This window comes from Quercus lobata, chromosome 9, assembly GCF_001633185.2.
Source record: "Quercus lobata isolate SW786 chromosome 9, ValleyOak3.0 Primary Assembly, whole genome shotgun sequence".
NCBI classification, from domain to species: Eukaryota; Viridiplantae; Streptophyta; class Magnoliopsida; order Fagales; family Fagaceae; genus Quercus; species Quercus lobata.
Genome location: NC_044912.1, coordinates 4,374,009 through 4,487,878, shown reverse-complemented (window position 1 = coordinate 4,487,878; position 113,870 = coordinate 4,374,009). Strand labels below are relative to the sequence as shown.

The window sequence follows — 113,870 nt, the reverse complement described above, 5'->3', positions numbered from 1 at the left end:
CCTTACATGATTCCCACCTAAATACAGGGTTACTAATTGCTAAAATATAAGCAAATTTGGCACGGAATAAAGCCAACAAGATGGTTGATAAAATTCAACCTTACAATCACCACTACTGTTTGGCTACCACTTCCTTCCATCTCAACGTTGGCAACATTTCTGCACTTGTAAAGTACCAATTTTGTTCCTTTTTTTGTGGTACAGAAACTGCTTGCTGAAATGCTTCGTAGAGATTCATTTTTCCAAACTTCTTGTTGTTGTGGCCTTGTGTTCTTATTATTAGGGGCTGTGGGTTCATGTTAGTGTGGTGCTGAAATCTTTTTTTTTTTTTTTTGGATTTAATTGGTTAGGATTTGATATGGACAACAATTATAATGATATGAGGTGCTTGCACCCAATGTAACAAGTGGCCTCAGCCCTCAAATGGATGTTGTAGTTGGCTCAACAGTTGATAAGCTGACTTTATTTACATTTCTTGTTGTACTTGTGGGGTAGCTCTGTATTTAGGTGGAACCGTGGAAGGCCTTTTATAAAGAAGGAAATTAATTTCTAGCATGGCATAAGGACATCATGGCCTGGGTACAGAGTAACTATTTCTCTGTTTCTATTTCTTTTCTTTTTTCCTTCTTTGTGGTGTACACCATTTTCATTACACCGCACTAAAGTTTCATATTTTTCAAGCAATTTTTGGGATCATTTTAATGATAATAGGTTCTAAAATTAATTTGCTCTAGGCTACCTTTTGGCATATTTTGGTATATCATGTGTCACTATGAAACTTGCTTATTGGAAGGCCAAAAGTTTAAATTTTTACTGTGTTTCTGTTCTTGCAAAGAAATTAGTTCTTATACTATTTTCAAACTATATGGCATTAAATTAGTTATTTATGTCCACTCCTCTATGGCATTAAATTACAAAATTATGTTCCCTATAATGCTTTTGTGTGAACCATTGTTCATTATGCAGGAGTGGTAAGTTGGATTTTTTTATTATGTTGTGTTGTTTATTGTTTGCTTGTGTGGGCTACTGTTATAGTATCTTAACTTCATGCACTTTTTTTTTCAGGTTTAGTATCAGTATTTAGAAAAAAAACAGGGAATATGTTGCTGCTTAACAACAAAATTTGTTGAATTCTTTCAATTGTCCGTTTGTAGCAGGCCTTTAGCACTCTCTATTCACTGTGTTCCATGTCTCTTGTTTGAAAGCTAAATTGGGACACAAGACAGTGCCTCTTTCACTTTTGCCTTCTGTCAATTCTCAAGGCATCCTTGCCTTTGAACCTGTGGTTGTTCTGCAGACTAGATGATGCCAGCTACGCAATAGAACCATTACTCAGCTTTTGATTTAGTGGCAAGGGGGCTCCTCTGATGATGCTACTTGGGAGGACTTGTTTGCTCTTCAGCAGCAATTTCCACATCTTGTGGGCAAAATGTTTTAGTGGAGAGGGTAATATTAGGAGTCTAGTTTAATGGTGTACTGAAAGATTGGTGTATTGCATTCTATGTTAGTATTACTGAATTGCTGGTATGTGTTGGTATGTTAGTTACTGGTATGTTAGTTGAGGTGTTCAGTTAGTTTTTGCGGGAAAAGGATTAAGGAACTCTTGTATATAAACTAATAAGCAACATAATGAGAAGCATCTAGAAAATTAACCAAATTGTTCTTATCTCTCTCTCTCAATTCAGGATGTTGGTTACCCTTGAAGTAACTATTTCTTCTTCTCTGCTTCTAAAATTCTGATTCACCAAGAGCTTAACTTAACAACTCTTCTCAATTAAGTATATGGACAGGACTTGATGTTAGTGTGCTACAGGCCTTTATTCCTTTACACAAGATGAAGATGGCCAATTGCATGTGGAGTCACAATGTCATATAATATGTATAAGTAGTTAAGCACCATAGCTACATTAGGGGCAATTCATCAAGCAATGGTACATTTGGTGGAACTTTTTTAGAAATTATTTTTAAATTTGTAAACAAAATTGCTATTTAGTTTTGCCATTGTTTCAACAAGACACTTGATAGGCATATCCAAATTCACGCAAAAGAGTGTTTTGTTGTTGGCATAGAGTGTTTATTTTCACAAGTAGAATTAAGGCCAATTATCACTTTCATACTAGACTGCTCTTGAGAAAATTTATGATACTTAAGTGTCAAAAGATTTATTGAACACTCAAAATAGATTTCCAATGACTTGTAAAATAAATTTGCATAATAAAGGCAAAAACAAATAGTTTTCCTTCAAATAGATTGTAAAATAATCCAAATAAATAACATAATTCACAAATGTGATTTATTTAAGTGCCATTTAGCCAAAATAATATCAAATACAAAAGAATCAATAGGATATACATAGACCAAAAGATTTATTGAACACTCAAAATAGATTTCCAATGACTTGTAAAATAAATTTGCATAATAAAGGCAAAAACAAATAGTTTTTCTTCAAATAGATTGTAAAATAATCCAAATAAATAACATAATTCACAAATATGATTTATTTAAGTGCCATTTAGCCAAAATAATATCAAATACAAAAGAATCAATAGGATATACATAGACCAAACACAATATAATGTCTACAGCAAACCCCAAACAAATTTTAGCTACCCACAACGCTTCTAGCTACAACCAACAAGGGAAGAATTTCTAGAATTAATATATGTCTACTTCATTATTCAAATCTTTTTTTTTTCTTTTTTTATATAAGATAAAAATTCTACTCTAACCTAATCTAAGTATATATGTGTGTGAAGCTCCCTTCAGGAGACTTAAACTTCGGCCTTTGCCCTCCACACCCCACAAGCACTTATAAAGTTTATAACGAGCACAATGTTTGTTATAAAGTTGATGATCAACCGAATTACAATAATAAGACAATTGAACATATCTCAATCTGATAGCTCTACCTAAAAACTAGGAATTTATTGGCTGAATTCTAACTCTAATCAACTACTAACAGCTCCCTTGGATAAAGGAACCACTCCACCCATTACTCATACTTTTATCCATGTTGCTAGTCATTTGCATCTTCTTTTTCTGTTGCAAGATATTCACGCCATCAATGCTAAATTGATGATGTTAATCCTCATCATCATTCTTAGCTTGCTGAAGCCTCGCACATCCACGCTGCATACATGCTGAAGCCTCATACATCAAATTAAACATAGAGTGCTATCAAAATCACAAATCAAACCGAAATGACAAAAGAAAAGTGAAATAATGTAAAATTATTTGACTTGATATAGGACAAGAAATTTAATTAACTTATTTTAGTTCCATGTTAACATGAATACAAAGCCACAAGTTTAGACAAACCAAAACTCTCTGAAGCCTTTCAACAAGCAATTTTCTATGCCACTGAAAAAATTGTGGGACATTTAGTAATAATGTGAATAACAAGGGGACAATTGCATTGCCTATTGAATTAGAGGTCAATGCTAAATAACTCCTTTATATGGACAAAGATCAACTTCAAAATTCTCTTTTTAGCTTCTATCAAAATCAAATATTAAGTACAACTTTGTTCATTTTTAAAATATAAAAATGAACTAAAATGCAAGACAAAAATACGAAATATGATTCTATGGCAATTACCCACTTCAAACTTCCTATAAAAAAAAGACTTAAAAAAGGTGAAAATGAGACACACCCAACTAATGAACAAATATTTGCTTTTTTTTTTTTTTTTTCTAACACTAGATTCTGGTATTGTTGCAAAGTACTAGCCCCCTATTCTTTGTTCGTTAGGTGCAAGTATCTCTTATCATTATAACTGTTGTCCATATCAAATCCTAACCAATTAAATCCAAAAGAAAAATTAGATTTCAGCACCACACTAACATGAACCCACAGTCCCTAATAATAAGAACACAAGGCCATAACGGCAAGAGGTTTGGAAAAATGAATCTCTATGAAGCATTTCAGCAAGCAGCTTCTGTACCACAAAAAAAGAACAAAATTGGTACCTTACAAGTGCAAAAATGTTGCCAACATTGAACAGAGAGAGAGAGAGCTCCAAAAATGAAGATTGAAATTGAAAAGCTTTTTGTTTTTTCAGTTTTTACCTTCACCGAACCCGCCCAATTTCCAAATCAAAATTTGAATTTCAACAGAGGGTTAACGTTTCTGGATTAACGGGAGTAAAAGTGTGTATTATTTTTCGGTGACATGGCAGGCAAGTTGATATTAGCTGTTTTTAATGATGTGTTTCTTTTCTATTGGCTGGGACTAAAAGGTCAACAAGCTAACATTGTAGTCCCAGACCACCTAATAATTTCCCCAAATTCAGATGTTAAAATTTCCAAAATGTCAAAAGATATATATAATTAAAGAATAAGTTATTAAAATAATTCAAAAAATATATGACTATTCAAAAAAGAAATATAAGAAAAAGAAAAAAGTACACGAACTCATAAAACAATAAGTTTAAATTTTAATGGGTCTAAACTTTAAACAAACATTATCAGCATGTGGCCCACACTAAAAAATATTGAGCAATAACCTAAGTTGAAATAATGAAAGCCATACCTCCTCTTAATATATCATATATAAACTTTCTGTTCAAGAAATTAACATACTTTCATATCATGAGGTGAAGTAAAGACATAGAATTTTATTTTCTCATTGGGATATAGAATTTGGTAATATATCCACCCAAACCACATGATAGGGAATCAATAGTGATTAGAAGGCCATAGTCTTTCACGTCAGAGCTCTCCTTTTTTCTGCATCTTTTTTCTTTTTCTTTTTTACCTAGCAAAACTGAGAAGAATGGAGTCACTTAAAAAATGATAGGCTCATTCTGCCTATGTAGAATGACCCCAATTAATTAATACCTAAATGTGTCTTTTATCCTTTAAATACATAGCTTGTTCAAAATTTTTTTTTTTTTTTTCAGGAAAAAATATAAAGGGGCGTAAAACGTTTTCTCATTTAGGTGATTTCCACTATTGGAACGACTGAGATCACAAGAAATTGGCTAATATCCTACTAGACTAGACAGAGATCTCTATCAATGACTTAAGCTTAAATCATTGCCACATGTACTGAATTGGTGACATAGAGATGTAAACTTGTAAAGGCTACAAAGTTAACTAATTTGTTGGACAAATCATCTTTTTCTTAAAAATAACAAAAAATAAAATAAATAAACTAATTTGTAGGGGTGTCAATTCGGGTTAGCGTGTCGGATTCGTGTCGTGTCGTGTCGAGGTAGGGGTATTCAACTAAATGACTCAACCCTAACCCGACCCATTTAATAATCGTGTCATGATCCTTCAACCCTAACCCGACTTGTTAACAAGGCGGGTTGACCTGATCCAACCCATTTGGCACACTTAATAAACAAGTCGTGTTGGGTTGATACGAATGTAATACAACTCATTTCAACCTACATAATATTAAATATAACATCTATCTAGGAATAATTTTTTTTACATCCTAAAAAGTAATGCATACACTTCAAGTCTTTAACCCACATTCAAAATAATATAGTTCAATAAAAATATAGTATTCATCTAGAAATAAGTTCTTTACACTCCAAAAGAAGTGCGAACACTTCAATCCAAATTCAAAATAACAAAGTTTAACAAAAATATAATATCCTTTAATATTTTTCAAATGCTAAGTATCAATTTTGAAAGAATTTGAGCAAATAGTAGACTAATCCTGACTATGACCACGATTATAATTCATAGATTCTTTGTTGATGTCCAAATTCATAACATCTTCCACAAGCTCATCCAATTTTATTTGTGCAAGTTTTATGCCCAAAAAAAAAAAAAAAGTATTAGTAATTCTAGGGTTTGAAAGTTTCAATTTCCAATTATATCCCTTGTAAATTTTTATAATTACTCACTTTTCTTTCTAAATTTAAAATATATGTTGGATATAAAAGGTATTTAACAAATCTAAAATAAAATAAATATTTATTTGTTATACGAGTTAAACGGGTTGTGTTAAGTAGGTCATTTCGGGTTGATACAAATAAATTGGTGTGTCAAACGTGTCTATTGCGGGTTACACGGGTTAACCCGCTTATGACACGTTTCTTATCGTGTCACTTTCGGGTCGACCCGTTTATGACCCAAACCCATTAAGGCCCAACCCTAACCCGAAAAAACCTGTGTTGGGTTCGTGTCGTGTTCGCGGGTTGGATTGAACATTGACACCCCTACTAATTTGTTGGACAAATCTTGCTTGTCTATAATTCTAAATCTTCTAAGTAAAAGGATTGCCAATTCCATAAATATTAAATTAAGTTGTAGGTACGTAAAGAGTTAATATTTATCTTTTAAATTTTTGCTACTGTTGGAAAGGCCTCACTCACCACATCGACATTATTTGAAATCCAATGCTTATTATATTGAAATTTATCTGCTTTCATCGCTGGTAGGCTGATGATTTATCACGAATGTTGCCATCATAGTTTGCCAAGTTTATATGATGTAATATTGGTGCAAATAATTTGTAGCTCCCTAGTTTGAGTTTAAGTCGAACTTGATAGAGAGATAAATTTTTACTCATTGTTAAGTTTAGACTAAATAAAAATAATTTTGTTTTAAAAAAAATGATAATGATGAATTTGAGTTTAAGTTAAACTTGTTAGAGAGATATAGTTTCACTTCTTGTTAAGTTTAGACTAACAAAAATAGTTTTATTTTAAAAAAATGATAATGATGTGACAATATCTAAAGAGAACAACAAAAAGTCAACACTTGGTTTTATATATAAATTTTTTATTCTTTGACCATCCATTGGTTTTTTCTTGGTCAAGAACAAGGAGCTCTTTTCTATAGTATTTTCTGTCTAATCTGAATTTCGACGGACATTCGTCTAAATTCATATCATAAGAAGACAAGTGATCCATCCACATCATTGGAGTCCACTGTATATACATAATAATGAGGTTTATTTTTTTGGTCGTTCTCATAAGTCATAATACTTAATGAGTTTCAATTCTTGACCAAAATTAAAAAGGTTGGCTAAGGACATACTGTCACGTCTATTCAGCTTCAGCCCCACCTGACCCACCATGGCACAAATGAAAGAGAGTGCTTATGGACTTACTCGATAAAAATAAAAATCAGTTGCCTCAAACAAGGGTAAAAATAAAATGTTTGGTTATCAATTTGTCAATTGATTTCGGGTCAATCGCGGGAGAAAATACATCATGTTTCGAATACATGAGTACTCCCTCTTATATGAAGGTTGGTTTCACACTTATGTATATATAGATTAACTGCAAGAGAAAGTACATCATGTTTCAGATACTCACTATCATATGAGAGTGGATCCTTATATGAGTGAGAGGACTCATGTATCCAAAACATGATATATCTTCTCTAGCCGCTAGTAGTTGATAAAAAATAATTTTTAAAAAAAATATTTATGTACCACAAGATGACACTCTCAAGCTTGTGAAATCAATCAAATATGAATTTGAGTTTGTGCATAGAAATTTTCAAATTGAAAAGGCAAGTGTGGTATTCTAAAACCACAATTACTCTATCCAATATGGAGAATCAGATGGAAAAAAAAAATGCCAAAACTAACAAATAATGATTCCAATAAATAGTGGACCGCCCAATAAATTAAAATAGATAAGAAAAAATAGATCAAATAAACTTAAGTATTAAGGTAGTAAGTTAAAAAAAATGATTCCAACCCATCCACTAACAATCACTAATTATAAATTTATAAGTTATCATTATGATATTAATTAATTGTATCTGTGTATTAGTCATTTGACAATGTCTAGGAAATATTCTCTCTTTATTAGATTGGTATTGTATAAATTTAGGGATTTTTTTAATAAAAATAATTAATAGATCTAAGATTTATTGATCAGATTTGATAAATAATGATTTTTAAAGTGATGTTTTGGTTGATTGGGCTAATTTTTGTTGTTATATAGGTGTAAGGACACGATTCCTGCGCGGCCCAGTGACATTTTCGGGTTCACGCGGGAGAGATCCCTCACAATACGATTTGTAGAGAGTGGGCTTGAAAAGCTTGGGCTTGGTCACGGGGGGATGGTCCGGTCTGGATTTCAGAAAGATCCCTGTGGAAAATGGACTGGGCTTAAACGTTTAAAGCCCCGCCATACTGCCACCTCTGAGAATGGGATCCTCGGACTTGATCCGAGGACCCTTGTGGTCCTTTCCGGCTGTCCAACGGAGGACTTTCTCTGTTCTGTGCATGGATCGTTCCGGCGATCTTCCTCATGAAGTCTCCTTTTTTTTCTCCCCCCCTTGCTAGATCCACTTACTTCTTCTTTTATACTAGTGTGCGTTCGATGTCCTTCGTCCACGTGTAGGGTCAGTCTTTACAAATACTGACATTGGTCCCATCAGTCTAATCCCGGAATTGTTGGGGATGACTTGATAAAGCTGTAGAGTACGGTTCTGCCAGGCATTGGGCCTTATCCAGAAGGGTATTTAAGGTAATCGCCCCAAGGTATTTTGGATTTCCTTACGAATTTATCCCTTTATTCTGGGCGGATTATGGGCCTGCCGAGGACTAGACTGTCCTCGGCTGCCTCCCAAAAATTGGTCCGTGCTCGGCGTCATGGAGCTTGGGCCACAGTTCTCCTCGGATTGGGCCCTCGGACTTTCTAAGGGCAAATGGGCCTGGTCCACGAATTGCTGGGCCCCACAATAGCCCCTTAAAACCCTTCTATCCGAATTCCGGATTGGAAAGGAGGGTTTTGGCAAACCCGGGCCCTTAATATGGCTTATTTAGCTTAATCCCGCATTTATGTGAGCTGTTTCTCAGGAAGTCAGGCGGTTTTTGAGGGATTCCTTTTAATCCGCTCGGAATCTGCTCCTGCCGCTTGGATGTCCCAGATGCGCCCTTAATGAATTCCCCTTAATGAGGCTCATTTATGTCCAGCGGCTCATTTGATAAGGTGGAGAAGTGGAACGGACGCCTCTTTTTTCTTCAGATTCTTTGGGAAGGTTGAATGCATTTAATGCCATCCGTTCTGCTCTTCCTATAAGAAGGCAAGCAGGAGGCCATCACTTTCGTACTAACTCCCTTCTATTCTTCTGAGATCGCACCAAATGATGAAGAAATCATGCCCCTCCTCTAGACACCATATTCTGATAAAGTTTGAAATGGCTCGATCAGGGCAAGGGTGGCGCAGACTTAAGATCTGTCTCGCCTCTCTTTCAGCCAAAATCCGAAGCAGGGACTCGTCGTGTCGAACTCTCGGCGCGACTGAGTCGAGAACAACCAAGACCAGCACCACCCGGCTCCTCATGAGCATACCTAATATGGCACCAACGTGTTAGGAGTCAGGGCTGAGGCAGGGGCTAAGTGCTTCTGCTTCTCCCTCTTTTGCTCCTTGGTGCCCTCCTCCGCTTTCCTCTTATAGTCTTCCCAGCACCAGTTCCGTCCTGGTGCCTTTCCTTTTCCCTCTTTTGCTCCTTTTCTTTCTTTTCGTCCCTTCTCTCTTCTTCTCCTCCTTCTTTACTCATGTCCTCCATCTTCCTCATTCATCTCCTCTATCTTCTTCATTGATTTCTTCCTTACTATTTCCTTTTCCTTCAATTCTTCTTCCTTCTCCTTCAATTCTTCTTCCTTGTCCTTCATCCTTTTCCGAAGAAGGTTCTTGTCATGATATGAGCAATGTTGAGGCAGAGACTGAAGAGACCTTGAAGATGAGTTTTAGAAGAAGCCTGACTGTTTACTTCTCTGTACTGCGAGTGTTATCGTTGCTTCAGCAGTTCTCCTTTTGTATAGGCTTGTTTGAGCCCTTTTTCATACATTGTAATAATCTCTTATATTAATAAAAGTGTTTATTATTTCATTTTGCATATTCCGTTTATGTTTTTGTATATTGGTAAATGTTGCTCGGCTTAATGAGAAAGTATCTAAACCGATGACAACTAAGACCAAAATACTTGATAATAAAAAGATGTTGCCATAACTCTAATATAAGTGTTTGGCCCAATAAGGCCGACCAGTGAAAAGTAATGATTACCCATGCTGGCCGAGGAGAGAACTGGAGGCTTGATGCCGTGTTTGAGTCCGAGGACCATACAAAGCCTTGATTCTATACAAAACTCGTAATAATAATAAGTTTTATACTCGGTTTCCCCATAGGCTTGAGTCCGAGACTTGTGATGTTTATCTCTTGTACTTGGTTTCCCCACAGGCTTGAGTCCGTGGACCATGCAAGGCCTTGGTTCTGTCCAAGACTTTTGGTTTTCATCTCTTGTACTTGGTTTCCCCATAGGTTTGAGTCCGAGGACCATGCAAGACCTTGGTTCTGTCCAAAACTTACGAGATTTATATTTGTGTGTTTGGTTTCCCCACAGGCTTGAGTCCGTGGACCATGCAAGGCCTTGGTTCTGTCCAAAACTTTTGGTTTTCATCTCTTGTACTTGGTTTCCCCATAGGTTTGAGTCCGAGGACCATGCAAGACCTTGGTTCTGTCCAAAACTTACGAGATTTATTTTTTTTTTTGTTTGGTTTCCCCACAGGCTTGAGTCCGTGGACCATGCAAGGCCTTGGTTCTGTCCAAAACTTTTGGTTTTCATCTCTTGTACTTGGTTTCCCCATAGGTTTGAGTCCGAGGACCATGCAAGACCTTGGTTCTGTCCAAAACTTACGAGATTTATTTTTTTTTGTTTGGTTTCCCCACAGGCTTGAGTCCGTGGACCATGCAAGGCCTTGGTTCTGTCCAAAACTTTTGATTTTCATCTCTTGTACTTGGTTTCCCCATAGGTTTGAGTCCGAGGACCATGCAAGACCTTGGTTCTGTCCAAAACTTACGAGATTTATTTTTGTGTGTTTGGTTTCCCCACAGGCTTGAGTCCGTGGACCATGCAAGGCCTTGGTTCTGTCCAAAACTTTTGATTTTCATCTCTTGTACTTGGTTTCCCCATAGGTTTGAGTCCGAGGACCATGCAGAGACCTTGGTTCTGTCCAAAACTTACGAGATTTATTTTTGTGTGTTTGGTTTCCCCACAGGCTTGAGTCCGTGGACCATGCAAGGCCTTGGTTCTGTCCAAAACTTTTTTTTCATCTCTTGTACTTGGTTTCCCCATAGGTTTGAGTGACCAGACCTTGGTTCTGTCCAAAACTTACGAGATTTATTTTTGTTGTTTGTTTCCCCACAGGCTTGAGTCCGTGGACCATGCAAGGCCTTGGTTCTGTCCAAAACTTTTGATTTTTCTGTATTTTCATCTCTTGTACTTGGTTTCCCCACAGGCTTGAGTCCGTAGGCCTTGGTTCTGTCCAAAACTTTTGATTTTCATCTCTTGTACTTGGTTTCCCCATAGGTTTGAGGACCATGCAAGACCTTGGTTCTGTCCAAAACTTACGAGATTTATTTTTGTGTGTTTGGTTTCCCCACAGGCTTGAGTTCGTGGACCATGCAAGGCCTTGGTTCTGTCCAAAACTTTTGATTTTCATCTCTTGTACTTGGTTTCCCCATAGGTTTGAGTCCGAGGACCATGCAAGACCTTGGTTCTGTCCAAGACTTACGAGATTTATTTTTGTGTGTTTGGTTTCCCCACAGGCTTGAGTCCGTGGACCATGCAAGGCCTTGGTTCTGTCCAAAACTTTTGATTTTCATCTCTTGTACTTGGTTTCCCCATAGGTTTGAGTCCGAGGACCATGCAAGACCTTGGTTCTGTCCAAAACTTACGAGATTTATTTTTTTTTTGTTTTTGTGTTTGGTTTGTTTTTCGGATGTAAGCCCCTAAATCAGGGCGGGGAGAGCCGGCTTGAGGCCAAGAGCCCCTAGGGCTGCCTACGCCATGGGCGCTGCAAGGAGTAGCCCCTAGCAGAAGTTTATGTCGAAACAACAGCTGCACGTCAAAGGAGACGGAGGAAGCTCCGTGGATTTTTGCTTAGTAGAGAGTTGACTCCACCGCCACCTGCGCCAAGCGCGCATGCTTCCCACAGACGGCGCCAATTGTAAGGACACGATTCCTGCGCGGCCCAGTGACATTTTCGGGTTCACGCGGGAGAGATCCCTCACAATACGATTTGTAGAGAGTGGGCTTGAAAAGCTTGGGCTTGGTCACGGGGGAATGGTCCGGTCTGGATTTCAGAAAGATCCCTGTGGAAAATGGACTGGGCCTAAACGTTTAAAGCCCCGCCATACTGCCACCTCTGAGAATGGGATCCTCGGACTTGATCCGAGGACCCTTGTGGTCCTTTCCGGCTGTCCAACGGAGGACTTTCTCTGTTCTGTGCATGGATCGTTCCGGCGATCTTCCTCATGAAGTCTCCTTTTTTTTCTCCCCCCCTTGCTAGATCCACTTACTTCTTCTTTTATACTAGTGTGCGTTCGATGTCCTTCGTCCACGTGTAGGGTCAGTCTTTACAAATACTGACATTGGTCCCATCAGTCTAATCCCGGAATTGTTGGGGATGACTTGATAAAGCTGTAGAGTACGGTTTTGCCAGGCATTGGGCCTTATCCAGAAGGGTATTTAGGGTAATCGCCCCAAGGTATTTTGGATTTCCTTACGAATTTATCCCTTTATTCTGGGCGGATTATGGGCCTGCCGAGGACTAGACTGTCCTCGGCTGCCTCCCAAAAATTGGTCCGTGCTCGGCGTCATGGAGCTTGGGCCACAGTTCTCCTCGGATTGGGCCCTCGGACTTTCTAAGGGCAAATGGGCCTGGTCCACGAATTGCTGGGCCCCACAATAGGCTAGATATTTTGTTGTTATTTGAACTAATTTTGTTGTTCTTATAGTCACTACCGTCGTTTAGAATATTTTTCTTATTATTCAAAGGTGAAAAAAGTTATATTATGAGGGCAAAAAATAATTTTCTTTGGCCCAAATTCTAAAAATTTCATAAAACATATATACTTGTAATTTTAAAAATAAAAATCTAGAGGGGCCATGGCCCCCTTGGGTGGTTCTGTCCCTACATTCCAAAAATAAATATTTTTTTTTCCTTAAAAAAGTTGGCAAATTCCAATTTTCTTTCAAAATAAAAAATATGTTGTTCATATTAAGAAAAATATTTTAAATTTTTTTTGCTGCACATACTAATTTACCGCCTTAAGAAGCTATAAAAAAAAATTGTGAACTGTTTTATGTCTCCAAGATTGCTCCTTTTTAAGTAGAACAACTGATAACATGACAAATTTAACAATATTTTCATAATTTTTGAGGTCATAGTTATGAATAATATATAATAATTTTTTTCTTTAAATAAAAAGTAAAATTAATAGTGATCTCATCTATACTATTAATAATATAATTTTTTGTTTGAGTTTCATCATTTTGCATACTAAAATATCCTTACACAAATTCTTAAATTTTCTAAAATATCCCTATTTTTTGGTTAAATAATTTTAAATTTAAAAATACAAACAAGTTAAAAGAATAATTTACTAATTTTAAAAATGTTTATAAATTTTAAGCGTTCAAGATTTTTTTTTATATACTATAAGAGTAATTTATTATATGAGAATTAATAAAAGTAGCTTTTATCAATTCTTATATGATGAAAGATTCTAAAAATTAGGATATTATCTTTATCTCACTTTTAATTATTATTTTACTAAATAAAAAATAAAAACGAGTATAGCATAAAACTAATATACTAAAATCTTAACACAATCTATATTCTCAAAAAAATTTATTTTAAAAAGATTATGAAATTGATTGTGGGCGTGTCTTTTGATTGTGGACGTGTCATTCATAGAACAGAACACATGGTTAATAATAATAATAAATAAGGCAATGGTCCACATTGGTGGTCAAACTTTTCTTGAGGGTTCAATGTACAGTGTAGAGTCTGTAGACCCCATTCCCATCCACAGCCACGTATTTCCAAACGTCACCACAGACATCAGGCACTGTGAAAAAAGTTATGAATACCTTTTTTCCCTTTTTAAAGCAAACTTCGTTGTCCCGTAACAGTTGGAATTGGAACCATCCTGCTAGCTTATTGGAGTCTTTTTTGACACAAATCTTTAATGCTTTTTCATTTCTATAAATACCCAGTTGTGTAACAAGCATATCATTCCCACTTTTGTCTGAAATCAGGAACAGAAGCAAAGTACTAGCATTCGACAGGAAAGAATAGAATAGAATCATTGAAAATGGCTGCTGAAGCTGCTACCATTCCTCTTCTTACTCCTTACAAACTGGGCAAGTTCAACCTTTCCCATAGGTATACCAACACACCTTGCAAAGTACTTTCTTTTTTTGTTTTTGTTGTTTAATATGATCTGAATTGTTAATATGCGTAATGGGTTTTGATTTTTTTTTTTTTTTTTTTTTTTTGGGATGAAATCACATGTTATTGGTTGGTTTTTTTTGGTTTGACTTCGATTTTTGTTTAAAAAAAAAAGGGTGTTTGTGACATATCCCAGTTAATGAATTTTTTTATTTACAAAGGTTTCAACTTTGAAAAAATCGTAGTTTATGATAATATATTTCGGTTACATAACACTCTTGCCCTTTTGAGCATTTTCTTTTCAGTTCACATCTGTGTTTGTTTTGTGTTTAACCAAAAAATGACACATTTTTTCAAGAATTCTCAATATTAATATGCTACAAGTGTGAGACTTCTGCTAATTTTTATAATGATAAGACTGATGAGTTTTGTTGGAACTGCATTAGCTGTCTTGCTGAGCTCTACTCATTTCATGAGTTGTTAGTGATGATTCTTTGATATCAAAAGGACAATAAATCTGTCATTTGGTTTATCTGGATTTTGTAAATCATCTCTATTGTGTAAATTGGTTTTAGATTTGCAGATTAAGGTATCTGATCACCTTGGCTCTCAGGATCCTTTGTGTTTTCAGAACCTCTAAGTAATGTATTTGTAGCCTCATCATGAGATTGAGAGTGCTTACATCTATTTACAGTTGCTTTGAGTATATAAGATATCAATCTATAGTTATAAAATCATTTCTCAACAATTTTCGTCTGACTTTTTTGAGGCTGGGGAGGGGGGATGAGATCCTTCTATTTATCAGTGTTATGTTGATAAGTATGGCCGCAAATTCTGTATGGTGAAAAGTAATCCAATTTGGCTTCCTCCTCTATATCCTAGAACAGTTCCCAAGTCATTCTTGAAATGCTCTATGTTATCATTTGATAATCTAGGACCTACATGTAATTAACAGAACTAATCACCTTATTCTGTTCATAAAAATTCATCAAATTATTTGGTCCAAGTTTTTACTATTTCATCATTCATCTGTAATATCTCCTTCTCCATTTTCATGCTTCATTTTGTTTCTTACTTAACTTATTTTACACTAAGCCTAGGCTAGATTTGGATACAATAAGGGTTGAAATGTCATGAAGCAGCCACTTTCAAAGTTCATACTACACAAAGATATACTTACGTTCTTTCCAAAATGCTCTCATTAGAGTTGTTAAGTTTTATGTTTGAAAACAGTAGTAAAGTTAGTGCTCTTTGCTGCAGCTTTGTAGGTATTGGAAAAGGGTAAGCTTTTGATATAGAAATATGTTGAAAAGTGACATACACAAATTAAAAACAACGTAGGCCCTGAACTTGAAACTAAGTATTTTCAAATTTCAAGTGCATAGCAAATTATCTATGAATGATGGATAATTTGTCATAGTTGAAGGACCTATAGAATCCTTGAGGTTCTCCTCCCCCACTCAAGTGCTGCATTTTGTGAAATTTATCTTTAATACATGACAATATGGTTGTACACTTTAACGACGAACAAACTCTTTAAAAAAAAAAATTTGTAGACCAAATCAAACATTCTCTGTCTCTGCCTCTGTCACTCTTTCTCACTTAGGTATTTATTTTTTTACTCACAAGGAAAAGCATTATATTATAAGTAGAGTTTTGCTGATTTTGTGTTTTTCTTCAGCTTCTCAAACCTTATTTAATGGTTTGTATTTTAGCAATCCACAGGTGAAGTTGTGAATCTGTCCTTATCTCTGCCATAATAATTCAAAAATGAATTGTTTGATTTGGCTTCAGTTGTTACTTGCCTTTTTTTATATATTAGTATCTATTATAACATATAGAAAAGGGGCTTAATCATATTATTCTTCCAGCCTTTGCTACGGGCAATATATATTTGATTCTTATAGGGTACTACTTTCTTCAGTTAGAAAGATTTCTTGCTTGATTTACTATATTTATCATTTAATTTGTATTTTCAGGGTTGTTTTGGCACCATTGACCAGACAGAGATCTTATGGCAATGTTCCTCAGCCACATGCTATCTTATATTATTCTCAGAGAACCTCCAAAGGTGGTCTACTGATAGCTGAAGCCACTGGAGTTTCTGACACTGCTCAAGGGTAATCAATTTTTTACCATGTTTCACACTGAAAGACAATCGCCATTTTGAGGGTTCCCTTTCTTGCCTTGAAAATTTTTATGACTTCTTAGGTTTCTTTGCTATTGTAAAGGTATCCAGACACACCTGGTATATGGACAAAAGAGCAAGTTGAAGCCTGGAAACCCATTGTAGATGCTGTTCATGCCAAAGGTGGAGTTTTCTTTTGTCAAATTTGGCATGTGGGGAGGGTTTCAAATCAAGGTTTGTCTTTGACTGAGACCACCTTTATATCTTCTCTTCTATTATTGCTTGTTGACAATTGAACTTTTGTAATGGATGGAGAGAGTTGAATGTTTTGTAATATGCTAAATTACAAAGACTTTATGGTAAATGATTCATGAATTGAGTAGATTTGGGTTTTCTATACCTCATTGTGCTACTTAACTATTGATTGCTATTGATCCTAAAGGAAATATTGCATATAAACCTATTTGGTAAAGATCAAATTAGATGGAAGTTTTGGTTGATTGCTGAAATAACCATGCGTTGGTGCTGTAGAATGCTATTCCCTGCAAAATGAGTGCCACATTTGAAAAGAAGCATACTTTTTGAGGAAGAGCATTAATTGGCTTAACTATCATTTTAGAGAGTAAAAATAAGCAAAAGTGATGATCATTGTTGGATTCATGGAGTAAAAGGAAAATTTATGCAACAATATAATTATTTTGAAAAACTATTGATCTATCATTGTAGTGGTGTTATTTTTTGAATTATCTTCTCTACTATACATGGATTTTTTCTTTCAGGGGCCTTTTATGATGATCATTGCCTCAGTGGAAGGGGCATCTTCCATTATAAGTCTGATATGTTAATGTCATTTTGTTTTAGGATACGAATAAGGTGACACCCACTGCTTTAAGAAAATCTAATCACTGTAGGTGGTTGGACAAAAAGCTAATGATGTTGTCATTTCAGCTAAAAAGGCATTTTTGTATCACCATTGAATAGAATGTTCTTTACTCATTTCACTAGAAAAGGTTAGAGTGGATGGTTGCATATCACTTTTTCAAAAGCATTGTTCTTTTAGTTCGTTGGTCTTTCAAAATCTTTGTACTTCTGTTTTAGATATGCAGACACCACTTGCTCTAAATCAATTGTCAAAATCATTATTGAGTCCTATATCTATGGTAGTCACAGACAGCCAACCACCACTTTTTGGCATGTTAGACAGCCCTAAGATCATGAGCTTTCCTTTTTTGACATGGAACATGATCTTGAAATTTCCTTTTTTGGAGGGGAATATTTATGGAACCCCATCTTGTACTGTACAATCATGTGAAATACATAATGGAGCTATCATGCCTTCTTGATCCAAAAGAAGTATTAATTTTGCATCTTATTTATTTATTTATTTTTTTTTTGGGTGAGTTTTCAAATAATAATGGTCTTGTCTATTACTTCTTTGGATAAATGTTTTTTTTAAGAAAAAAAAAATCTTTGCAAAGAAAAGAAAGATCATTTTCTAAGTAATTTAACAGATCATAACTCTCATTTTTTCTAATTCTTTAAGTGGTGATTGATGATGTCTTATCAAACTCATTTGAATTATTTGGATATTTATTTTTCTTTATATTGATGTCTACAGGTTTTCAGCCAAATGGTCAAGCCCCAATTTCTTCCTCTGACAAGCCTTTGACCCCTCAAATTCGAGCTAATGGAATTGACGTTGCAGACTTCACTCCTCCAAGGCGGCTAAGGATAGAGGAAATTCCTCAAATTGTCAATGATTTTAGGCTTGCTGCAAGGAATGCTATTGAAGCTGGTAAGTTCTTTTCATGTGTTTATATAAGATAAAAGATATTTGATTGGTCAAATGTACAAGGGAATGAAGGAATGTACTTTGTACTTGATGAAAGAAAACTGAAAGAACAATGGGGCTCATGGTTTCCTTTGTTATTACATATTCCCTTCATTAAAATGTCATTATTTGTCTTATACACAGGCTTTGATGGAGTAGAGATCCATGGGGCTCATGGTTACCTAATTGACCAGTTTATGAAAGATCAAGTGAATGATCGAACGGATCAATATGGTGGATCCCTTGAAAATCGTTGCCGGTTTGCTCTGGAAATTGTTGAAGCTGTTTCTAAAGAGATAGGAGCAGACAGGGTTGGAATAAGGCTATCTCCTTTTGCAAACTACATGGAATCCGGAGACTCAAATCCAGAAGCTTTGGGCCTTTACATGGCTGAATCCTTAAACAAATATGGGATTCTTTATTGCCACATGGTTGAGCCAAGAATGAAGACAGTTGGAGAAAAGAGTGAATGTCCCCATAGTCTTGTGCCAATGAGAAAGGCTTTTAAGGGGAGCTTTTTTGTTGCTGGGGGTTATGAGAGGGAAGATGGGAACAAAGCTATTGCTGAAAACCGTGCGGATCTTGTTGTTTATGGTCGTCTGTTTTTAGCTAATCCAGATTTGCCTAAGAGATTTAAGCTCAATGCTCCTCTCAACAAGTACAACAGAGACACATTCTACATCTCTGACCCTGTCCTTGGATACAGTGATTATCCATTCCTTGAAGACATTGCTTAGGTTTTCAAGGAGAAGAGTGAAAATTAATTGTCCAAAAACATTGCCCTATGTAATTCCTTTCTTGTTTTTAGTGTTTTCATTGTACTGTGTAAGTGCAACAAAAAGATTTCATAGATCTAAATAATTTTGAAGTGGTTATTCTCTTCTAGTGATAGTATTGTTGGTGTTGATCTGCTTTTGTGCCAGACTAATCATGATTTTGAAGCATAATTTGTCTATTACAAGCAATGATTCTTTGCTTAACTTGACAACCATGCGTATGGGATTTTGGCTTCAGCTTTGGTTACAATGGACTCAGTCTCCTTTACTTTTTGGCATAAATAAGGACTGCGTGAACCATTATAAGTGGCTACTCAATCACTTGTGACTAAATTTCAAACTAGCTGTCAACCTTATCTTTCTAAGATTGAGACAGGTTGTGTATAAAATATGTGACATTAAGCACAAACACAAGTGGAGTTTACAAATGGAATTATACACATACACATGATTAGCAAATAGCATTTCCTCAGTTTCTTGGCAACCAAGAGGAATCTAGGAAAAGTTAATTTATGATTGACAATTGGCATCATGAGATTAGCTCCAATGTTTATAGTTGAAAAGCAAAGAAAGTCAGGAGGATTATCTGTGGATTTCAGAGAACATATACATAACACTTATCACGTGTAGGTGTGTTGAATCAGTTTCTGACATGATAACGTGGTTTAAGTAGAACTGTAATGGGTTCTACTTACTCTATTTACTTATTCTTTACCAAATGAAAAGGTGAATATATTGTGCAAAGATCAATCAAAGCTAACACCAGAGCTAGCAACATCTTCAGGAACCAGTATATCAAAATCACTGACAGACCATTCTGCAGTCATCCCTGTGCTGCTAACATATATTGTCCATCTTGAAGCAGAGGGACAAACTCAACAGCAATAATAAAGTTGAAGTAGACTAAACTACAAAAGTTCACTAATGTGAATTAGGGAAGCAATTGCTCTGAATTTTAATAAGTTCAGGTTCTTCAGGATGCTGGGAGCAGGTCTAGATAAATAATAAATCCAAAGCAAACCTATGATATTTTTCAATTGCATCCAATCTTAAGATTGAAAGCGGCATAGAGTTAGGTTTAGAGTTTTTGGACAAAGCTGTAGCACTTCAAGGATAAGTATGGGAGAAAGGACAGACATACAGATGACAAGTTTGCACAGTAGTGCAGAAATTCAGAATAAGTAATAGAAGATCAGACAGGAGATAAGAGGAAAAATTGAAAATTCTTAAGTCTCATGAGGCCTTGGGGAGTCTCACCTCAAAGATAACATACAGAAACTTACCTTTAGCAGTAAGGACTTTTAATTAGTTGGATTTTCTATGCATAGAAGTAGATAATAAAATTTGGAACGCTCCTAGATGCATAGCACAGAAACATCCATTTACTATGAACATGAACTTAGCATTTAGCCAAATTTTGTGTGTCCACATTCGCGTATCATTCCATTGTGTGTGTGTGTGATTTCAACCAGGATTCCATAAAAAAAATTTTGATAATGGCTAAGTTACAAAATATGGATTTGAGTTTGTCCATAGAAATTTTCAAATTGAAAAGGCAAGTTTGGTCTTCTAAAGCCGCAATTACACTGTCCAATATGGGGAATCAGATGGAAAGAATGCCAAACTATTTTTTATTTTTTTGAGAAAGGAAAAAAATGCCAAACTAAAATAATAATAATTAAATAAATAAACAAGTGAGGAATTATATTTAGTAAGCCTTAACAATGCCAAAGTGCTCAAAACACAGAGACATAGATCACAAACTTGACTCACAAAAATAGTGGACCGCCCAATAAAATAGATAAGACAAAATAGATAAAATAAACTAAGTATTAAGGTAGTAAGTTAAAAAATAATGATTCCAACCCATCCAACAACAGTCACTAATTATAAATTTATCAACCTATAGCATCCGTTCCCGAGATCAAAACACAAATAAGTTTTTGATGTAAGCGGAGATTGAACTTCAGATTTCTTATTCAATCATCAGAGACTTTAACAGTTGAGCTAATTATAAATTTATAACTTATAAATGTGTATTAGTCAATTGACAATGTCTAGGAAATATTCTCTCTTTATTCTATTGGTATTTGTATAAATTTAGGGATTTATTTTTATAAAAAATAATTAATAGATCTAAGATTTTTTGATCAAATTTGATAAATAATGATTTTTAAAGTGATGTTCTGGTTGATTGGGCTAATTTTTGCTGTTGTATAGGCTAGATGTTTTGTTGTTATTTGAACTAATTATGTTTTTTTTGTGGTCACCACAGTCGTTTGAATTATTTTTGTTATTATTTAAAGGGGACTAAAATTATATTACGGGGGCTAAAAATAATTTTCTTTGGCCCAAATTCTAGAAATCTCATAAAACATAATTGTGAACTATTTTATGTCTCAAAGATTGCTCTTTTTTAAGTAAAACAACTGATGACACAACAAATTTAACAATATTTTCATAATAAAATTATGAGTAATAAATATTAAAAATTATTTTTTCTTGAAATAAAAAATAAAATTAGTGGTGATATGATGTAAAAATAATATACTAAATTCTAAAACACAATATGTATTCTCAAAATATTATTTTAAAAAAAAATTATGAAATTTATTGCCGACGTAAAGTGGTGCTATTCATAGAAGCAGAACACATGGTTCATAGGGTCATGGTCCACATTGGCGACCAAACATTTTTTGAGGGTTCAATGTGTAGTATTTCCAAACGTCAGCACAGACATCATTATGAATAACGTTTGAGCAAACATCATTGTACAATTGATTTGGAACCATCCTCCTAGCATTCAACAGGAAAGAATAGAATAGAATAGAATCATTGGAGACTTTTTTGACACAAATCTATAAATACCCATTGGTGGAACAAGCATTTCATTCCCACTTTTGTCTGAAATCAGGAACAGAAGCAAACTAGCAAAGTACTAGCATTCAACAGGAAAGAATAGAATAGAATAGAATCATTGAAAATGGCTGCTGAAGCTCCCACCATTCCTCTTCTTACTCCTTACAAACTGGGCAAGTTCAACCTTTCCCATAGGTATACCAATACACCTTGCAAAGTTCTTTTTTTTTTGTTTTTTTTTTTGTTGTTGTTTAGTATTATCTGAATTGCTAGCATGTGTGATGGGTTTTGATTTTTTGTGATTGTGACATATCCCAGTTGGGATGATGAATTGTTTTGTTTACAAAGGTTTCAACTTTCAAGAAATCGTATTCGATTATAGACAAAGTTTAACTATAAAATTGGTTGTAATTACTTAATAAAATAAACATTACTACATATTTTGAAAATCTAACCATTGAATTGTATGTTCTTTACAATCTTAATACACATGTTAAATTTTTTGTTAATTGGATATTATATACTATATGATCTATAAGTTTATATTTTATTCATAATTTTAAAATATAAAAACTAGCAATTTAAACAATTTATTGATGACATAACTATTTTTTTTTTTTTTGAAAAACAATTTAAACAATTTATTGATGACATAACTATTGATCTTTAATTTTTTAGAAATTTTGCAAACATAGCGGATATAAGAAGAAGATGTAATTCAATGGTAGAATTCTCAAAATTCACCTCTAATAAGAAGATATTGAGTAAGATTGTAACCTTAGGTTATAATTAATTTTGTAGCTAAACTTTATCTGTTGATTATTTAGAGCACTAGCATTAGGTGTGCCAAATGCCAAAAATTTGGCATTTGGCACACCAAAAAACCTCTGACATCAGATGTTCTAAATGTTAAAAAATTTAGCATTGATGAACAATACAATTTCATATTTAGAACTGTAGGGGCATAAAATCTTATATGTGCTAAACATATTTTGGTATTTTTTTTACTTCAATTTCTCTCTCCCATGTCTCATCCCAAGTCCTCTCTCCCTTTCTCTCTCTAGCTCTCTCTCTTTGTCACATGGGGGCCACAATAAAATATATTTGTTTTGTTAATTTTTTAATACAGGTGAGGTTTGTTTTAAATTATTTTAATGTGATGTAGAGTGTAATATAAAATAATATGTTAAAATAGATAAAGTAACTTTTTGATGTGTTAAATGCTAAAAATTTTAGAGGACCTGATGCTAGTTAGCACTCTTGCCCTTTTGAGCATTTTCTTGTCAGTTCACATCTGTGTTTGTTTTGTGTTTAACCAAGAAATCACACATTTTTTTCAAGAATTCTCTATATTAATCTGCTAAAAGTGTGAGACTTTGCTAATTTTTGATACTGTTAAGATTGATGAATTTTGTTGGGACTGCATCGACCATCATGCTGAGCTCTGCTCATTTCATGAGTTGTTAGTGATGATTTTTTCCTTTGATCTCAAAAGGAAAATAAATCTGGCATTTGGTTTATCTGGACATTGTGAATCATCTCTACTGTGTAAATTGGTTTTAGATTTGCAGATTAAGGTATCTGATCACCTTGTTGGTTGTCAGGATTCTTTGCGTTTTCAGAACCTCTAAGTAATGTATTTGTAGCTTCATCATGAGCGAGCTGACATTTATTTACAGTTGCTTTGATTATATAAGATATCAATCTATAGTTATGAAATCATTACTCAACAATTTTGGTCTGACTTTTTTCGGGCTGGGGAGGGGAGATGAGACCCTTCAGTTTATCAGTGTTATGTTGATACCTATGACTACACATTCTGTATGATGAAAAGCAATCCAGTTTGGCTCCCTCATCTATATCCTGCCATAGTACCCAAGTCATTCTTCAAATGCTGTATGTTGTCATTTGATGATCTTGAAACTACATGTGATTAACAGAACTAATTCACCTTATTCTGTGCATAAAAATTCATCAAATTAATTGTTCCAAGTTTTTACATGCTTCATTTTGTTTCTTACTTATCTTTTCTGGTATTTTCTTGAAGTAAAACGTGGTCATGCATGTATTGCACAAGCCATAAACTAAGTGCCAATCTTTTTTCTTTCAACCAAAAAAAAAAAAAAAACTTAGTGCTCTTTGCTGCAGCTTTGTAGGTCTTGGAAAAAGGTAAGCTTATGATATAAACATAGGTTGAAAAGAGAGTTACAAGAATTAAAAACAACGTAGGCCCTAAACTTGAAACTGAGTATGGTTGTACTTTAAGGATGAACAAACTCTAAGGGAAAAAAATAAGTTGTAGATCAAGTGAAGCATTCTCTGTCTCTGTCACTCTTTCTCATTTAGGTATTTATTTGTTTACTCACAAGGAAAAGCATTATATTATTTGCAGAATTTTTCTGATTTTGTGTTTTTCTTCAGCTTCTCAAACCTTATCTCTGCCATAATCATTCAAAAATGTATTGTTTGATTTGGTTTCATTTGTTACTTGCCTTTTTTTTTTTTTTTTTAGTATCTATTATAGCATATAGAAAGGTGCTTAATCGTATTATTCTTCCCGACTTTGCTACAGGCAATATATATTTGATTCTTATAGGGTACTACTTTCTTCATTTTGAAAGATTTCTTACTTGATTTACTCAATTTATCATTTAATTAGTATTTTCAAAGTTGTTTTGGCACCATTGGCCAGACAGAGATCTTATGGCAATGTTCCTCAACCACATGCTATCTTATATTATTCTCAGAGAACCACCAAAGGTGGTCTACTAATAGCTGAAGCCACTGGAGTTTCTGACACTGTCAAGGGTAATCAATTTCTTACCATGTTTCCCATTGAAAGACAATCTCCATTTTGAGGGTTCCCTTTCTTGCCTTGAAAATTTTTATGACTTATTAGGTTTCTTTGCTATTGTAAAGGTATCCAGACACACCTGGTATATGGACAAAAGAGCAAGTTGAAGCCTGGAAACCCATAGTGGATGCTGTTCATGCCAAAGGAGGAGTTTTCTTTTGTCAAATTTTGCATGTGGGGAGGGTTTCAAATCAAGGTTTGCCTTTGACTAAGACCACCTTTATATCTTCTCTTCTAATATTGATTGTAGACAATTGAACTTTTGTAACAGATGGAGAGAGTTGAATGTTTTGTAATATGCTAAATTACAAAGACTTTATAGTAAATGATTCATGAATTGAGTAGATTTGGGTTTTCTATACCATATTGTGTTTACTTAACTATTGAGTTCTGTTGATCCTAAAGGGAATACTGCAAGTGAACCTGTTTGATAAAGATCAAATTGGATGGAAGCTTTGATTGATTGCTGAAATAACCATGCATTGGTGCTGTAGAATGTTATTCCTTGCAATGCATAATGATTGTCACATTTGAAAAATAAAAATACTTTTTGAGGAAGAGCATTAATTGGCTTCACTCTCATTTTAGAGAGTAAATTATAAAAAATGATGGTCATTGTTGGATATAGGGAGTAAGGGAAATTTATGCAATAATATAATTATTTTGAAAAATTATTGATCTATCAATGTAGTGGTGTTATTTTTTGCATTTTCTACTCTACTATAAATGAATTTTTTTATTACAAGGTGGGTTTCATGTGATCATTGCCTCAGTGGAAGGGTGGAAGGGGCATCTTGTTTTATAAGTCTAATATGTTAATGTCATTTTTTTAGCATCTAATATATACGTATAAGGTGAAACCCTGCTTTAACAAAATCGAATCGCAGTAGTTGCTTTGACAAAAAGTTGATGATGTTGTCACTTTGGCTAAAAAGGTTGTTTTATATCACCATTGAATAGAATGTTATTTAGGGCCCATTTGGATTGAGGGGAGAAAGAGGGAAAGTGGAGGGGAGTAGAATATAGTTAGTTGAAAATAGGCTAATTTTTGGGCCAGGCCAAATCAACTCAACTCCCCCCCCCCCCCCCCCCCCCTTTTCCCCCTTAATCCAAACGAACCAGTAGTCATTTCAGTAGAAAAGGCTAGACTGGGTGTTTGCATGCAGTGTTATTAAATCCGGCCGGTTGGACTGGTAACCCAATAACCTAGCACATAGATTGGTCCGGGTCATCAATTGGATCGGATGAGTATAAGACCTAATCAAAACTAGTAAAACCCAGTGGGTTTTAAGCAAACTGTGTGACCCAGCTAGGTTTTAATAACCCAATTGGGTTTGTGAATTGTGTAAAATTACATTAATGGGCCCTCCCCATTAACTTCTTTACTTTTTTCTTTTTTTTTGAGAAACAACTTCTTTACTGTTTAATGTATGATAATATGGTAATTTAAATAAGAGAAAACCTAAAGAAAAAATAAATGTATTGTTCTCTTACTTCTTTACTATTTAATGTATGATAATATGATAACTTAACAACATATCACTTTTCAGTTTCACGTAACCAGTTAACACATAGGTATGAGTATATCAGTATATGTCACATAGTTTATTTCTCAAACCTTCTTTTCTCTTCTTTTGTTTGCATTTTTTGTGCTTTATTTGTTTATTGCTTTATATTTAAGTCTTTAACATTTTTTTTCTCTCTTCTTTTGTTTACATCATTTGAGATTTGCTTTTTTTTCCCCCTAATATCCCAAATTTTAAGACATGAAACAAGATTTGATTTAACAAAAACTTTATTGCAAAATGATGACATCCGTTTATTTTGCTTGTGAATTTATAAAATTTCTAATGTCATTACTTGGGGAACCTTAATTTTTAATTATAATGGCGAGTTTATTTTAGGCATATGCCCTTTTTTTAATTTACATATTAATGTTATGATTTTAAAAACTTATATATATATATATATATTTATTTATTTAAAAAAAAATTATTTGACCTGTGGTTCAACCGGTGACCCACTAGTTGAACCAGTGGCCCGGCTCATAAACCGGGTCAATGTTCGGTCCGGGTTTAATAATTATGGTTGCATGCCACTTTTTCAAAAACATGGTTCTTTTAGTTGGTTGGTCTTTCAAAATCTTTGTAGTTTTGTTTTAGATATGCAAACACCACTTGCTCTAAATCAATTGTCAAAATCATTATTGAGTCCTATATCTATGGTAGTCACAAACATTCAACCACCACTTTTTGGCACGTTAGACCGCCCTAAGATAATGAGCTTTCCTTTTCTTTTCTTTTTTAAATGGAATAAGATCATGAAATTTCCTTTTTTGGAGTGGAATATTTATACAATCATGTGAAACTAGGGGTGTCAATTCGGGTTAGCGTGTCGGGTTCGTGTCGTGTCGAGGTAGGGGTATTAGATTAAATGGCTCAACCCTAACCCAACCCATTTAATAATCGTGTCAGAATCCTTCAACCCTAACCCAACCTGTTAATAAGGACGTTTAATAAACGAATCGTGTTAGGTTGACACGAATGTAACACAACCCATTTCAACCTGCATAATATTAAATATAACATCCATCTATAAATTATTATTTTTTACATCCCAAAAACCAGTGCATACACTTTATGTCTTCGACCCACATTCAAAATAATATAGTTCAATAAAAATATAACATTCATCTAGAAATAAGTTTTTTACACTCCAAAAGAAGTGCAACACTTTAACCCAAATTCAAAATAACATAGTTTAACAAAAATAAAATAACATAGTTCAACAAAAATATAATATCCTTGGAACTCGCCAAATGCTAAGTATCAATATTGAAAGAATTTGAGCAAATAGTAGACTAATCCTGACTATGACCACGATTATTATTCATAGATTCTTTGTTGATGTCCAAGTTCATAACATCTTCCACAAGCTCATCCAATTTCATTTGTACAAGTTCTATGCCAAAAAAAAAAAAAAAAGTATTAGTAGTTACAAAATATGATCATGCCTCAACAGTTTGACAAGAACTAAATAATAATAATGTAAGAGTAATAATAACTAATGAAACAAATAAGATTACCTTTCTCATTTGTAATTACTTACTTTTCTTTTTAAATTTAAAATATATATTAGATATAAAAGGTATTTGAAAAATCTAAAATAAAATAATTATTTATTTGTTATACGAGTTAAACGGATTGTGTTAAGTGGGTTATTTTGGATTTGACACAAATAAATTGGCGTGTCAAACGTGTCTATTGCGGGTTAAGCGGGTTGACCCGCTTATAACATGTTTCTTATCGTGTCGCTTTCGGGTCGACCCGTTTATGACCCAAACCCATTAAGGCCCAACCCTAACCCGAAAAAAACCGTGTTGGGTTCGTGTCGTGTTCGCGGGTTGGGTTGAGCATTGACACCCCTATGTGAAACACATAATGAAGCTATTATGCCTTCTTGATCCAAAAGAAGCATTAATTTTGTCTCTTATTTATTTTTATTTTTCTTGTGTTTTTCAAATCAAGAAAGGTCTTTTCAATTACTTCTTTAGATAAATGTTTTTCTTTGAAGAAAAAAAAAATCTTTGCGAAGAGAAGAAAGATCATTTTCCAAATAATTTAACAGATCATGACTCTCATTTTTCTAATTCTTTAAGCTAATTCTTTAAGTAGTGATTGATGATTTCTTATCAAGCTCATTTGAATTATTAGGATATTTATTTTTCTTTATACTGTTGTCTACAGGTTTTCAGCCAAATGGTCAAGCCCCACTTTCTTCCTCTGATAGGCCTTTGACCCCTCAAATTCGATCTAATGGATTTGACGTTGGAGACTTCACTCCTCCAAGGCGGCTGAGGATAGAGGAAATTCCTCAAATTGTCAATGATTTTAGACTTGCTGCAAGGAACGCTATTGAAGCTGGTAAGTTCTTTCCATGTATTTTTATAAGATAAATGATATTTGATTGGTCAAATGTACAAGGGAGTGAAGGAGTGTACTTTGTACTTTATGAAAGAAAAATGAAATGGTTACCTTTGTAATTACATAGCTCCTTCATTAAAATGTCATTATTTGTCTTATACACAGGCTTTGATGGAGTGGAGATCCATGGGGCACATGGTTTCCTAATTGACCAATTTATGAAGGATCAAGTGAATGATTGAACGGATCAATATGGTGGATCCCTCGAAAATCGTTGAAATAGTTGAAGCTGTTACTAATGAGATAGGAGCAGACAGGGTTGGAATAAGGCTATCTCCTTTTGCAAACTACATGCAATCTGGAGACTCAAATCCAAAAGATTTGGGCCTTTACATGGTTAAATCCTTAAACAAATATGGGATTCTTTATTGCCACATGGTGGAGCCGAGAATGAAGACAATCGGAGAAAAGTGTGAAAGTCCCCATAGTCTTGTGCCAATGAGAAAGGCTTTTAAGGGTAACTTTTTTGTTGCTGGTGGTTATGACAGGGAAGATGGGAACAAAGCTATTGCTGAAAACCATGCAGATCTTGTTGCTTATGGTCGTCATTTTCTAGCCAATCCAGATTTGCCTAAGAGATTTAAGCTCAATGCTCCTCTCAACAAGTACAACAGAGACACATTCTATATCTCTGACCCTGTCCTTGGATACATTGATTATCCATTCCTTGAAGACATTGCTTAGGTTTTCAAGGAGGAGAGTGAAAATAAATTGTCCAAAAACATTGCCCTATGTAATTCCTTACTTGTTTTTAGTGTTTTCATTGTATTGTACAAGTGCAGCAAAAAGATTTGATATATCTAAATAATTTTGAAGTGGTTATTCTATTCACGTGATAATATTATTGGTGCTGATCTGCTTCTGTGCCAGACTAATCATGATTTTGAAGCATAATTTGGCTATTACAAGTAATGATTCTTTACTTAAATTGACAACTATGCGTATAGGATTTTGCCTTCGGCTTTAGCTACAAAGGACCTAGTCTCCTTTACTTTTTCGCATACGTAAGGTCTGTATTGAACCATTGTAAGTGGCTATTCAATTACTTGTGATATTATCCATATTTATGGCATGTAGGCTTATTTGCTCATAATAAAATAACTAAATTTCAAGCTAGCTGTCAACCTTATCTGTCTAAGCTCGAGACCGGTTCTGTACAAAATAATGAAATATGTTACATTAAGCACAAACACAAGTGGAGTTTCCAAATGGAATTATACACATACACATGATTAGCAAATAGCATTTCCTCTGTTCTTGGCAACCAAGAGGAGTCTAAGAAAAGTTATTTATGATTGACAATTGGTATCATAAGGTTAGCTCCAATGTTTATAGTTGAAAAGCAAAGAAAGTCAGGAGGATTATCTGGATTTAAGAGAACATATACACAACACTTATCATGTGTATGTGTGTTGAATCTATTGCTGACATGATAACGTGGTTTAAGTAGAACTATAATGGGTTCTACTTACTCTATTTACTTATTCTTTACTAAATGAAAAGGTGAATATACTGTGCAAAGATCAATCAAAGCTAACACCAGAGCTAGCAACATCTTCAAGAACCAGTATATCAAAATCACTGACAGATCATTCTGCAGTCATCCCTGTGCTATTAACATATATCTCTATACCAACATTAATTGAAGACCATACACACCTTGCTGGTTCAGTTCCTGGATCCTGGGCAATAATAGTATGTTTCCCATTAGTGCCCTATAACTATATTGTCAATCTTGAAGCAGAGGGACAAACTCAACAGCACTAATCAAGTTAAAGTAGACTAAACTACAAAAGTTCACTAATGTGAATTAGGGAAGCAATTGCTCTGAATTCCAATGGGTTCAGGTCCTACAGGATGCTGGGAGCAGGTCTAGATAAATGATAAATCCAAAGCAAACCTATGATATTTTTCAATTGAATCCAATCTGAAGATTGAAAGTTGCACATTGTTAGGGTTAGAATTTTTGGACAAAGCTGCAGCACCTCAAGGATGAATATGGGATAAAGGACAAATACGAATGACAAGTTTGCACAGTAGTGCAGAAATTAAGAATAAGTAAGAGAAGATCAAACAGGAGATAGAGGAAGACCTGAAAATTCTTGAGTCTCATGAGGCCTCTAGGGAGTCTCACCTCAAAGATAACATATGGAAACTTACAGTTAGCAGTAAGGGGTTATAATTAGTTGAATTTTCTATGCAAAGAAGTAGATGATAAAAATTTTGATTGCACCTAGATGCATAGAACACAAACATCCATTTACTATGAACGTGAACTTAGCAATTAGCCAAATTTTATGTGTCCACATTCACATATCATTCCTTTGTGTGTGTGTGATTTCAACCAGGATTCCATAACAAATTTGATAATGGCTAAGTTACTAAAAATATCATAATTACCTGGTAGAAGTATAATCGACTAGGTAGAGCACCCACATCAAGCACCCAAGTGCTAAAGTCTCCAAACCATCCATCTCCTTGCTTTTCAAGATATCCATGCACAGCCCATTCAGGATGTGGCAGAATTTGCACCAATTCCTGTGCCTGTGGATTGCTGTATGGATCATAGATATCATATGGTTCCTCCAGATAATTGGCATTTCCTGGGGTGCAGTAGAGATGATAAGAAGAATATGGAAACTGAGATGTCTCATTTCTGTATATTTTCTCACCAGTACGACTAACATGGTAAGGCGGGCAGGAGACCAGGTTATCAGCATGGCACCAGCTTGTAGTAGCTGGATTTATTATCATTTCGCTGTATCTAGTCACATCTGTCAGAACATCACCATCACATGGATCTCCCTTGTTCTTCCAATAGCTTCCTATATCAAGAAGATAAAATTGACTGTTAGGCCCTCCTCCTTGTTTGACATCAAGTGTCTCCTTTACCTTGAAGTTTGGAGATTCTAGCAACTAAAAATAATATCCCAAAAGACAAATTCATTAACCCTAGAATATAATGAACTAGTAAAAGTGTCAATTACAGCAGATCATAAAACCTTGATCAACTAAAAGTAGAGAGAGCATCTAGCCAACCCGAATTAGTTGGATTAAGGATTCATTGAGTTTAAGAGAGATCATCTAAATTTTATGAATTATTAATTTACTTGTTATACATTGAGATACATAAATTTCAACTCAACTGACATTCTAATTTCTCTCAAGGGTAGTGTGATCAGTAAGAATTCATTTATAGAGACAATGTGTTTAGAGAACAAATTTTTCCTGCTAGCAAGAAACAAGTGAAGACAAGGAATAAACCTTTCTTATGATTCCACGGCCACTGTAGTGATAACCTCCATTAAATCCTTCAGTTGCATCTGCACGTAGATACAACATAAGCCAAGGATACTTTGAAGATGTTGTTAATCTTTATGAGAAAACCCAACTTCCTGTGCTCAAATTCTTCTGCCATGTGACCGAGAAGTATGATTTATTTCCTACACCTTTGCTTAAATTGGCATCAAGGTCATATGTTCCATAAAATCCTCCTGTTAAAGACTCTATTTGGTCCCCTGAAGAAACCAATCTTGTATAATTATGGTATACAAGTGGTTGATTCATATACCCCTCACCGAAGCATGGAAAATTTCGCTTTGTTATGATTTTACCGACATTCTTGCCATTCTCAGGACAAAGGGTAGTATTTTTCTCAAAGTTTCCATTCTTGAGCATAATCATCCAGAAGTACCACGGATCTGAGGAATCGTGCACCTCACACAGAGAAGCAAGATACTTTTCCTTTTCCACAGCAAACAGGTCAGGGTCCATGTATGTGGCTTGAATCTCGTTACAGGAAACTTATCACCAGCCCCTAAGCTGTTATCTGATTCATTCACTTTGTGATGAACTTCCTACTTTGTGGTGCGGCCCAAAGAATCTGATTACAGAAGCATAAAACTAACAATGGCCTCAAAGTAAAGACTCAATGTAGTAAATGATTACATTTAATTATATATTATATAATTCACTGTTATCTTAGCTAAATCAAGTATAGATTCTTCAAAAGAGTTGGTTGGATGAAAGTGTACATATAGCAAAACTGAAAGAGGGAAAAACTGATGGTTTAAGGGGATTTTAAAATATAATATAAGCATTACCAAAAGAAAGATGACATGTATGTCATAAATCGATAGAAGTTAGGCCAGTTAATGGCTATGCAGATGTTTCAGAACAATTATCCATTTAACTTCCTTGAAACATAACTGTGGAGTAAGGAAAGATAAGGAAGTGGGAAATGATAGGTCTTTTATACACTAAACTTTCAATAAGAATCATGGAAGAGGTCAACGGTTCAAATATCCCCTACCAACTCCCATTGGATTCACTTATCTAATAAGGGAAAATATATATACATATATATATATATATATATATTATAAGAAGTTATGCATCTCCATATTACACTATGCAAATGGAAAACAACACCTTGGTCTAATGTTTTTTCAACAAGTCCCAGAAATACCCTCTTTGGCTTTCCAAAGGAGCCAAAAAAACAAGCAAAGTACACAGTAGGGAATACCAAATATCAAGAACAAGCCTATAAATATGAACACGCATTGTTATATGTAAAATAAATATCTAAAGTCACAATTTCATTTCATCATCCAAGCTTTGATCAAAGTAAGTAAAGTTTGCATTTAGTCCATTGTCACTGTAGCGAATCAAACCATGGCGACAAATTTTGGTATTGAGTGTCAATTAGCATCAAGATAATTTAGACCCCGGAAACCATACCTGAATTACTGAAAATAATTAACAGAGAAAGGTTAAGGATAAAACTGCAATCTGAAAGCCGATAGTTTTGATTCTATCTTTTATGTATAGGAAACAAAGATTAACAGAACTAATTCACCCTATTCTGTGCATAAAAATTCATCAAATTAATTTTTCCAAGTTTTAACATGCTTCATTTTGTTTCTTACTTATCTTTTTTGGTATTTTCTTAAAGCAAAACGTGGTCTTGCATTTATTGCACAAGCCATAAACAAAGTGCCACTTTTTTTTTTTCAACCAAAAAAAAAAAAAAAACTTAGTGCTCTTTGCTGCAGCTTTGTATGTGTAGGAAAAAGGTAAGCTTATGATATAAACATAGGTTGAAAAGAGAGGTGCACGAATTAAGAATAACGTAGGAGAGAGGTGCACGAATTAAGAATAACATAGGCCCTGAACTTGAAACTAAGTATTTTCAAATTTCAAGTGCATGGCAAATTAGCTATGAATGATATAGAAATTGTCATAATTGAAGGGCCTATAGGATCTTTGAGGTTCTCCTACCCCACTCCAGTACTGCATTTTTTGAAATCTATCATTAATACTTGACAATTTGGTTGTACTTTAACGATGAACAACTCCAAAGGAAAAAAAAAGAAATTATAGATCAAGTCAAACATTCTCTCTCTCTGTCATTCTCTCATTTAGATTTTTATTTGTCTACTCAAAAGGAAAAGCATTATATTATATGCAGAGTTTTTCTGATTTTGTGTTTTTCTTCAGCTTCTCAAACCTTATTTAAAAGTTTATATTTTAACAATCCACAGGTGAAGCTGTGAAGCTGTCCTTATCTCTACCATAATCATTCAAAAATGAATTGTTTGATTTGGTTTCAGTTGTTACTTGCCTTTTTTTATTTATTAGTATCTATTATAACATATAGAAAAGGGGCTTAATCATATTATTCTTCCAGCCTTTGCTACGGGCAATATATATTTGATTCTTATAGGGTACTACTTTCTTCAGTTAGAAAGATTTCTTACTAGATTTACTCAATTTATCATTTAATTTGTATTCTCAAAGTTGTTTTAGCACCATTGACCAGACAAAGATCTTATGGCAATGTTCCTCAGCCACATGCTATCTTATATTATTCTCAAAGAACCTCCAAAGGTGGTCTACTAATAGCTGAAGCCATTGGAGCTTCTGACACTGCTCAAGGATAATCAATTTCTTACCATGTTTCACACTGATTGACAATCTCCATTTTGAGGGTTCCCTTTCTTGCCTTGAAAATCTTTATGACTTCTTAGGTTTCTTTGCTATTGTAAAGGTATCTAGACACACGTGGTATATGGACAAAATAGCAAGTTGAAGCCTAGATACCCATTGTAGATGCTATTCATGCCAAAGGTGGAGTTTTCTTTTGTCAAATTTGGCATACGGGGAGGGTTTCAAATCAAGGTTTGTCTTTGACTGAGACTACCTTTATATCTTCTCTTCTAATATTGCTTGTTGACAATTAAACTTTTGTAATGGATGGAGAGAGTTGAATGTTTTGTAATATGCTAAATTATAGAGACTATATGGTAAATGATTCATGAATTGAGTAGATTTGGGTTTTCTATACCACATTGTGATATTTAAGTATTGATTGCTGTTGATCTTGAAGGAAGTATTGCATGTGAACCTATTTGGTAGAGAATCAAATTGGATGGAAGTTTTTATTGACTGCTGAAATAACCATCCATTGGTGCTGTAGAATGCTATTCCCTGCATAATAAGTGCCACATTTGAAATAGAAACATACTTTTTGAGGAAGAGCATTAATTGGATTGACTCTCATTTTGGAGAAAGTAAAATTAACAAAAGTGATCATTGTTGGATTGAAGGAGTAAAGGAAATTTATGCAACAATATAATTATTTGCATTATCTTCTCTACTATAAATGGTTTTTTTTTTATTACTAGGGGGGCTTTTATGATGATCATTGCCTCAGTGGAAGGGGCATCTTCTATTATAAGTCTGATATGTTAATGTAATTTTGTTTTTAGGATACGAATAAGGTGACACCCAATGCTTTAACAAAATAAAATCACCGTGGTTGGTTGGACAAAAAGCTAATGTTATTGCCATTTCAGCTAAAAAGGATGTTTTATGTCACCATTGAATAGAATATTATTTAGTTATTTCAGTAGAAAATGCCAGAGTGGTGGTTGCATGCCACTTTTTCAAAAGCATGGTTCTTTCAGTTGGTTGGTCTTTCAAAATCTTCTTAGTTTTGTTTTAGATATGCAGACACCATTTGCTCTAAATTAGTTGTCAAAAATCATTATTGAGTCCTATATCTATGGTAGTCATAGACAACCAACCACCACTTTTTGACGTGTTAGACAGCCCTAAGATCATGAGCTTTCCTTTTTTTTTTTTTTTAAATGTAATAAGATCTTGAAATTTCCTTTTTTGGAGTGGAATATTTATGGAGCCCTATCCTTACTGTACAATCATGTGAAACACATAATGGAGCTATTATACCTTCATGATCCAAAAGAAGTATTAATTTTCTCTCTCTCTCTTTTTTCTTTTTCTTTTTTCATTTTTTTTTTTTGTGGTTTTCAAATCAATGAAGGTCTTGTCAATTACTTCTTTAGATAATTATTTAAAAAAAAAAAAAAATTAAATCTTTGTGAAGAAACATCTTTTTCAAAGTAATTTAATGGATCATAACTCTCATTTTTCTAGTTCTTTAAGTGGTGATGGATGATTTTTGAAACATGGTATACTTTCTCCCACTTTAAGTGGTGATGTGATTTTTTGAAACATGTGTCATTTATTTATTGGGTAGGAAATACCAAAACAGATGCTGAATTGGTATTACAGAAACATAATATACTTTCTCCTACATTGGGGGTCAAACTTTTCTTGAGGGTTCAATGTATAGTGTAAAATCTGTGAATAAGTCTTGTGCCACATAATGTGGCACAATAAATGCCACAATTCGCCTATATGAAGAGCTGTAGTTGGTAAAATGGTGTCTCCATATGGACCCACAATTATCCCTCTACCAACCACAACTCAATACATAATCGAGTTGTGACATTTATTGTGCCATTTTATGTGGCATTAGACTTATTCTAGGGGTTTGCAGAAAACCCGTCAACCCACCAAACCCTACCCAACCCAACCCGTCAGGTTGGGTCGGTTTTTAAAGTGTGGTGGGTTGGGTTGGGTTATAAAAAAAAATTTTATAACGAGTCGGATTAGGTTTGGGTCATAAAATTACAAACCCGCCAAACTCGACCTGACCCGACCCACCCATATTTTAATATATGTTTAAAATATATTATATATTTAATAAATTTTTTTTAAAAAAACCAGCTCTAGAGCACTTCCTCGGTTCCTACTATCATATATAATATAAAATCCTATTTATTCTTTTAATATATATTTAAATATATTATATAATTAATAAAAAAAATAAAATTTTAGATATATTTTGTTTATAACTGAGTTAGGAATTCATGTATATTTTTATTTATAAGTGAATTAGGATACTAGTTCATTTATATTTTATTTATCAACTTAGTTGGATACTTAAATATATTTTGTTTACAACTAAGTTGGAATTTTAGTTTATATATTTATGTATATTTTGTTTATCAACTCAGGTAGCAAGTGTGATGTATTTTTTTCTGCTCAATTTAATAATAATAATAAAAATAAAAATTTTCAGACCCATAAGTTCAATCTGACCCAACCCAACTCAACTCATGTGAATTAAGTTGGGTTGAATTATTTTTGACCCACTAGGATAAATTTGGTTAAAAAATCCCCTCTACCCCTCCTAACTTATTCAGAATCTGTAGACCCCATTCCCATCCACAGCCACGTATTTCCAAACGTCACCACAGACATCAGGCACTGCGAAAAAAGTTATGAACACCTTTTAAAAGCAAACTTCGTTGTCCAGGAGCATCTGCAGCCCAAATGATATACTGTATATGATGATATATATTTACCATCACAACTTTAAAATGTGGTTCCAGCCCGACTTGCAAAATATGAAGATTGTAAAAAAATTTATATAATATTACTACAGTACCATCCTATTTTTAGGATGGTACTGTAACAACAAGATTGTATAATTAAAAATTATTATTATATAATATATTATATCTGATTCTTTTCTCTCTTTCCTTTCTTATTCTCTCTCTTCTGTCTTCTTCACTCTTGTTTGTTCTCTCCTCTTCAGACCCAAAACCATGGTGGACATGAACGCCATCACCAAGCCACCATGGCCGGACCCACTGTCACAGGCCCCCCCGCAAGCCACCGTCAAGGCCACCTGACCAAGCCTCTCTCTTCTCTCTCTCGCCATCGCTGCCAACACCAAGCTTCTCGTCTTCTCTGAGTTCTGGGTTGGGGTTTTTTTTTTTGGCTGTGACCGGTGCTTAAAGGAATTGGGTATGGCATTTTGCTATTGGTTTGATTTGATTTTGGGATGGATTTATTTTTGTGCGTTCATGGTGGTGGAGTTGGGGGTTGCCGTGGTTTGGTTTGATTTTGATTTTGATTTTGTGGGTTGCCGTGGTTGCCGGAGTTTGTGGCTGGAGTTTTAAGAAAACAACAGTTTGGGTATGTTCTTCGTGGTGGTAGTGGTAGCAGGTGGTTGCAGAGGTGACGTGGGGTTTTGTGTTTTTGTTTTTATTTGGGTTTTGGAATATACTATTTTATTGTGTAAAAGTATTATTTTAACTTATTGTATTTGAAAATAAAAGTTTGAATGCTGGAGTATTGTAAAATTGTATCATATAGTTAAGTAATTTTTTGGGATTTGAATAGAATAACATTTTGGGCTGCATTATTGGAAGACTTTTTTGACACAAATCTTTAATGCTTTTTCATTTCTATAAATACCCATTTGTGTAACAAGCATTTCATTCTCACTTTTGTCTGAAATCAGGAACAGAAGCAAGGTACTAGCATTCAACAGGAAAGGATAGAATAGAATCATTATAAATGGCTGCTGAAGCTGCCACCATTCCTCTTCTTACTCCTTACAAACTGGGCAAGTTCAACCTTTCCCGTAGGTATACCAACACACCCTGCAAAATACTTTTTTTGTTTTTTTTTTTTTTACTTTGATTTTGTAAAAAATAAAAAGGGTGTTTGTGACATATCCCAGTTGGGATAATGAATTGTTTTATTTACAAAGGTTTCAACTTTCAAGAAATCTTAGTTTATGATAATATATGTCGGTTACATAACACTCTTGCCCTTTTTGAGCATTTTCTTGTCAGTTCACATCTGTGTTTGTTTTGTGATTAACCAAGAAATGACACATTTTTTTTAAGAATTCTCTATATTAATCTGCTAAAAGTGTGAGACTTCTGCTAATTTTTTTATAATGTTAAGATTGATGAATTTCCTTGGAACTGCATTAGCTGTCTTGCTGAGCTCTACTCATTTAATGAGTTGTTAGTGATGACTTTTTCCTTTGATCTCAAAAGGACAATAAATCTGTCATTTGGTTTTTCTGGATTAAGGTATCTGATCACCTTGGCAGTCAGGATTGTGTGTTTTCAGAACCTCTAAGTAATGTATTTGTAGCTTCATCATGAGATTGAGAGTGCTTACATCTATTTACAGTTGCTTTGATTATATAAGATATCAATCTATAGTTATAAAATCATTTCTCAACAATTTTGTTCTAACTTTTTTGGGGCTGGGGAGGGGGGATGAGATCCATCTATTTATCAGTGTTATGTTGATAAGTATGGCCGCAAATTCTGTATGGTGAAAAGTAATCCAATTTGGCTTCCTCCTCTATATCCTAGAACAGTTCCCAAGTCATTCTTGAAATGCTCTATGTTATCATTTGATAATCTAGGACCTACATGTAATTAACAGAACTAATCACCTTATTCTGTCCATAAAAAATTCATCAAATTATTTGGTCCAAGTTTTTACTATTTCATCATTCATCTGTAATATCTCCTTCTCCATTTTCATGCTTCATTTTGTTTCTTACTTTACTTATTTTACACTAAGCCTAGGCTAGGTTTGGATACAATAAGGGTTGAAATGTCATGAAGCAGCCACTTTCGAAGTTCATACCACACAAAGATATACTTACGTTCTTTCCAAAATGCTCTCATTAGAGTTGTTAAGTTTTATGTTTGCAAACAGTCGTAAACTTAGTGCTCTTTGCTGCAGCTTTGTTGGTATTGGAAAAGGGTAAGCTTTTGATATAGAAATAGGTTGAAAAGGGACATACACAAATTAAAAACAACGTAGGCCCTGAACTTGAAACTAAGTATTTTCAAATTTCAAGTGCATAGCAAATTATCTATGATAAGATAGATAATTTGTCATAGTTGAAGGACCTATAGAATCTTTGAGGTTCTCCTCCCCCACTCAAGTACTGCATTTTGTGAAATTTATCTTTAATACATGACAGTATGGTTGTACACTTTAACGATAAACAAACTCTAAAAAAAAAAAAAAATAAATAAATAAATAAATAAATAAATAAATAAAATAAAAAAATTGTAGAACAAATCAAACATTCTCTGTCTCTACCTCTGTCACTCCTTCTCATTTAGGTATTTATTTTTTTACTCACAAGGAGAAGCATTATATTATATGTAGAGTTTTGTTGATTTTGTGTTTTCCTTCAGCTTCTCAAACCTTATTTAAAGGTTTGTATTTTAGCAATCCACAGGTGAAGTTGTGAAGCTGTCCTTATCTCTGCCATAATCATTCAAAAATGAATTGTTTGATTTGGTTTCAGTTGTTACTTGCCTTTTTTTATTTATTAGTATCTATTATAACATATAGAAAAGGGGCTTAATCATATTATTCTTCTAGCCTTTGCTACGGGCAATATATATTTGATTCTTATAGGATACTACTTTCTTCAGTTAGAAAGATTTCTTACTGGATTTACTCAATTTATCATTTAATTTGTATTTTCAGGGTTGTTTTGGCACCATTGACCAGACAGAGATCTTATGGCAATGTTCCTCAGCCACATGCTATCTTATATTATTCTCAAAGAACCTCCAAAGGTGGTCTACTAATAACTGAAGCCACTGGAGTTTCTGACACTGCTCAAGGGTAATCAATTTCTTACCATGTTTCACACTGATTGACAATCTCCATTTTGAGGGTTCCCTTTCTTGCCTTGAAAATTTTTATGACTTCTTAGGTTTCTTTGCTATTGTGAAGGTATCCAGACACACCTGGTATATGGACAAAAGAGCAAGTTGAAGCATGGAAACCCATCGTAGATGCTGTTCATGCCAAAGGTGGAGTTTTCTTTTGTCAAATTTGGCATGTGGGGAGGGTTTCAAGTCAAGGTTTGACTTTGACTGACAAACCTTCTTAGGTTTCTTTTATTGCTTGTTGACAATTGAACTTTTGTAATGGATGGAGAGAGTTGAATGTTTTGTAATATGCTAAATTACAAAGCCTTTATGGTAAATGATTCATGAATTGAGTAGATTTGGGTTTTCTATACCACATTGTCACATTGTGCTACTCAACTATTGATTGCTGTTGATCCTAAAGGAAGTATTGCATATGAACCTATTTGGTAAAGATCAAATTAGATGGAAGTTTTGATTGACTGCTGAAATAACCATGCGTTGGTGCTATAGAATGCTATTCCCTACAAAATGAGTGTCACATTTGAAAAGAAGCATACTTTTTGAGGAAGAGCATTAATTGGCTTAACTATCATTTTAGAGAGTAAAATAAGCAAAAGTGATGATCATTGTTGGATTGACGGAGTAAAAGGAAAATTTATGCAACAATATAATTATTTTAAAAAACTATTGATCTATCATTGTAGTGGTGTTATTTTTTGCATTATCTTCTCTACTATAAATGGATTTTTAATTTTAGGGGGCCTTTTATGATGATAATTGCCTCAGTGGAAGGGGCATCTTCCATTATAAGTGTGATATGTTAATGTCATTTTGTTTTTAGGATACAAATAAGGTGACACCCACTGCTTTAAAAAAATCGAATCAGTGGAGGTTGTTGGACAAAAGGCTAATGATGTTGTCATTTCAGCTAAAACGGCATTTTTGTATCACCATTGAATAGAATGTTATTTAGTCATTTTTGTAGAAAAGGTCAGAGTGGATGGTTGCATATCACTTTTCAAAAGCATGGTTCTTTTAGTTGGTTGGTCTTTCAAAATCTTTGTACTTGCTGTTTTAGATATGCAGACACCACTTGCTCGAAATCAATTGTCAAAATCATTATTGAGTCCTATATCTATGGTAGTCACAGACAGCCAACCACCACTTTTTGGCATGTTAGACAGCCCTAAGATCATGAGCTTTCCTTTTTTGACATGGAATATGATCTTGAAATTTCCTTTTTTGGAGGGGAACATTTATGGAACCCATCCTTGTACTGTACAATCATGTGAAATACATAATGGAGCTATTATGCCTTCTTGATCCAGAAGAAGCATTAATTTTGCATCTTATTTTATTTTATTTTATTTTTTTTGTGATTTTTCAAATCAATAAAGGTCTTGTCAATTACTTCTCCAGATAAATGTTTTTTTTTTTTTTTTTTAAAGAAAAAAAAATCTTTGCAAAGAAAAGAACGATCATTTTCTAAGTAATTTAACAGATCATAACTCTCATTTTTTCTAATTCTTTAAGTGGTGATTGATGATGTCTTATCAAACTCATTTGAATTATTTGGATATTTATTTTTCTTTATTTTGATGTCTACAGGTTTTCAGCCAAATGGTCAAGCCCCAATTTCTTCCTCTAACAGGCCTTTGACCCCTCAAATTAAAGCTAATGGAATTGACGTTGCAGACTTCACTCCTCCAAGGCGGCTAAGGATAGAGGAAATTCCTCAAATTGTCAATGATTTTAGGCTTGCTGCAAGGAATGCTATTGAAGCTGGTAAGTTCTTTTCATTTGTTTATATAAGATAAAAGATATTTGATTGGTCAAATGTACGGGGGAGTGAAGGAATGTACTTTGTACTTTATGAAAGAAAACTGAAAGAACAATGGGCCTCATGGTTACCTTTGTTATTACATATTCCCTTCATTAAAATGTCATTATTTGTCTTATACACAGGCTTTGATGGAGTAGAGATCCATGGGGCTCATGGTTACCTAATTGACCAGTTTATGAAAGATCAAGTGAATGATCGAACGGATCGATATGGTGGATCCCTTGAAAATCGTTGCCGGTTTGCTCTGGAAATAGTTGAAGCTGTTTCTAATGAGATAGGAGCGGACAGGGTTGGAATAAGGCTATCTCCTTTTGCAGACTACGTGCAATGCGGAGACTCAAATCCAGAAGCTTTGGGACTTTACATGGCTGAATCCTTAAACAAATATGAGATTCTTTATTGCCACATGGTTGAGCCAAGAATGAACACGGCTAGAGAAAAGAGTGAAAGTCCCCATGGTCTTGTGCTAATGAGAGAGGCTTTTAAGGGTAACTTTATTGTTGCTGGGGGTTATGACAGGGAAGATGGGAGCAAAGCTATTGCTGAAAACCATGCAGATCTTGTTGCTTATGGTCGTCATTTTCTAGCCAATCCAGATTTGCCTAAGAGATTTAAGCTCAATGCTCCACTCAACAAGTACAACAGAGAAACATTCTATACCTCTGACCCTGTCCTTGGATACACTGATTATCCATTCCTTGAAGACATTGCTTAGGTTTTCAAGGAGGAGAGTGAAAATAAATTGTCCAAAAACATTGCCCTATGTAATTCCTTTCTTGTTTTTAGTGTTTTCATTGTACTGTACTAGTGCAACAAAAAGATTTGATATATCTAAATAATTTTGAAGTGGTTATTCTCTTCTAGTGATAATATTGTTGGTGCTGATCTGCTGCTGTGCCAGACTAATCATGATTTTGAAGCATAATATGGCTATTACATTCTTTACTTAAATTGACAACTATGCGTATAGGATTTTGCCTTCATCTTTAGCTACAAAGGACCCAGTCTCCTTTACTCTTTTGCATACATAAGGTCTGTGTCGAACTATTATAAGTGGCTACTCAATTACTTGTGATATTATCCATATTTAGGGAATGTAGGCTTATTTGCTAATAATAAAGTGACTAAATTACAAGCTAGCTGTCAACCTCATCCGTCTAAGATTGAGACCGGTTGTGTACAACATAATGAAAAATGTTACATTAAGCACAAACACAAGTGGAGTTTACAAATGGAATTATACACATACACATGATTAGCAAATAGCATTTCCTCAGTTTCTTGGCAACCAAGAGGAGTCTAAGAAAAGTTATTTATGATTGACAATTGGTATCATAAGGCTAGCTCCAATGTTTATAGTTGAAAAGCGAAGAAAATCAGGAGGATTATCTGGATTTAAGAGAACGTATACACAACACTTATCATGTGTATGTGTGTTGAATCTACTGCTGACATGATAACGTGGTTTAAGTAGAAGTGTAATGGGTTCTACTTACTCTATTTACTTATTCTTTACTAAATGAAAAGGTGAATATAATGTGCAGAGATCAGTCAAAGCTAACACCAGAGCTAGCAACATCTTCAGGAATCAGTATATCAAAATCACTGACAGACCATTCTGCAGTCATCCCTGTGCTGCTAACATATATCTCTGTACCAACATTAATTGAAGACCATACACGCCTTGCTGGTTCAGTTCCTGGATCCTGGGCAATAGTAATATGTTTCCTATTAGTGCCCTATAACCATATTGTCCATCTTGAAGTAGAGGGGCAAACTCAACAGCACTAATCAAGTTAAAGTAGACTAAACTACAAAAGTTCATTAATGTGAATTAGGGAAGCAATTGTTGTGAATTATAATGGGTTCAGGTCCTTCAGGATGCTGGGAGCAAGTCTAGATAAATGATAAATCCAAAACAAACCTATGGTATTTTTCAATTGTATCCAATCTGAAGACTGAAAGCTGCATAAAGTTAGGGTTAGAATTTTTGGACAAAGCAGTAGCACCTCAAGAATGAGTATGGGATAAAGGACAGATACGGATGACGAGTTTGCACAGTAGTGCAGAAATTAAGAATAAGTAAGAGAAGATCAGACAGGAGATAGAGGAAGACCCGAAAATTCTCAAGTCTCATGAGGCCTCTGGGGAGTCTCACCTCAAAGATAACATATAGAAACTTACAGTTAGCAGTAAGGACTTATAATTAGTTGAATTTTCTATGCATAGAAGTAGATGATAAAAATTTTAAACGCACCTAGATGCATAGCACACAAACATACATTTACTATGAACACTTAGCAATTAGCCAAATTTTATGTGTCCACATTTGCATATCATTCCTTTGTGTGTGTGTGTGTGTGTCTAATTTCAACCAGGATTCCATAAAAGATTTGATAATAGCTAAGTTACTAAAAATATCATAATTACCTGGTAGAAGTATAATCGACTAGAGAGAGCACCCACATCAAGCACCCAAGTCCTAGAGTCTCCAACCCATCCATCTCCTTGCTTTTCAGGATATCCATTCACAGCCCATTCAGGATGTGGCAGAATTTGCACCAGTTCCTGTGCCTGTGGATTGCTATATGGATCACAGATATCATATGGTTCCTCCAGATAATTGGCATTTCCTGGGCTGCAGTAGAGATGATAAGCAGAATACGGAAACCGAGATGTCTCATTTCTGTATATTTTCTCACCAGTACGACTAACATGGTAAGGCGGGCAGGAGACCAGGTTATCAGCACGGCACCAGCTTGTAGTAGCTGGATTTATTATCATTTCGCTGTATCTAGTCACATCTGTCAGAACATCACCATCACATGGATCTCCATTGTTCTTCCAACAGCTTCCTATATCAAGAAGATAAAATTGACTGTTGGGCCCTCCTCCTTGTTTGACATCAAGTGTCACCTTTACCTTGAAGTTTGGAGATTCTAGCAACTAAAAATAAAATCCCAAAAGACAAATTCATTAACTATAGAATATAAAGAACTAGTAAAAGTGTCAGTTACAGCAGATCATGAAACCTTGATCAACAAAAAGTAGAGAGAGCATCTAGCCAACCCAAATTAGTTGGATTAAGGATTCATTGAGTTTAAGAGAGATCATCTAAAGTTTATGAATTATTAATTTACTTGTTATACATTGAGATAAATTTCAACTCAACTGACATTCTGATTTGTCTCAAGGGTAGTGTGATCAGTAAGAATTCATTTATAGAGACAATGTGTTTAGACAACAAATTTTTCCTGCTAGCAAGAAACAAGTGAAGACAAGGAATAAACCTTTCTTATGATTCCACGGCCACTGTAGTGATAACCTCCATTAAATCCTTCAGTTGCATCTGCACGTAGATACAACATAAGCCAAGGATACTTTGAAGATGTTGTTAATCTTTGTGAGAAAACCCAACTTCCTGTGCTCAAATTCTTCTGCCATGTGACTGAGAAGTATGATTTATTTCCCACTCCTTTGCTTAAATCGGCATCAAGGTCATATGTTCCATAAAATCCCCCTGTTAAAGACTCTATTTGGTCCCCTAAAGAAACCAATCTTGTATAATTATGGTATACAAGTGGTTGATTCATACACCCCTCATTGAAGCATGGAAAATTTCTCTTTGTTATGATTTTACTGACATTCTTGCCATTCTCAGGACAAAGGGTAGTATTCTTGTCAAAGTTTCCATTCTTGAGCATAATCATCCAGAAGTACCACGGATCTGAGGAATCGTGCACCTCACACAGAGAAGCAAGATACTGTTCCTTTTCCACAGCAAACAGGTCAGGGTCTGTGTATGGCTTGAATCTCGTTACAGGAAACTTATCACCAGTCCCTAAGCTGTTATCTGATTCATTCACTTTGTGATGAACTTCGCACTTTGTGGTGCGGCCCAAGGAATCTGATTACAGAAACATAAAACTAACAAGGGCCTCAAAGTAAAGAATCAATGTAGTTGATGATTACATTCAATTATATATTATATAATTCACTGTTATCTTAGCTAAATCAAGTATAGATTAAGAGTTGGTTGGATAAAAGTGTACATATAGCAAAACTGAATGGGGGAAAAACTGATGGTTTAAGGGGATTTTAAAATATAATATAAGCATTACCAAAAGAAAGATGACATGTGTGTCATAAATCAATAGAAGCTAGGCCAGTTAATGGCTATGCAGATGTTTCAGAACAATTATCCATTTAACTTCCTTGAAACAGAACTGTGGAGTAAGGAAAGATAAGGAAGTGGGAAATGATAGGTCTTTTATACACTAAACTTTCAATAAGAATCACGGAAGAGGTCAACGGTTCAAATATCCCCTACCAACTCCATTGGAGTCACTTATCTAATAAGGAAATTTATATTATAAGAAGTTATGCATCTCAATATTACACTATGCAAATGGAAAACAACACCTTGGTCTAATGTTTTTTCAACAAGTCCCAGAAATACCCTCTTTGGCTTTCCAAAGGAGCAAAAAAAACAAGCAAAGTACACAGTAGGGAATACCAAATATCAAGAACAAGTCTATAAATATGAACACGCATTGTTATATGTAAAATAAATATCTAAAGTCACAATTTCATTTCATCATCCAAGCTTAGATCAAAGTAAGTAAATTTTGCATTTATTCCATTGTCACCGTAGCGAGTGTCAATTAGCATCAAGATAGTTTAGACCCCGGAAACCATACCTGAATTACTGAAAATAATTAACAGAGAAAGGTTAAGGATAAAATTGCAATCTGAAAGCTGATGGTTTTGGCAAGTTTTTGTAATCAGCATGATTTCACATAAGAAAGTTTTCCACATTTAATTTAGAAGCTAAAACTTATGTCTAGGTTCAAATCCTAACCTATCTATCAAAAATAAAAAAATAAAACCTATGTCCTAATTAGAGAGAAAGGAATCATTTTTAGCACATTCTTGCAATCAGCATAATTTCACATAAGACAATTTGCCACATTTAATTTGCAAACTAAAACCTATGTCCTAGATTCAAATCCTAACCTTTATCTATAAAAAATAAAAATAAAAATAAAAACCTATGTCCTAATTTAGAAAAAAATAGAAAGGAAACATTTTTATTACATTCTTGTAATCAGCATAATTTCACATAAGACAATTTGCCACATTTAATTCAGAAACTAGAACCTATGTCCACTGATCAATGATCATACTACTTCATTAGCTACATGGGTTTCCCCACACACACACACACATCCATGATCATAAATACATACTCCAACATGAAATTAACATTAATTGTTAACAATGTAGATAAATTAGCTAACTTTGTAATCAAATATCTATAATTGGAATGAGTAAAGTAGCATGCATATATTAATACCAATGATCAAAGGGCAGTCCAAGTCAGCACAATCAGCCAGCCTGGGGCTACCCATGTTGGGTGCTTCCATTCCAACCTCGTTGCAAAAGTTCCAAGCTTCTAATCCAACTCTCACATCTGGGCTCTTCATACCTGGGTCTCCTATGGCTGATATGTACTTGTCTGATGAGGCATGAGCTAAATGATAAGCAGCCAAATTCAAAAGAAACAGCGTTTGACAAAGAAGTGACCAAGACGAAAAACAACAAAAACAACAGCCCATGTTTGTCAAATGAAGAGGAATTGGGTTTGTATCAGAGTGTCAGTCACTCAGTTTGAGGTGCTACAGTTAGTCAGTCATGTGGTGCACGCGCCGTCGATGCGCGTGAAGATGTGGGACTTGGGGTTGGGGAGGTGGGTTTTGTTTGGTTTTTGTGAAATCCATGGTAAAATTTAGCAGAAAATTTAGAGATACAGATGGAGATTAGAGAGAGACAGTGAGAGAGAGTTTTGCTTTGAAGCAAAGTTGACGTGGAGAAATGGAAAATACCAAATGATTTGAGCAGTCAGAAATCTCACGTCTAAAAATAGAATTAAAGCTATTTTACACTCTGTTAATATGCACTGTTTTAACTGAAATGATGAGTTGAAGACACTATAAATAATTGATATTTTCATTTTATCTCTATTATCTAAACCTCTCACGTGTGAGGTGGACATGACTTTTTTTTTTTTTTTTTTGGTTATAAAGATAAGAATAAATAGGGATGGCAATCTATCCTTGTCCCTGAGAAAAATTTTCTATCCAAATCACTGTCCACATCCCGCATCTAACACAAATGTTTTTAAATCAAAATTTTTAATAATTGGTCTTCAATAATCTATAATTTGCTTGCTTTTTAAGGCATAAAACATAATACTAGTATCTAATATTCAATAATAAATAGAAAAGAGACTTTAATTTAATATATTTTGACGGTTGTGTTTTTAGTTAGTGTCATAGGAAGTCTAAGTCTAGCGTATAACAAATATAAGACAATATATTTCTACTATAAAAAAAAATATATATATTAACAAATAACATTTAGTAATCTATTAAGAGATTTATGAAATATTTATAGGTAATGTTGTTCATGGGTCGGGTTTAGAAAGGTACTATTCCACCCATCACCTCAACCCAACTCTTTTGGATTGGAAATGTAAGAATCCATTGTTAATCATTATGGCTCAAGTATTTGGCCAGCTAATGACCCATTGATGATCAATCGATTTTGAGATTATGACATGTTGATGATGAAGAGAAGAGACTATCATCAATGAAGGGAGGGAGGTGATGATCTTTGCTTGTAGATTGAGGCCCCCCCATAACTAGGTTTAGAGTTTTTGATGAAAATTCAGCCTCCAACTAACCAAGTTTTGGCTCATGAACTCCGAAATAGCCTTCCAATATGACGATGGAGAGTTTCTCTTTGTGCAACATCGAGAGTTACCCATGAATGCTGGAATAGTTTTCGATCAATTAATATAATAGTTTATTAAATTCCCTCTCCCTAGTCGATATATGCTTGATAAGGGTCGAGTTTCATGCTGTTAAACTCGATGCTAACCCAAAGCAACTAACAATATCAACCCCAAAGCCCCAAGTTGTGCCAAGTCCAGCTATCAAATCAGTGCCATGGGTTTGATACTCTCCCCCTTATTATTTGGGCTTGCAATTAAAATTCATCTCTCTTTAAACCCAAACTAAAAGTTACAGTTTTTTTTTAATGGTGTTGTGACACCATCTTGTTACACAATTTTTGTCAACATATGAGTTTTTTATTCATCCAAAAAGGAGGAAGGGAGATACGTTATAGATAATTGTTCAATATTACTAATTTATGTGCTATTTTAAAAGTACATAATAGCATTGTCATCAAATATTAGAGTGGGGTATATCAATTATTTATTCTACAAGGGGATTGTAAAATTAAAGAATCAAATCAAATCAGAAAGTATTGTCTTCCACTCCCCCAACACCCCCCCCCCCCCCAACCCTTCTTTTTCCCAATGCAACTTTTCCCTCCTTGCAATCAATTGGAAACCCCTATCCATGTTCTTTGTGACTACCCTTGGGCCTCACAAATTTGGCAGTCTCCCTCCTTGTTCCTATCATGATCACCATCCCACACTTCTATACTATGGACATCAAACACTGGAGCTATTCAAACCTGGTCAATAACACACATCTTCACAATACTACATGGCCAACTATATTTGCTTTCACTACCTGTACCATTTGGTTGGCTCGAAATTATCTCATCTTTAAAACTGTTTCCACATCTCTTGCTTCCATTGACCGCATTATTATCAGCCATGCAATTGACTTCACCTATATTAAGTGGCTAGGCTCTAGTCAAATTAAGCTCATTTGAGAGCTATTAGCATTAGGCTGATCTCATGGACTCCTCTGACTAATGAATTTATTAAACATAATACATGATAGTAGGTGCTAGAGGAGTTTTTCTAAATAATATATCTCTATTTATGAAAAAAGAAAAACAAATAGGTAACCTTTGTGTCATGCATGAGGCGTTATTCCAATTGAATATAATAGTATTCAAGTTGATTATGACTTATTTTTTATAAACTAGTCAGGGCAGCACATGCAAGACACTTGCAAGTCATGGAAAAAAAAAGTAGTGATTATGATCAATTTTAGATTTTATTTGTTTCACAAAATAAAGATATAAATCATTTGTTTTTTAAAATACATAGAGATTTACATTAATCAAAAGAGACATTAATTTTAAGAATTTTGATAATTATGTCATAAAAAGTTAATCTCATTCATATAAGATCGTGACAGATCTTAATCCAATATTTTATTATTTTATTTTGATCTATAACTTACACCTTAATAGTTGTGAATATATTATAATAACAACAAAATATCACGACATTTTTAGTTGTACTCGATCCCAATATAATATTTTATTATTTTATTTTATTTTGACCCCTAAAGAATTGACACATGCGTCACAACATTTTCATAATATTTCTATGTATACATTGTACTTAATTACAACGTAAATTTATATTGTAGACACAAAAAAATTGGCAAATTTTGTACAATATTTACCATTTTTTGTGCAAATGTGTATAATATTAACCACTTTTGTGTATTTATAATGTAAACTTGCATTACAAGTACAAAGTAAACATATAAAGATCTTAAAAAAAACAAAAACAAAAATAAACAAAAATAAAAACAAAGCTCAAACCAACTGGCATACTTGAAAGGAGAAAAAGAAAACGAAAAAGTGCACCTCACTAATTAAATAAACCAAAAAATACTATTCATGAGCCTTTGACTCTTTTTATATAATTAATAGATATGCCAGCTTATACAAATATTTAAAAAAAAAAAAACTTTAGGCACTGTAGAAATTAATGTTAAAATGTTGCGAACTTAGCATTTTTTTTATTTGATCTATAAGAAACTGAGATCTCAACAATTGTGAAAATATTGTGATAACAATAAGTGTTGTAATATTTTTGCAAAACATTTACTTTTAATTGTGGTTGGTCACAGTTTCATATTTTATTATTTTATTTCGACTGGTAAGAAATTGATATGTCAATAATTGTGAAAATATTGTAAAATTTGTTGTGTCAGTATAACAATATATATACCAGTTTACATAAATATTTAAAAAAAACAATTATTAAAATAAAATAAAAAAACTTTAGGCACTGTAGTTACCGTGCTAGTTGAATGAACCAAAAACACTACACAATAAGTGTTGTAACATTTTCTCAAAACATTTATTTTTAGTTGTGACTGGTCACAGTCTCATATTTTATTATTTTATTTTGGCTTGTAAGAAATTAATGCGTCAATAATTGTGAGAATACTGTGAAATTTGTTTTGTTAGTATAACAATATATATACTAGCTTACATAAATATTTAAAAGAAAAGAAAATACACAAACCGATTACTAAAAAAAAAAAAAAAACTGTAGTTACTGTTCAAAACTTGGGAAAAAAGAGTGGCTCATGAAACCAAAGCATTATAGGTTCAGTGCTTTAGTGCATTCGCGCATGTCAATAATTGTGAAAATATTGTGAAATTTGTTGTGTTAATATAATAATATATATACTAGCTTATATAAATATTTAAAAGAAAAAAAAAACTGTGGCTATTGTAGCTACAGTGCCACTTGGCACTATAGTTACTATTCAAAACTTGGGAAAAAAAAAGTGGCTCACGAAATCAAAGCACCGTAGCTACTGTGTTTTAGCGCATTCGCGTTTGTAAAATTTGTTATGTCACTATAACAATATATATATCAGCTTACATAAATATTTAAAAGAAAAAAAAAAACTCAAACCCATTACTGGAAAAAAAAAAAAAAAAAACGTTGTAGCTATTAAAGCTACTGTGCTACTTGGCTCTGTAATTACTGTTCAAAACTTTAAAAAAAAATAAAAAAAAATAGAAAGTAATTCACGAAACCAAAGCACTATAGCTAAAGTGTTTTAGCACATTCGCGCTTATATATATATATATATATATATATAGATTATGCAATAAAGGTATCTCATTCCAATTGGCTACGAAGGAGAGTTACTAACATTCAAGGTGTTACATATCATGGAAACATAAACAACTCCAGGCTTTTAGAACAAGTATAGATCATCTAAGCTCCCAATATTATTCACCAATTAATGCATAAAAAGGCTGGCCCGTTAACATGCGAATAAGTTTTGCTCGGGCGAATAAACAACATGCATAGCCCAAGAGGACTACAGGTTGACCCAAAAGATATACTTATTGCTCAAAGAATTTGATCTATATCTACTTTATTTGCATTTAAAATATGGAATAAAAATTTAATGTTTTAGGAATCTGAAGGTGGTGTTATATAATCTAAAATAAGTTATCATTCCTTATTTCATGAATTATGATCATAATTAATGGACTATAGAAAACTAAATATTCACCATTTAAAAGGACATTCTTTACATCAAATCAAATAGCTGGGAAATTGATGATATTCCAAACTACATGCATGCCTTTAGGCTAATTGCACGCTGATTTCCAACAATATATTGGGTGGGTTCCGGTTTGTATTTTGGGTTCAAGTAAGGAACTTGATTCAAATTCTACCTGCATCAAACACTGATCGGGAAAATAATAAATAACAATTATCATGGAATGAATATCGTAAATAAAAATTCTATCATAACTAAAAAGAAAAATTATTAGAGCGGGAATCACAGTCACTTCCTTTCCTTTGACATTAACACAAATCACAAAAACAAAATGCTCTTTCGTTGGTTGTGGGAAATAATTAGAGCATAAGGCATACATAGTGATAAGCATAAGAACAAGGAAGCCTTCTTTTTTTATTTATTTTTACATGCCACTCTTCTGTTGGAGTGTGATGCTGATAAGTTAATGTATTACTCCTGCTGCCTAAAGCATGCTCAGAGAATCTCTGCGACTTGATTGGCTAAAATTGTTCTTGCATAGTCTAAGTTTTATATTGTTTAATCAGATGGCTTGAGAATCTGAATTGTTTGAAAAATGAATTGCTTTAAGCTAACTTGATACCGATTATTTTATATACTATATATAACTACTTAATTACCCAAAAGAGAGAAATAAAAATAATAGTAATTAGAGTATTAGATTTTTTTTTTTTTTTTCTTTTGAGATAAAGGTAGATAAGTAATCTCAAATGGTAATTTAGATTATACCATGCACTGCACCATAGTACCATATGAATTATTCTTACCAGGATCATAGACAGTGACTTGTCTTACACCACACTAATTATGTGCTTTTCATGGATGACGGATCTAAAGGAAAAACACGTTTATTTGGAGGGTTTTTATACTTTTTCCCAAAAAAAATTTAAGGTCCTTAATGTTTCCTAGCATCTAACTGAAACAGTTGAAAATAAATATACGCTTGAATGGAAAACTCACAAGAACAAAATTTGAGAAATTATAAATTTAATATAATATAATTGAACCCAATTTATTTTTTTATAATTTGATAGTTAAGGAATGAAGAATTTCCATTAAAAATACCTAGAGATACCAATTAAACTTAAATTTATAAATTAACTTAAACTTTTAAATTAAGGAGGTTTTTTTTAAAAATTTATATATATATATATATATATATATATTATATTAAAATCTCCATCAAAGTTTCTTTGGTAGACAATTCTTACATATTATCGAAGTAGTTTTTTAAGCTCTCACAAAAGGGTTGGACCCTATCATGAATCCCACGTGTAAAGCCTACTCCCTTTAGGAGAGTTCAGTTCCGAGAGAATGTAAGTTTTTTCCCTCTCCAATAAGTAATTGACACTAACCAAAGAAAAAGATGATTTAGACAGGTGATATTGTGGTTTATTTCCATCGTCTTTACACGACTCATATATATAGTCAATCACCCTGCTGTGATACCCTTCACCTTTTTCTCTTTTATTCTTTATATTTTGGAATAATGTTTATGGAGATCCTTCTTGTCTCTAGACCAGATGTCATCTCTCTCGTTAGAAACACGACATATGTCACGTATCCATATATGCTGCCATTTAAATTCTGACCACTTCCATGGAGATCTCAGAAAATATGATATTAGGCGAGAAGCCATTGGCCTTTAATATGATGCTTGAATAAAGTAGATAGATTGACCATATAAGTATAAAGGAAGAGGTTGAACACCTATGAGCTATGAGCATTGAGCAATGGAAAGTCAGTCGCTAATAGAAAGAGACTTCCAAAGCAACCTGTAAGATGCATGTTGTTCCTGCCTTTATGAATATAAAATGATGGTAATGATATCATAAATTTTGCTATATAAATATTATTGAAATGGCATTGATCATTTTTATTTATTTTATGTAATTTGTAAACCTTTTATTGTAAAATTAGTAATACTCACCTTAGAAGATTCAAGTTTTTGTTATGAAGGCTCAGCAGCAAATAAAAAATAAAAAATAAAGTTTTTTTGAGAGAGTTGTTATGAGGTTTTTGTTTATGACTCACTGACTTTTTATGTTAAGATGTTAATGGCTTAATGCTTGAAATAACCCTTTTTGAGGGAAGCAGCCTAAGCTTGGTTCCTTTTTTCTTGGTTACGTATTATAGTACCGGTCAATTTAATTAGATGGCACTAGCTAGATGTTTTCCAAAAATAAAAAGTAAAAATAAAAACAATTGGTCACCCGTGGCCCCTTTTTTTTTTGGTCATTTAATAAGAACAATTTAATTAATTTCTTTCTCCCTCACTTAAAAAAGTTTTTTTTTTTTTTTTTTTTCAATTAAACATCTATTTCTTCTCAAAAAAAAAAAAAAAAAATCTCTGTCTCACTCCCATGAGAGTACTCAGATAGTGAGCTTATTAGTTTGAAGTATGATGTAAATCAGAAGACTTAGGCTGTGTTTGGTTGCCGTAAAACGTTTTCCGGAAAATACATATTTTCCGGAAATGCTAATTTCCGGAAAAGGAAAATATTTTTGTGTGTTTGGTTGTGTTTCAAAAAATTTTCCGGAAAATATTTTCTAGTGTTTGGAAAAGAAGGAGGAAAACACAAACCCAACAACCCAGAAAACCCAACAACCCAGATCGCGCGATCGCGATTTCGCCGGCGGATCGCGATCTCGCCGGCGCGATCTCGCGAAGGCGAGATCGCGATCAACGTCGCGATCTCGCGACGGCGCGATCTCGCGTTCGCGAGATCGCGATCGACGCTTCGCGAGATCGCGCCGTCGATCGCGATCTCGATCCGGCGCGATCTCGCGAAGGCGAGATCGCGATCAACGGCGCGATCTCGCGAACGACGCTTCGCGAGATCGCGCCGTCGATCGCGATCTCGATCCGGCGCGATCTCGCGAAGCGTCGATCGCGATCTCGCGAACGCGAGATCGCGCCGTCGCGAGATCGCGCCGTCGCGAGATCGCGATCCGCCGGCGAAATCGCGATCGCGCGATCTGGGTTGTTGGGTTTTTTGGGTTGTTGGGTTTGTGTTTTCCTCCTTCCCTCGCGCGCGCGCGCTCTCTCTCTCTCTCTCTCTTTTTCTGGAAATCGTTTGAAGCGAAAATAGAGACGGAAATTCATTTCCGTGGTCAAACCCTTTTTTTCTCAGTCAACGGATTTCAATTTCCGGAAAATAGAATTTTCCGGACCAACCAAACACACCTATTTTCCGGAAAATCATTTCCGGAATCAGTTTGAAGTCGAAACAAACGCAGCCTTAGACTCAATTTATCACACTATTGTTCCATAAAGTTTTCGAGCATCCATCTCAAGATGCATATCTTACTAACAAGCCGTCATCCAATGTATGTGATTTCGAAACCTTCCCTTCCCACTATTTAGTATTTACCAATCTAACTCAAAAAAACAAAATGTGCCAAACTGAAGGTGACAAAGAAATTGGAATTCAATTGGAAAAGGCCTTGAAAACCAAAGAAGAAAAATTTAAAGCGTCCGTGATTCTCTCTTGTACCCAGTGGAAAGCATGTAGTACGTTGCATACTCTTATTTTATAGTGACTAGTTGCATTTGTTTATATATGCTTAAAGTTTAAACTGGACAGTTTCTTCCACGTCTTTCATGGAAGAATAAATTTTGTTGCATCTTGTAAGTGGAATGCATGTTGTATTTCACAGTAGCTAGTTGAATCCATCCATTTAATTATGCTTAATACAAGTACACAACAGTGTTTTTTTTTTTTTTTTTTTTTTTATTATTATTATTATTATTATTTTTTTATGTACACAACAGTGTCTTACTCGAAAAAACAGAAAAGTGACCAGTGCCTTGCACTTCAAATTCTACGCAAGAATATGTAGGAACACTTGTTAAGGGTGACTCTCTTGTACTCTTTACATTACACATAGAATTATTATAAATTATAGTACTTTACACATTATTTCGATTATTATAAATTATAGAGTAAGATTCTATAAAATTCTTAAGGCCAATACCATAGAATTTGTAAAACTTTAAATTTATTCATTTATTTTGAAATGAGTAACTATTAAATTAATTTTACGACGTCATAAACATTAAGGGCATGTTTGGTAGATTGTAATAAGCACTGTAATGTAATAGTTATTCTTATAGTTTAGCTATTCAATAGTTTGGTTATGTTTTTATTGCAGGAAGTAGTCATTCCTTGTGAATAGCTATTCTTTAAAATGAGGAATAATTATTCCTCTCTAAAAGGGTTGTAATAACTATTTATTAGTAGATATAATAATTTCTAACATTAATATATTTCCAAATAAATAAACTTTCCATATCCACCTAACAATTATGGAAATAAAAAATCATCAAAAAATAACTCATCTCTCTAAAATTTAAATATATTATTTTCTAGGAAATATATTTGTATGAATGAGATATTTCCTAAAATAGATCATAAGTTTTATTTTAATGTTACAACGCACAACCAAACTAATGAATATGTTTAGTTATTCCATTACAATACCTTTTATTCCTAGTAATAAATATTACCATTTCTATTGTAATCCACATTCAGTGTACCAAACGTATCGTAAAAGAAAAACTCTAAAGGATCCTAATTTAGCTGCATAAAGCACAAAGATGGACAAACTATGTTGAAGAACTGTTTTTTTATATATAGTTCTATTTTTGTAATAACTAGCAAATCCAACACCCAATTATCTCACAAATTAGGGTTCATCATTAGATAAAATAAAATCGAAAAATAGATGCATGAAAGATTAATGTCTAAAAGAGAAGTGATCTTGGGATGACTTAAGTATCATATTTTTCTTGATTCATATATATCTAGTAATCACTAAGGATGATAACTTTAAGAAAATTATTCATGTTAGAATTACTGAATGAATGTATTGTATTTCTCAAGTAATAAAATATACATGAGTATCTTTATATAGAAGGCATAGTGTGAAGTACAAATATGTGTGCTATACAAATAAACAAGGTGGGTCTAAGACCCACAACCTATTACACGTTAACAGTCCCTCTCAAACTTAAGGTGGGTGTGAGAACAACTTGATGTTGTCAACTAAAGCATGAAGTGTCCTTTAGGATAGGATTTGGTGAAGATATCTGCAAGTTGATCTTTAGAGGAGACCAAGAATAGCTTGAGAGCACCATGGACAAAATAATAACGGATAAAATGACAATTGATCTTAATGTATTTAGTCTGTTCATGGAAGCCATCATTGTGAGCAATATGAATGACACTTTGGTTGTCACAATAAAGAGGAATAGCAGAAGATGTAGACACACCTAAATTCTTAAGAAGCCATCGAAACTAAGAAGCTCAGATGTGGTATTAGGAAAGGCACGATATTCTACTTCAGTACTGGAGCGGGTCACAAGAATTTGTTTCTTACTTTGCCAAGAAATCAAAGAAGAACAAAGAAAAAAGCAATAGCCAATGGTGGACCTTCGATCAGTGAGATCTCCTGCTCAATCAGTATCAGAGAATACATAGAGAATAGAGGAAACTGAGCAGAGTAAAAAAGGTCATCGAACAAAAGAATGCATAGAATAGTAGCATAGTGAGTCGATCGAGGAGTAGATAGATACTGGCTCACTTGTTGAATAACATAGGAAATGTCTAGATGAGTGACTGTGAGATAAACTAGACTGCCAACCAAGCGTTTGTAAAAAGAGGAATTAGACAATGGTTTCTCCCATGAGGGAGTTAGATGCGCATTAAGTTCAATTGGAATGTCAACAGTCTTGCTATCAGTGAGTCCAGCTTAAGACAGAAGTTCAAAGGCATACTTAGCTTGAGTAATATGAAGTCCATTTGTAGAATAAGTGATTTCAAGACCCCAGAAGTAGCTGAGATGTCCAAGATCTTTCATCTCAAACTACTAACTAAGAAAACCCTTGAGTTCTTGAATGCCACTAAGGTCATCACCAGTTATGATCATATCATCCACATATATGAGAAGCAAAATAATGCATTTGTCAATGCTATGAAGAAATAAGACAGAATTATAATGACTAGCAAAGTAACCCAAGCGAGAGATGGTAGAACTGAACTTGGCAAACTAAACTCATGGAGCTTGTTTAGGGCTATAAAGAGTATGTCGAAGGTGACAAAATTTGTTTGGTTCAATAGAGAGACCAGAACGTTGCGTGTGGCGCGTGACTGAGGTGTAGAATGTTTGGGTGGCGCGTGAGGGTGCGTGAAGGCTCCGATGAGGGCAAGGTTTCCACGGGATAGTAGATTAGCGAAGGACGATCTAAGTGGTACTTGCAAAAATAAAATCGGGGCAAGGTTCACGGCGGCAACAATATGGCAGCGGTCTTTGTAGTGTGAGACTCTTGAACGACGGTGGCTGCAGGTCCGAAACCAAAGACGATCACTAAGAGACGTTGAAAATTCAATGGCGAATGGCTGCAGTGGCGGTTGTGATGGTGGAAGTGACTGTAAATTTGAAGTAACACTAAAGAGAGACAAGATTGCTAAGAAAAATATCAAAGTAATGACTCTGATACCATGTTAAAAATACTGTATAAATATATTGTATTTCTCAAATAATAAAATATACATGAGTGCTTTTACATAGGAGGCAAAGTGTGAAATATAAATATGTGTGATATACAAGTAAACAAGATGAGCTTAAGGCCCATAGCCTATTACATATTAAGAGTTCATGTCCATCATTTCATTAATACTCTTTCCAACATTAGTTGAGTGCATGTAAACGTTGATAAACAAGTTATAATTGGATGATTGGATCACTCTACTTACAAATTGTGACCATTATGAATTCACTATCAAGTTTGACATTAAATGGTATCAAAAAAAAAAAGTTTGACATTAAAAGTTTGATTCAAAGGGAAATAAGAATATGAAACCAGAAATCAAATTCTTTTGCCTTCTATAGGCTTTTCACAAATGTGCACTTCTCATTCATCAACATTCTGATGATTTTAAGAATCAACTTCGCATTCCTTTACGTTTGCCACGGCCACGTAAGTGCCCTCATCCCCATGCTTTTGACCAAATAGTCCACGAGACAAAAAGAAAAGCAAGATTTGCTTATTTATCTTGGTCAAGGTCAATAAAGGTGTGGCTTAATTTTGTGGGGCTGGTGCTACTAAAAATTTCTAATAATTGATTCTTCACATATTAGTAATTGGGTCATCAACAAGGAATAAAGTCCTAATAACCATTAAAAGCATGCTTAATTTGTTCTTTTGGCTTGTGGCTAGGGTCACCAAACTCTTGTATTCTCCAAACACTACTGGCTACCCTATAACTATAAGAGTAGGCAAGTTTCTGTGATTGTCTGTTCCATTGTTCTAATGGAAGCCAGATCATGAGAGAAGGAAGAGGAATATGGTCAAAGGAATCAAAGAGAAAAACGAAAATCAAAGTCCATTCTGTTAAATATTGAAGTTATACTAAACTGGAAAACATTGGACTAAAGACCAATGTTAGAGATATTTTAAAAAGAAAAATCATAATTTATGAGTGGTGTAATTTCACTTTTATAAGAACCTACCTTTGACATAATTTTTTTATTTTTTATTTTTATAGTATATCAATGATAACATGCTACTTTAATAATAGTGAAAATTTGTGTCACCATACTTAGTAATGTATACTAAAATAGTACTGTATCAAAAAATTGGAATTGACTATGTACTCAAATATGTATGTTCTACTAAAATATGCCGTGTTAGGTTAGTGCTAATTGTTCTCTCAAAAAAAAAAAAAAGTTGGTGCGAATTGGAATTAAAATTTGTGTTGTATAATATGCGAATGAAATGAGAAATCCGTGGCATATTGTACATGTGATGTACTGGCAACCCTCCCTCGCATAAAGAACCTATGTGCATTGATTTATGAGATTAATAAATCTATACCTTTGACTTTGTGAACTGACTGTGAGCTTTTATATATATAAAAATAAATTTCCTTCCTTTTCTATTCCATTTATATATTAACAAAGAAGGATCCTTTTTTCTAATTAACAAGAAGGATCCTGAAAGTAATTGGCTCTGATTCAGCCTCACCTTGAATTTGATCCATAGAAAATCCCCAAATATTTTCTCTCTTAATTTTTGAGAAAGTGAGATTATTGAATTGACGAAATCTTGTAAATACTAAATCTCTTGTATTATGTTCACTAAGAAAATATGCAAACCTCTTAGCAATAGTAATGCCAAGACCCTTATAACTCAATTGATATTTTTTAGAATTTTTAATGGAAACATTCACAAGTTCAAATCCCCCTCCTCTAATTATCAAATTATTTACATAAAATAGCATCATAACAATATTAAACATTTAGGGTATATATATGTGAATGGAAGTCTTGCATGGAGAAAATTAAATAAATTGGTAAACTCATATAACCTAATTAGGCCTAAACTCACAAGGTTTAACTTTTAAATTAAGCAGTGTTCTATATTTTATATCAAGACCTATATTAGAGTCTAATCAAGAAGTTATCTCCACAACAAATCAAGTTTTCACTCTTATATTTACTAGAAAATTTCGTTTTAGATGGTACTAAGTTGCCTCACTAGCACAAACACAAAGGGACACTGAACTAGTTCATTCTAATTTTGCCTAACACACAAATGCAGTCACATGCTTGCCAAGCCCAAACATATGATTATAATGTGCTGACAAGGAAGTTACTTTGCCAAGTAACCGCCCCTTGTTGCCACAACATATATAGGAAACTACCTTTAGAAAACTGTCTTGATGTCTTGTAGCCTTTGCTTTACTGCTTGCCCATCACATGCCCCTGGCAACCCAAGCACACTATCTAGCACATCTAGCCTAGCTTAATTTGTCCATTCACCAATATGTTGAGAGCTTGGCCTGTGCTAATGCCAGCTTCAAGTTTGGGCAGCATAGTCCACATAGTACACACAACTCAGTAACACAGTTAGCACATTACCACCCGTATGCAAAATTAGTTCCACTTGTCCATTAACATCACAGCCTAACTTCACATTTTCCACTCTAAAATAGCATGCTACATGTCTAAACCCTTCTTTCACAATTCACACTCACACAGAGTACCCAGTAAATGCTAATCTGCACAGAGGACCTCGCTACACTTTCTACTCACAAATATACATGATGACTTGCAGCCTGCCAAGCTATCACCACGACCCAACACCTTAGGAAAGCCACTATCATGTTGTTATCAAAGTCACTTGTGTAGTCATGCATACACCACCATGAGGTAGCATTAGCATAGCCTATATTGATATCTCAAATTATATATCCAGCACCTGCGTGTCAAGATTCAAAGATCTAATAACAGCTTACAAACTAATATGTCATTAATCAAAAGAATCGTAATGAAGATATTTATTTACTATATGTTGAAGTGGCATCCGTCACATTCTTTAGCACTATAAGTTTAATTAGTAAAATTTTTGAAATTGATTATCCTATGCAGGTTTATAAATTACTAGAGTTGTCTTGTCAACTTGCTTTCCTCTAGAAGATTATATATGAAACCCATGGATATATAGCAATATTAATATATGTCTTATCTATCAATCTCCACAAGCCAATTTTCAAGAATCATTGGCTCGTGCCGTAGTATTTAATTTTCACAATAAATCATGATTCTTCACGCTATAACTTTTTCTATCTCGCTCTTTCCCATGACATTTGCTAAATAGTATCATGCATAAGAGATTGTAAGCATCCTCATTTATTATTGTTGTATTTGAGATCCAACATATTACGTTCATGCAACTTGTGAGCTATTGCATATTACTAATTAGATACATTTTGATAGGTTCTAAGAAATTAGGAACTAATGTATTAGAACTTCAATAGGTATATGTTGGCGATCAAAACGTTTAGTCTAGATTTAGGTTGCTCAAAGTGTGTGTTTGTGTAAAGTTGGAATCGAGTAATTGCAGAAAATTACTATTCAATTTCTGCAAGGCTTAATTGATCGAAAATTAAACTCGATCGATCGAAGCTCTTACAGATTGTTTTTTTGCAGAATTTTCCAACTCAACCCAAGCCAATATAACCTGTATGATTTTATGTTTTGCCTTAAGTATAAAAGGAAAAATCCTAACTACGTTTTAGAGGTTATTGATATGCTGTGTGTGTGAATCTCTTGTGAGATCTAAAGGTGTTTGCTTTCATACACACTTAGGGTTATCAAGATCAAGATTGATGTTGAGAGCTTGGTGATATCTTCAGTTGTTGTTTTAAGAGTTTAAAGATAAACACAAGTGGGAATACTTGTGGTTGCTATGGATCAAGGAAAGAAGTAGTCCGTGGACTCGGAGCTATCACGTGATCGTGATAGTAAGTTTTATATTTGAAGTAGCAATAGGATGTTAGTGGTCTAAGTCGCTATTGTAAAACTTCAATTCATTTATAGCGGATTTATTTTACCTTGAAAATAGTTAGGTTAAATTCTCCTCAAGTTTTTTACTGGTTTGGTTTTCCTGGGTTATCATATCGTTGTGTTTTTTATTTTCCGCATTGTTTACTTGGTATGATTTAATTGTGATAACTTAGATTTGAATAATTTACCTAAGTAACCACTTGATTAAATAACTAAGTTAAATAACTTGTGTTTTAAAAGGTCTAAAAACGTACACATTTGCCTGTATTTTTCAACTGTTTATGAACGAAACCACTAATGATAGTAGTGTCCACCACTTCAAGGTCTAGCAGCACTAATAAAAAAAAATTAAATAAACTCTAGCCTCTTAATTATTCCAAGAACCAACTTAACTTTAATCCCCATGAATTCAATTATATTTTAGCCAAAGATTTATGCAAATCTTTAAAGCTTTATATATACCTCAATGGAAAACAAAATAAAACGAATTCATCCACGTGGCATTCTCTCGAAGGAGAATATCCACGTGGCAACTGTTTAAGCCTCTCCATGGCCTACAATCTTAACATGTTAATTAAAGAGAAGATATCTTTTAGGATTTCATATTGAATATTGATATGTGATCGATTTGACAAGATTCTTGCCTTCAAAGTTAAAGATGAGAGAAGAAGAAAAAGAGAAAAATAATAAAAAGCACTAGAGGTTGAAATGAGATAGTGGTGGCGACTTATTTGTACTGTCCTGACCTTTCGGGGTTTGTTTTATAAAGCTTAGAAAAGAAAACTGCTTTTATAAAGCTCATAAAAGCAGGCTGTTACTAAGCTTCTTCATTATTATTTTTGTTGCAGTAGCTAACTTGAAAAGGTGAAAAAAAAAAAAAAAAAAACGAGGTTTGCTACTTTGTCACAGAACAAAACAATTGGCAACGCGTGAAGGCCAAGGAATGAGGAAAAAGTACTGGTACCAAAAGCTAGCAACCTAGCATGAGCAGCTCATTGGCCCAAGAAGAGAATGTAGATGGGTTGCACATTTAGATGCAAATTGCATGCTGACTAGACTGCAGTTTATTTTTATTTTGTCACTGCTGAACTGCTCCCACAAAACTATGTATCTTTTTCTTTCTTCTTTTTCTAGTGATGGGTGGCATCTAACATTAATCATGTAGACCCACTTAAGTGATGATAAAGAGGAATATGTTGAAAGGGGTTGTAATCCTCTACATTTTCCACATTTCCCTCTTCTCACTAAACACACATGCCAATAAGATCCAGCTAAAGGTTGCTGTCATTCTTCTAATATATGGCCACTTAGGTAGTTCATATGATTTGTTTTTTCAGGGTTTGACTCACCCCATTACTCATAAAAGTGATAAAATATCAGTTGTGTTAGCCCCCACAATTTTCACAACTTTGTTTTACAAAGGTTGACATGGTTTGTTGTGATTTTGAGCAATATTACCTTTATTTGGATCCATTAATGATACTATTTTTATTATGTACTAATCACAACATGCCACTAATCTTCATAAAATTTGTAAGAATTTTTAGGCCCAAGCATTAATGACATCAGTTATAGTTATTCCATAGATCCTTGGTCTTATACATAGTTTAAGATCTCTAAAAAATTTTAGGCTTGACAAAAGAAAATTAATAATTATGCTTATATTTGTTACAAGTTAGTTTAAATATAATTGTATCTTGAATAGTGAAAAATGATATTTTAAAAGGACGCACATAAACAAATAAACAAATTGGTGAAAAAGTTTTAAAAAAGTGTTTATGCTAAATAGATTCTTAATTAATAAAATTTTATGGGAAAAGATGTGGCATGATGTGATTAGTTAAGAATGCAATTGTATGTGAGAGAGAGAGAGTACACAATACTCAAGAGTGGTTGATATGAGTGATGAACAATACTTAGTGATACGTAAAGTAGTGAATGATGTGAGAGATTAAACAAAAGTTGTTAGTGATGTGTGAAAATTTTATAATAACCGACCAAATATTATTCTTTTCGGCTGGGAAGAAGGAACCAGGAAGAGAAATCATGGTGGTGTATATATATACATATATATAAGGGTTTTTAACTCCATACACTGAGAAGCCATCGTTAGACACGTTTAAGGTTTGATCTCATTTCTGAGGAGAGATCAGCAACAACCTCGAAGCTAGTTCACACTAGTGGGAGGTTGTCTGCAGAAAAAAGCAAACAAAAAAGGTTACCAAGTTGTTGAAAGATATCAAAAAATATATATCTATTTCTATGGCTCGTGGAAAGGTTCAGCTGAAGCGGATTGAGAACCCTGTGCACAGGCAGGTTACCTTCTGTAAGCGCCGAGCTGGGCTTCTTAAGAAGGCTAAGGAGCTCTCTGTGCTATGTGATGCTGATATTGGCCTATTCATTTTCTCTGCCCATGGAAAGCTTTATGAACTAGCTACCAAAGGGTATGTCTCTTATATCTCACTCAGATTTTATTTGTATTTCAAAAATTATTGGTTTTTCTAAAAGTTTAAGCTTTACTACCTATTATGATATCATGATAAGTTCTTAGATGTGTTAAAAGCTTAATCCGTTAAAAATTGATGAAATTTAACCATTTAACTATTATTCTAACAATATTATTTATGTTTATTTTCTTTTTTGCTGAATTGTTGTTATTTCTTTTCAAGTTATAATTTAGGAGGAAATATACAAAATTCTTTGTGATTTTCCCATAAAACATGATAACCCACTTGATGTTTTGAAATGTAACCTTTAACACTTAAATCTTAGGGTTTTTTTTTTTTAGTGTAACACAAGACCATTTGTAGTATTGTTTTATGTGAAAATGTAACTCTAAATATGGACAAACATCATCACATGAGCCACTTGTTGTTGATTTTAATGGATGCTTAACTATTTACATGTAAACAATTAGTATCACATGAAAGTTAAGTACTACATTTAAAACTGCAGGGAATATTTTGTGTTTTTGAAAAGAATCTTAATTGTGTTTTGTGTACTTTTCTTTAGATTTTATATGATATAAATGATGAAATTGTTCACTTTTTATCAACTTAAACTTTTGTGACAAATTCTTTATCCTTGAGATTTTGTTTATCATATTAGTATCACAGCTATTGGTTCATTGTTAAACTTTATTCATTACCATAATAAAATACCAATTTCAAAAAGAAAGAGAGATGACAATTTTCTTTTTATGATGCAAGAACCATGCAAGGGCTTATTGAGAGGTACATGGAGTCTAATAGAGGGGCTCAACCTGAACCAGACATTGAAACACAGCCTCTGGTATGTTCTCTCTGTCTCTCTCAAACACTTTGTTGTTGTTGTTATTTTTTTTTTTTAAATTTAAAATTTTTTTTTTTGAGTTGTATATTCTATTTTTAAGCATAAAAACGAATATTATCTCTATTACTAAAAGCTAGCTTGAGAAGCATCAGATACTGCTCCTGATAATTTTCCACAGAATAATAATAGTTTATTCAACCACCATTGTAACAGAGTGTCGCACTTTTTATATCGACCTTTTCGTACGCGAAACTTTATGGCTTGCATCCAATGCATGCAGTCTCTATTGGCTAAGATTATTCTGGATTGGAGTGACAATGCCTTGTTAATTAGTTGTTAACTATAATATATAAACAGTGTTTCTATCAAGCATACAATAACACTTTCTCCTGTAAGACATATCAATGTGGAAATATGGAAACATGGGTAAGTTCAATGAATGATGGAGGAACATAATGAGAATATAGAAGTCTCCTTATGCTGTGTAAAATAGAAATAAACCATTGTATTGCATATATATCCTTCTATAGCAATTAGCGAGATTCTTTTCTCATTTATCTCATCTTGTATTGTGCACATGGTAAATGCTTTACATATTTATCGCTGGCGTAAGATACAAATTATTAGGAGTGACCCCTTGTAAAATAAGCTTCAAGGAATTTTCCAAATAGTATAACCTGTTGAAATTAAACATGGACTTAAAGAGGTATACAGTGTCTTTTCTTTGGGCAAAAACTCCAATGGTAACCCCGTTTGTGAGGTCTTCTTAAAAATGAATCTTAATTAGCTATACTAACAGAGCTGGTTTAAAGAAAAAAGAGGACTACTTTAGCCTAATTCAAACATGATGATATGTAGAATAAGCTTTGCAATCCAGTTAATTAAGAAGATACTTTTTTTTTTTTTTTTTTCACAATTTGTTGAGATAGTAAGTTGTGATTGCTAGGCAATAAGTCTTAACACCACTGTTTGTGCTTAAGTTAGTTCCTTCCACCGTTTTTGTTTTTTGCTTTTTTTTTTTTCTACTGATGTGTGAATTTATATCTTTGCTAGGATGCTAAAGAGGAAATTAAGCAGCTGAAACAAGAGGTTGAAATACTACAGAAAGGTCTCAGGTATTAAAAACCTCCGTTTTTATTTATAGTTATCTAATGTCAAAATAATTATTTTTTCCTAGAAAATAAGGGTCTATTTGGATACCGCTTATTGCTGAAAACTGAAAATACTATAGCAAAATAATTTTTAAATGTATGAATAGTACTGTGGGATCTAATTTTAAATTTGATTTGCTGAAAAAAGTACTTGCAGGTTTAGTGAACAATGCACGTAACCCACTAAAAAAACACAGACGCAAATGTTGTATCCAAACTCACTAAGTGTTTTTTACTTTTTTTTAGTAGAGTTTTCTTTGCAAATATTTCAATAATCTCGTATTGTTTTCTTTTGGCCAAGTTTTATCAAACAATAAGAAGATGCAAAGCTTCTTTATCATTTATTAGCTTTGCTAGTTCTAGGGAACACAGTTCAAAATCTGCCAAAAATAAAATGGGAAATTGATTTGGAAAAAAAAAGACACCAGCCGGTCAATATAATGCTAGTTGACGATTGATCAGCTGTTGGTTAAAGTTGGTCTGTGAAGAGAAAGAGAGGATGAAATTGATAAAGAGAAGTTACTATTGGAAGAATTTTTTGTAGTGTGGAGTTTATTTTGTGATGGACTATTGACTATGTAAAATTTTGGAAAATGCACTTTCTCTGTTTGCCTTGCTTTTTATTGATTACAATATATTTTTAATTATTTAGGTTTTTTGTCCTACCAAACATTAGAAAGTATAAGAAACATTTTTTTTAAAAATGTTTTCCACCAAAAAAAAAACATAGTGTCATAATGCTCCCCAAAGCCTAATAATATTTGTCTTGTCTCTTAAAGCCAAGGGAAACGAAATATGATTTTAGTTTATGTGCATGTTATTCGTGACCTTTGCTTTTAGCATATTCAAATGTATTGTTGTTTTAAAGAATTTCTTGTAATAAAATCTATATTGATACCATTCCATTATATTACATGATATTTAAAAAAAATTAAAGGAATAATTAAGTAACTTCACACCAAACATGTACATAATCTATTCATATTAATCATGGTTATCAAATTGTTAAGGAAAGAGAGAGAGAATGTTTTAAGCAAAATGGCGAAATCCAAATAATTTAGGGTTGAGATGAATTGAAGTGTCATAATGATTGTGATCATATATGTGAGAATGGATTTTTGAGAGTAATAGTTGATAAACTACTATTTGTCTAAAAAGTAAAAGAAGATAAACTAGCATTTGCCTAAAAAAACCATAAATTGAAAAGAAATAATGATTTTAAATATTTAACTATTAATTTAACAATGATTATTTTTTGTTATTATTTGTTTAAGAGTTGGCAATTGTGATTAATGGTTTTTTTTTGGGAAAGTTTCAACGTATAATATTCACTCCTAATGATAGCTCTTTATCATTAAATTAAGACACCAATTAATTTTTGGTATAGGTGGGGATTAAATCTCAGATCTCTTATACAATCATTAGAGATTTTACTAATTGAGCTAACTAGAATCCACGTAATTAATGGTTTGGTTGTATTCAATGTATAACAACCTATTTGTTGATTTTTAAACATATGATGAGACAATAAATGTTTTACGCATCTCATGGTCTATATATTTCCATGGAAAATGTTTTACGCATTATGAGAACATATAAATGTTTTCAGCTTTATGTTGCCTCAATGCTTAAGCAGGCATGACAAAGATCAAAAAAGGAATATAATTTGTATGTGAAAAATAAAAGAAGTCAATTAGTGTTAATTAAGAGTTATTATTATTACTATTTTTTGAATAAATAAGGATAAACTTACTGAAGAACAAGAGAAGGACTTAGGGGAACCAACCCATCAGCATTTACAAGAGCTCAAATAGGGATAGATTTGATAGAAATGGATCCCAAATCTTACAAAAAGAGACTCAATGGGCAAAATTATGAGGCAAAAGATTATGTAAATTAAACATGAAAGATATAGCATGCATGCTTGCAGGTATATGTTTGGAGGTGGAGTTGGGACAATGACCTTGGATGAATTAGATGTCCTTGAAAAGCACCTCGAGATTTGGATTTGTAACATACGGTCAACAAAGGTATCCATATCTTCTACACTAATATTGTTTGAGTACAGCTGTTATGCCAGTTCTTTGTATTCTTTCTTAGTGTGAAGTGTTGAACTAATTAGTTCATATATTGCAGATGAACATTATGTATGAAGAAATTCAACTCTTGAGAAATAAGGTTAGTTGGAACGAAAAATTCCTTCTCTTTTGATAAAATTTAGGTACAAATTCTTAAGATTCACATGAATGGTAAGACCCATTATTACGCGAAACCAAGTTACTTGATTTAATTGTGAAACCTAATATATAGCACTTAAAAACATATATTTCATTATTTTTGTTTTTATATATAGCACTTAAAATCAGTCATTAATGACTTCTTACTTAAACAACTAGAAGGTGCACTATTATTTTGTGTTTACTGAAGGAACTTAATTTCTCTGGTTATTGAAGGAGGGAATACTGAAAGCTGCGAATAACTACCTACAAGATAAGGTAATGAAAGATTGATGCCAATTGTATGCCATTATTTTTGTAAAAGAAATTGTGTGGAAAAAAAAAATTAAAAAAAAAAAATTCTTCGACCAAACTGACATGGAGATTGTTCTTTTTGCAGATAGAAGAGAATGGAATGACTGACTTTGCACCAAATACCACTAATTTTGCGTACCCACTAACAATACAGAATGAAATATTTCAGTTATAAGATTGCTCTATAGTATACTGATCAGTAATCATCGAGCAGTCTTCTTGTATGTTTTTAATTTAAGGTGTGTCGTTTATCTACGAACTTCATCAACGCTTGTAATCATAAGTACCTAGATTCCTTGCAGTATTGTACGTATTATGTCAATGTAGAATCTTTATGTTCTCAGTGGACAGAATTATCTGGCAATGGGTTGCCATTAATTCTTGTACTATATAACTTGATGCATGGTATGTACGTAGGATATTGTAATTTAATAAATCTATATATATGATTGCATGCCATTAACTACCTTGGAGGTTTTATATCGAGTCGTTGACTACTTATACTTTTTTCGAGTTTTTAAGGTATCACAACCTTAGGGCTTGTATTGAGTGAAGTAGAGCAAAAGACCACCAACAACGCGAATTTTCGTTTGTGATGCTATACATATATAATGAGTTTCTTATATTTAAAGAAAGTATTAGACTGCCATGAGGTCATATAATGTAAAATGTGGATGGTACAATTGTATATATCTCCAAGTCACCTCTCTTAAAATCTCAACTAGATGTGGTCAATATTAGGTGCCTAGGTGGTGTACATAATGACTCAACTTTGTCTTTCTTTCTTTCTTTCTTTTTTTTTTTTTTTTTTAAAATTAAAAAAATGATTCAATTTTATGTAATTATATAACTGCTTGAGAAATCTACATATAATTAAATTACTTTAAGTTACTTTAATATTAAAGAAATTATTTGCTAAATGAAGAATAATTAAGGTTCCAACTAGGGATGGCAATGAGGCGGGGCGGGGCCGAAGGATGGGGTCTTCGTCCCCGCCCCGCATGGTTTTATCTTGCCCCATCCCCGCCCCGCCCCGCATGACGGGGAATACTTTCTCACCCCATCCCCGCCCCTTGCGGCCCCACGAAGCCCCGCCCCACCTCGTAAAACTCTACTTTTTGTTAATTTGCCCTACAACTAGTACAATTTTTTTTAATAAAACCTATTTCATTAATAAAAATATACTTGAAATTACAACTAAATTTATCCCATCAAATCAAATCAATTTTTAGAAAAAATTGAATAATATATCCAAGTGTTTGACAAGACAATCATTTAAAAAATAAAAAATAAAAATCTCATAGTATAACACATAACAAAATAAAGGCAGAGAATCATATTGGGTAGAATAAAATATGCTAATATTAATATGTTTGTTTAAATAGTAGGGTTTTAAGATATGAAAAATTTACAATTATAACTTTTAGTAACGTGGGGCGGGGCGGGGACGGGGAGGGGCGGGGCGGGGTGGGTCTAAAAAGCCTAAACCCATCCCCGCCCCGCCCCGTGGTGCGGGGCTAAAATCTTGCCCCATCCCCGCCCCACCGCCTTTGCGGGGCGGAGAAAACCCACACGGGGCGAAGCAGGGAGGAGCGGGTTAAGCGGGGCGGGGAAAAATTGCCATCCCTAGTTCCAACACAGTAGTTTTAGAATTTAATTAAACTTTTGTAAACACGTCTAGAGGTCAAATTATCAAAAATTTAGATTGATATGTACCCATTATAGTATTATTGAATCTTGTAGTTCAAATGGCATGCCCATGTCTTCTCAACATGAGAATGCGGGGTTGAACCACCAAGAATGTAATTCCCTTAATCTTTGTCCTTAGTGAATCACATTTCATGCTATCCCCAAAGTGCATGTTATCACTCTTAGAATTCCTTAGCATGCACCCTCATGCATTCAATATCCCCCACTTTGTGGATGATAGTGCTTCACAAACGTAACATTGTCTTTGGTTGGGACCGGTAATTTCCTTAGTCAATCCCTAGATAAAGAGAAAGCTATGCTTTATGCCATTTGCTTGGGAAGCCATTTACACACACCAAAAAAAAAAAAAAAAGAAGAAGAAGAAATTAAAGAAAAATAAGATGGTTTCTGTGACAAATCTCTCAAAAACAGATCAGCCTGAAAAGCTAGGGAACTAGCAAAGAAATTAGTTGCTAAAGATTAGTTAATTAATCTTGCATAAAAATTTTCTCCTTGATTTCATTCCTTCAAAGGCATGCATCTAGCCCTTAATTCCAAGGCATTTTCTCAATTAGCATAAAAAAAATTTGACCACGCCTCGAAGCATTGTCTTGGTTGTCCAAAAAAAGGATGGTAAAATGTGATATACAACCTAGATCAAGAGCCATCACTGCCAATTCTGCAAAGCCCAAATTTAATCCTTTTTTAGTGCCATCCGTCATTAATTACCACGTCGTGACTCGGGGAATTGGCACCAATTTTGATTTTTGATAATCTCAACTCAAGCTCCTTTTTCCTGGGAGAAGTTTAGCGTTAGAACATTTCTCAAGGTCTAAAAAGCTACAAGGGATTGAAATTTTAAAGTGATTCGCACAAAAATAAAACAATAATAATGAATAATGATAAGGATCATACTTAATAAAGGTAAGGAAGAGAGGTACCATGCCATCAGTTATAGTTGGTGGGAAATAAAATTTACTTCCATGTAGTCAAATCATAATGGCTATTTTAGATTTTTGAAAACGTTTATATTCTCAAAATGTCCTAAACATGGGTAAGACTAGCATTTTAGTATTGGATAGACCAAAATTAGAATGAGACTATATATGTAATTAAGAATTCGTTGGGTTGTATCAAAATTAGATAAACCTTTGGAAGACCACTTATTACTTATAAAGGAAAGTATTTGATGTGTGTTGTTGACTTTTTTCTAATATTGCTATTTCTCATATCACCATTCTCATATATATATTATTCTTAATTTAGTTTTCAAAGTTACAAATAGTATCCAATAAAAAAAAAGTTACAAATAGTATCAAATTGTGTTAATTTAAAATTAAACTAATAAGAACTCTCCAAGGATTCTTTAAAAAAAAAAACTCGTGAAGAAATTTACCCGAATTGGCAACTCCTGATATTTCCATGAAAATGTTTGTGGTTCAAATTTTCTCTACCCAACTCTCAATTTATATATATATAACTCATAGAGATCATTTTCTTTTCAATAAAGCAATCCAACATTAAACAAATTCTAATTAAATTGATATTCAATAAAAAAATCCCAATTAATTTAGGTAGTTTTTTTTCTTCTACAAATTCTCTAATTTGAAATTTTCTTGAATAATATTCATTAATTAATTATTAAGTATATGTAGAAGATTACCGACTTTTTTTTTTTGGGGGGGGGGGGGGGTAAAAACTAAAAAGAAGGTTACCACTAATAATCAATTGTCTAATAATACAACCTTAAAATAGAAATTACACAAACGGCATGTCGTTTTCTCGTTTATAATTATTAAACCGACATATCGTGGATGCAAGCCGGGCCAAAATTTGGGCCCCAAGTCACTTCAGGTCACCTATAATATAATCTTCCACCCTCCACTCCGATAGTCACTCTGCTAAAATCAAACATTCAAACCCTAAACTCTCTCTCTCTAACTTCGAAATTTCGTTCTTCAACACTCGCAGAGAACAATGTCGTTCCTCGAAATCGAAGCTCGAGAGTAAGTTTTTTCTACTTTTTGATTTTCCTTCTTGCTTTTATTAGCAACCAAACAGCTTTTTAGGAGAAGTTGATTTCGGTCTCTGTTTGGTTCCGCAGAAAATAATTCCGCAGAGCTTTTTTCTTCGTAGAAACAGATTTTTTTTCGCATTTTTCATTAACTTAAGTTCTTGCCCACTGTATAATCTAGTATTTAAGCTAAGTATGTGTAATTATAGAACCTATTAACCTTATTGCTCAATTTGTGTGTATATATGTATGTATGTAACATTGATTTGATTCACATATAGAGTAAAAGTTTTGGTTTGTTTAAATTTTACTTTTTTTGACAAGTAAGAAAATTTTATCAAAAGAATTACTCAAAATTATACACAAAAAGAAGTGAATTTGTGATATGTATTAGTGTATTACAATTTGTATGACCCCCATACTCGAGTCGAGACCAATCAATCTACACGAGATGTTATTAGTGTTTTAGCTACACGAGATGTTGATGTGGTGTTGTAATTTTTTTTTGTTGTTTTCTTTTCAGCGTGATCAAGATTGTGCTCCAATTTTGCAAAGAGAATTCTTTGCACCAAACGTTCCAGACGTTACAGAGCGAGTGCCAGGTTTCTTTGAATACTGTGGACAGTGTGGAGACGTTTATTGCTGATATTAATAGTGGGAGGTGGGACGCAATACTGCCTCAAGTGTCTCAGCTTAAGCTTCCCAGGAATAAATTGGAGGATTTGTATGAGCAGGTAAATAGAATGTCACTCACTGTTGCAATCTTTATTGTTTCGTTATTATTTGACATTGTGGTTTGTTGATTTTTATGTCATGTTAATGCCTTTTTTTAATAGGTTTTTTGAATTTTACAATGGTCATGTAATTTTACTCCAATAGAATTTATGATTAGAGAATGACTAATTAGTGTGCCCAAGAAAAGGATACCCGAATAATCATTGTTAACATGGTTAGATTATTATTGGGTTTGATTTATCAAAAAATAAAGCAAGTTCTAATAAGAATATGTTGTTTCAATAAGAATCTTTTGTTTTGAGATTTTTTTTGGGATAAGTAATGGTATTTTATTAAGTAAATAGAATGCTTCATGCACGCAATAATGAACAAAAAGTAGCCTAAATTATGCACAAAATTCTTGGGCAAAAATGGAAAGACTCGGCCCAACTTCCATCCTCCCCCAAATTCATGCATCATAGCTTTTGATTCTTTGATCATTTTTATTAGTAGATACTTATCCGGTGGGCAAGGATATGACTTGTTAATTACCAAGCTGAAGCCAGAAGTTTGAGGTTGTCTTATTGGGTTCCAAGGGAATTTAGTGGTTTTCTTTACCTTGGCCTTTTCATGTTTACTTGGGGTTGCATCTTTTGGTTGAAGTTGAAGTGCGTCCTGTGGAGAATTCTTTGAACATCTGTCAGAGGGTTCATTCATCGCTGGTAGTGTTGTATTTATAAAACAGTTGGAGAGGCTGTGGATCATTTTCTATTACATTCCTTGGTTGCTAAAGTTGTGGAATTCCTCTCTACAGGAATATCTTGAGTGATGCAAGATTAGTCTTTGTGTTGATAGGTTATTGTCAAAATAGGTTTGGAAGAGGCAGGTGCAGTGTAGATTGTAAGGCAGATTTACCATATGATCTGGTTTATAGAGAGGGAGAGAAGAAAGTAGTATATTAGGGGATGGAACTTGTTTTCATAAACACAAGTTGCTGTTTCTGTGATTTCCGTTTCCATGGATGCCGTACTCTCAGATTTGGCTCTTCTCTATCCTTGTAGGACTTTCTGGATGCTCTTAAAATATGATTTTTCAAGTTGGGTTGGCTTTGGGTCGAAACAGTTCCATCTGTGTTTGGACCTGTATGTTAGACTGATCCCAAAATTATCTCTTCCAGGTTAATTTCATGCTCTTGTTGCAGATTAGTATGAAATATATAGACTGTTTAGCTTAACTTTGAGGTAATTTTAGTAGACACATTGTGATTTTGCTGTTTTTGTGAATTTTGCAGATTGTATTAGAAATGATTGAACTTCGAGAATTGGATACTGCACGTGCTATTTTAAGGCAAACTCAGGCAATGGGTGTCATGAAGCAAGAGCAGCCTGAAAGATATTTGCGACTTGAGCATCTCCTAGTTAGAACTTACTTTGATGCGAATGAGGTTAGTAGCTAGTACTAATGTGGTTGTTTGATGTGCTGTTCATTTGCATCTTTCATGTCATGAAAGTCTTTTATGTTATTGTTATTATGGTTGTGTTGGTTTTGAATATCTTCCTTTGGAGAACTTCCTTATTGAATTTCATTACTATCTTCTGTAGTAATGTTATTACATTTCCCATAAAATGGGAGAAAAAAGAATTAGATTACTAGGAGTCCATTGGAAAGCAACATCAAGAATGTCACAAATCTATAGAATATCTAGTGAATAGTGAGACTCTTATATTCAAAGAGTGTTACATTTAACAGGAAGTAGATCTTTAGCTGTGAAAGTTATATTTAACCATGAAATTTATGTATCTTATATGGCTACTTAGTAGTATTTGATGTAGTTATTTAGCAGAACCCTTACATGCTTTTGATCAGATGATTTACCTTATAAGCTTTATGTAATTTCAACACTTGTTTAACAAAATTTCTTTGGTAACCAAAAAAAAAAAATCATTTTGTATCCCATATATATATATATATATTTCATCATGATGTCAAATAAAATTTCAAGTAGTTTTGATTGTTCACCTCACTCACATTATGTGGCTATTTAGGAAATGGAGAAAAAAAGTGACTTTCATATTTATTCCTTATGATTCTATACACATGCTTCTTCATCATCCCATCAAAGTATGTTGGAGGTGAAATATTGGTGTACCACATTCTGCTGCTTGGACCAAGAAATCTGTGCCTTATATGTACTCTTCTCATTTGTTGTCTTGATGGCCTGCATTGGCTTTTATCACGTTCTATGTGGGACTGCCTAGAAAGAGAATGCCAATCTATGAATTGAGAAAAAGGTTTTCATTGTTATCTTTGATTAGTTATTGACAGGACTTTGGGGTGATTTAAGTTCTATGGATGTGTTTTTGTATTGCACATCTTATAATGTATTATCTGGCAGGCTTACCAAGATTCAACAAAAGAAAAACGGCGTGCACAAATTGCTCAAGGTACTCCTCTATTTCTTTGGTGGTCGTTAGATATGACTGAAGATTTCCAATCACGTAGAAGTTGTGAACAGTGCTTTCACTTTAATTTTTGTCTTAATTGAAAATGAACTGATATTTCCTTGATAATTAAAAATAGGTGCAACCTTAGTACAGTGGATGTATATTAATTAATGTTACAATTATTGTGGAAGGGAATATTAATTGCAAAACAAATATAAAATGTTTATTAAGAAAAAAAATTAACATTCAATTTGGTATGGAGTTCAATCAATCTTATGTACGAATGAGAAATATTCTTCTCTTGAACATTATTTTTACAATTAAAATTTTAGCAGTTACAAAGTTTATAATATGACTAGGCACAATAATGACCCTTATAATCTCCATTACCCTGATTATATAGTGATCATTGATATAAACCGAAATACGTGGGTTTAGGCATTGCATGTTTATGAACTTTAAATCCCTGTTTCTCTGTTTATTATTATTTTTTTGGATATCAATGAATGTTCTTCTCTTTTGTGTTTTCAGCTCTTGCTGCTGAAGTTACTGTGGTCCCACCTTCACGATTAATGGTTCTAATTGGCCAGGCTCTGAAGTGGCAGCAGAACCAAGGTTAAGATTTGCATAAAATGTCATGATATATTTAAGGTTTTTATATTTATTTTTTTAATTGGGTAAAAAAATTGGAGGAAACTTTGATTAGTTGGGTTCTTGTGAATGTGATATTTGAATTTCTACATCTCTCTCTCTCTTGTTTTGATATAAACTTTATATCTTGTTACCGCTTATAAAAAAAACTTCAAATCTTGTTATCCATTTGTTGGGCACAAGAACTGGATGATTATTTGCACCCTACAATTCAAGTTGCAATAACAGTATTTAATTCTTGCTTCATTTTATGTAATTATGTGTAGTGCAGTTTTTATATCTTAGATAATTGGATCCAAGGTGGTCAAAGGCGAATAGCGACCTTAAGGCGCCAAGGCCTTGTATTGCCTGAGGCATGAGGCAACAAAAAGGTGCTAGCCCTAGCAAAGCGAGACACCAAATTCTTAACATATTCATTATACATATAGAACTTAAATCATATGTACCTAGTGTATTAAAATATTATAATGAAGTGTTATTCAATGTGTTGCATGAAGAAATTAGGTCTATCAAATTATTTCAAATAGGATTAACATGGTTTAGGCTCAAATCAGTTGATTTTGCAACAGGCTTCTACATAATAATAAGTTTTACAACAAATTTTTGTAAATTAAGTTAAATATCAATATGTTTAATATTATGCCTTTTTAAATTAATAATCTAACAGTAGGTTTCATAACAAACTTATATTAAAAAAAAAAAATTTCAATTTAAAAAAAAACTTTTGAGTCTCGCCTCAGTGCCTTTTTCATGACTTAAGGCGGTTGCCTTGCTCGCCTGGCTCTAAAGGCGCCTTGCCTTAGAGCCTTGAAGGCGCCTTAGTGGCGCCTCACCCTGCCTGGGCGCCTAGGCGAGCACCCAGCTCACCTCTGACTACAATGATTGGATTTTCAATTTGAAATGCTTTATTTTTGCCTACCTATGTTTGGGGACCACAAGTGCATCGTTTTCATTGAAACACGTATGCCCAAAAGCTAGATCTTAGCAAAGCATCTCCATCTCTCTCTTTCAGGATTACTTCCTCCAGGAACACAGTTCGACTTATTTCGAGGAACTGCTGCTATGAAACAAGATGTGGATGACATGTATCCAACTACTCTTGCACACACAATGAAGGTGAGGTGTATATGTCTTTGTTCGAAACAATTTTAGGTGCTCTTTTATTTTATTTTTTTGATATGTAATTTAGGTGAACTTTTATTAGTTTACAAATGTTTAAATTGTATGTTAATTTTTATTTTTTTTATTTTTTTTTTGTTGATGGTGTTTTATTAGGTTTCTAATTTATAATTTGCAATGTTAATTTTTGTTATATTCTTGCTTGTGGGGAATGACGGCTTCACTGAATGGATCTTGCAAATGGATTTTATTTGATTGTTTGTTGCATTTTCTGGTTGATACTTTAGAGAGTGCAATCTTTGTTGTTATCGTATCATAATTTTTGAGTGGACTATATCATAATTTTAGTAGAAAAATGTTTTATTTGGCTTTTCTCCTTTATGATGGTAAGTTCCAAATTTTGTTACTCTGAATTGTCGTAAATTGCTCATTTTGCCCTTTTTACAACAACTTATTTTTTTTGAGTTTGGTAATCTTCTTTTTTACTCTGTAGTTGTTATTGAGATTGTATTTTATTTTTTAACACCACTTTTTCTTTGATAAAAATCTATGAAGCACAGACGCGGCACCAGAGGTGCCGCACCCGCGTCGGACTCGGTGGGACGTGGCGACACGCGAGGGATGCCGCTGCCCGCGCGTCCGGCCGCGTCTGACCGCGTCATGCCACGTGGCGTTTTAGATTTTTTAGCCGAATCGCGCCGACTCGCGTCGACGTGGCGCCGAATCTTGCCGAAGCGGCTCCGACTCGGGCCGTATTGGCCGTATCGGAAGATATCGGCCGAAACGGCCGATACGGCCGAAATTTAAAAAAAAAAAAAGCACAGAACGCACTGTCTCTCACTCTCACTCGTCTCTCACTCTCATTAGTTCTCTGCCTCTCTCTCATTCCGTCTCACTCGTCTCTCACTCTCTCTGTGCTCTGATCTCTGCCTCTGTCTCTGCTTGGCTGCTTGCTGTGACTCTGTTATTGAGCTCATTCTTTCTTCAGCTCTCTCTCACGCATTCTTAACTCAGGTATCAACACTATTGTCTATTGTCTATTGCTCTTAAATTTGGTATATGTTTGTATAATGTGAAAAAGTATACTTAGCAATATATTAAAAATATAAATAAAAATATTTTTAATAATTTTTTAATCGCCGAGTCCCGCCGCACCCGCACCCACCTTTTTCAAAAATTGCCGAGTCCCGCACCCGCACCCGAGTCCCGAAACGCACCCGTGCTACATAGATAAAAATAGTACTATTGAAACACACAGATTGACAAGACTACATTTCTCGTGTGCTAAAAGAGGTTGACAGCTGTACCAAGTGTGTGTGGCAGTATTAAATTCCTAATTTTGTTCGAGATTGAAGTAAAATCCCAGTCTTCACTTGAACACCCAGAGGATGATAAATTAATTATATGTATCTTCACCAGTTAAACAAAGAGTAATGCTACAGATCCTGCAACTTTTACTACATAGACCTTATAAGTTGATTTGTTAACTTTTAAAGTACAAAACAAAAAAGTAATTAAGAAATTTATTTATTTTGTGGCTGATGCAGTACAAATCAAATTCACTGCATGTTAGTTTGCAAGCCTTTTGTTGCAAAATTGGTAGTAGCTTTAGCTTTTCCCTTAAAAAAACTGTGAAAGACCAAGAGAGGTGGCATATAATTGATATTATGATAAGGTGTGCCTTGCTTTATAATTTAAGCATCATCTCATATAGAGCATGACAGTTAGGGATTTTAGTCTCTTGAGATTTAATGGTTAATTGTGAGCATCTGCTTCCTCACTCCCTTTGCTTTATTTTTGGACAGTTATCTTGGGAGCCAACTTTTTTCTTCTTGTTATTACTATTTGTTTTTCCTTTTTTCTTGGAGAACTTCTAGGGTTGCAGCATTTTCTGCTTATTCAATTATTTTTATAACATATTTGTGGTCTTGTACTGTGCTTTTTACATAATTTATTAGAAAATAGTTTCTATGTCTATATTTGTTTTGCATTTTATTTCAAGTCTAGCCAACCCCAAACTTTTGGGACCAATGCTTGGTTTTTATTGTTGTATTTTGTTTCTAGTCTATATAATTTTGAGTTGGTAGTCTTAAACTTATGATCTGATGTGTTTGGTGGTGTGTTTTGCAGTTTGGGACAAAAAATTACCCAGAATCTGCTCAATTCTCACCAGATGGACAGTTTCTTGTCTCTTGCTCTGTTGATGGCTTTGTTGAGGTCTATATAATCATGATACTGCTCATTTTGTCAAAAGTTTGTCAAATTTGAATGTTCTGACATATGATCGCTTTCAGGTCTGGGATTACATCAGTGGGAAGCTCAAGAAGGATCTTCAGTACCAGGCTGATGTGAGTAGACATATATATAATTTTGCTAAATTCTAGGAACTAGTGCATGATTTTCATTTTCTATCTGTTAGAAAACCATTCATTGATTTTGTGTAGAATATAAATGTGGCTGGTAGTTGTTTGATCTGAGCATTTTGGGGTTGGCTATCATAATGTGCTACTTGCTGAAAAGAAAAAAGGAAGCATAAAAATAAGAAGCATATTTTTAAAAGCTCTTACAGTTAATTTTTATATTTCCCTTTTTAATAACTGTTCATTCTATCTATCATATTACATTGGTCATCAGAACATGATAGCTTTGTTAAATTTCCCTTCCAAACCATGGGCGTTCCAAATTAAAATTTTAGGGACAAAATTGGAAATATTAGAATATTGGGATTGAATTGGAACCTACCCTATATTTTATGGACCACAGATGTAGTTTAGCCATGGTTATTTTTATTTTATATTTCTCATCTTCATATGGTAGTTATGAATGTTATTTCCTGTGCTTGAATGTAACATATATACATTATATTATGTTTAGGCTGCTTGGCTATTGTTTTTCTTTTCCTTTTCTTTTTCTTTTGATGAATAAAATCATTTATTGAAACAAAGGATACTGTTTGTTCTTACTTATCAAAAAAAAAAAAGGATACTGTTTGTTCTACAAGTGAGGCAGCAACAATATTGTGTGAACAGTAACCGGCAACCCTTTAATTAATTAGTTAATATATTTTTTTTTTGATTTTGTACTGCATCAAGTATGTAAAATATTTATCCTTTGACAATGCTATGCTAACATGTAAAGATGACTGATCATTATGACAGTAAATACTATGTTTTGATATGTAGATTTTGGTAATTTCCTTGTAGTTTCCCTGTCATCGTTTGTTACTGACACCTATAATCTTCTGCAGGAAAGGTTCATGATGCATGAGGATCCAGTGTTTTGTGCTGATTTTAGCAGAGATTCTGAGATGCTTGCAACTGGGTCAAAAGAAGGAAAGATAAAAGTAAGTTCAATTTGTGTTTCTTTAAATTAAGGGTGAATCTTTCTTCTACTTATCTCCTTAAATGTAAGATGCATGATATGTGTGCATGGTTGATGTACAAATTGATTTCTTTCGAGTGGACCTTATTACTTGTGTACTCTGGTTTATGATTTGTTATAGTTCTCTAAATGTTATCCAGCAACACTTTGCAAGTATTTATTCGTACTTTCTTAAATGGTGAATTCATGACGTTGACTTGTGAGCAACATATATATTTTGTATGGACTAACCTGAATATTAAGCGTCCAGTGTCTCTATATATCATATAAAAAATCTATATGGCTAGCAAGTTGTCTTTAAAAACAATTTCTTTTACTTATCCAAAAAAGAAGTTGCCTTTAAAAACAAAAAGCCTTTTTTTAATGGCCTTTTATAAAGCTATTCATGATTCAGGCTGTCAATGAAAATTATGAAAATAATTTGAACTATACTGAACTAGCAAGTTTATCATTTAAAAAGTAAAAAGCTTATAAAGTGAGCCGACAACCATTCAGATTGTAAATATGGTCCAGCCTGGTTTATATTTATAAATTTTCCCATTTACTTGTTCAAATCTAAAAGTTTAATGAACTTCTTAACTCCATTTAATTTGTTGGGTTTTTTTTGGGTGTAGGTTTGGCGTATAAGAACTGGCCAATGCTTGCGTCGTCTTGAACATGCACATTCTGGATGTGTCACAAGTATTGTCTTCTCTCGGGATGGAAGCCAGTTACTAAGTACATCTTTTGACAACACTGCAAGGTTCATGGTTTTTTTTTTTTTTTGCTCATGTTTTCTATTGTGGCACGTTTAGGGAATGTTTGGTAACTGTTTTTTCCCCTTATTTTTTGTTTTCAAATTTTTTTTTCTATTTTTGAGACTAAAAAACTTGTTTGGCAATCCAAAATGGACAGAAAACAAAAATTATTCTCAAAACTCAATATGTGAAGGAAACTGAAAACATGCAAAATGCTGTTTTCAGTTTCTAATTTTTAAAAGTCAATGAAAACATGTATTTAATTTAATGAATTTATCTCATTTAATGAGTTAGCATTAGAGTTCAAATCCTAGTAACAACATATTTTAGTATTTTCTATTTTTTTCTCAAAAAAGTATATATATATATTTTTAATTTCAACTAACCAAACTGTTTTTGATTTCAAAAATACAAGAAAATTGTTTTTTCTTTATATTCCCAAAACAAGTTTTTGAAAATAGAAAACAAAAACTGTTACCATAGCTGCTCATGTTTTCTATTGTGGCACATTTATAGTTTTGCATGTTAACTTGTAGTATGTGATACTATCTTTATGTGTTATCTCTGTTATTTTATGTCTCTTTTCAATTGGTTTTCATTTTTGGCAGTTGCCCCATAGCTGTGTTACTGTGTGGTTATGAACTGTTTAATGAAGTGCAATATGGTTTTTGGATGACCTTGAATAGGAGAGAAGCATTCCTAGTAGGGAGTTTATAGAGGGCTGAGGGAGCTAGTGGCCTGGGAGGTTTTTTTTGGGCTGCAAGTAGGGTTCCACATACTTGTGTCCTCTCTTAAGACTCAAGTGATAGTTAATGCAATTATTTAGAGGATTGGTAGGGCCAATGAGCTGGCACTTTATTCTCCCATAATGACGGGAAGCAGGGTGAGGTCTTGGGTTCAATATTCACTAAGTGCGTGTATAACTTACCAATGAGAAAAAATAAAATTAAAAAGAGAGGACTTGTAGGAGCTGGGTACATAAATTTATATGTCCAATGGGCAGCAAATTACTCTTGTATGTCTACTTTCTATATTTGTGGACTGGTTTTTGGATGTGTTCAAATGTCATATGGCATAAGCTCATAAGTATTCTCCCTGTAATACTTGGGTGACTCTACTTTTTGATATCAATGAAATTTTACGTCACTTATTAAAAAAAAAAAAAAAATCTCTCTACACATTTTTCTTCACCTTCTCCATATATCTAATTTCTTTCATAAGATTTTAGCCAAACTTCCCTCAAATTATTCAATTATTATTAACAGAGTATGTTGGGATCCCCAATTTTGACAAATTGGAATGTGGAAGTACCATGAATTGGGATGCATGATCTGGTTTGTAGTATGTAGGGTGTGTAGGAAAATCCAGTGACTTGGGTTTGGTTCTATCTAATCTCACAGAATTAACTAAAACTTATCTCATAATGCTTTTTGATATGGTAACTGCTTTGGATGGTATGCCCTTTACTTTTAGGATTTTTTTGAACTAATTTTTGTATTGTAACTTGTCAGCGTAACCTTTTGTATTTGTATACTTAAGTTGTATCTTCTTTTCTTATAATAAATCTTATTCAAACATTAAATTGAAATTGAGGTATTGTTTATATAGAATCCATGGCTTGAAATCTGGGAAGATGTTGAAAGAATTCCGTGGCCATTCATCTTGCGTCAATGATGCTATTTTTACAACTGATGGAAATCGTGTTATCACTGCATCTAGTGATTGCACAGTAAAGGTAAGTTGCTTGGTAATGTATTTATGGCTGAACAAATCTTTCCCTTGTAAGGTTTTTCTGTTCTCCTGAGCGCATAGTAGATTAAGTTTTGTTTTGTGTAGGTCTGGGATATGAAGACTACGGACTGTCTGCAAACATTTAAGCCACCGCCTCCCTTACGGGTACTAAAATATGTCTTTCTCATGGTTTAAAGCAATTTTACTATGTCAATTTGCTTTAAAAGTTCAATCACTTTACTATTCTTGTGCCTAACTGCTGCCTTTTGGTTTTGCTGTTAGGGAGGTGATGCTTCTGTGAATTCTGTTCATCTTTTCCCCAAAAACACTGATCACATTATTGTATGTAATGAGACATCGTCTATATATATTATGACACTTCAAGGGCAGGTACTTATTCTTAATAGAAGCATAGAACGGTTTTCCCCAATGTATTCTAATACTGGAAATTGCACTGACTTTTTAAAAAAATAATACATATTTATTATAATTCTTCTGCATGATTTTGTTGTAGGTTGTAAAGAGCTTCTCATCTGGTAAAAGAGAAGGTGGAGACTTTGTTGCGTCCTGTGTGTCACCAAAAGGGGACTGGATTTACTGTGTTGGTGAAGACAGGTATTTTGATGACTTTTTAAGCATAAACTATAAAAACTTTTTCCTGCTTTTGTAAGGATTAAGCTTTATGTGCTATGAGTTTTTGCAGAAGTCGAAGTGGAACATTATGTTAACTGTTCTTGTTCCTGTTTTTGTTTCTTTAGCTCGAGCACTTTTTATGATTTTATTTTCAGCTATGTAATCCATGAATTATATGCAGGAATATGTACTGTTTCAGCTATCAATCTGGTAAATTGGACCATCTGATGAAGGTATGCTTTCAGTATCACATTTACTTGGGCGCATATATGGGGTGACAAGTTCAAAAGCTTGTATATAATATGTTACTGTATTGCTGTAGGGTGCACAATGATTCATCTACCATAAAGTTTGAGAATCATAACAGTTATTTACAACAATCAATCCTTAGTCCCAAAATTTTTGGGTTGGCTAAGGAAGCTTAACAGACTAGTTAGGATCGGCCACATGTATTCTTTTCCGTCATTCTCATTCTGTTATAATCTGTAATTGACTTGTGTTCACCAAGTGAATACTTTACAACTAGCACCTGTAGTCCTTTTACCCCAAATGTGACTTGAATCACAATCCATTCAGTTTTGAAGCTATGCATGCAGGCTTGGACTCATGTTTTTGTCATTGTATTGTATGGGCTGAAACCTTTGGGGTTCTATGTGCATGCATTTATTTGTTGTTTGTATAAGCGTACAAGCAAATGAAAGGTCTACCGTATAATATGATTTTTTTTTTTGGGCACTTTGCAGGTCCATGAAAAGGGTGTAACTTGCGTCACTCATCATCCACACAGGAATCTTGTTGCTACATGCAGTCAAGACTGCACTATGAAATTGTGGAAGCCGTGAATCTCCTATATCGTGGTTGCTCTAGTGTGCTCTATTGTAAATTAACTTTTTTGAGTTTCCTGTGATTCATATATATTATTTATTTGCGATTCATGTGATGCTACTGCCAAAGACCATCTGTAATTGGCAACGGTAACTAGATGTAATACTTAGAAATAATGACTTATTTTATGTACTACCCATTTGAGCTATTACAGCTCTGTTGCACCATGTCTCAGCAGCTTTTAATTTTTCGATATATGCCTGAGAATTCAGATCGTTTTCTCAATGGTTAAGTGCCCGCAAAGAACAAGGTTTGATCTCTGCGAGATGCATGATTGCGTTTGAAGACAGAATTAAAGAAGATAAAACATTGTGATTACGAGATATTTAGATGTTATAAGATAACTAATTCCTTAGTTTGTGCGTTAGAAAGTGGATTTGCCTTCATGATAAATGCGTAGATATTGTTAGAAGTGATTGTCAGAAGTTGAAAGATGAGAAATGTAATAGCATCTTAGCTTGTCATTTTACAAGTTTGGAGCAATGCAATCAAGAATCAAGGCAAGATATCCTCCAAAGAAAGCCTGGAACATGATGTCGGTAAATAAAAACTTTTTAATAGTAATAATGAAGAAATATGAATTTATCCTTTAAAAAATTGCATTCTCTAGACTCCACTATTAAAATTTTATCTGTTCTATTCTTTTATATTTCACTTTTCGAGTCAAAGAGGCAAAGCCATGATCAACGCTAAGTAGTAAGTAGCAGTAATAGTAACCCTCTTCAGTAGTCTTCACCTACACTTGTCATGCATGTTGATACCTATCCCCATTGAATACCACGTAACTGACCATTTTCTGTAGTAGCCTTCCACGAACACAAAAGCCTGAAGCCACGAATTTTTCCATTAAATAGAGTCAATAACTTGTTCACTACACACAGTTCAACACATTTTATGGGGAACATCAAATTTGGCAGTAGGATATTCAACTTGCATGAAAGAAATTAATGAGTTATCTCTCATATCTGCCTCACGGGTAAATAGCATTCTATAGAAACCAATCAGCTTCTTTCTTTTGCACTTTTCGTCTTGGCCTAAAACCCCAACTTTCAATTTTAGGCTGAGACTCTTATAGATTCAGCTATTCTTCATCAAGTTTGGCGTGTTGACTTTCTTACACAAACTAATACTCACACCCCAAGAGATAGATTTCCAAGGTTTTGGCTGTTGGCGGTTATCAATTTAAAACGTAGTTTTCAAAGGGTCTTAAAAAGAATTTTCTCCAATTTCAATGATTTTGGTCTTTTTCTGACTTGTATTCATCATCTATGGTAGCTCTTGGTTCAGTGAATACCATATGTGGCAGCTGTAGGATCTTGAACACGAAGATATGTCCCTTTTGTATTAATCTTAATTTTATTGAATTCAATAACTATCACTGAGTTACTGAGATTTTGCGTAGGCCAATACATTATTTGGTTAATACTTTATTTCAACAAGAACTTAGTTTCAAATCACTCTTCCCATTTGTTGTAAGGTTAAAAAAAAAAATGTTAAGGCTTTTGAATAGGGAAATATTGCATATATGATGCATCCAATAAAAGTTGGAAGTCTTTTTTTTACTAGTACTTAGAATTTAGGAAGATATTAATTCTAGCCGTACTGAAACTATAGTAACTAACTGCCTATTGCACCCAATTGTACAGTGACAATTTTTTTGTTTCTGATTGTAATAAAGTAATCAACGCTTCAGTTAGATGATAAACTGAACCTGTATTTATAGAGCAATATTTGGACACATGATAAACAAAGCTCTATTATTAAATTAAAGTTTGACATTGAACTCTCGACCAAGTATTTTGAATACAGAGACGCATTTACTGCAATATCTCTACTCATGAAATTTACATGGTGATTCTGACCCTACCAAAGCAGAGAGTTAAAGAGAGGAAAACATACATGGCAGTTGGGGCTTTAAGTTGTCCATAGTAGGTGACGCCAAATGATCAATATGAAACTGATAATAGTATATATGATTAAAATTTAATAATCCTTAAATTTGTAATTAATTAAAATGAATTAATTCTTATAAGCTAATGTAAGTCTGCGCTAAAAAAGCCACTGATCATAGAAATGAGAACGTTTCATTTGTTTCTGTCCCTGTTATCCTACTAGTATAAGATGTGGCTTCTGTCCAATATTCTAATACATTGGATGTGATACAGGATTGTCACATGATCAATTTTAGATTCGTATTGTGTATGTTTAGTATCCTATAGTTGTAACATTGGAGAAAAGCAAAACCGACCAAGACATTAACAATCGTATTAGCCTTAACACGAAATTATTTTTAGACACGTATCGTGGATCCAATGCATTGGAATACTAAACAAAAGCAAAAGCCTGAACCAACCAAAGGCATTAAGTGCCTTATTGGCCTTAATGAGTTAGATCTTAGCTGGTTTGCCAAAAACTAAAAGAAGAAAAGACGTTAAATATGAAGTCTATGCTATCCAAAGGACTTGAATTGATTAAATTTTTAAAACTTGTTACTTTTTTAGACCTGTCCCTCCCTCTCTAAAATTTAAATCTCAATGCAAAAGGAAAAATATAAAAACTTTACGCAAATAAAAAGAGTAAGTTTAAAAGGGCAAGAGGTAAATAATGAAGAGATGCCTGCACACAAGTTGGTTGCTTCTGAGTGTGTAGTAATTACTTCTGTGAAGAGAACGGATGAATGCATTTATTACCTTTTCAACTACTACCTTACCATGTCTATTAAATCTTCCCATTCAGTCATAAAATTATCAACTTTCACAAACTCTCTATCTCTGTCTCTCACAAAGAGTTTTAGTTATACACAGATACACAGACAAAAACTATATTCATGGCTAAGTTTAGGTTGTTATTGTGTTCATTGCTTGTTTTTTTCATGGTGTTGAGTTCAGTTTCAGGCCAAGGTAGTGCAAAGGTTCCTGCCATGTTCATATTTGGAGACTCTCTCATTGACAATGGCAATAACAACAATCTTCCATCTTTTGCTAAGGCCAACTATTTCCCTTATGGCATTGATTTTGATGGTGGCCCTACTGGTCGTTTCTCCAATGGATATACCATGGTTGATGAAATAGGTACTCCCTCTCTCTCTCTCTCTCTCTCTCTCTCTCTCTCTCTGTGTGTGTGTGTATGTGTGTGTTTGTCCTTTGAATTTGTGTTTAAATACTAACTGAAATCTTGTCATGCATTTAGCTGACTTTGAACCTTAGCTCACCTTTGAATGTGTTTCAATACTAAGTAAAATCTTGTCATGAATTTAGATAATGTTGAACCAGAGCTTTCTTCACTTCTTTTGGGTGTCCAAGAGCACTTAAATATTCTGAGTGAGTGTGGTCCTCCTGTTCCAGTCCACACACACTGAGTAGTTACTAATTACCCTGAGGAATCTTATGTGGACCCTAAGATACTGGTTAAGAGACTTCAACTTAGGATGCCATGGATCACATGAAGCCTAAGAAGCAATGTCATGGAATCTATCAATGTTTGTTAGTTCAATTTAATATGGTTTATTGTTCTTAAATTTTTCTTTGGATCTTTCTCTCTCTCTTTAGACCAGTAGAAAAATACAAAATTGTTTTTTTCCCTTACAACAAGTAGGAGTGAGGAATTCAAATTTCAAACCCAAAATTTTCTCATGGGTGAGACCTCTAGTAGACTATTTGAAGTTGAACTATAAATCTTTTGGTCAAGACCAATAGATAGTTGACAGCCAAAGAAGATTCCACGAAGAAGAAATTTATGCCAATTAAACAAATTTTATAAAGGAAAGCATTTAGAAGAATTAATGTCACATGGTTCTTTTTATGTTCTTAACTTTTAAATGCTCTCTTCGTTAATGTCTCCTTTGCACCTACCAAACCTATCCCTTTTATAAATGTGATTATTTTCACCTACAAATTATTTACTTAATTTATTTTTTTACTTGTTGCTATTGAGTACAGCTCTACTCTGTGTGTCATGCACTAAAGGGACAATTTTGGCTTTTGGAATAATATTCCATAGAGGGGGAAAAAAGACAGTACATCCCTCAAATTTTTGACTTATGTGAATAAAAAAGGAAACCAAAAAAAAAAACTTTTGTGAAACCAATTACATTTTCCCTTTACTTTGGAAAAGATAATAAACTAATTATATTGATTTGCTCCTCTTTGTGAGTTTTATAGTTAACTGTATTTTCTTTAATTGCATATTACTAAATGTTTTTCCTTTTCATTTCCTCCTATATTGACCACAAATGTTGGTGTGTTGTACATGTTTGCAGCCGAGCTTCTTGGCCTTCCTTTGATTCCTTCATTCTCTCAAGCTTCAGGAGAACAAATGCTTCATGGAGTCAACTATGCCTCTGCGGCAGCTGGAATCCTTGATGCCACTGGCGGAAACTTTGTATGCACCATGTTTTTCTGTATTCAATGTGGCACTATGTTTTGCATGCATACTTTAATTTATTTATTTTTGGACATTTTACTACTGGATTTGATGTGTTTGTCAATTATACTACCATCTTTTTTTTTTGAGGAAGAATTATACTACCATCTTGAACATCTATCTTATACTTTTCACAATTCTTGAACCATATAATAGAGCCAACCTACATGTGATATTGCCATTGCACTAATAAATGCATGGCAAACTCACAGTGCCTTATTATGTATATGGTAGACATTAAATAGCAACAAGCAATATGAAAAATCAAAATGGTCCCTCATTTCCATTGAAAGAAATGGTCTTTGCATTTTTCTTTTTTAATAGCTAATTTTTGCATTTATTTCATCAGATGAGTCGCATACCGTTTGATCAACAGATCAGCAACTTCCAGACCACCCTTGATCAAATAACAGCCAATCTTGGGGCTGATGATGTGTCTCGGGCAATCGGACAGTGCATATTTTTTGTTGGGATGGGCAGCAATGACTACCTAAATAATTACCTTATGCCTAATTTCCCAACCCGGAATCAGTACAATGGACAGCAATTTGCTGATCTCTTGGTCACACAATATAGCCAGCAACTCACTGTAAGATTTACTTAAATTGTTTGCAATTATTTTCTTATACAAAAACACCCACAAGCTTTGTAATTAATAGTTGTAATCCTCCATAAATCACATTTACATATGGATATTTTAAAAGAGTTGGAGCTTCAAATCTTTCGAAATATGAGTTAATTAACCAATATATGTTCCATCCATAATTCTTTAACAACACAATTGTGATCTTTTTTAAGCCATTGGAGCCTCAACAAACATTTGTACTTCTATTTGACACATCCTTACCATTTGATACTCAAAATAAAAAGAGAAATAAAATAAAAAATAAGATGGGTTAGAATAGTGTCATAATTGGTCTAGCTTTACATGGCTTGCCAAACTAGGTCACCCATAAGCTTGGTGATTCCTATTAGTTTTTAATTTTTTATAAGTAGATAGTGAGCGAAATATGAGATTGGAACCACAATAAGACACAACAAAAAATGTCACTACTACTAGACTATCACTAGAAACTCGATTCCTATTACTTATAGTTTAGCTTCTTCTTTCTTAGAAACTTAAATTACTTGTTTGCTTATGCATAAAATTTTAAAGTCTCACCTTTATTTTAGGTATAATTGTTATTATTTATTATTATTATTATTTTTTTCATTTTTAGCAAATGGGCCACCCTAAATACATTTGGCTGTTGAAGGCTTAAGAGAGTGTTTTGATTTTTTATTTTTTTTATTTTTTTATTGACTGAAAGAGTATCTTGATTGATAGTGGTATTAATCTAAATCCATTTGTGAATGTGACTTATTACTTACACAGAAAATATACAATCTGGGAGCCCGGAAATTTGTAATTGCTGGGCTTGGGTTGATGGGCTGCATTCCCAGCATCTTGGCCCAAAACCCAGCTGGACGTTGCTCAGACGAAGTCAACCAGCTTGTTGCACCATTCAATGCAAATGTGAAGACAATGATCAATCAGCTCAGTACCAATCTGCCAGGATCCAAATTCACTTACGTTGACATTGCTAGTATGTTTGAAGATGTCCTCACCAATTCTAGATCTTATGGTACGTACTTTCTACTACCATTGTTTACATCTATATAAAAATTGTGACTTTATGGGTGTTAATTATTCTAGAAAATAAAAGGGGTTGTCATCAATATGTTGTGGACTAACTTATAAACAAATCCAAACATGAAGGACCTGCATTTGATAATTTGACACCCAAACGATCTTTGATGCATGATTTAATCATATTTTTCCTATCCTATTTTACTATTTTCTCTGTATGTATTTTCAATGGATATATTTGAATAATAAAAATGTAAAAACAAGTCGTTCAAGCCAAATTGGTAATTACCTTAATCCCTCGAGTTATTTCTCTCTCTCTTTTTTTTTTTTTTTAAATTTATTTATTCCTTTTAACATTTTTGTATTTCACTTAGTGAAATGCTATCAACTAATGATATAGAGATATATTATGTGATGCCGGATTATATGAATTGAATTGGATAAGTTTGTATTGTGGGGGATGTATTAAGTCCCACATCTGCTATTTTCTAGGTGAAACTTAGCTATTTACCAAAATCATATTAACTTATTTGTATTACTTGTATTCTTTAGGATTAACTGTTACAAATCGTGGATGCTGTGGCATTGGGCGAAACAGAGGGCAGATAACATGTCTTCCATACCAAACACCATGTCCAAACCGAGAGCAATATGTGTTCTGGGACGCATTCCACCCAACAGAAAAAGTGAACGTGATTATGGCAAGGAAGGCTTTCAGTGGAGACCAAAGCCAGATTTATCCATTGAACATAGAGCAGCTTGCAAGTCTTGATAATGATGCTAATTAGTTTTTAGTTAGCTTATAGTCATGCAATATAGTATCCTTAATCTATAATGCTTCTATATTCAGAATTTTCCTATGTCCACTTGAGCATTGGAAGTAGTAACTAAAAAGAATCAGAGAACGGTTGTGGGTGTACTGCTACTATAATTACAAGTTTAATTGTTTGGCTTTGATGGTATTTTTGCTGTGTTTACAACTGCTTAATTAGTTTGGTTATTTCCTCTTAATCAACTGAATCTAAATATCAATAAGGTTTTCAGCTTGACACAAACTTTTATTCTACGGTTCAAATTTTAGTTCTTGTATCTAGTAGTGTATATACTACATTCTTGTGTCATTTAAACTTTAAATAATGTGACACTAGATACATCTTTTGATTTCAATGTTGAATCTAAATCATGAAATAGAAATGATGGATCCTAGCCTGTTTAGGACAAGTATAGCATTCAATCCTCATAAGTTAACATTACATTTCCTAATTAAATGAACTCCATTTCCAAATGTATGTTCTAATAGGAGTATCTCACTTGTGCCGGTATGAACACATATTCCAATGGTATGAGCATTAAAGAAAATTTTAGCATTGTCTAGGTTCTGCATTGATCTCTAACTGTGAAATTTCTAGACAACTTGGTCCAAACATCTATAAGATGGGCATTACTTGACTTAATTTCATTAAGTAGAACAGAAAAATTCAGCTGATGATTTAATAAGCAAGTACATTCATGAGTTTACTACAAAAGCAAGAATTTGCAGAAAATGACAAGGCATAAAGAACATCAGTACTAGCAATACCAATTCAGAGGAGACACAGAGTGAGCTCCAAATCTATTAGAGCATTGCTAATTGTTGTATATTAATTGGATATGCGTACGACTTTGTTTGTGAACTGTATGAAGTCTTGGCGAAATAGATGTTTGCCACCTCGGTTGGATGAAAGGCATCCCAGAACAAGTGCTTTTGACGATCCTGACATGGTTGTTGAAGAGGAAGACAAGTAATTTGCCCATTGTTCCTGCCCACTCCACAGCATCCCTTGTCTATCACTTCAAATCCTGTACCATTTCCAAAATTTTGAAAGCATAGTTAAATAAGTTAGTGCATGAAAACATCATGGGTTACTATACTGTTAGAAGCACATTTTAACTGACTAATAAAGGTTGGAAGTCATACATTCTAAAATAAGTTTGTGAATCATTATTACATTTGGAATATGAATGCTTAGCTTAATTAGTTCTATATTTGTACTTATCAAGATGTAGATCATATCACCAACAACGTTTTGCCCTGTACTACTACACAGCAAAAATTAAAATCATTATATCCACATGGAATTATACCAATACCACATAATGGACAGTTTAAATACTTCCATTGTGGGTACCGCATGTAGGAAATATATAGCAGACTCTAGAATATATTCATATAGAACCTAGCCTAACCCTACTATGATTCTATTAGGACTAGGTTACTTATCCTGCAAGTATGAGCTTACAAAAATTGCGAGCTTAGGAGCACATTTGGGCGCAATGGGCCCTGGTACATCTAACAGGGGATATGATCAAAGAATATTAATAGAATAGCTATCAAAAAAATCATGTTTTAGGCACCAACAACAGACCTGATAAGTCCAAATTTTGACATATATCATTGAATGTACAATTAGTAAATTGATAATTGCTGCTCCATGTTTATGGTTGGATATGTGTGCAAAGTAGATTACCATAATTGGATGCATTCAGATATAAATCGCTTGTGCTCTGATATGAGTCTAGGTACACAAACTTTGCTCCAGGCAACTGGCCTCGGTTGAAAAGATCAACAAGTTTCCGGAGCCCTGTGTTGAAAAGAGAGACTGCAGTATTGATTTTTTCATTGCAGCGGCTGCTATTACCATGATATCTTGCAAGTTGATATGGTATGCAACCAATTTGGCCAACTGCAGTTACAATCACCTTCCGTGCTCCCAAACTATACAATTGCTGCACAATAAAGAACAAATGTTTAAATTCCTCTAAACAGGTGAGAGATAGGAAATTCATTTCAAATAATGTAAAAAAAGTTACACAATTGCCAGTATTGTGTTTGCTGTGGGCTTTTTTATGTGTACTTCAAGCTGTAATCTTAAGTTATTATTAACAAATCACAAACTTCAATTTGGAACCCAACCATTTGGTGTTTCACTCGCTATCTGCAAATTTGATTTTCCAAAATAGGCTCATGTTATTGGTCAACACTGAACTCCTTTTCTAAGCTGCCTTCTGGGTTGGGAACATAATTTTGCTACCTTCTCATTTTATGCTGGTAATTAGAATTCAAAGGTAACCTTAAATATAAAGGTTGTACATGTATAGTCTACTTGAAAGTAGAGAAGCTCTCTGAACCTTTGGCTTTAAATGTAGATGGTCATTATGATTGTCATAAACATAATAAATAAGTAACAAATATAATAACAACCACACTTTAGACCCACAATTTTGGAGTCAATTATGGATACTCAACAGACTAATCAGGATTGGCCATATGTTACTTATTATGATCCTAAAGTATGACAAATTCATGGGGTGATTAGAGTTTGGAGTCACCAACTTACAGTGAGCTGGCGTGAGTAGTCCTGAAGAAGTACAGCAGCATAAGCTTGTACTGTGAAATCTGAACTACTTGTATAGAAGTCAGGCATAAAATAGTTGTTAAGATAATCATTACTTCCCATCCCAGAATAAAAGATGCACTTGCTTAGATGACTACTGAGGGAATTGTTGTTTCCTCTGAAGAACCTCCTCATCTCTTGCACTGTACTTGCAAAGTTGGCTAACTGTCGGTTCATCGACACGTGATCTCCCTATCAAACACATACATAAATCACATAAAAATCATTCACTTTCCATTATAAATGATTGTATAATACGCATACACGTATATCTTATTCCTAGAGGCATTAGGACCTCCTACAGTAGCTCAGGTTGAGCTAAAATTTCTAGGTGCAATGGTTCTGGCTAGAACCACTTGTACCTTTTTTGCTTTTAAACCACTTGCCTGAAATTGTTAAAGCTAATAGGAAGGTGTAGATTTTATTTAATTATTTAACCATTATTCTGATATTTCTTGTCACATGCGTAAACCTAGATTACTTTTTAATTTTAAAATGTGATGTAGAGTGAAAATATAATTCTAACCTAGAACCATCTACTTTGATAACATGTTAAATTATCACTTGTCTAAAAAATTTAAACTAATAAAAATAGGTAAATATAATTATTTAATTGTTAGAATTCTAATGTTAACTCATTTCAACTTGAACCTAAATGTAACACATATATAAGCCACCCTTACCCCCGCCACCTTACCACTTACAACAATTATATATAATTGATTCTATATATACCAGATTAGTTCCTGTTTCGTCTCGGATGCCAGAAGCCCCTGATGCATAATTCACTCCCCTAATCAGTGCAGCGCCCCTAGTCCTTTCATAGGGTGGGATGTAATTTGGAAACCCTAGAAGTTGAGCTGCAAATATTTTCAAAAAAAAAGAAAAAAAAGAAAGAGAATTAGTTCCATACCTTAGCATAAACCGTATTATAGAAATTTTAGTTGGGAAAATGTTCATGACAATATACCTTCAAGCCAATTTTCTTTTAAATTCCATGACTAGCACCAAATTACTAGGGAAAATGGAAAGGTGAAGCCTTCCCACTCAATATATATTGACACACATACCATTTCTAGCTACCATTTTTTTTTTTTCATAATTTCAAGGTAGCTTACCATTTAACTAACACTACAATAAATATGACTGGTACTACATCAGCAATATAATAATTAAATTTCTTTATTATTATTATTATTTTTGTGTATAAAAGTTAACACATTAGTTTATAAAGCTAATACAGTAAAATCTATAGAACTTATATATATATATATATATATATATATAGTAAAATTTATAATATTCCTAATATCACCTTAACCTCAATGCTCTTACCTAGTGCATCGACGTAAGTTCGACCATTAGTAAACCGGCCAGTGGTACCCTGTGGAAAGTCAATGCCATAAGGCCTGTAATTGGCTCTAGCAAGCGTAAGAATCCTATTGTTGTTTCCATTATCCACCAATGAGTCACCAAATATGAAGAAACAAGGCACTTGGAGTTGCTGTGGCTGTGAGCAAGCCTTAGCACATAACCACAGAAAGACCAAAACAACTGACAAAAAAGTAAACTCACTGAAACCCTTCATTTTTCAGTGCAACCTTAACCCTGGCTAGAGTTTGATTTACGAGTTGAAAGCACCATGCATGGATACACATTCATATATAGTCCATCTTTGGCGGAGTTTGTTTTGCTATTATGGGATTCATGTGCTTTGGATAATCTCCAAGCTTTGAACAAAAATGAAGTAGTAAGGGCCCGTGAGAGTTAAAGTGGGAAACTTTTGGTTATGGTTCATGTGTCAACTTATTGTAAACTGTAGCAGCGGTGAAGAAAGGAAATTTCTCGTGATCTACAAGGCTGGAACCTCCTTTCAATAGCATATTCTGGACACCTTTACAACTGCTATTGCCTGTATATGCATGAAATCACGTAAAAATAATCAGATCAGCGTAGAAAAGTAACTTGCAATAAATTGTATGGAAGCAACACTCCAAGATGATAGTGTTAGAAATATTGAATGATTGTATTGTATTTCATAATCAAATAATATACAAGAGTGCCTTTATATAGGTGGCATATGTGTGCGGTACAAGTAAACCTATGTGTGCGGTACAAGTAAAGTGTAATACAAGTGTGCTATACAAGTAATCTAGCTGGGCCTAAAGCCCATAACATAATATACGTTAACTGCCCCCCTCAAACTCAAGGTGGATGTGAGACCAGCTTGAGGTTATTAACCAAATCATGAGTGCGTCCCTTAGGAAGTGACTTGGTGAGGATATCTGCAAGTTGATCTTTGGAGGAGACGGAGAAAAACTTGAGAGCACCGTGGACAAGATGATAACGGATAAAATGACAATCAATCTCGATGTGTTTAGTCCGTTCATGGAAGACATCATTGTGAGCAATGTGAATGGCACTCTGGTTGTCACAATAAATGGGAGTAGCAGAGGATGTGGATACACCCAAATCCTTAAGAAGCCATCGTAGCCAAATGAGCTCAAATGTGGTATCAGAAAGGGCACAATATTCTTCTTCAGTACTGGAGCGGGCCACAAAGGTTTATTTCTTACTTCGCTAAGAAATCAAAGAAGAACCAAGGAGAAAACAATAACCTATAGTGGACCTGCGATCAGTGGAATCTTCTGTCCAATCAACATCGAAGAATGCACGGAGTACAAGAGGAGACTGAGCTGAGTAGAAAAGGCCATGGAAGAAAGTACCCTTCAGGTATCGAAGAATGCGCAGAATAACAATATAGTGAGTTGATCGTGGAGCAAACAGATACTAGCTCAACTGATGAACAACATAGGAGATGCCTGGACAAGTAACTGTGAGATAAACTAGGCTGCCAACCAATCGTCTGTAAAGAGAAGGATTAGACAATGGTCCCCCCCCCCCCAAGGGTGTCAGATGCGCATTAAGTTCAACTGGAGTGTCAACAGTCTTGCTGTTAGTGAGTCCAACTCGAGACAAAAGGCCAGAAGTATACTTGGCTTGAGTAATATAAAGACCATCTGTGGAATGAGTAATTTCAAAACCCAAGAAATAGTTGAGATGTCCAAGATCTTTCATCTCAAATTGTTGATTGAGAAAATCCTTGAGTTCTTGAATGCTACTGAGGTCATCACCAGTTATGATCATATCATCCACATATAGAAGAAGCAAAATGGTGTCTTTATCAGTACGACAAAGAAATAAGGCAGAATCACACAGACTGGCAGTGTAACCCAAGCGAAAAATAGTGGAGCTGAACTTGGCAAACCAAGCTCATGGAGCTTGTTTAAGGCCATAAAGTGCACGTCGAATGCGACAAACCTTGTTTGATTCAACAGAGAGACTAGGAGGAGATTGCATGTAGACTTCTTCACTCAGATCCTTTTTAAGGAAGGCATTTTTAACATCCATTTGAAAAAGATCCTATTTACTAGTAGCAGCAACAGCTAAGAGGGCACGAATAGATGAGATAAGAGCAACCGGAGCAAAGTTCTCTTCATAATCAATCCCATACTCCTGTGTAAAACCTTTTGCAATAAGACCAGCCTTGTAACGCTCAATGGACCCATCAGAGCGAGTCTTGATTTTATAGATCCACTTACAACCAACCACAGACTGTTCAAGAGGGAGAGTGACCAGATCCCAAGTATGGTTTTTGGTTAATGCATCAAGTTCCTCTTTCATTGCAATCTGCCATAAAGGGTCAGTGGAGGCCTCATGATAGGTGTGAGGCTCGTGAAGTGTAGTAAGGGTAGTGTAACAATGATAGTCAAGTAAATGTGGAAGAATGAATCTTACCCGGGTTAAGTGGAGAGGTGGAATGTCTTGTGGAGGATTTTCAGGCAGAGCAGGAGCAAAGGACCCAGGCTTAAGGTGGGATAGCTCATCATCAACCTGTTTATCTTCGACCTGTCTAGGAGAAGCATCAAAAATATTTGAAGATTGAATAAAGAAGTCCAAAGGAGGATTAAAAGTATTTGTAGAAGGAACAAGAGACTCATTTGGAAAGATTTTTAAAACAGAGGAGGTAGTCAGGGAAGAACGAAAGTGAGAGAGTTTAACAAACAATCGATATTCCCAAAAGACAACATTACGAGAAACACGAAGACGATGAGAGACAGGATCATAACACCTATACCCTTTTTGAGTTTCGCCATAACCAAGGAAACAACAGAGTCTAGATCGAGGATCAAGTTTGTTGTGCTCATGAGGTTGAAGAAGAACGAAACAAGTAGATCCAAAGGAGTGAAGGTGATGATAGTCAAGGGGTGACCCAAACAGACGCTCATACAAAGTCTGATTATGGATGACAGTGCTTGGAATGCGATTAATTACATGAACAACATGAAGAGAAGCTTCACCCCATAATGGGACAGGAACTTTGGCAGAAAGAAGAAGAGCACGAACAGTGTCAAGAATATGAAGAAGTTTTCTTTCGGCTCAACTATTTTGCTGAGAGGTACCTGGATAAGTTAGATGATGTACAATGCCATAGGAATGTAACAGAGCTTGAAACACATATTGAGTATATTCAAGAGTATTATCAGATCGAAAAGTTTTGATACGTTTGGAGAATTATGTTTCAACCATTTTTGCGAAGTTGCTGTATATTAGTAAAATTTCAGAACGAGATTTCATAGGAAATATCCAACTATAACGAGAATAATCATCAATAAAAACAACAAAATATCGAGATCCACCAATACTAACAACAGGAGAAGGTCCCCAAATATCAGAATAAATTAACTCAAAAATACTATTAGAAATGGATTCACTGTTATTGAAAGGCAAAGCTGGCTGTTTTCCTAACTGACATGAAGTACAATCAAAATTTTCTTTGGACACAGAACCCAACAGCCCTTAGAAGCTAACTGTTGTACCCGAGAAGATGGTGCATGACCAAGACGAGAATGCCAAAGTGCGAGAGATGGTAAGGAAGAAACTGCAGCAGCAATAGAAACAGGAGCAACAGGTGGAAGATGAAGATTGTCTACGGCAAACATACGCCTAACTCTAGGACCGGTCCTAAGCTCTTGCCCCATCCTCCGATCTTGCACAATACAGCTAGAATAGTAAAAAATAAGGCGATAACCTAGTTCAGCTAATTGTCCCACAGAGCACAAATAGGATAGGTTAGGTACATGGAAGATTCTAGAAACAGAGAGGTTGGAGGTGAAAACAAAATCTAGACTATTCCCATGCATGGTGAAACCATCAACTATATGGATATTTAGAGGATGTGGTGGAGGGTCAAGTTTGGAGAATAAGGATGAGTGATGTGTCATGTGATTGCAATAGGTAGAATCAAAAAGCCAAGTTTGAGACTTACCGGGTAGAACTGAGAGAGTAGTGGAAAGAGATGCATTACCAGCTATACGAACAGCCTGAGCTATGATCTCCTATAGTTTAGTGGGGGAGAGGTTGATAGTGAATCCAGAAGACTGGGACTCAGCTGAAATGGAAGCCATCGGCGGAGTAGACTCAGTATTAGCAACAACAGCAGTAGATTTGTTGCGACAGTAACAAGTCTCAATGGTGTGGTCAGGATGCTTGCAATAGTTGCAGAACTTTTTGTTGGTCTGCTTGCGACGATTGCTAGAGCTAGAGGAATCACCTGATTGCTGAGGTTGCTCTATGGGTGGAGCAGAAGGAGTAATAGCCAAAACATTGAGCTTATTCTGAGCTTGAAGGGTTGCAAGACGAGCTTCTTCTCTAACCAACTCGTTCACAGTAGTATCAAGAGAGGGAGCAGGGTTCCGATTTAGAAGCTGATCTCGAATGGGCTCAAAGTCCTTGTGAAGTGACATTAGGAATTCATAGAGGCGAAATTCATCTCTAATGGAAGCATATTGCTGAGCATCCTTTGAACATGCCCAAGTTGGACCAGAAAGGTCAATTTGGTCCCAAATGAAGCGAAGCTGATCACAGTAGTCATTGATGGATTGCCCTGGCTCTTGCTTGAGTTGATGCAATTCAACCACTAATTGATATTTCATAGATCCATGAGTAGTGGAGTACCTTTTGGCCAACATATCCTATGCTGATTTTGTATCATCAAAACTACCCAACAGATTGGAGATGGAGGGAATGGAAGTGTTCCGAATCCATGTGAGGATCATGTGGTTGTGACTATCCCATTCAATCATGCGACCAAGGAAGACAACATCTTCTTCACTTGCTCCCTTGACAGGAATGGTGATTGCACTAGTACAGTAATGCCAGAGCATGCGACTCTTAAGAAAACTGCGCATAGCTTGAGACCAAGATAAGTAATTCTTATTCCCCTTCAATATAGTATTGATGGGGTGAGAAAAAAAAATATCATTTTTATCCATTTAGAGATACAATATGCAAAAACAGACTGCAAAAATGAAATCTACACGAAAAACTGGGTAAGGAGAACCTGGACTGTAAAAGTCAACCATGGAGAAAAGTCAACGGTCCAAGTCAACGCGGTCAACGGTCAGCGGATGACGTCAGCAAGATGGCGTGGCACTGATGCCAGCAGATGACTAGATGCTGACGCAACTAAGGTTGACGTGGCACTGATGACATCACGGGTGATGTCAGCTAGAGCTGAGGACGGTCGCGTGTGGCGCGTGGGGCACGTGGGACGCTGACACAGAAGCTTCAGGCGGCGCGTGAGGGCGCATGCTGTCTCCGATGACTGCGAAGCTTTCACCGACAGGTAGATCGCCGCAAGACAATCTTAGTGATGCCTCCAGAAATGTGATCGGAGCAATATTCGCGGCGGTGATGACACGTGCAGTGATCTGTGCGGTGTAGGACTCCTCAACGATAGCGGCTGCAGGTTCGAAACCCAAAGACAATGGCTGGAAGACGTCAGAGGTTCAACGGCAAGAGGCTGCTGCGACTGTTGTGATGATGGAAACGATGTTGAGAATGGAGTAGCACCAATAAAGACAAGACTGCTAAGAAAATGTTAGAGCAGTGGCTCTGATACCATGTTAGAAATACTGAATGATTGTATTGTATTTCATAGTCAAAGAATATATAAGAGTGCCTTTATATAGGAGACATATGTGTGCAGTACAAATAAAGTGTAGTACAAGTGTGCTATACAAGTAATCTAACTGGGCCTAAAGCCCATAACATAATATATGTTAACATATAGGATATAATATTTGAGACTACATGTTTTTTCAGCATGCAACCTTCATTTTCTTTGAGTTTTTCTCTGAATCGATTGATCGCTGACCCTTTGCATTTGCAGAATTTATTATATTGTTAGTTGAGTTACCTTTACTGCTCGAGTTGCATGCATTGAGTTATCCTCCAGCATTAGGTGCATGCTAAGACTGAGAGTGATGCATGATATACTTTACAATTATAATTAAATCATAATATTTTTCAACCTCTCAAGTATGTAATATATTATGAGAATTTATCGTTTTAAAGATATTAAGACCAAATCCTAATCAATGTTCAAGCTAGCTTTTTATAAAACTCTAGTCTAGGTTTATTGTATCTAAATCTATACTTGGATTGCGATGTAAAGTAATCATGCTCCTTTGTTGTATAAATAAGAGCATTCCCATCAGCTCTCTCAAAAAAAATGCCATTTTAACACATCAAAAACCTACTTTATCATTTTAGCACATCATTTTACAACATACCATTTATCAGATGTTCTATATTTTTACAACTTCATTTAAATATTATTTCTTAACTCTTTTTTATTATTATTTTATTCTTTCTTATTATTTGTTCCTACCGGCCAAATTCTTGTTCCAACGGTAACATTGCATTCTTTTTCAAAAATTTTGGTTCTAACCAACGGAACATGTTCAAATATTCAACCTATTCAACTGTCATTTTTTTTAAATCCATATTTTCCATTTATCAATTTAAAAAAATAAAAATAAAAACTTTAGAACCTGTCAGCTTCCCAAAAACAAAAAAAAAACAAAACAAAACAAAAACAAAAAAACCCCAAAACCTGCCAAATGGAAGCGTACAGTGTTAAAAATAAACACTGTGCTCTTACAATAAAATAATGGGTTTCAGAGGGAGAGATAAATAAAATAATAATAAACATATATAGCATTTCAGTCCGTACAGTGTTAAAAATGGAAGCGTACTGTAGCATGTTCTATATTTATAGCACATATAACACACCTGATGAAGTTGTGTTTTTGGTGTTTGGTGTGTCAAATGCCAAAAATTTGGCATTTGACACACCTGATGAGAGTGCTCTAAATCTTTAATTGAGTTGCCATTGCCAATCATGATTTAGCCAAATATGAATACATTTCAATGGGTTCATTAAATACATATGTAATAGTAAAAATTAGTCATCAAAGTTTTTTTTTTTTTTTTTTTTTGTCATGGATGTAGTCCTTTTAAGGTCACGTCAATTTTCTTCTCTATATTCTTTATCATATATCATTACTGATTTGCCTTTGCTAATATAGTATCAAGGTTATGTTTTATATATCTATTCTAATATAGTATTAGAGCCATATTATACTAAATAATTTCTCTCTAAATGGACTACTACGGACAAAGAATCAATTAGTAAAGAGGAAATAGATCAATTAGAAACTACGAAGATTCGGATTTCATGATCTGAGGTATGGAAGTCACTTTGTTTTGGTCAGAGTCCATTTTTTTAGCATTCAATAAATGGGACAGAGGAATTTAAACCTTAAAATTTTCTGTTGAAAATATAAGAAAGTAACAATTGAGTTACAAAACTCTTGGATGGTCAAATACCAATTAAATATTAAAAATTTGGTTTTTTTTTTTTAAGAAAAAAATGTGTGGCGTCTCTCTATACTTAATGAGTTAATTCTATAAGAAATGAATATTTGAGGTCGTGTCTCAGTCTTGATACTCCTTTTATGTGTCCCAAGCCTCAAAACCGGTAATGTGTCCTTTTAATTTTCCATCAAAACCCCCTTCAAACATTGTGTGAAAGAGAAGCAAAAAATTAAAAATTAAAAGAAAAATATAGAGAATAAGATAAATCTTTGGGGAAAAGAATAAATGAGGCGGGGTTAGATGATGGAAAATATAGAGAATAAGACAAATCTTTTTTCCCCCTTCAAGTGAGGGTGGAGGATGTGAATCCAAGATCTCTTCATGTAAAAAATCAAACTATATCACTAAATCACTAGGCTCCATTAAGAGTCTTATAATTCACGTAACAATTTTTGATGTGTTTCCAAGGAAAATGTTTAAGATTCAAATCATATTCTTGCTGGATATTAAATTATCAAAAAAATCTAGAAAACACATAAATACTCCAATTTTGGAAAAGTTCTAGTATCTAATATGTATCCAATATGGATATATTTTAGACACGCCTATCTGTGTGTCTTAGCCTTTTTTGTTTTTTGTAAAAAATATGCTGATACAATCGGGATTTGTCCTAGATACAGCTCAGCCCAAAACTTTTTTAAAATTTTGAAACAAATTGATGACGTTTTGCTTTTTCATTTACTCTTTTAAATCATAGTTTGTGTTAGGTTCTAAAGATTTAGGAATTAATGTATTTAGAACTCTAATGTGTAATGTTGGCAAACCATAATCAAAACAATTGTTAGTCTTGTTTAGACTTGCTCAAAGTGTGTGCGTTGTATGTAAAGTTGGAATCGAGTGGCTGCAGAAGTATTAGTGACTTTCGGCCTGGCTCGATCAATCGAAGAACAGGCTTGATCGATAGAATCTCGGGCAGAATGTTTTTTCTGCAGATTTTTCCAACTCAGCCCTAGCCTATTAAAATGTGTTAGGTTTTATGTTTTTCCCCAAGTATAAAAGGCAAACCCTAGCCACGTTTTTTAGGTTGCTCTATTTTGTTGTGTGTATGAATCTCTTGTGAAATCTAGAGGTGGTTGCCTTCATACATGCTTAAGATTATCAAGAATGAGATTTGATTGAGAGCTTGATGATCATTCAGTTGTTGCACTAAGAAGTTTAAAGAAACACAAGTGGGTGTGCTTGTACTTGTTGGAGAATCCAAGAAAGAAGGAGTCCGTGGTCTCGGAGCTTGCACGTGGTCGTGTCAGTAAGTTTCTACTGGTGGGTAGCAATAGGATGTTAGTTGTCTAAGTCCTATTGTAAAACTTTGATTCTTTCATAGTGGATTCAGGTTTACCTTAAAGATAGCTAGGTTAAATCCTTCCCAGGTTTTTACTGGTGTAGTTTTATGGGTCATTATATCATTGTGTTATTTATATTTCCGCTGCTATACATGATATGATTGTTTGATTGTGATAACCTAGATCTGGAATTTGGACTAAGTAATAACTTAGCTAATTAACTAAGTTAATTCAATTGTGTTTTAAGGGGTCTAAAAACAAACAGTTTGTTTATAGTTTTCAATATAAAAATAAGTTCTACTACAATGTATCATCATTTTAAGTGATTTAAGAAGATGTAGTCATTTGAACTCTTGTTTAAAGTTGTTATTATTATTATTATTATTATTATCATGAAAAGCAACATGCTGTAGGAACGGTATTGCATTTTAAAGGCAGAAAGAGTCCACCGTTTATTCAACTAGTTTTCGATAATCGAAAGAGTCCAGTGCCGTTATTGCTATTACAGTGGTTGATTATGAAGTTCATGAATGTGAACTAAACATGATAACATTTATAGGAACCTCTTAAAGTGGACAATATCAGAGGACTAATGAACCCCCAAAGAGGTTGGTTTAATGGTGATATCCTCTCCGCAAGTGACGACATCGCATTCACATCTGCTTTGCTGAGCAGAAGCTGGTCCGCAAGAGCAGTTCCTGGCTTGTGCACTCGCTGGAAAGCTTGCTCCGCAATTGATTTGGGCACATGTGCCCGGTACAATAATCTGTTTGCGACAACGAGGCTGATCATCACCTATAAAATCAGATTCAAGAGATAAATATAGACACATTATTTTTGCAAATAGAGGCAGATATATATATCGTTTGAGTAATTAATCGTTCATGAATTTCTGTAAAATTGAGGTGACAAAACAAAGCTTAAATTTGACAAAAATGATCAAAATAGCTTTACCTTGAGAAAGGTTAAGTAAACTTGATACAAGAACAAAAGAAACCACGACAAAGACAGCCAACTTGTTCATGTTCTCCTCTGCGGTGTGTGTGTGTCTCTAATACTCTTATTTGGGTTACAATGGTAGATACTTGTATGTGCATAGCAATATTTATATATAGAACAGTTTAAATGACTTATGGAGTAACAGCATTATCCATAGACAATTATGTATATGGGGAATATGGCAATAATGGTCAGGTTAATTGCCTAATTTGGAGTATGGGATATGCTGAGGTGTTACATAATAGAAGACAGACCATGATGATAGGGTCATTCTACTATACCCTCTCATTTTTTTTGGTGGGTACGGTACCCACATAAATCCTAACCGCTAAATTTTACTTGTTTTAATCTGAACTGTTTATCTAATTTTAATAGAATATAGTTACCGGTCAATCAGGTTAACATATCTAATTTTAACTTCAAAACAGTTTCTTGCTAGCTGTACCTTAGTTAATTATTGCTATTGGCACTTATTCAAACTTGCATCTGGTTTGTTTCCTTAATCAAAAAAACACAAAGTAATCCTCCTAGCTAATTTAATATGCATATAAAAAACATAGTCTTATGAAATAAACAATTATTAGGGTCATATTGGTTTAGTGATTGTGTTGCTTGTGCTAGTTGTCTCCTTGATGTTGTATTATTGGGACTATTTCATGAGGTGAAACTGTCACATGGCCAAGAGAAAAAAAAAGAAAAAGATAAGTGCAGTCCTATGTATGCTTTTTACTTTCTTGTGTCATTGTTTTAAAAATTTTCAAGGTGTAAAAACAATATATGCATGCCACTGCAAACATTACAATCGAATTTAATTTATATCTTGTTACATGTTATATATGTGAAGTCATGCATAGATTGCAATCAGAATGATTAGTCTAGCTAGGGGTAGCATCTAGCTTCCTGCCTAGGTGAAAGTTCTCTAAAGTTGTGTACTTACCTTCAACCAAAGAAATTTTTATTTATTTATTTTTTCTGCTGAAGAGAACAGTTGAGTTTTCTGTTCTTATTCTAGTTCCTTTTATTTTATTTTTTTCTCTAAAAATTTTTATTATTTTAAAGTATGAAAACAATTATATAACTTTCCCCCACTCCACTTGCTATATAGCTAATACAATTAGGATTCCAATTCTAAAATGTACAAACTTACAATCAAATGTAGTTATAAAATTTAAAATCTTCAGCAATGAGGAATTGGATATTAACTTTTATGAGGAATTAATTTGGATATTTGAAATTTCTGTAAAGAACAAATCATTAAAACAAGTTCTTTATACATCCAAATTTCAACATTATTGACAATTGATTGCATTAGAATAATTAGTCTTCATAGAGGTTGTGTCTAGCTTCATCCCTTGTTGAAGGTTTTTTAGGATTGTTTACTAACCTAAAACCAAAGCTGATGCTCTTTTTCTGATTAAGAGAATAACTGATTTTTCTATTTTTTGCTTTTGCTTTTCACTGAATTTTTTATTATTTAAAAGTAGGACAACAATCATAAAGTTACTAAAATGATTTGTATTAGCATGTTTGAGGAAATTGTTATTGCAATATTCATAATGCAACAAACTTTAAAATCAAATCATGGTTAGTGATTGTTCAAAATTTTCAACAATGAGGAGCTTGATCATAACTTACCCTAATGGGGAATTAATTTTGATATGCAAAATTTCTTCAATGACCAAATCATTACCAAGTTCTTGATATATCCAAATATTGTGATGTTGTTGACAATTGATCGGTTCATTGACAGCAGAAAATGGTCTGCATTAGCAGTAGTAATATTCTTGGTGAACCGCTTAAACTATCAGCGTTGGGAACCTAAGCTTGTACCTATATGTTAATAGATTTAGAGCCTATTTGTTTAGGCGTATTGAGAGACAAAAATGGGGGTTTAGCAAATCGTGAAAATCTTGATATGTTTGGCTAGGCTAAATTTGTGGGATTGAGTTTTTGAATCAGTAGATTTTCGCGTTTCAGGAAAGGCAATTTCCTGTTGTGATTTCAATATTGCGCAATTTACAAATCGTGATTCCGCATATTACTCAATTGTTAGACCTGTCTTGTCAAATCTGTGATTTACCATAAGAGGAGTGCGTTTGGATCTATTACTAAATGGCCTTAGCCATCTGATGCCTTTATTTTACAATGTTGGGAAATCATCAAAGACTTCATCTTCCCATGTAATGCTTGTGAAGAAGAATTGGTGGGATCTTTATAATATTTGAATTTCATTTTTAAAGTGTCATATCTTTCTTCCTTTGATTTCTTATTTAGATATTTCTTTCATTGTTTCTTTCTTCTCCTTCCTCTTTTACTTCAGAGATTTAGAAGTTTAATAGGTGCCTTGTGACATATCTGTTTTCTATTGTGCTTTCTTACAAATATAATTTAGTAGACAGGTACGACCACATGTAAGTGGCCCATTACTTTTTAATAGTAATAGTTTAAAACTCTTATTATACGTAATACTGCTCTTTAATTGTTTAAACTTTTACCAAATGAATTTTGTGCTATTGCCTCTTGATGTTCTTGAAGTTTTCTAACTTTTATACCTTTCACTCTGAATGAAATTATTGATTGAAATTTGTCCTTACCCATTTCAGATCATGACCAGGGCAAACTTAGCCATAAATTACTAACGTAATTCTCTGGTGCATATTCAATCAGGCAAGCAACTGTGCAGAAAAAGGTTGATAAATAGAGAAGGTATCCTGTTTTGATCGGTAAGCCTTGCTCTAGTTGTTATAATTGTTTTGATGCTTTACATCCAGAAAGTTGTCATATTTTTCTGCTTGGTTTTGTCTTTTTAGCCTGATGTATTGTATTTTGTAGTGGAAAGATTCTACAGTTTTATTTTGTTGTGTTTTGTCCAGAATTTAAGTTTAGTCATGTATGTGAGTGTCAATCTTCAATCAAAAACAAAAAAATATTTTGCTAGGTTATAAGAACCATACTTTAGGCATCCCTCAATTAAGTCCAAATAAGCTACTACTATTAATAGGTATTTAAACTTATCTTTACACTTTGACTTGAAAATAGGTCCTGGTTAGAGAGTTGTACTCTCCAGAAGTGGCTGCTCAAATTTTAGCTATCCCTATCTCAAGCTGTGGGGTCACTGATAAGCTGCTATGGCCTCATGCAACGCAACATAGTGAGTGAAACCAAGTGTCTTATGCAATGAGAAGAGAACTTGGACCATTTATTCTAGAAGCACAGTCTTGCTTGGGTTGTATAGCCTCAAAACAGTGATGTTTGAGGGAGCAAAACAGTGTACCAAGGCAAGTTTGTCCAGTCATAAAGGGACGGCAAGTGTTGCTGACAGTTGAGGGGCACTGGCAGAGCTGGTGCAAATGGGGTTGTTTTGCCTATTTAGCTAAATCATGTGCTAGCAGATAATTTTTCAGGCTGTTCCAGAAATGCTATATGCAAAAGAGTGGAAGCTTACTGTTTTAGAAGCACTTTTCCCTAGTTTGTTTTGGTTGGTGGAAGATTGGAGGAGCTGTGTTTGGAAAAGAAGAAGGTTCCTTGGCAACTTGCTACACTGATTGAAGAACACAAGTGCAAGGAAGTTGGAGAACGCCAGTGGTGTACATTTGCTGTGCATGGGAGTCACTGATGAGGCTAGAGCCCTGATTACTCTTGCATCTAACTCTTTTATGAACATTTTTTGGGCTTGTAACTCTATTACTAGATAGTTACCTTTAGCAGTCTGGATAATATATAGCCAATTTGTTTCAATAGTGAGACTTTAGAGTTACTTTCTGCAAAAACTGTTCATGTTTGGTTGATATTCTCCACATGTTAAAAGATAGTCAAAATTGCCAATGAGCTGGGTAGCTCAAATGGTATTTTCTACCCTCCAAATTTTATATCAGCGAGTAATCACAAGGCTCATGAGCCTTTGAGAGTTGGCTTGGAACGTCAATCAACATGGCTAGCCAAATTTGGATTTACATTAGTAAATTACTGATTATCCCAAAAGTTTAAGCTGTTAGGAAATTATAAATCTAATTATTTAACCATAATTTTAACACTTCCTTTCACATATGGGCCTAAACCCTTCCCTAAAATACCATGATAAATTACATATTCTCCCAAAATCTTAATATTCGGTAATTTATCAAAAATATAGAGGAGAAAAATGTTAGTATAGTTGCAAGAAAAATGTTAGTATGGTTGCAAGTTGCAACTCGGGAGATATCTATAGCAAAGTAGAAAATTACTAGATTATAAACAGATCTTGCTAAGGCAGAAGCATTGCCTTGCAGGCTTGCACTTAAAGCAGATAAAAATAAACTCACAGTTTCTCTCAGCATCTTCATCATACGTTGTCATAGTGAAAGGTCTGAACTTTGTACAAAAGGGCAAAGATTAATGGCAACATCACTCACAAAGAACAAAATTGACAAACAATGCATTTATATATGTACTCTGTAGTTTGCAAAGAATTATAAAGAGGGAGAGATATTTGAGAACGAGGTCTTGTAGAGTTCCCTCTCCTTTGCTCGACAAAGTGCCCTCAGTAACACTGCCACGTCCTCTCGTTTCTACCAACCCAAGGTGTTTTCTCCACAAGTTTTCTGTCAAGGGGGTGGAGGCATCTCTAAACTCTTTATCGCTATTCTTGACTAGGGCCCATACTTTTATGTCAAGGTGGCAATATCAAAATCGTAGATTTGTGGATATAATGTCCAGAATTTGGACTCTTGCTATGCCATTTCCAATCTCATACCCCTATGCACATTGCGGATCTATTGCTTCATAAAATGTCTTCCCCTCTACATTGACACTTGGTCTGCGCCACCATTCCACATGTTTTGCAAAAGCTAGATCTAACCATTACTAAACCATTGGTGGGGCTGCCTTTCGGTATCTTCTCTACAGCGTTAGTGTCTCTGAGTTTTTTCTGTTTTCATTTTTTGTGATTTAATTAAGAAGATCATGTAGTCATTTGAACTCTTGTTTATAGCTGTTATTACTATTATCATGAAAAGCAACATTGCTGTAGGAACGGTATTGCATTAGAGGCAGAAAGAGTCTACTGTTTATTTATTTAGTTTTCGATAATCGAAAGAGTCCAGTACCGTTATTGCTATTACAGTGGTTGATTATGAAGTTCATGAATGTGAACTAAACATGATAACATTTATAGGAACCTCTTAAAGTGTACAATATCAGAGGACTAATGAAACACCAAAGAAGTTGATTTAATGGTGTTATCCTCTCCGCAAGTGACGACATCGCATTCACATCTGCTTTGCTGAGCAGAAGCTGGTCCGCAAGAGCAGTTCCTGGCTTGTGCACTCGCTGGAAAGCTTGCTCCGCAATTGATTTGGGCACATGTGCCCGGTACAATAATCTGTTCGCGGCAACGAGGCTGATCATCACCTATAAAATTAGATTCAAGAGATAAATATAGACACATTATTTTTGCAAATAGAGGTAAAAATATATATATATATATATATATATATGTATATGTATAATTTGAGTAATCAACAGTTCATGACTTTCTGTAAAATTGAGGTGACAAAACAAAGCTTAAATTTGACAAAAATATCAAAATAGCTTTACCTTGAGAAAGGTTAAGTAGAATTGATACAAGAACAAAAGAAACCACGACAAAGACAGCCAACTTGTTCATGTTCTCCTCTGTGGTGTGTGTGTCTCTCTCTAATACTCTTATTTGGGTTACAATGGTAGATACTTGTATGAGCATGGCAATATTTATATATAGAACAGTTTAAATGACTTATGGAGTAACAGCATTATCCATAGACAATTAATTATATGGTGGATATGGCAATAATGGTCAGGTTAATTTCCTAATTTGGTGTATGGGATATGCTGAGGTGTTACATAATAGAAGACAGACCATGCTGATAAATAAGAAGAAATTATCGTTACAGCTTAACAAGCTAACTAGAATGAATTATTAGGGATTAAATAAGATAATATCAACAGTGGATTTTTATTTTATTTAAGGAAATCAACATTGAATTTTGATGATGAATTTCTCCACCTCACATGACAACTCATAACTTTTAAATGTCACATAAATAAATTATATTAATAAATATATTAAAACTATGAGATAGTATATGTGCACTATCTATATTTCGATTCTTATTACTGGCTTTCGATATCATAAATGTTGATTATCCATCATAATTAATACATCACGGGCACACACACACAACAATATTTATATTTCTATTCTTATCATTAGCTTTCAATATCATAAAAGTTGATTATCTATCATAATTAATATCACTCTCTCTCATATGTTTTGTGGCTTTAGCATTACTCTTTTTTATATAAGATTAAATTCTATAAGGATGTGGTATAAAACCTATGTTTTACACCATCCAATAAGTGATTGCCACATCAGTATTTTACTTAAAATTCAATACATCCTACCACGCCTAATAACATCTCAATAAATTCCTAATTTAGTTGGATTTATATATGGGTATTAGAATTGATTGAGTGTGATTGTGTTTATTCTTAAATATATGATAAGATGATGTGGCATATCGGGATTAAATGGGTAAAACATGGGTTTTACACCATGTCCTAATAGAATTTAATCTCTTTTTGTATATATAATCATAAAAGTTGGATTCTAAAATTGGCAATGAAATGATGTGTGTCCCTTTATCAAAGAATACAACAATGACGCAAGCCATTTTTTAAAATGATACAAACTTACAACTTTATATGGCAAACAACAATTTATACGTATCACACACGTTTGACATATTTTACATTTATTACTTATTTATCATTTAATTATAGAGTAATGAGCCTCCTTAATTACTCCTAAATAAATGAGTTTGTTTAAATGTATACCATCCCATTTTAAAATTACTCTTAAAAAGCTTGTCAAAACTCATTTATTCCTTCCCATTGTTATTTGAATTAGGCGAAATTGCAATGTTGGTCCTTCAAGTTTATCCTGTATGGCTGTATGCGCAATTGGTCTCTTAAGTTTGAGGCGAGCACTATTAGTCCCTCAAATTTTAAAACTGAGTTGTACTAGTTTTTTTACTAACTGTCATTAGTAGTGTTACTTACGTGACTAACGAAACAATAACTTGACATTTTTTTTTAATGATGTGGCATTTTTTATTAATAAAAATTACAAAATAAATTTACACGTAACAAATTCACAAACCGGTACCAAATTAAAACCATAATTTGAAATTGATTCACAAACCCATCCATGAGAGAGAAGGGGAGAGAGTGAAGAAACCCAACACTGACCCGCCACCAATGGAAACCCAAGCTCTAGCTACCGCCGGCGATAGCCCAAGCCCTAGCCGCCGTCAACGACAACCACTG

General features: G+C 34.0%; 7 protein-coding genes and 2 pseudogenes across 12 annotated transcripts; 6 read left to right on the top strand and 3 right to left on the bottom strand.

The window, feature by feature from the left end:
• The first annotated feature begins 13,884 nt into the window (after nt 1-13,884).
• On the top strand, nt 13,885-19,010 carry LOC115960180 (12-oxophytodienoate reductase 2-like). The gene is made up of 5 exons (XM_031078947.1): nt 13,885-14,154; nt 16,140-16,280; nt 16,392-16,522; nt 17,907-18,083; nt 18,264-19,010. The coding sequence occupies exons 1-5, from the start codon at nt 14,084-14,086 to the stop codon at nt 18,854-18,856; spliced, it is 1,113 nt and encodes a 370-aa protein (XP_030934807.1). The 5' UTR covers nt 13,885-14,083; the 3' UTR covers nt 18,857-19,010.
• A 2,859-nt stretch (nt 19,011-21,869) lies between these two features.
• Nucleotides 21,870-29,430, top strand: LOC115960183 (annotated as a pseudogene).
• A 684-nt stretch (nt 29,431-30,114) lies between these two features.
• On the bottom strand, nt 30,115-32,365 carry LOC115961083 (annotated as a pseudogene). Its single transcript, XR_004085290.1, has 3 exons — nt 31,856-32,365; nt 30,992-31,507; nt 30,115-30,273 (listed from the first exon to the last, which is right to left on the bottom strand). The product of XR_004085290.1 is annotated as an uncharacterized LOC115961083 (transcript).
• A 5,100-nt stretch (nt 32,366-37,465) lies between these two features.
• Nucleotides 37,466-43,154, top strand: LOC115960182 (12-oxophytodienoate reductase 2-like). Of its 4 annotated transcripts, none has more exons than XM_031078949.1 (6): nt 37,466-37,771; nt 38,271-38,397; nt 40,286-40,426; nt 40,538-40,668; nt 42,067-42,243; nt 42,424-43,154. In XM_031078949.1, exons 2-6 carry the CDS (start codon nt 38,327-38,329, stop codon nt 43,014-43,016), a joined length of 1,113 nt encoding a protein of 370 aa, XP_030934809.1. In that variant the 5' UTR covers nt 37,466-37,771; nt 38,271-38,326; the 3' UTR covers nt 43,017-43,154. The 4 variants fall into 4 exon arrangements, with proteins under 4 accessions (XP_030934809.1, XP_030934810.1, XP_030934811.1 ...); XM_031078950.1 differs by lacking the exon at nt 37,466-37,771 and adding an exon at nt 37,780-37,942; XM_031078951.1 differs by lacking the exon at nt 37,466-37,771 and adding an exon at nt 37,780-37,984 and having other exon boundaries at nt 40,538-40,617.
• Nucleotides 43,155-43,477: 323 nt separating this feature from the next.
• Nucleotides 43,478-48,254, bottom strand: LOC115960179. The gene is made up of 4 exons (XM_031078946.1): nt 47,658-48,254; nt 45,592-46,208; nt 44,732-45,247; nt 43,478-44,007 (listed from the first exon to the last, which is right to left on the bottom strand). Exons 1-4 carry the CDS (start codon nt 47,917-47,919, stop codon nt 43,849-43,851), a joined length of 1,554 nt encoding a protein of 517 aa, XP_030934806.1. The 5' UTR covers nt 47,920-48,254; the 3' UTR covers nt 43,478-43,848.
• Nucleotides 48,255-65,021: 16,767 nt separating this feature from the next.
• On the top strand, nt 65,022-70,353 carry LOC115962121 (agamous-like MADS-box protein AGL12). The gene is made up of 7 exons (XM_031081006.1): nt 65,022-65,450; nt 66,216-66,297; nt 67,351-67,412; nt 69,379-69,478; nt 69,585-69,626; nt 69,902-69,943; nt 70,065-70,353. The coding sequence occupies exons 1-7, from the start codon at nt 65,269-65,271 to the stop codon at nt 70,152-70,154; spliced, it is 600 nt and encodes a 199-aa protein (XP_030936866.1). The 5' UTR covers nt 65,022-65,268; the 3' UTR covers nt 70,155-70,353.
• A 3,167-nt stretch (nt 70,354-73,520) lies between these two features.
• On the top strand, nt 73,521-86,151 carry LOC115960488 (suppressor of mec-8 and unc-52 protein homolog 1). Of its 2 annotated transcripts, none has more exons than XM_031079418.1 (16): nt 73,521-73,674; nt 74,206-74,416; nt 75,688-75,840; nt 76,792-76,840; nt 77,372-77,455; nt 78,504-78,607; nt 80,741-80,827; nt 80,905-80,958; nt 81,858-81,953; nt 82,606-82,733; nt 84,337-84,463; nt 84,565-84,624; nt 84,742-84,849; nt 84,974-85,074; nt 85,274-85,325; nt 85,836-86,151. In XM_031079418.1, the coding sequence occupies exons 1-16, from the start codon at nt 73,646-73,648 to the stop codon at nt 85,932-85,934; spliced, it is 1,542 nt and encodes a 513-aa protein (XP_030935278.1). In that variant the 5' UTR covers nt 73,521-73,645; the 3' UTR covers nt 85,935-86,151. The 2 variants fall into 2 exon arrangements, with proteins under 2 accessions (XP_030935278.1, XP_030935279.1); XM_031079419.1 differs by lacking the exon at nt 73,521-73,674 and adding an exon at nt 75,458-75,573 and having other exon boundaries at nt 74,329-74,416.
• A 2,572-nt stretch (nt 86,152-88,723) lies between these two features.
• LOC115962055 (GDSL esterase/lipase At1g71691) lies at nt 88,724-93,004 on the top strand. Its single transcript, XM_031080923.1, has 5 exons — nt 88,724-89,048; nt 90,236-90,357; nt 90,749-90,988; nt 91,775-92,024; nt 92,582-93,004. Exons 1-5 carry the CDS (start codon nt 88,805-88,807, stop codon nt 92,815-92,817), a joined length of 1,092 nt encoding a protein of 363 aa, XP_030936783.1. The 5' UTR covers nt 88,724-88,804; the 3' UTR covers nt 92,818-93,004.
• A 294-nt stretch (nt 93,005-93,298) lies between these two features.
• On the bottom strand, nt 93,299-97,136 carry LOC115962054 (GDSL esterase/lipase At1g33811). Its single transcript, XM_031080922.1, has 5 exons — nt 96,799-97,136; nt 96,199-96,323; nt 95,407-95,655; nt 94,537-94,795; nt 93,299-93,868 (listed from the first exon to the last, which is right to left on the bottom strand). Exons 1-5 carry the CDS (start codon nt 97,049-97,051, stop codon nt 93,645-93,647), a joined length of 1,110 nt encoding a protein of 369 aa, XP_030936782.1. The 5' UTR covers nt 97,052-97,136; the 3' UTR covers nt 93,299-93,644.
• Between the last annotated feature and the right edge of the window lie 16,734 nt (nt 97,137-113,870).

Excerpts from the sequence above, each read along its gene's own strand:
- LOC115962055 (XM_031080923.1), top strand. The coding sequence starts at position 88,805 with ATGGCTAAGTTTAGGTTGTTATTGTGTTCATTGCTTGTTTTTTTCATG. Across the intron at positions 90,358-90,748 it reads ATGCCACTGGCGGAAACTTT|ATGAGTCGCATACCGTTTGA; the intron begins GTATGCACCATG and ends TTATTTCATCAG. Across the intron at positions 92,025-92,581 it reads CACCAATTCTAGATCTTATG|GATTAACTGTTACAAATCGT; the intron begins GTACGTACTTTC and ends TGTATTCTTTAG.
- LOC115962054 (XM_031080922.1), bottom strand. The coding sequence starts at position 97,051 with ATGAAGGGTTTCAGTGAGTTTACTTTTTTGTCAGTTGTTTTGGTCTTT. Across the intron at positions 94,796-95,406 it reads ACTACTCACGCCAGCTCACT|CAATTGTATAGTTTGGGAGC; the intron begins GTAAGTTGGTGA and ends TTTATTGTGCAG. Across the intron at positions 93,869-94,536 it reads TCTGAATGCATCCAATTATG|GATTTGAAGTGATAGACAAG; the intron begins GTAATCTACTTT and ends GAAATGGTACAG.
- LOC115960180 (XM_031078947.1), top strand. The coding sequence starts at position 14,084 with ATGGCTGCTGAAGCTGCTACCATTCCTCTTCTTACTCCTTACAAACTG. Across the intron at positions 14,155-16,139 it reads AAGTTCAACCTTTCCCATAG|GGTTGTTTTGGCACCATTGA; the intron begins GTATACCAACAC and ends TTGTATTTTCAG. Across the intron at positions 16,523-17,906 it reads GGGGAGGGTTTCAAATCAAG|GTTTTCAGCCAAATGGTCAA; the intron begins GTTTGTCTTTGA and ends TGATGTCTACAG.
- LOC115962121 (XM_031081006.1), top strand. The coding sequence starts at position 65,269 with ATGGCTCGTGGAAAGGTTCAGCTGAAGCGGATTGAGAACCCTGTGCAC. Across the intron at positions 66,298-67,350 it reads ACATTGAAACACAGCCTCTG|GATGCTAAAGAGGAAATTAA; the intron begins GTATGTTCTCTC and ends TATCTTTGCTAG. Across the intron at positions 67,413-69,378 it reads ATACTACAGAAAGGTCTCAG|GTATATGTTTGGAGGTGGAG; the intron begins GTATTAAAAACC and ends GCATGCTTGCAG.
- LOC115960182 (XM_031078949.1), top strand. The coding sequence starts at position 38,327 with ATGGCTGCTGAAGCTGCCACCATTCCTCTTCTTACTCCTTACAAACTG. Across the intron at positions 38,398-40,285 it reads AAGTTCAACCTTTCCCGTAG|GGTTGTTTTGGCACCATTGA; the intron begins GTATACCAACAC and ends TTGTATTTTCAG. Across the intron at positions 40,427-40,537 it reads GTTTCTGACACTGCTCAAGG|GTATCCAGACACACCTGGTA; the intron begins GTAATCAATTTC and ends GCTATTGTGAAG.
- LOC115960179 (XM_031078946.1), bottom strand. The coding sequence starts at position 47,919 with ATGGGCTGTTGTTTTTGTTGTTTTTCGTCTTGGTCACTTCTTTGTCAA. Across the intron at positions 46,209-47,657 it reads GGACTGCCCTTTGATCATTG|ATTCCTTGGGCCGCACCACA; the intron begins GTATTAATATAT and ends TTCTGTAATCAG. Across the intron at positions 44,008-44,731 it reads GTCGATTATACTTCTACCAG|GATCCAGGAACTGAACCAGC; the intron begins GTAATTATGATA and ends ACTATTGCCCAG.
- LOC115960488 (XM_031079418.1), top strand. The coding sequence starts at position 73,646 with ATGTCGTTCCTCGAAATCGAAGCTCGAGA. Across the intron at positions 75,841-76,791 it reads CTTACTTTGATGCGAATGAG|GCTTACCAAGATTCAACAAA; the intron begins GTTAGTAGCTAG and ends ATTATCTGGCAG. Across the intron at positions 77,456-78,503 it reads GAAGTGGCAGCAGAACCAAG|GATTACTTCCTCCAGGAACA; the intron begins GTTAAGATTTGC and ends TCTCTCTTTCAG.